The sequence below is a fragment of the Leptosomus discolor genome, chromosome 23 (genome assembly GCF_034619465.1).
Source record: "Leptosomus discolor isolate bLepDis1 chromosome 23, bLepDis1.hap2, whole genome shotgun sequence".
In the NCBI taxonomy this organism is placed as follows: Eukaryota; Metazoa; Chordata; class Aves; order Leptosomiformes; family Leptosomidae; genus Leptosomus; species Leptosomus discolor.
The window spans coordinates 8,234,814-8,368,267 of record NC_141413.1 but is presented as its reverse complement, the minus strand read 5'-3'; the positions used below and the strand labels follow the sequence as shown (position 1 = coordinate 8,368,267).

Below are 133,454 nucleotides of genomic sequence, written 5' to 3'. Positions count from 1 at the left end.
TGAGCCAGCCTCTGCCGCTTGTTCTCCTCTTCCTCACTGGGAAAAGCCCTTCAGCTCTTCCTCGCTGCCCCAGTAGGGACCACAGGGCTCTGCTGACCCACGCGGGGACCCCAGGCCGACACCGACGTCTGCTGATGGGGGGCAAGCAGGGAGCCGGCATGGATGGCAGTGCTTCGCCTTCGTTTTGCCTGTGTTGGAGAACCACGGTGGTGGTTGGGGCCGCGGCAATGACCACCCCTGGAAAGGGGCTGCTCGCCCGGCCCCGGCGGCGGTGGGACGCAGCCAGCCCCTGTCCTGCCCAGACCCCGTCATCGCCCCGGCCCCAACAGATGGAGCTTGGCTGCCGCACGCCACACCGGACCCTGGCCCAGGGCCCACTCCCACTGCCCCGTCCCTGGGGGATGAAACCTCATCCGTGCTCCAGCCTTGGGGTGCTGGGGGTCCCCAGCGGGGCTCTGAGCCCTTCCTCCAGGCACTTTGTGCCCAGGGCAGTGGTCTCCTGCCAGGCTGGGCTATGGACAGGGGCGCTTCGAGGGCTCTGCCCCCCAGGGACCCCAGGGACCCCGGGCAGGCTGCGGTGCCAGGCAGGCAGCCCTCGCCCCGTGCCAGCTGCCGAATCGATTACCGGGTGCTGGGGCAGGAAAACAACATATCCGGCCGTGCCGAATGACATCAGCAGTGACCCCCAGCCCAGCGAGGCGGCCCGCCGCCGAACAACAAGGTCCACTGCCATTTCCTCCTCCTCCTCCTCCCAGAGAATGGACCATTACGGGGTCAAGGAGCCGGGGGAAGGTCAGGGTTCAAGGGCACATCCTGGCTGGCGGGGAGCAGCGGGCCACGAGCCCCCGCTTCATCGAGGGATCTGCCCTCGGTGCCTGGGGGACCCCCGGGTCAGGGTGTGGGCAAGGACTGGCTGCAGCAGTAATTGTGGGGGGAAACCCCCCAGGGTGTCCAAAATGCCCTTCCTGGAGATGCCCCTTTGGGGGATCGGACCCTTTCTGTCTTGCAGAGATGGAGACCTGCAGGCACATCCCCACTGGGGGGCTTGGGGGGCTCAGGAGACCCCAAAACGCTGCAGCAGAGCTGGGCAGTGTGAGAGAGCCAGTCCCTATCCCAGACCGGGGACGCGGATGCTCAGCTCTCGCTGCCCTTTGCTGAACTCCGCAGAGCTCCAGCCCACCGAGGAGAACACGCTGCTCTCCCGGGCTGGCAGCGATGTCCTTCCTGGACCCTGCTGATACCATCTGCCCCGCTGGAGAGACCTCCCCAGAAACCAGCTGGCACCGAGCGACCCGCTCCGGGATGCACAGCCCAGAGCCCTAACAATAGCCTTTCCTCCTCATCTGTTTCTGTCTCCCATTTCCCCCACAGGCTGGAGATTAAAAAAAAAAAAAAAAAAAAGGCAAGAAGAAAGAAAGGGGGAAACCACCTGGACCCAGGGCCAGGGAACAACCAGCCCCGGGCAATAAATCAGTGATGTCTCGGGGTGGGGGGGCAGGACCCTGTGCCGCCTGTCGCTGGGACGTCCGGCATTTCTCTGCGGTTCTGTGTGTGGGGTTGGCGCCAAAAACCACCGAGAAAAGAGATGATGGGGGACGCGGGGACCCCAGCCCCGCCCTGCCACGGTGCTGCTGTCCCAGCGCCTGTCGGAGCTCGGTGCTCCCGGCCACACATGGGGGACCAGGGATGCTGGTCATGAGACACCCCCAGACAGCTTCCCCTGCTGCCCTGGTGCTGCCAGCAGGCAGGCAGGAGGCATCGGGCCCTGGTGTTCGCCTGCTCCCAGCACCCACTGGTCAGTGTATGCTCATCTCTAGGGCATTTTATCTGCCCTTTCCCTGGGCAGGTGACAGGGCTGGAAAGCCCTTCATCATCCTCATGCGGTACAAGGTTATCGCCTTGTTGCCCTCCGAATCGGGAGCAGAAGAGCTCCTCAAAGGTGTCCGTCTCTTCACCAACTCTCCAGCAATCGCAGCGTCTTTTGCTACCGACCTGATCCAAATGAAGCGTTTGTGAAACACTCGCTCCCCTGGCAGCCTCCCGGCGAGGGAAACCTGCCCTAGGAGTCACGAACTGCTGAAGTCTGCGTTGCACACACGACGGCCGGGGGCTGCTCTGCAGAGCAGCCCCCTCCTCCGCTGCCCTGCAGCCCCTGGCGTGAGAGCGGCCCCCGGGGACGGGCAGCGCGGGGCAGTTCCTGCCCAGCCCCGGCGAGCACCGGCCGCACTTCCACCAATACTGCCCGGGCTGCTGATGACAGGAGGGTTGGCTGCGGACAGGAAGAAAATAAACCAAAGGGAGGATAAACTGCACGGTGGGCAGCGGGGATGGGCGGCTTTCATCTCGCCCCGTCCATCATCACCTCCCCATCTGCGCGGCTCCCGCACGGGAGGGCTCGTCGCCAGCCCAACGCCGTGACCCCTCTCTCCCGTGGCTGGGACACGCAGCTCCAGCCCCATGCGGGCCGGGGTGATGGTGGGTCCCTGGGTGCCACCGCCCGCTGCAATGACCCCCCAGCGAGGATGTCCCTGTGCTGCGGCATTTCCACCCCATCCGTGTTTACATTCCCCTCCGATTGCCAGCGGAGATAAGGACAAACCCATATCCACTCTGCCCGCCCAAGGGCTGTTTGTGCAGATAAAAGTTGCCCCCGGTAAACAAGCCCATCCTGGCAGGAAAACCCTTGCCAGGGCTCCCCAGGGTTTGGTGGGACTGTGGCCCCCAGTGTCCCTGTCCGCTGAGCACAGACCAGGGCTGGCACTTGCTGGGGGTGCTCAGCCCCCCAGAACGCACCCCTAGGATGTGCTGTTTGCTTCATGCTCTTGCAAAGGAAATTTGGCCGAGGCAGGGACGTCCCTGCGGGCTGGCATGGAGCGGGCACAAGCCTCCCACCAGTGTCTCGCACAAGCCGCGGTTCCGCTCGCACCCCGGACCGAGGGGCTGCAGGGGCTCTCCTGTGCTGGGGGCTGGGGGTCTCTGGCTGCTTGCAAGGGAAAACCTGGCAGAAATTGCTGCAGGGGGGAAAAACGGAACAAGGAGAGCAAATGGCACCGAGTCAGACTCCCGGGAGCTAGGATGTGTCTCTGGATCGGGAGGGAAGCCTTTACCCATCGGCCGCAGGCTCACATCCCCCTGCCACGGGCCACCGGCCTCCTGCCTGTTCCCTAGACGGGTCTGGAAGCTGGCCTGGAGATGGAAAGTTTTCCTGAGCAACCCGCCTGCCCTTCGGGACGGATCCCGGGCTCTTCCCCAGGCCAGAAGCAGGCGAGAGGCAGCGCGGTTGGTCAGGCTGCAGAGAGGACGCTGTGCACCCACCCCGGCCGTGGGGGTCCCAGCACCCAGAGCCCCCTCGCTGCCCTTGCACACGCTTCAAGTCGCTTCTGGGAAAGGAAAAAAATATTCATCGGATCTTTCCTGACCTCGGAGGGGCTCTGTCCCTCCACCAGCCCCGCAGCTCCTGCTGGCAGGCTCCCCGCTCTTACACCACCCTGCCCTGCCCGGGCAAGGCACCGCTGCCCTTCGCAACCGCAGAAAAGCCTGGGCAGGGAAAGGGTTTCATTCCCTGCCCCCGCTGAGAGTCTGTGTGAACAGGGATGCTCGGGCAGGTCTGCTGCGGGAGGCGAGGCTGAGCTGCCAGTGGGGTTTGGAAAGTGGCTTGGCTTCTGCCTCCTCCTCCTCCTCCTCCTCCTCCCAGCTCCCACCGCATCCCCCGGCCGCAGGAGCTCCTCATTCATGTTCTCCTCTCTCCCCATCTAAGGCACGTGGGAGTCACTGAACAACAAGCTGCTCACAGCTCTTACTGCATAAACCTGACAGCGGAGCTCCGAGCGGGGTGTGAACCATGTGCAGATGGAAACACCCGCCTGCCCGGCGTGCCAAGAGGAGCAGCTGGGCTGAAGGTGCTGGGGGTGCTGGAGCTGAGCTGGGAGCGAGCCCAGGGCAGCCATGAGGGTGCCCGGAGCTGAGAAATCTTGCTCAGCTCCCAGTCCGGGGGAGGGAGTTTCACCTGCCAGGACAGAGGCACCCGGAGCCCCTCGCAGCCCGGGGGTCTCCATCCATCTCCATCTCATCCCCCCCAGGGCAGCAGCTTCTCCCAGGGCCTGGACATGAGCTCCGGGATGCCATCCGCAGGGAGGAACCTTTTCCCCATTTGCTTCCCTCAAGAAGGTTTCTGAGAAACACCAAGAAGGCAGGAGGAATGGACGGGTTAAAAATAGCCGCCACAGCATGGGAGCCACCACGGTGGCCACTGCCAGAACTGGAGGGGAAGCGCCTGACCTCCTCCTCCTCCTCCTCTTCCTCCTCCTCCTCCTTGTTGTTGTTGTTGTTGTTTTTCCACCCTGCAAACACCGCGGGCGGGAAGCAAAGGCAGCGCAGGGGCTGCGCGAGCAGGGGCGAGCCCTCGCACAGCGCGATGGGCGCAGGATCAGGCTCAGGAGGGGACCGGGGTGCTGGGCAGCGGGGATGCTGCGGGCGGTGGGGTACAGCGGGGAGCTTCAGCAGACAGTGCCCGGGGCAGGGAAGGAGTGGGATGCTGCGGGAGGCAGCCACGGGCAGCACCGGGGGTCTGACACCAAGGGGGCATGTGGCGATTTGGCCGGTGTCCTGTGGCCGTGGCTGGGCTGGCAGCGGCTCTGCTCAGGGCTGGTGATGCTCCCTCCGCGCAGGAACCCCCAGCCCTGCCTGCCTTCACCCAAAGCAGCCTTCTCTCCCCAAAACGGGGCCAGACCCTCACCCTCCTGCCCTGCAGCCGGGGCAGAGACAGGGAAAAGCACCGTCGGGATGCTCCTCTGCTCCTCGGGAACTGCTGCCTGAAAGCACAGCTGCTCTCAGAGGTTGTTTTTGTGGCTGACGTTGTTTTCCCACCAGTTTCCACACTTTTTGTGAAATCCATACCAATGTTATTGCAAACTTCTCCCTCCTTCCCCCCCTGCCCTGTTTTTCTTTAGCAATAGCTGCAGGAAAACCAGAAACAATGGAGAAGGAGTTGTGAAAATGTCTGCACAACCTTTGCAGATCCTGGTGGCAGCACAAGGATTCACTTCTACCTGTGGCTGGAGGGAGAGGGGAAATGTTGGGAACGAAACCCTGCTGTGAGCTGTGCTAAAAATGTCAGAAATGGGGAATAACTTCCCGCAGGCATCGCTCTTGCTGCTGCCGCAGGCTCTTCCCGCAGCAACATGGGAAAGAAAACAGCTTTATTATGATTTAAAAAAAAAAAAATAATCTGAAAACGTAATTGCACAGGGATTTGGGGGGCAGGAAAAGGACCTGAGATTGCTTTAGTGTAGCCTTTGACACTGGCTGGGTTTCAGGATCTCAATGCCCCTTTCCCTAATTCTCACCACGCTGCCGTAGCCTTGGGAAGAGCTGCGGCCCCAGGATGGCGAGTGGCCGTGCCCGGCCTTGGGACTGCCTGCTCTGGGCAGGGCAGGATCGGCCCCAGCAGCGAGATCCGTGCCTCCATCTCCTCTCTGGTGGGAAGCAATGCTGCTCACCACCGCGGCGGGCAGCAACCTGCATCCACCTTGCCAGGTTTCCCACCCCTCTGTCCCCGTTTGTCCCCTCAAAGCCACCCCAGGATGCCCCAGGCGAGGAGAAGGGATCCCACCAGCCCTGCCCAGCCCCATCCTTTGCCCTGGAGGGCACCACGGCTCCCTCCGTTGAAGCCGTGTGTCCGCAGGGCGAAACACTGTGGGAACGGGCTAATAAACAGCGAAATGAGTGACCTCAGCCCTGCCTGCGCAGGCAGCCGGCAGCGGGCTGTGACCCCCGCGGTACCCAGGGCACGCTCCCCCTCTTTCATCAGTATCGACGCGTTCGCTCCCGGGAGCCTCGCTCGGAAAACAGGATGTGAGCGTCAGAGGTGGCCGCTCGCCCTCTCGGGTACGTGGGAGCTCGGAGCCTGCCGGGGCGCTGCCGGCCCTGCCGAGCCGGGGTGGCAGAGCTGGGGTGGCACCGGGATGGCTGCAGCCAGGTCAAAGCAGCTCCTGGACGCGCGGTGGGTTATAGGCTGCCCCAGAAGCAAAGCAGGAGCCCTGCTCAGACCCCTGGGAAAGTGGGACGGATGCTGCCCTGCACAGGGAACCATCTTTGCCTTTGCAGCTACAGGGGGGTTTCGAGCATGTCTTGACTAACCCATACTCTAAAACCAGCCATTTGCACGAGGGTCAGTGGAACAGCACATTTTTATCATCTTTTATTGTTCTGACACAGAGAAATTTTCCCTTCCTGCTGCTGCCTGTGCCTGAGCCCCGGCTGACACGATGCTACGGCTCCCAGAGCTGCGCTTGCATTTACCAGGGGAGGAGAGTTTATATAGAGCCGAGAGTTTATGCGCAGCTTCCTCCAGCCTTCCTGGGACAGGCAGTACCCAGCGGGTTAAAGCTTCATCACAGCGTGTTTATGTGCTGACACGGAAACATGATGACAGATAATCCCAAACAACTTCAAAGCAAGATTTGTGAATCTGATATGGAAACTATTCCCGAAGTCTCAGCGCGGAGAGCCCCAGACTAATTACTGCTGCGGCCAGTAAAGGCAGAGCAGGACCCACTGCCAAACGCCCAGCGCCTGGCCTGGCCCCCAGCCCACCCCGCCGAACCGCGGGCTCCCTCCCCGCGCCGCACCGGGCGGCCGAGGGGATTTGGGGTAAAATGATGCTCCTTGAGCACCTCTCGCTTAGGCAGAGGGTGGAGCATCACACGGTCCTCACAGACCTCCTGCGCTGTCCCCAGGTGTCCCCCCCGGCCCTGGGTGGGTGGGCAAGGTCTTTCCTGCAGCCAGGACAGCCCCATCTCGCCCCTCGCCCATGCCGGCCCCCCTGCAAGAGGGGTTAGTGCTGAACTGGGGTGCAGCCCCTCCGCCTGGAAAGCATTTAGGGATTAGGAATAAAAGAGGCTGGGGAGGTGGTGGGAGCCTGGTGGCAGCCAGCACGAGGGCAGGCAGCCTTGCAGGGGCTGGTGGCTTCTTCTGGCGCTATCTCAAACCTCTTGAGGGCTTTAGTGGTCACTCAGGCTGCTCTGGCTGGGCTGGGGCGTGCGAGCCAGGAGGAAGGGTGCTGCCACATTCCTAGAGCGTGTGTGGTTTCTTGGAAAAACCTTTTTTGGAAACCTGGTGGGGAAACGAGTGCTGATGAGGCTGTAGGGGTGTGATACCTGTCCCAGAGCTGCTGGTGCTCGCGGCTCTCCCAGGCTGGGGCGGTGAACCTCTCCTGCTGCCCTTGCCCTTTGCTCGGGGCTACGGACTTGTGCCAGCACGGCTCTGGCTCCGAATTCCGTGGATGGACAATGCTTTGCAACACAAGCCTGGCTCAACAGGGGCTCTGGCACGGTCTCTTACTGGTGCAAAGCTGAACTGCATCTCTCTGGGTGCAGCAGTGCCTCTCCCCTGCTCTGCTCCCTGCGCCCGTGCTCCAGGGAAGGGCTGGGGACGGACAGGCAAAAACCCTCCGCCGCTCTCTTGGCAGTTCCAGTGCCACCACTTGCTGCTGCGCTGGGTTTGCTCGGTTTGCTTTCCAACCCTCTGCTGCGCTGGGGAAGCTGAGGAAGGGTGAGCCGAAGGGGAGAGCAGTGAGACCCCAGGGAGAGGGGGATGCCCGTGTCCCTGCCGTTGGCGAGCCTGCAGCGGCGATGGCAGCGAGCAGCGGGGCCGCTGTGACTCCTGCCCTGCGCTGGTCTCCGCCGCCTGTTCCGTAACGGCGAGTACGCGAGCAGCGTGCTGGGGGGAGAGCAAGAGTTCCCAGCTATAAAAAGCTTTTGTTTCATCCCAGCATGGCATCGGCCCGGCTCAGCCTTGGCACAGTCTGAACGTGCTGACGATGCCGGGAGGCAAAGCCGGCGCTTGCCCGTTGCTGCCCGGTCTCTCCTCCCGTCGAGCCGCAGCCCCTCCTCGGTGCCTGCCTGCCCTCTTGGGGCCCAGCCCGCTCTGGTGAGCTCATGGTTGCAATTACGAGTTGCACACGAGGGACAGAGGATTAAAACTGTGCTTAATACCTGAGGTGGCAGGTCACGGGAGCTTGGGCAGGGATCGGAGAGCTGGTGCCCTCCTCCCTGCCGGCTGCCCCTGCACAGGCCAGCGCACCCCTTGCCCAGGCTGGGCTCGTCTCCTGGGCAGGCAGAAACGATCCGTCCTCCCTCCAGCAGCGTTGTCCCGGGGCTTACCTGCACCGGCATGCTGGGTACCTTGGGTCTGGCCAAGGTCTGGGTCTCCAGTTTGCAGGTGAGAGGGTCAGCGCCGCAGCTCCGGCTCACTTTGCAGCCCCGAGGCAGGCTGCACCCTGACAGCGTGACCGATGCCAGCACGTCACCCCCCGGGGTGCATTGTCCTGCCCCTAAGCAGGACTTTGCATCAGCCAAGCTCCTGCAGCCGTCACAAGCTCCCCTCTATCTGCTGAAGGGCAGGCGCTGATTTATCTGCTTTGCATGTCTCGGATCATGCCTCACCCACACGCTCGATGAGGGGGATTAATAGAACTAGAACCGTGTGCCTGAACCTGAAACTCTTAATTAGCGTGCATGCAGCCTGGCTGGGGCGGATAAGGCTGTGGGGCAGGGATTAAACAGTGCAAGGACTTTACATCCACTTACGCAGCAGCACCAGCATCCAAAAACTTGTTTAAGATCGGGGAGGGTGATTTACACCTTCCATGGGAGCAGGATGCCAGCACTGGCCGAAGCAGGTTGCCCTGGCCCTGCACAGGGGGGTTGCTGGTGCACCAGCCGGAGAAAGGTGGGCTTGTGTCCAGTTGGAGAAAGGGGGGCTTGTGTCCAGTTGGAGAAAGGTGGGCTTGTGTCCAGTTGGAGAAAGGGGGGCTTGTGTCCAGCTGTCTCTGAACAACTCAGCGCTGTTTCCCCGGGATTCTAGAGTCTGCGTGGGGGAGCCAACGCTGCCGGCTGATGTACAGCCCCTCGCCCCCAGCATCGCTTTGGGAGGGACCCAGGACCTTGCAGGCATCTTGCTCTGGCGCTGGGCCCCGTCTGCAGGGAAAACGCCCCACGACGACGCGGCATCCCCCGGGGAGCTGCTAAACCCCCCGCAAAGGGCTCCGCAGCTGGTGCTCGAGCCGTCTCACCCCGCTCCCCCGCGGCCACGCAGACCCTGTGCCCGCTCAGATCCAGCTCAGGCATCTGCTTCCTCTCTCCAAACCGTCTGTGGGCACCAGGAGCTCCGTGTGCCACCCAGCAAGGAGAGCTGCGCTGCTCGTTCCCTGCCTTCCCTCTCTGCCCAAGTAGGGATCTTCCCTAATCCATCCTGACCCTCCCTCCATGTACAAAGAAGTATTTTTAAATACCCATTGTTTATTCTGCAGCGACAGCCAAAGGAGCTGCTCTGATCCATGGCATAAACATATTTTCCCAGAGTTTTCTAAACAGCCACTTGACCCACTGGCCAGCGCTTCCCCGCGGGGTCGGCTTTGCCTCCTCCTGCCCAGGGCAGCAGGGTGGCCAGTGGCTGTGCAGGTAGAGAGCTGGGCCAGCGGTTCTGGCCCATGGCAGGGATGGGCAAGGGGAGGGGATGCCTTCCTTGGTGACTGAGGGTGCGGCCGGGATCTCCAGCAGCGCGGGGGCTCGGGTCGAGGCTCTGGAGCTGCGGGGATGAGGGTCAGGGTTGTGCGAGACGCAGCATCGCTGCGCTTCAGCTTTTCCAGCTGCAAAACTGGGACAAAGATACCGAGCCACGTTACTTCCCCTGCCTCGATGAAATGCCTGGGACTCTCCCTTCCTCTCCCCAGTCCAGTCGGCTCCTGGGGAGGGAGGAGGGCGCCGAGCTCTCCTGTCTGGGAGTGGGAGGAAAAGTCTCGTTTGAGTGCCAGAGAGAAGAGATCAGACACAGCGTTTGGGCTGCCTGCTTCGGCACCTTGGGAAAGCCTGGCTGTTTGTCCTGCCGCGGGCGGCGTGTCTGTCGGTCACTTCGAATGCGGTGGGAGAGCCCCTCCAGGGCACGGTGGTGTGGCGGTGGTCTGAAAGCTCCGTGAAGGACTGTCTGCAGGAGCACACACTGTAAGACCCCCGGGCTGTGTCCTGCAGCCCCTGCGGTGCCCAGGAGCCTGCCCCGCTGCCTGGCCCCTGCCGGCCCCACGGATGTCCCCCCTGGATGTCCATGGCCATTCCCACAGATGCTCTTGCTTTACTTTTCAGGCACAAATTCCAGCTGCGGCCCTGCGTGCCGATGCAGCCACGTTGAAAAGACGACTTTCCCGCACACACCTTGCTTGTGCCATGGGCTGGTCCAGTGGAGGGACAAATTGCCCTGTAAATAGCAAATCCAGGGCTTTGTCCAAGCCAGCAGTTAAAGCCAGAGCTGGGAGCTAAGAGGGGTTGCATCAGGCCCTCGTCTGACTGCTTTGAAAAACCAAAACACTCTTGTGAAGATCAAGCTTGTAAAAACGGGGCTCTGTTTTGCTAGCTCATGAATGGGAAGAAATGCCAACTGGATAATTTTTTACACATATTTTTTTCCTCTTTGTCAACATTCCTCCATTTGGCTGAAACTTCAAAATGCCATATTTGGAGAGCGCCTGTCTTAGAAGTTGCAGTATTTGTATAAATAGCTGATAGCAAAAAAATTACCCGCTCTGGAGTCTGCCCAGAGGCCCTCAGGAGGAGCGGAGCTGGGGGCAGCGATGGGCTGTGGCTGCTGGGGCTCTGGAGTAGCCCAGTGCCTTCCAGTCTGAGGTAGCTCCCCAGTGCCATGTGTGAGCGGAGAAGGAAGTGTGGGTGGGGGTCTGCAGCACCCACCCAAATGCAGGAGGGGAGCAGCAAAGGTCTGCCCGTTCTTCTCCATCAGCTGGGAAGGCAGTTCGGGCAATAAAAGTGGGAGTGAAATAGTGACTGTGAGGTGCCCTGGGTGTCGTCTTTTGGAGGGGGGCTGTCATCTTGCCATCCCTCTGCTGATGTCGGGGGGACAGGGATGTCATTGTCCCCATAAGGGACAGGTGTCTTGCCCAGGGAGAGCCGGAGCAGGGTGAGGGGTGTACGGAGAGGGACACGTGGTGAGGGTCAAGTAGCAGAATCCTGGGGTGTGTGGGGAGGGGTTTAGAGCAGGGGGCGCAGGGCAGGATGCTGACACGGAGAAGGACCAGAGGGTGCGGTGAGGGGTGCACAAGGGCAATAGAGGGGTGCAGGGCGAGGGGCGCACGGAGAAGGACCAGGGCGCACCGTGAGGGGCTGGTGCGTGCGTGGCACGGTGCAGGGTGCGTGGAGAACAAGGACAGATGGTGCGGGACTGGGGTGCACCGAGAGGGGCTGGAGCGAACGGTGAGGGGCTGGAGCGCACGGAGAGGGGCTGGAGCGCACAGTGCGGGGCTGGAGCGCATGGAGAGGGGCTGGAGCGCACGGAGAGGGGCTGGAGCGCATGGAGAGGGGCTGGAGCGCACGGAGAGGGGCTGGAGCGCACGGAGAGGGGCTGGAGCGCACGGAGAGGGGCTGGAGCGCACGGAGAGGGGCTGGAGCGCACGGAGAGGGGCTGGAGCGCACGGAGAGGGGCTGGAGCGCACGGAGAGGGGCTGGAGCGCACGGAGAGGGGCTGGAGCGCATGGAGAGGGGCTGGAGCGAACGGAGTGGGGCTGGAGCGCACGGAGTGGGGCTGGAGCGCACGGAGAGGGGCTGGAGCCCACGGCGAGGGGCGCACGGTGCGGGGCTGGAGCCGACGGAGAGGGGCGCACGGAGAGGGGTCGGGATGCACCGCGGGGACGCCGGGGGGAGCAGGGCGGGCCGGGGGGTGCCCGGCCCGGGGGGAGGCGGTGCCGCAGCCCGCTCTTCTTTCATTGATCTCCGGAGCGGGGCAGCCCGGGGCCGCCCCCCGCCTTTAAAGGCTCCTCCTCCCAGCGGCGGCCCGGGGAGCGCCGCGGAGGGGAGCGCGGCCCCGCTGCAGCCCCGCCGGTCCGCCCCGAGGGCTGCTGCGGGCTCCGGCGGGGAGCGGGCTGCGGGCTGCGCACGTCGGGGGTGCGGGAGCGGCGGCCCCCAGCCCGGCGGAGATGAGTCCCCTGCCCGGGGGCAACGGCAGCGCCTGGGGGGCGGCAGCGCTGGGCAGCAACTGCAGCGGGGCCGCCAGCCTGAGCCGGCAGTGGGTGGTGGGGGCCGCCCTGAGCCTCACCGTGCTGGTCATCGTGGCCGGCAACCTGCTGGTGATCGTGGCCATCGCCAAGACGCCGCGGCTGCAGACCATGACCAACGTCTTCATCACCTCGCTGGCTTGCGCCGACCTCATCATGGGGTTGCTGGTGGTGCCGCCGGGGGCCACCATCCTGCTGAGCGGCCACTGGCCCTACGGCACGGTGGTGTGCGAGCTGTGGACCTCGCTGGACGTGCTGTGCGTCACGGCCAGCATCGAGACGCTGTGTGCCATCGCTGTGGATCGCTACCTCGCCATCACGTCGCCGCTGCAGTACGAGGCGCTGGTGACCAAGGGCAGGGCGCGGGCCGTGGTGTGCCTGGTGTGGGCCATCTCCGCCTTCATCTCCTTCCTGCCCATCATGAACCACTGGTGGCGGGACGGGGCGGACGAGCAGGCGGTGCGCTGCTACGACGACCCGCGCTGCTGCGACTTTGTCACCAACATGACCTACGCCATCATCTCCTCCACCATCTCCTTCTACGTGCCCCTGCTCGTCATGATCTTCGTCTACGTCCGCGTCTTCGCCGTGGCCACGCGGCACGTCCAGCTCATTGGCAAGGACAAGGCGAGGTTCCTGCAGGAGGCCCCCAGCCCCCGCTCCAGGAGCAGCCGGCGGAGGCGGCCCTCCCGTCTGCTGGCCATCAAGGAGCACAAGGCGCTCAAGACCCTGGGCATCATCATGGGCACCTTCACGCTCTGCTGGCTGCCCTTCTTCGTGGCCAACATCATCAAGGTCTTCTGCCGGCCGCTGGTGCCGGACCAGCTCTTCCTCTTCCTCAACTGGCTGGGCTACGTCAACTCAGCCTTCAACCCCATCATCTACTGCCGCAGCCCCGACTTCAGGAGCGCCTTCCGCAAGCTGCTGTGCTGCCCGCGCCGCGCCGACCGCCGGCTCCACGCCGTCTCGCAGGACCTGCGGCGCTGCCCCTGTGCCTTCAGCCCCCGGGGGGGCCCTTCGGAGGACAGCAAGGCGGCGGGGCCCGGGCACCCCGGGGAGGACGGCGAGGCTCGGGGCGGTGGCGGCAGCACCAGCCGCTGCAGCAGCCGGGCGGAGGAGACCAGCCTGTCCCAGGGCAGCGGCCACCGGCAGCGGCCCCTGGGCGAGCCCCGGCTGCAGGGCACCCAGACCACGCTCTGCTCACAGCTTCATGAGTAGGTACCCACAGGCGCTTGCTTGGGGGGCGGTCTGGGGGACCAGCCTTTTGGGGTGTGATGGCGGGGCTGTGGTCTGGCAGCACAGCATGGAGCTGGAGGGCTGGCAGACCCCAGGGTGCATGGGAGAGGCGCTGGAGTGTGGGACTGGGAACCTCTGCCCTCTGCCTTTAGGGTCCCCTAAAAACCCGGCCCCTCCACTGGGCTGCAAATCTGGGATCCTAGCCCAGTCCCACCTTGTCCTTCTCAGAGAGCACCCCAGCCCGTCAGCACGGGGTCTTGCTGTTCCTGGGTAAGGAAAATGCCGGTGATGAGTAGGGAAGCAAACCAGCTCAACAGGAACGTGTCTCAAAGCCTGGGATTCCCCCTCTTCTCCCTCCAGTCCCACTTTCTGCTGTTGAAGGAAAATGCAGGGAGCCTCGCTGCAGTGAGGTAGCCGGGGCTGCTGTCGCCAGCTGGGGCTCTGCGGGTCGCTTTGCCCTCCGACAGAGTGTAAATCTGGGAAGGGAATTTATTTCGTCGCCCTCCGTCCCTCACTGCCGTCAGCCCTGCGGACGGGAGATGGGCTTCCCGGAGCCGGCAGCCCCGCGCTGGGGCAGAGGGCTGGCAGGGACGCCTGTGCTGTGGCTCTGCCCTGCCAGCCTGCTGCCTGCACCCTTACAGGGATTTACACCCCCTTCTGCAAGTTACAGGGTGTGGTTTTTATTAGTATGACAAAATTTGAATTATTCTCGTTACTGTGGGTTTTAACCGGCTTTCTCTGGTCCGAAACCCCACCTGCTGCCCAAAGGCAGGAGCGGTTCCTGCCAGCGCAGAGCTGCTGTCGGCAGAGGTGTGCGGAAAGAGGTGCCAGAAAGCGTTTCCTGAGGTTGCATGTGCTGAGGCAGGATCCGTCCATGCTGGGAGCACGGGACGGTAAATCGTGGGAAAGGTCTGGGCTCTTCATGCACTGTGCTCTCCTGTTTAAGGTTCACCAGCCGAGAGACGCCTGCGGGTCCTTCCGTCTGACCGGGAGCAGCTGAGAGCCGGGAAGAGAGTGAGTGTGCTTCCCCTCGGCCGGTGCTGCCACGGGCTCGGGGCGATCGTCCCTCGCAGCGTCTCCTCTTGCCCACTTTGGCCTCTGCCTTCCCTGGGGGAGTGCAGCCTTTGGCCAGCCCGCGGGCAGCTGCCCGCTTTCGGGCACGTGAGCCTGGCGTCAGCCCGGCCGGCCGCCAACGCCTCCCCGGGGGGCTTTAACCCCCATCGGGGCGGCTGCCTCTGCCACGTTGGCTGACGAGCTGCTGGAGCTCCAGACCTTACACATGGTGCTTTTTGCCCGGCTCCACTCCTGGATCCTGCTCCGTGCCCGCTGCTCCTCTTGCTCCCAGGGTGGTGGTTTGGGGTCCCCATCGCCAACGGGTGATGCTGCGTCACCTCCCACCCTCTTCTTGCAGGGCCGGGCGTTGCGAAGGGGACGGAGGAGCGGCGCTGGGGGTGACGGCACTGGAAGGACCCTCGGGTGCACGCACCGACCCGGAGAGGAGAGGGGCTCTTGCTGGGAGCACTGACGGCCACAGCAGGGCCCGAGGAGCTGCTCCTCTGTGCTGTTGGTGCTGGAGAGCAGGAGCCAGCTGGGAAAAAGCTCCCACACCGCTCGCCAAGGGGCACCAAAGCGTCGGGGATGTGCCTGTGCTCTGCGGGGGACGAGCTCCCACCCGGGGTGTTTCCCGGCATTGCTGGCAGCAGGACATGGTGGCTGGCGGCTCTGCTCTCTTGAAGGACGAAGGACCCTGTTGTCCCAGGCTTGGCCGGGTTTCGGACAGCCTGTCAGGAAGGGGAGAAGAGCCTCCTGCAGGCAGGAGCCCTTTCCAGGATCTCCACTCCATCCCTGCCCCAGCCGCTGCATTCCCAGGGCTGGGTGTGCTCCTGGCAGCCGCAGCGATGCCTTTAGCGAAGATCAAGCGCAGGGAAGCAAGGGCAGCTCCGAGCGTGGGGACTGGGCAAAAAAAAGTGAATATGCTCTTGTCAAATCTCCTCCTGTTTCTCCCTCACCATTCGGGGCAGATGTCCCTGTTTCCGTGCCTTTTGGGTACGGGAGGGAGGGCGGATGAAGCTGGAGGAGCAGCAGCGGGGTCAGGCAGGCAGAACATTGTACGAGGGCAGTTTTCATCCCGAGGCCCCTGCACGCCGGTCTGGGGCAGTGGGGTGAGGGCAGGGAGGTTAAGCTCTTGCTTGAAACCTCTTTGTGCTGCCAGCACGGTGGAAGTGGCGGCAGGGCCAGCTGACCCCCGGGATGCCGCCCCGGCACCGGGTACAGATGGGCGCTCGCGTTCGCGGCTGTGCCCACGCCATGCTGCCGCTTTGGGGATAATGTTGGATGTAAATATGTCACGGTGACTGTAAAGTTTTTGTCCTGTTTTGTGTCCCCCCACCCTCCACGTGAAATAAACCTTGGAAACTCCGCGATGCCTTTGAACCCGCGTGGCACAGAGGGATGCTGCTGCCCCGTGCCCTTCCTGAGGGGCTGCCAGAGGCTCGGGGGTGCGTCTGCATCCCGGGGTCCTGGGGCTGTGGCTGGCAGGGTCTGGCTGAGCGGGCAGGCAGGGAAAAGCCGAGCTCTGGGCATGCCACGGTGCCAGCCCGCAGCCCTGCCGCATCTCCCCACGCCCCAAAGGGGCAGGCAGAGCCTGGTGCTGCCGGGGGTCCCTGGCAGGCAGGGCCGTCCCTCCCCAGGGCCCGGCACAGCCCCAGGGGGCAGCTTTGTGCCCCCCAGGGGGTTGCCAGCCTGGGGCTGCAGCAGAAAGTAGGCACTGACACCCCACCATGATTTGGGAGGTTTTTATCAGTGCGAACATTCGCCTGGGAGAGGCAGAGAGCCCCGTGCTGGGATGATGCCCAGAGCATTGGGGCACCCCACGCACCCACAGCCCCCCCGAGCTGCCCCAGCCGCTGTGAGCCCGTACAGAGGTGCCCAGTGCCACCTCTTGGTGCCGGAGCAGTCCCAGCTCCCACACGGAGCCCGCGGGGTCTGGCTGCAGCCCCAGGCACCAGGGTGCTGGGGGGTCTCCCCTGCTGGGATCCTCCCTCGGCACATTTTGCTTTTAATACCTGGCAAGGATAGAATTGCTGAACAAAGAGAAAAGTGAAGCTTTTGCCAACTGTTTCCATTTTAGAGCTTCAGAAATGAGTACCGGGGGGGGGTGGGGGGGGGTGGGGTGTGTGCTTTTGTGGGGCTGGTGTCTGATTCCTGCGGCTGACCGTGAGCACAAGTAGGTCCTGCATGTCCCCAAGCCCCCCCATGGCCGCCTCCTCCTCCCCAGGGTACCCTCAGTGACCTGCTGAGGGGACACATTCCAACACCAGCCCAGGAATTGCTCGTTAGTCCCCCTGAGAGCCGCGCTATTAATGAGTAACCTCCCAAACCACGGGCAAGCCCCGGACAGGGGGTGAGGGGGGGCTGTCCCATGGAATGGGGGGCCCTGGGTCTCTGCACATCCCACTCGCAGGGCTGGTGTCCTCATCTCCAGTCAAGGTGCTGGGACACCTTGTCCAGACCGGGCTTTTGCCGGGAAAGGTGGGACCAGATGATCCCGGTGTTCTGTGATGAAGTTGGCCCAAGTGGAGCTGCTTCTGCCTTGATTGTTTGCTGCGGGTCCTCCTGGGGGGTGTGCGGTGATGAGGGGGGGGGGGGGGGGGGGGGGGCGCATTGGTGCCACCTGCCCTCCCAAAGCACCTGCACTGCGTTCCCAAACCCCACCTCCCTCGGGGTCCCCCTTTTCTTTATCAGCAGCCGGCGCTGGGTGCAGGTGCTTGCTGCTCTCTGGGTGCTGCTCTCCCTAGCTGGGTGCGGGGCAGGGTGGAGGGGTGGGATGCACGGGTGGGCGCACGTCCTGCCATCCCCTGGGGCTGCTGCTGTGCGTGGGGTGGGGGCAGGTTCCCTCTGACACCCCAGTCCCTGTGCTGGGTTGTGCTGCTGGGTTAAACACCGATGCTGACCAAGTCCCTGGTGCTGGTGTGGCGTTTGGAGGCCTCCAAGTGCTCTCTCTGTACTAAATGCTTCTCGGGGGCTTTAGCTGCTCTGGTCAGCTGAAACTGGTCTGTGCTGGGAGGGGGCACTGCCCCAAGCTGCTTCTGCCTCCGGCGCTCCCCTGCTGCAGGGAGGCTGCTTGTCCTCTTAGAGCTGATTCTGTCTGCAAAGGCTTTCCCTTTCCTGGGGGGATGCATAAGCACCTAGGTGGTTTCATCCTGCAGGTAGCAATGCTCCCCTTGCCAAAGGGATGCTGGTCCAGCCACTCTCCTAGTGCGAGCTGCTCGTGTGCTGCTGTCCTGGCTCTGGGCTTTTGGAACCAGAGAGTTTGCTCTCAGTGCTCCAAAGTCCCATTTCTTCTGTGGATTTCTGCTCCAGACCAGCCAAACGCTGTTTTCTCTGGTGTTTCTCTTGCAGGAGCTGTTTTTTTTTGCTGCTGGTGTTGGATCTGCTGTGGAGGATGAGCAGCTCCTCTTCCTTCCTCAGGTTGCTGTCGGAGGAGAGACACGTTGCTGCCCTGTGGGGTACGGACCTGCGCGCCCCGGGCGGCTTTGGTGGGACCCGCAGGCAGGAGGGGTTGGGTGGATGGTGGCCGTGCCCCGAGAGCACCCGGGGTGGGTGTGCACGGGGGGTGTTTCCCCCTTTCCCGTGCTCTGCGCACCCGGGAAAGCCTCCCCTTTGCTTTCGGCTCGCGCGGGGCAGGAGCTCGCCGTGCACAGACGATGCTGCGTCCCCGCAGGCTGCGAGCTGAGCGCGGACGCCCGGAGCTGCGTGGTGAAGGAGAACGACGACTTCTTGGAGCACCTGGTCCTGCTGAGAACGGTGAGATCCGAAGCTCGCTGAAGAGCCTGTGCCCCAGCAGCGGGGCTGGCTGACGGCCGGGCTCCCTGCCCCGGGGTCTCTGCTTGGCTCTGCAGATCTGCCTGGGGGCTGGCGCCAGGGATGAGCCGCACGTCGTGGCCGTTGATTCCAAAAACACCTACAGAGACCACAAGCCGGTGCCCATCGCGGCGCTGCGGAGCTCGGTGCTCCCCATGGTAAGGGCAGACAAAGGCGCAGCGTGCGGCCCCTGGCCGTGGGGCGATCATTTCACCCTGGGCAGGGGGTCTCTGAGCTCTGACTCTTTGCAGATCAGCCTCAAAGGTCTGGAGCTGGTCCCTCCCGTCACCTTTGTGCTCAAGTGTGGAACTGGACCAGTGTATCTCAGCGGGCAGCATGTCACCTGTGAGTGCCACCCAGCTGCAGGGCTGGGGCGAGTGCGTGGGCTGGGGGCTGCCCGGGGGATGCTCCTGGGTCCCACGGTGGCCCTGGCGGCAGCCTGTGCCCTCAACAGGACTGCTTCACCCTGGGGGTGGAGAGATTGCGGGTCTGCGGGGGGATTAGTGCTTGTTGGCATTCAGGGGCTCAACACGGTGGTCTGCGCCGGCTCTGCTCTGCCTTTGCTGCCGCGGGGTGGGATGGTGGCCGTGTCTGCCACCGGGGGGGTTTCACCTCCCCTCGGAGGTTCGGGGCCACCTCCTGCTGCTACAGCCCTGCATCCCCCTCTCCCCAGTGGAAGATGATGCCAAGTCCGAAGCCCATGAGGAAGAGCTCTCGGAGGAAGACCTAGGTGATGAGGATGATCCTAGAACACCATAGAATTGCTGCAGCTCGGAGAAGACTTCGTGGCTCTGGGAGTGGAGCTGACATGACGGGGATTGTGGGGACACCCTGTGCCAGGAGCTGCAAGTGCCTCGTGCCAGTTGGGACAGATCCTTGCAGGGGCACACAAACTGTCTGGGTTTTGGATATCCCCCCTTGTCTCTGCTCCCTGCCCCCTCCATTCCTACTGTGTTTCCAGAAATGCCCTTTTTGCCTTTTTTGTATTGCAATAACAATGGAAGTGCAAACACCCCGGAGTTAATCCGGCCCGTGCTCTGGTACTCCCGTGCCAGCCTGCTGCCTCCCGCTGCTCCCTGCCTCCTCTCGGGAAAGCCTCCTCCACGTGTGCAATCGCCACGGTGCTGCGGGTTGTGCTGCGAACCCGGGGGGCTGGGGGTCCCAGCAAGCAGCCCCTGGGGAGCTGCTGCCAGGAGAGGAGGCTCAGGGGCTCTCCCAGCCCCAGCATGTCTGGCAGGAGGAAGGTTGCACCCTGCTCTGGCTCGGGACTTGGGTGTCCACGTGAGCTCAGCCATCCCTTCTGGGGGAGCACATGGTGCCCTGAGGCTGAGGTGCCCCCTCCCCGCGCAGCCCTGGCACCGATGATCCTGCACGTTCCCTTCTAATCGTCCTTTTTGTTCCGGCAGGAATCGCTCTGCCCATCGCCTGTTTGGATCAACGGGACAAAGTTTTCACAGCAGCCCAGGAAACGCAGCCAGAAGCTGCCCAGAACAAGCAGCCGCTGAAATAATATAATTAAAACTCCTTATTGAGAAAATTGCCCAAATCCATCACACGCATGACATTACCTGGCAGCGAGGTTGACTTTAAAGGGGAGCCCTGAATCGGCAGCTGGTGTGGGCTGGGAAGGGAGCACGGGGGTGTCTCTTTTTTTTTATTATTATTATTTTCCCCACATTATAGAAAAAGCCGCAGAGATGAGCTGATCGACGCACGGAGGGAAGATTGCTGTCGTCACACGGTAATGGCTTGGGAGAGGCCGGAGATGGCCGGGGTGAAACCAGCCGCCAGCCCTGATGGGCTGCAGCCTGGCAGCACGTCAGCTGCCAGCGTGGGCTGTGCCTGGCCCCGGGCCCGGGGCCGTGAGGGGACAGGATCGCAGGGCCATCGCCCGCAGCCTTCGCCTGGGAAGGGTTTTCTCGGGCATCACCTCCCGCAAGGCAAGTGTGCGCCCCGAGCCCCTTCCCCTGTGTGGGTTTGAGCTGTGCCCCGGGATGGGGAGCAGAAAGCTGCCGCTGCCCAGAGCTCTGGGGGTGAAAGAGGGGGGAGAGCAAACCTATAACGAGCAATTAACTCATCTAGTTTTTCCTTGCCTCGCTCCCAGCGCACGAGACGCTGTGTGTGCTACTTCTGGAGAGAGGCACAGAGCCACGACCACTGCATTTCTCACTGAAATGGGTGATTCCGGCTTATTTTCCACACTGGGACCAGCTCTGAGACCCGTCACCGCTCAGAGCTGGTCGGTGTGATGGTGCATCGCCCGAGGGGGGAGGGCTGGTGCTCGGGTTGAAGGTGCCTCGTGGGGGACAGAGCGCCCTGGGTGAGCCTGGGGTGACGCAGCCCCCCCGGCTGCCCGTCCTGGAGGCGCTCTGCAGGTGCTGGGCGCAGGCTGGGGTGCCAGCCGTGGAGGAGCAGGAACAAAGGCAGGTGAATCCGTCGCTCCCGATTCCTCAGGCGGGAACGAAACGCGCTGTTAATGCCGGCCGCTCGGCGTGATCCGGCAGCTGCACTAAGACCTCTCGCTGGGCGCAGATTAAGCCCCAGAAAGAAATGCAGGAAGAGCAGAAATGCAAAGCGGGATCAGGTCGGTGCCAGCGGATTCGCACAGTGGCCTCTTCAACCCCCCGTCGTGCCAGGGGAGCGCCCGGCAGCGAAGGGCACAAGCAGCCACTGTGGTGCCGGCAGTGGGAAGGGTGGGCGCTTTGGGGGAGATGCTCTGTCCCCCTTCCCGCAGCGCTGTGCTCACCGTGTCGTGACAGCATCTCCAGGAAGGGCTTTGGCATAACCATGGCAACTGCCAGGTAATTAATACCCGAGTCTCAGTGCCATGGAGACAAAATGGGCACAGAGCGTGCCGGGTGTGGGACTGCACGCCTGCCCAACGGGGCACGGAGGGTCTCGGCGCAGGATGTGACCCCCGGTCACACCGTGTGTGGTTGGTGCTGTGCCCACTCAGCCAGCACTGAAAGAGGCTCCATCCCCCCTGTGGCAGGGGTGTCCCCTTGTCACCCCGCTGCAAGGGTGGCACACGGCAGCCAGCATCCCCCCGGCAGGACAGGGCTCTGCACGCAGCGGAGAGGCAGCCCCGAGCTCCGCGTAGCCCGTAGGATGGGTGCCAGCCGGGGGGAGCGCGGCAGCAGGCCGGTCAGTTCCGAGTGCCTGGTGGCTTAAAGCCTTTCTTTTGGGAGCAACTGAGAAGAGTTTTGGCAAAGAACGGGGATGCGAGGATGACGTTCTAAAGCAGAAGATGCTCCTGTTCGGCTAAAAGCTGCTTTGGAGAGTTCTTTCAGGCTAACTTGTGCCTGGGAGCTTGTGGGCTTTGCCCAGGGTGACGGGCACGACGGTCCCAGGCTCAGCCATGAGTCAGTCGCAGCCCCCAGCGCTCGCAGCCCCCGGCCTGGGAGCTGGTTGGGGGTGGCTTTGCTGGGTGCTGTGCGGCTCCAGCTGTGTGCGTGTCCTCCAGATGTTCAGTCACACCCCAAAGACCAGGGGAGCTGTCAGAGACCCCCCAGGGATCCCGGGCTCACCCCAGGGCTTCCAAAATCTGCCGGGTGGTTTTGGTCCAACTAGATCAGGTACGTGAGGGTTTAAGTGTGAAATAACGTCTGGTACAGAGAGAAATAATCAGGGTGGCAAGTGCTGTGCTGGGAAACAGTGGGAAATAACGCGTGGAAATAGCCCAGGAAATGAAAGGTGGATGGTGGGATGATTCATGGGCAGGAGGAAGGCAGGAGGTGTGGGAGCAATCCGGGAGAGAGGGCTGCACTGGGCAGGGGGTCCCAGGGGTCTGGCAGCGAGCACCGAGTGCCAGGGAGGGGAATGGTGCTGCCTGCGCTCCCCCGAGGCTGGCTGCTGGTGAGGGGCTCCCGGCAGGACCTGGTCACCTGTGGGGGGCAGGCAGGGACCCGTCTTCCAGGTCTGATCTAATTTTTCCCCCTGGATTTTCTCCTTGCTTCTCATCCCACTCCCTTCGCAGCTGATTACAGGAAAAGCTGGCATTGCTTTCGGCAGGACTGTGCCGGGATCTGGGAAAACATCTCTGCTGCGCCCCTGACTTGCAGCGGCGATGAAAGCCGGGCTGGCTGCTGCCAGGCTTGCCTTTGAGGAGAGCCTGGTTAATCTCATTAGGGGGATGGATGAGTGGGGTGCAGGCGTACGAGGCTTGGAGGCAGCGCAAAAGCACCAGAGCCTCTTTATTCATTTATGCATTAACGTCTTTTGTTATTTCCAGAAACATTAGGAGATATTTTCTGGCTTAGCTGCCGCTTCCCTCTTCCTTCTGCCAGCAGCCGCCCCTCCGCGCCGGCCGGGCTGGGGCAGAGGCAGGATTGCTGCAAATGCTTCGTTTAAAGGGGTGTTGATGAGACCAGGTTCAGGTAAGTGCTCCCCCTGAGCCCACGGTCAGCCCCGCTGCTTTCCTCCTTCCCCTCTCCCCCCTCCCCAGGTCATAACTGCTGTTCAGCCCAGGGCTGCCTCCCCCTCCCGACGCAGGGCTGCTCGCTGGCATTGCCCCTTTTCTGAGCCTGACTTCCCATTTCCCTCCCCAGGAGCCCGCAGGACGAAGCCACCACCCCGAGGAGCCTCCCTGGGTGTGGGGCAGGGTTCTGTGCAGCTGCAGGGGGGGACAAAGCTGTGACGAGGAGCAGGATGTGCCCCCTCGACACCTGAAACCCACAACCGTTGGATTTTGGGGTGCTGAGGCTGGTCGAGACGAGGGTTTTCTCACCTGCCTGCGGGCAGAGGGGCTCAGCCGCAGCCATGGAGGGGGACGGGGCCAACGCCACCGGCTACGAGCTCGCCCTGCAGAACCGCTCCAATGCCAGCGCCCAGTTCACTGGGGTGCAGCTCATCCAGTCCTTCAAACCCCTCATCATCCCCTGCTACGCCCTGGTCGTCCTCGTCGGCATCTTTGGCAACTACCTGCTCCTCTACGTCATCTGCAAGACCAAGAAGATGCACAACGTCACCAACTTCTTCATCGGGAACCTGGCTTTCTCCGACATGCTGATGTGCGCCACGTGCGTGCCCTTCACCCTGGCCTATGCCTTCAACCCCCAGGGCTGGGTTTTCGGGAAGTTTTTGTGTTACTTTGTCTTCCTGATGCAGCCCATGACTGTCTACGTCTCCGTCTTCACGCTCACAGCCATCGCAGTCGACAGGTAAGCACCGGCGGGGCAGACGGCTGGGGGGTCCGGGTCTGTCCCCCCCTGGTCTCCTCAAGCTGCTGCTCGCTTGGCTCAGGGTGGTACGTGCTGAACACTCAAAACCTGAAAAGGAAAAATCCAGGGGATCTTTGCAGTCTCTCTGCAGCCTTTTCTTTAGCACCAGGACTTGGCCTCGGGTGGAGGAAGTGTAGTGGGGGTGTCCGGCCGGCTGCTGGTTTGCACTGGGACATGGTGGTGTGTAGTTTCATACCATCTCTGCGGAAATCCAGCCCGCCCGCGGCCAGGTCTGTGCTCCCGGCAGGCGCAGCTCTCGCACAAGGGCTTGTTGGAGTCGGTTCTTCATCCTTCGCTGGGCGAATTTGCACCCAAATCACGCTGCGCTCTGGCTCCTGGGTGGGGAGCACTCGTGCCTCCCCGAGGGTGCCCGGGCAGGGTCTGACAGGGGTGGCTTATAAAAACTGTGTTTCCATACAGACCTCCTCTCATAAGATGCTCCAAACCCCGTGGGGACGGGTGTGATGCCGGCAGCACCTATGGCCGCACCAAGAGTGGCTTTCATGCTGATTTGTCTCTGGGGAAGGGGGAAATTTTCCCCTGGGGAAGGGGGAAAACCCCCCAAAGAAAAAAAAAGGAGGATTTGAGCGGAATAGCTGAGAAAGCCTGGACTGCTGGCACAACAGCGCTGCCCTCACCAGGGGCTTGAAATGTCCCCAGGATTGCTGGTGGTTTTCTTCTGCTCTTCAGCAAAGCCCTTTTTTGGGGGGTGTGAAAACGATTTGCTTGTTTCTCCTGCTATAAAGAGGCAGCCACCAAGTTATACTGTCCTCAGCACGTTCACAAAGTGTCATCAGGATTTATCGCAAACGGGCAATTTCAGCCCAAATCCTCCAGCTCCAATGGGAGGGGCAGCAGGTGGCTGCACTGGGGCTCTGCTGGTCTTGGACTTCAGGGTGAGCCCATGAGCAAAGCACCCAAAGAGCTGTCGGCGCTTTCCTCTGCACGGGCGATGGGGCTGCGCGCTGCCCCGCTGAACGCTGCGATACCGAGCCGCAGGCAGCGCGGGCCGGGGGGGACAGAGCACTGGGGGGTGAGAGCGCCATGTAAAATGAAGTTATGGTCCCTGAAGAGACCTCGCTGGGAGCTCGTTTAGGGCCGGCCCTTGGTCATAAGGTGAGGCAGCGCAGGAGAGGAGCGGAAGGTGCCCGGGGGAGGAGGAAGTAAGCAGAATTGTCGCCTTTTATTGTCACCCACTGCTGCCCGTGGTCCTCAGGCAGGTCCCAGCGGGCTGCGGGAGGATGCTCCGTGCCTGGCCCTGCCAGGTGCCCCACTGCCCAAACCAGCAGAGGTGACCTGGTGCTTCCCCAGGCCCCATGTCAGAGCACGGGGATGCTGTCACACCCCCCTGTCCCCAGCCAGCCCTTTCCCAGCAGCTGCCGGGGGGGATGCTCCGGGGCTCGGGCTCCCACGTTTCTCTCCCCGCAGGTACTACGCCACCGTGCACCCCCTGAAGAAGCGCATCTCGGTCACCAGCTGCGTCTCCGTGGTGGGGGGGATCTGGCTGCTCTCCTGCGGGCTGGTGGCCCCCGCCATCGCCCACACGTACCACGTGGAGTTTCGGCAGGAGGGCTTCGCCATCTGCGAGGAGTTCTGGATGGAGAAGGAGACGCAGCGCCTGGCCTACGCCTACGGCACCCTGATCGTCACCTACATCCTGCCCCTCTCCGCCGTCTCCCTCTCCTACATCTGCATCTCGCTGAAGCTGAGGAACCGGGTGGTGCCCGGCCACCCCACGCAGAGCCAAGCCGAGTTCGACCGCCTGAGGAAGAGGAAGATCTTCCGCCTCATCGTGCTGGTGGTGGCGGCCTTTGGGGTCTGCTGGCTCCCCATCCACGTCTTCAACATCATCCGGGACATCGACATCAACCTCATCAACAAGGACTACTTCCTCCTCATCCAGCTGCTCTGCCACTGGTTCGCCATGAGCTCCGCCTGCTGCAACCCCTTCCTCTACGCCTGGCTGCACGACCGCTTCCGCGGGGAGCTCCGGAAGATGTTCACCTGCCAGAGGAAGGTCATCCCCGCCAAGAGCTGTGGGGCTGCCGGTGGCGTGCTCTGAGGCCGGGGCCCCGCTCCCCGGACCCTCCGCGGCCGTGCGCTTCACCCCGTGCATGGCAGAGCTTCCCTCGCTGCCGAGGGGTCGGGCATGCCCGTCCTGCCCGTGGGACCGGAGGCGAACGGGGTCCTCCTGCCTGCCCGGGGGCTGGCAGCTCTCGCTGCAGCATCCTTCCCTCCGCCTGCCCTGCCTTGGGGTGCTCTGCTCTGCTCCCGCCGTACCCTGAGCTCCTCCCTCCTCCAGGACAGCATTTTCTGCAGCTTTTCCCCGTAAAGTCACCCCCGCAGCCCCTGGCTGGGCACCCACGGCCCCACCAGCCCCAGCAAAACCCACCCCCCTCCCGTAAGGGTCCCAAAGGTGAACCTGTGCCTCCCCGGGGGGCACGGGCCGTGCTCAGGCAGGGCTGCCCTCTCCCCTCCTGGCTGGCCCTGTGGCTACCAGGCTTTGGAGGAGGTGAAGGGGGGACCAGAGCATCACTGGGTGCAGGGTGGATGCTCCTGGGGAGCAGGGGGTGGGACGGGATGGGGGAGCAGAGGAGAGGGCCCAGCCCCACGGGAGGGTCGGCAGGGCTGCGTGCTTCACTTGGGGACCTCGCGGTGTCATTTCTCCAAATTAATGAAGGAAATGGGTCCGTGGGAGTGCGGGGAAGGGGTGAAAAGCATTCGGCCGGAGCGATGGCTGTAAGCAGCTGCCCGTTTCATTAAATGAATCACGCAGCTCGTTAATTTGATGCTGGAGTTTTTGGAAAGGGCCTTTCTCCCCCAGGACTGCTCCCGGAGGAGCGCCGGTGCTTCTGCAGCCTGGGAGCAGCCGAGGGGAGGGAGCTGGTGCAGGGAGCGCCTGGGCACGCGCCCACCCGTGCGCACGGGCACCTGTACCCCCCGAACCCCCCCCCCACTGCCCTGGGCGTGCACAGCGACACCCACCCCTGTGCCTGTGCACGCACACCTGTCCCTGCACACTCACAGAGCTGTATGTACACACACACCCATCTGCACACACCTGTACATATATGTGTGCCCTGTACATGCCACACACCTGTACATGCCCCACACATGTGCACACACACCTGTACATGCCATACACACATGTGCACACACCTGTACCTACCCCCCAGACATGTACACACCTGTACATGCCCCACACATGCACACACACCTGTACATGCCCTCACATGTGTGCACACACACCTGTACATGCCCCCCACCCATACACACCTGTACACACCCATACACACCCGTACACACCCATACACACCCGTACACACCCATACACACCTGTACACACCTGTACATGCCCCCCCCACCTGTACTCACCTGTACGACGCAGGCACGCCGGCCCCGCCCCTCCCGCCCAGACCCCGCCCCTCCCGCCCAGGCCCCGCCCCTCCCGCACCGCCCCCGCCCCGGCCCCACCCCGTGCTCTCGCGAGAGGGGCGGGGCGATCGGGCGGGGCGGCAGCGCACCGGGACGCGCCGCTCCCGCTCCCCCACCCCTCCCGTTCCCGTTCCCGTTCCCGCTCCCGCTCCCGCTCCCGCTCCCGCTCCCCTCCCGCCGCCATGTCCGCCCCGGGCCCGGCCCCGGCCTGGGCGCCCACCCACGTGCAGGTGACGGTGCTGCGGGCGCGGGGGCTGCGGGCCAAGGCGGCGGCGGGCGGCGGCGGCAGCGACGCCTACACCGTGATGGCGCTGGGCCGCGACAAGTTCTCCACCTCGGTGGCGGAGCGGTGCCAGGGCGAGCCGCTCTGGCGGGAGGAGGCCACCTTCGAGCTGCCGCCGCCGCCGCGGCCCGCCGCCCTCCGCCTCACCGTGCTGCACCGCGCCCTCGTCGGCCTCGACAAGTTCCTGGGACGCGCCGAGGTGGACCTGGCGGCGCTGCGGGCCGCCGGCGGCCGCCGGCACACCAGGTGGGCCCGGGGCGGCGGGGGGGCCTCCGGGGATGCGGGGCGGGGGGGGGGAGGCTGTGCCCGACGGGGGAGGGGGGTGGGGGGGTCTGTGTGTCCTACAGGGGCCCGGGAGGGGGATGGGGAGGGTCTGTGTGCCCCCCCCAGGGGCCGGGGAGAGGGATGGGGAGGGTCTGTGTGCCTCCCCCAGGGGCCGGGGAGAGGGATGGGGAGGGTCTGTGTGCCCCCCCAGGGGCCGGGGAGAGGGATGAGGAGGGTCTGTGTGTCCCCAGGGGCCGGGGAGAGGGATGGGGGGGGGGGGGGTCTGTGTGTCCCCAGGGGCCCGGGAGAGGGATGGGGGAGGGTCTGTGTGCCCCACAGGGGCTGGGGAGAGGGATGGGGGGGGGGGCTCTGGACTCCACGGGAGCGGGGGTTCTTGTGGGGGCCCCCAGTTCCCCGTGATATGTCCCTGTTCTCCATGGAAACTTCTGTGCCCCACAGAGGTTTGGAGATCTGTGGGAGACCCCTGTGCCCCATAGGGGTAGGGGGAGTCTGGTGAGGGACCTCTGTGCCCCATGGGGCCCCCTCAAGCCTCTTGAGGACCTATGGGGTGACCCCTCAGGGCAGGGTCCCTCCTGGTGTGGGTCAGCCCCTCCCAAAGCTCAGGGGTGCCTGACCCCTGGAAGAGACCTGCGGCTGCCGGGCCGGCCAGGGGGGATGTGGCCGGTGCTTTTTCGGCCAGGCCTGCCTTGTGCTTGGGTTTGACTATTAAATATTTACATGGGAGCGTTAACAGTGTGAGCTGGGGACAGCCAGATTGTCCCAAGGAACTTACTGTGTTTGAAATGCTTCTCCTTCTGGCAGAGACCGAGCGCAGGGCACAGCCAGCTGTTTATGGGGTTTTCTTAATAAGTATTTAGCGGAGCCCACGCGTGTGTGAGAGCAGATAATTCAGTGTTATATGGGCTGGCTTCGCTGTTGTCAGCAGGACACGGAGCTGGGAGGCTTTAATGCCGAGTGCCAGCTGTGTGTCATGCTTGTTCCTTTGAACATAAACACCGGGACTGTGCGCCAGAATCCCGGGGGCGGTTACTGGGAGGGTTTTACTGGGAGTCAGCAGCCCTGTGATGTGGCTTGAGGTGGCCGGTGAGTCACCTTCCTCTCGCTCACCTGAGCAGATCCAGGTATGAGCACGGGCTTGGCCAAAGCTGGGATCTGCGTCGTGTTTCTTGACAAAGGCCTCGCCGCTTGTGAAGCCTTAATTAGGACGTGGTTGTCGTTAAGGCCGTGTCGAGCGCTAAGGTGTTTACGCTGCGGAGCGTGATGTGCTGTCAGTCAGCAGAGTTCAGGGAGGCAGCCCTGCGAGGCGAGCACCTCGGGTCCTCTCGGGCTGGTTTCTGGGTGTCTGGGCCAAAGGAGAATTGAGGGGAAAAAAAAACCAAAACCAAACCAAACCAAAAACCAAACACAACTTTGATGCTCCTGGAAAAACTTGTGATATTTCCAGTTGTTAGTTGTTAGTGTTGTCCCCCAGCCCTCAATTTTCTCTTTGAAGCCTGTTACTTTTGTTGTTGCTTAGCTGCCGTGGCGATGTGCAGCCACAAAGGGCTGGTTTTATTTGGAAATTAAATGTGTGTTGATTGACAGGTGCACACTGACATAACAAATGAAACTTAATAAGATTTTACATTCTGTAGTTTGGGGGGGGGGTGTCAGTACGTTATTTACTTTTGGCCCCTCTGAGGTGGGCGCAGGGCGTGCTTCTCGGTGTGTTTCGGTGCTGAGCTGCCTTTTGCTGAACACGTAGTTTGTATTTTGGAGGCCGTTGGAACAGGGCCCGCTCTTTCCCCGGGCAGAGAGCACGCGGGGTGGATTGTTGTGGCACCCTGCGAACGCGGGATGCTCCTAGAAATCACGGGGTTTAGAACAACGGTGCCCAGTGCTGGCTTGCACTAAAGGCAAAGGTTTTGTGCTTCCCTGGCTGCCGCCGCTGCGGGACTGCAGCTTCGGGGACTCGCAGAACCAAAACCCCTTCCCTGGTGCTGGTGTCTTGCAGCTTCAGGTCTGACCACCTGACTGGAGCGGGGGGCTGGAGCGCTCCCTTCCCTCTGTAGCAGGTTGCTGGATTCGTCTCCTTGGGCGCTCGTTAGGTTTGGATTTTCTCTGGGGCGAATTGCCTTTTCCCGTCGTTTTTCACCGCTTGCAGCGCACCTGCGGAGGAAGGAAGTGCAGGTCTGATGGAGAGGCAGGTTTGCACGCTGGGTTCGCTTCCCTTGCTCTCCCCCACCAGCTGGTGAGGAGGAAGAAGCCGGCGTTTTCCAGGCGGCCTTTCCTGCCGGTTCTGTGGAGCCGGGAAGGCTGCGGCTCCAGCGAGAGGCTAAGCAGTGTCGGGGTGCAGCGCTGGTAATTGTCCTCGCTGCCCTGCTGTGGCTCGGGGTTTTTTTTTGGTGGTCGTCTAGCCCGTGTGCTAGTGGCCTGCAGGTGGTGGGTTTGTGTTCGGGACACCCCGAGCCCTGAATCTGCAGCGCCCGTGTTCGGGAGCCGCGTTTGGGACAAGGGGTAAGGTCCGGTCTGTACGGAATGTCCTTCCTGGTGCGCTCCAGTCACGAGCTGGGAGAGGTGAGTGGAAATCCCCAGACAGTCTGTAGGGCTTGGTCCTGTTGATTAGGGGTTCCTTAGCTTAAGAGGCATTAAGATAGCAACTGGAAAGAGGCTGGAATGAAAGGTATGAGGGTGTGGGACCTGCCTGCGAGCTCTGGTACCAGTGTCAGCTCTCTGAGGCTGTTCCCTTTGCACTCCTGGCCTCTGCAAATTGAATTTCTGGAAGCCAGATAAAAGGACAGAAGAGAGTAGCTGAGCTGAAATACAGGAATTTCATGTTGCGTTTCCTTTATTTTTCTTCCTTTTTTTAACCCTTCCTGGTCTGGGTTTTACAACTAATTTTACAATAACTTTCTATTTACAATAAGAGATGTTTTCCTTAGCACCTAAGGCCATGTGATTATGACGTAGTCGTGAGATTAAAGGCTTTTCTTTTTTTATCTGTTACACTGTAGGCTTGTTTGGTTTTTAAAACACAAACGCCCTCTGTTCTAAATTACCCGTGCCTCTCACAAACGGGTTTGTAAAAGAAATCTTGTTCCCGCAGGTGGTACAAGCTTCGCTCCAAACCAGGGAAAAAGGAAAAGGAGAGAGGGGAGATCGAAGTGGACATCCAGTTTATGAGGAGCAACATGACAGCCAGTATGTTTGATCTGTCCATGAAGGACAAGTCTCGCTCTCCCTTTGGCAAGCTCAAAGACAAGCTCAAGGGGAAGAGGAGCAGCGGCCTTTCCGACACGGCGTCGGCGATCGTTCCCAGCACGACCCACTCCCCCGCCGACAGCGAAGATGAGTCAGTTGAGAAGGAGAAGAAGAAATCAAAGTTCAAAACCCTGTTTTCCAAACCTGGCCTGCAGAAGACCTCCCTCTCGCAGTCCATGTCAGTCCTACCGACGCTGCAGCCGCAGCCTGTCACCCAGAGGGTTCGGCTTCGGCCCAGCGACTTCCAGTCACAATGGGACGACGAGGAGTCCGAGACCTCGCCAGCCTCGCAGAGTGAGTGTTGGCGCTCGCCGCGCTGACGGATCCCAAAGCCTTTCTCCAGGGGTTTTCTTTTTAGAGCGCTGGTTACGTTCTTCTTGCTGAACAAATCCGTAGAAAGTCGCCTCCGTCCGCGGCGGTGGGTGCGCTCGCAGGACGTCAGGCGCTCCCCGCTGAGCTCGCTGGGGGACGGCACAGACCCTGTGGGGCTGCACGAGCAGGGGCTGCGCGTGTTGGCAGCGCAGCTTCGCCGGGAGCGACCTGCGGTGGGTCTGGGTCGTGGAGCGGCGCGTGCGGTCCGCTCTGCGGGGGGCTGGCGGCGGTAGGGGAGCCGGGAGGTTTGGGAGCGGCTGGTGTAGTCACGCTTGCGGTGTTTCTGTTGCTGCCATCCGCTAATGGCTCTGAAGCAGCAGCAGTGAGTGTGAGAGGAAAGGGTGCTCTTGCATCTTGAATTTCTCCCCCTTTTTTTTTTTTCCCAGAAGCCTTTGGAAATGCCCTGGAAGAGAGCTCCTCTCCTTCTCCTGTATTTAAATCTCGTAAAACAGCAACTTTGGACAGCAGGCAGCTAAACCAAGTAGCCACTAATCACACCAAGAAAGAAGGGCTCTCTTTATTCAGCGGCCTTAAAGCCAAAAGCGATCCCGTTTCCAAGTCTAGTCTGTGTATCAACGGCAGTCACGTTTATATGGAAGAGAGCACGATGAAGGACAACAGCCCAGCCTCTTCCCCCTCTCCTCACAACTTCAGGAGGAAGCAGCTCTTTGCTTCAGAAGAGAACCTGTCTTCCAGATCCACTAGAGGACCTGAAGAGATGGGAGGATCATCTCCTAGTTATGCTTTGTCTGGGTCTGCATCCTTGGAGACCTTTAAATCGATGACTTTGCCGTCGTACAAATTGCTTAGCAGCGAGGAGTACCTGGAAACCGACGTTCCTCCGAGTGTTGAGGTTGTTAAAGAGACCAAAAAAACAGACCACAAAAAGTCGACCTTGCTCTCTCTGGTCACTGGGAAGAAGGAAGCGGTGAAGACCAGTGGTGCTGAGCATATTCCCGACAGGACCCTGCAGGATGAGGAAAACAAAGTTCCAGAAGAGAAGAATGAACAAGAGGCCAAACGTCTCGAACTTCCAGCAGATTTAAGCCGAGCGAATCGCTCAGAAGACAATCACCGCCCGGAGGACGTGTTGGCAAACAAGCAGCCGCTCAACCCTTTCGAAGAAGAACAGAAACCTGAGAAAGCTGCTGCGTCGGCGAAGACCAAAGCCGTCAAGCCCAGGTCAGTCCTGCTTGCCTCGGAGGCTGAGGTGCATAGCCGTGTGCAGCGGTGGGGGCAGGCTGGGGCTCGGCTGCTCCCTGCCCCAGAGCAGCGCTGCTCAGCGGGGGAGCCTGCCTGCTGCAGGAGCGAGCTGCTCTGCAGGGTCCGTGGGGGGTTTCGGCTGGCCACTGGGTGCTTTGGTAACAGATAGTAGCTCCGAGTTCTTTCTTGGTATGAGAAAGAGGTCGATACAGGGATGTTCCTTGTAAGCGATGCCCAAGTAGTGCCTCTCCGAGTGCAGGCATCTTTGCAGGTGCTGTAGTGGTGATTTTTCTCACTGGATCTCTTGCAAAAACTAACTTCTATCAAAGCTGTGCAACTCGAACATACCCAGGGTCTGAAACACCAGTTCTAACATCTCTACTTTTCTCTTCTGTATTTGGCTGTGGTCTTCAGGAGCGTTAATCTTGGAGCCCTTCTGCTTTTGGCGTTGTTCACAGCAACACGAGGGACGTTTGTGTGGATTTGTACACAAGGCTTTTTCGGAAATTCTGCTCCTTTATCCTTCATATATATATAAAACCCGTGTGTTTATATATATATGGGTGTGTCCTACTAATAAGGCTACGTGTTGTGTCTGTCTCTAACTCCTCATTTTCAGTGCTTCTCGTGTTTAAACATCTTGCCTATGGAGTGTCTTGCATACTAATAAAATTGCTTGGGGTGCAAAGGATGAGAGAGTGCTTAAAGGCAGCTACCGCAGTAACCTCTGCAAACTCGGCAGCAGCAGCGTTCTGACCTCACTTGAGCACCTTGTGAAGGCGCCTTTAAGCACGTAAAGTCTGTCAGAGAGGCTCTGAGGTCTCTTGCGAGTATAATTCATCTCCATTGTTAGGAGTTGATGGAGTCTGGTGCTAAAGCTTGTCTGTTCCTGCCTCGTGTTGCATCCGCAAGTGACATGCGAGTTTTTTGTCCCTTTTTGCAGACCGGGCGTGTCTTCAGAGGAGGAAACCAAAGCCACGCTTCCCACTTTTGCACCTGATGCCCTGCCTGCTTTTCTTTCTGTACACCGTATCAGTAGCGACAATAATCCTTTTATTTCTAAAACGGGACAGAAGGTCCAAGTGCCAGACTCTGAAAGCATCGCTAGTTCTCCTGCATCTCTTAGGTCTTCTCCTTCTCCTTTAGCTGCAGAGCTGCTGAGTGGCAAGAACCCCTTTACTCCCGAGTGGAGCAGGGCATCCACAGCCCTGGATCCCGAAGGCACTGCCCGTTTCCCTTCGTCCCACCATCCTGCAGCCTCTGTTCCCAAAGCGCCTCTTCCTGGGCAGGTCTCTGGTAGTGCTAACAACCCTTTTGCTTCTGGATGGGGGCAGAGCTCGTGGGGCCAGGGTCCTGAAAGCTCTGATATGTGGGCTTCCCGGGGTGTCTCTCGCCCACCCGCGCCTTCTCTCCCCTCTGATTGTCATTTTAATGACAATAATCCCTTTGTATCCAAGCTTGGGTGGGAAGCAGACGCGCCGGGCTTCAAGGCTGTTGCTAGTTCTTCACCTTTCTGCCTTCCTTCTGATGAAGACTGCTCCTCAGCAGAACACCCTGCTGAGCTGAAACACTCTGGTTGCGGTGCTTCAGGGAGCTCATCAGATGCGGCTTTCACTAGTAACGTCAAAGCCGTATCAAACCCTTCCGGCACCCTTTCTGACGCCCCTGGTCTGGCTCCAAAGAAGCAGTGCAGTTCTCCCCAGCTTCAGGTTGAGAACTCTTTGAAAAGAAGCAAGCCAGGCAACAGGAAATCCGTGTCCTTTCTCCTTGACGGATCGGAGGGTGCTACGTCAGGCGATGGAGGTTTGGGTGGGCAGGAACCTGGAAAGCAGCGCTCTGACTTCACTGAAACGTTACGTACGGGTTCAGAGGCCACAGGAGAGCGAGCAGGGCTTGCTCGTGAACTGGAAGCAGGGTGTTACCCATCGTCAGGACTCCCTAGTGACAGCGTAGGTCCCACCCGGAGCAGCCAGGCCGCTGTCGAGGGTGGTGTGGAAGGAGGCGCTGTAAATACTGAACCCTGCACGAGGGACAGCAAACCCTTGGCATCTCTCTCCAAGTGTAGTAGGAGCCTCTTGGCAGGGATCGGTGCTGAACGGCCACCTTCCCCTGAGAGTGAGCTGAAAGAGAAGCGGGAGGTCTTTGGTGAAGAGAGGTGGGAAGAACGTGCACCCGCGTTAGAACCCCAGGCAGCGCCACTTGATCAAAATGACTCGTTGTCTCGGGTAGGACCTGCCAAACCAACCGTGGGAGGTTGCACGCTGTCCCCTCGGGAAGGGGGTGTAGGGAGGGCTGGCAGGGAGGTGTTAGTCACTCCAAAGCCAGCACCGCGGCTGTCTTTAGCGCCGAAGAAGTGCCAGCCGGTTTCTGAGGCTGAGGAGTTCAGTGGTGATGTGCCTTCTTCAGGCGACGGTGTACAATCAGCGCCTGGGCTCCCGTTACCTGACGGTACAGCCTCAGGTGCTCCTGGGTGCCTCCCCCAAAGTGGCTCCTTGGAGACTATCGCTCCACCAGTGACGCTCAGAGATGGCGGCAATAATAGGCGTTTAGAAAACGAAGGTCGTGACGATTTACTTGAATGTCTGAAGTCTGCCCTTCCCGTTACTGGAGACCGTGGTTTGAAACTGGCCAGTCTCCCAGTTATTCCAGAGGGAGGCTCCGATGACGAGCTGCTGGGTGACTGTCAGGAGAATCGTGGTGTCGCTGCAGGGGATAAAAACGTTTCAGAGGCTGGAAAGCAGTCCCTAGGTGTAGTGCCTTTGGATGAGGAGCTGCGGGAGCGCGCCGGTAGCTCTGCTGCAGCCCGAGTAACCCCGGCCGCCCCGGGAGGAGGAGGAGGAGGAGGAAGTGCTCCTGGTGCTTGCATGCCAAGCAAGCCACCCGTGCTGCCTGCCAGAGTGGATGTTCACAGTGTCAATAACCAGGGAGCTGACTCAGGCTTAGGTATGATGTCTCCTTCCAGGGAGCACAATAGTCATTTTGAGAAACAAGAACTGAAAGTACGTGCAGGTGCTGAGGAGCGTGCGGAGTGTGACTTCTTTGAGCCTTCTGTTTCCTCTTCCTCCCTGTCAAGTCCTTCCCAGCCCTACTCTTCTTCTCATTCTCTCCTCTCTGACGCCCCAAGTCGTAGAGCAGAGTCTCCGAAAAAGCCAACAGCCGAGGGCTTCGCAGATAAAGCAGGAAATTCTGGCAAGAAGAAGCTTCTTCAGGCATGGGTTTCACCCTCTGAAACATATCCTAACCAAACTCAGCAGAGTGGTGAAACCGTGTCTCCTAAGCACAGGTGAGAGAACATGGGGAATGCACAGAAAGTGTCTCAGTGCTGACGTGAGCCTTGCTTGTTCTTCCCCTGAGCCCAGCTCTGCCTCTCCAGCTGCAGGAATTTACCGCCCCTTGCAGCGACGTGGTGTCCTCCAGCCTTCGCTTCCCCTGGCCTGGGGCTTTGTCAGGGCCTGGGTCCCGTCCTGTCAGCGCAGGATCAGTGCTGGCACCAGATAAATGTGTGCAGCTGCTGAGGAGACCCAGAGCACTCAAGGGGACCTGCCGTTCGTCACAGGGCTGCCTCTTAGCAAAGCGGTTAAGGAACCTTGGTCACAGGTTAAGCAATAGGGTCGTTTTATCAGGCTGGGGAAAGGGACTGCAATTCATCCATTTTCCAGAAATGGGAGAATGGTCGCAGGAAGCCTGATGAGCTGGGCTGCTTCCTTTCCTGGCCAAACTGGGCTCCTGGCCTCACAGTGAATCGCAGCAAGCGGTGCAGCCAAAGCCTCTCTCTCCCCCAAGAATGCATGGCTGCTTTCCGGGGCTGTCCGCAGCTCCTCCTGCCTGCGGGGCTACTGCTGTCCGAGGAAGAGTGCCGCTGACTGTCAGCCCTCAGTACGTTATCTGCAGAGCTCCCTCCAGGGTCTAGGGCGCTTGTGGGCCGGCATTTGCTGAGATACCAGTAAAATTTTCTTCCTGTATTAAAATTGGCAATATAAATCCTGCTCAAGCAAATGAAGATAGCACTTTTTGGCAGCTTATGGCCTAAGTTCAGACTGGAAAAGGTGTAAGATGTGCTTGTCCCAGGACAGTAGGAGCGTTTGGTATGTTGCTAGAACCACAGATGTGTTCTCATTAGGAAAATCAGGCTTAAATGCTAGTGCGTGAGAGATCAGGGTAACTGCTGCTGTGTATTGCCTTCTCATGTAGCCCGACCTGCCTTTTCTTTTGTGACATTCAGGGTGTATTTCCCTTGTTACTGCCTCTTTATCTCCAATGCCTTAAGTCAATAAAGGTAGTAGAAAGAGAACTGGAGTGTACTTATAAAAAGCCTATAGCTTAGACAGAAATGCCTTGTCTTCCCGAAGCTGAGTGTCATATCTCTCTGGAGAGAGAGAAGGGCAGGAATTTTCCCCAGTTTCTTGCTGTATTTGCTTTTAGTCTGAAGATCTGTGTAGTGCTGGTGTGACACGTGCTGGCTAAATAACACGAGCCTGTTTCGATGTTACAGACTCCATCCTGTGAAGCCGATGAATGCCACAGCAAACAAGTCTCAAAGTAAAAACCTGAATGTCATCAGCACTATGAGTGAAAAGCTGCTCGAGATGAACGTGAAGGTATGGAGGAAAGTGGCGCTTTGAACCGAAGCTTGAGCAGGAAACGGAACCGTTTGTGCATTCGAGAGAGTCTGCCTGGGCTTGTGTCTCCTAGATCCTGAGCAGAAAAAGCAGTGGTTGTTAGACCGGGGGGGTGTGAGCTTTCCTTTTGTCGGTCCCCAGAGGCGGGGACAGTCTTTAAACATGCCCTATCCTTGCAAACTGATCTGTAATAGAATTGGCGCCTCTCATTTGCGGAGGGGATCCTCAGTGGAGAGGAGCGCGGGGTGCTGCCTGACCCCCGAGGGGAGCGGGGGGTGTGGGGTGGCTGGGACGGGTGACTCGCGGGCGGCGCTGCCCCTGGAAGATGGTCCTGCTGGGGACGTGTGGGAGCTGCGTAGCTTGGGTCTGCCCAGAGCACTGGACAAGTCAGTCGCTGTTTGTTGGCGGACATGATTAGTCCTCAAAGCTCTTTCTCACCCTGAGGCAAGTACGTTGCTCTTAAAGCCGAGAAGGTGGGAAAAGTGACCTCAGGGTGGCTGCTGCCTCGCAGTGTTGCACTAATACCCCGTGCAGGTTGAGGGGCCGGCGCCTGCCGTTAAAGCGCTCCCAAAAGCGGAGCTGTGCAGCTGGCGTGGTCAGAGTTAAAGGAGGTTTTTTACATAATCTTGGCCTCAAAAAGAGACTTCCAGGCTTGAGGCCCAGCTTAAACGTCATGTTGATCAGAATGGCCAGAAGCATCTCCGGGTCAGCAGGGAAAAAGCCCTGGGTGCTGTTACTGCCTCTGGGGGTTTTTTGGGGAAAATGAGAAGCTGGTGCCGCAGTACCTGTAGTGCCTCCTTCTGGTGGAAGTGGGAAAGGAGAAAGTACAAGTTAGATGATTCAAACTGACATGTTGCTATTTTGAACGAGTTGAAAACTTGTCGTTAGCGTGCTGGTGTGGGTTCAGCGTCTGAGAAGGTGGCTGGAGGAGCTGGCAGAGGCTGCCACGTACCTGTCAAGCTTGCTCAAGGGTTAAAAGCAGAGTTTTGGGAGGAGCTGTGTTGTGATGTGTTTTCACAGTGATAACTACACTAAGAGGGAAATGCCGAAGGCCTAGGTGGGTGTTTCTTGCTGTTTAGCCTGAATTTGGCTTTCCTAGTCTTTGGTGTGTTTTAGACGATAGCTGTGCCAGTGCTCGTCTGTAAACGACGGCGGTCGATGGTGCATGGCTGTAACTTCCCTGCCTCCTCACTAAGCTGGATGAGCTGCTGCCTGGCGTCAGCATGACGTTCTTTCAGCGTAAATTGGGGAAGAGCTGAACTGCAGAACTGATTTTACGCTAAAACTGATGGCCTGGTTACCATCCCTGGCGTCTGTCTCGCCCTGAGCCTGCCCTCTCTTCTGGAGAAGGTGCCCAAGCTCTATAACTGGTGTCTCTGTGCCACGAGTAGCACGCGCTCCCTCTGAGGCAGCTGCTCTTTTTCCCTCCAAATACATTCAAAAAGCTGTTCCGCATTTCGGAAGCGCATGGGTGGGCAGCGTTCCGTGGGGATTGTTCCAGGAGGGGTCTGCGAGGGGCCCAACGGGTCTGGGCAGCCTGCTGCTCTTGGTCCGAAGGACTGCTGCTCCGCAATGTCGCTTGGATGGAGCTTGGCTTTAAAAAGATGGCAGCACAGCAATACTTTTGGGGAGCGGCTGTGGCTCTGCAAACGCCGTGTGTAAAGGTGTCGGTCGGTGCTTTAACCCCCCCGGGGCAGCTCCCAGGTAGCGTTCTGTTGCTGTTTGAAATGCCCCCATGCTGTAATGACCCTGCCTTTCTTCTCTCTCTCAGAAATATGACCCTTCAGATCCTGCTTATGCTTATGCTCAGCTAACACACGATGAGCTGATCCAGCTGGTCTTGAAGCAGAAGGATACGATTACCAAGAAAGATCTCCAGGTGCGTGAGCTTGAAGACTACATCGATAACCTGCTTGTCAGAGTCATGGAAGAAACCCCAAACATTCTCCGTGTTTCGACGTCTGGAAACAAAAAAGCTGGAAAGATGTAAAAGCTCTCGGGACGCCGGTGGAACAAAGGACTGAATTCCCGCCAGTGGAGTTTGATTAATAAGGAGACGATGTGAAGTAGGTGGTACCGGTTGTGCTGCCCGCAGAAAACGACCTCTTTCCTGTTTCTGCCTTGAGCAACTCTCAGTTTGATTAGTAGCTACACCAGGTCTCGTATATGGAGTCCAGAAGTGGAGTCAATTTATCATATTTATTTTTTTTTTGTTTCTTTCCATTATTTGGGAAGACTTGTTCAGGCATCTATTCCAAAGGCTGATGGCGATAGGAAGGATGAAGGGTTTTTGAGGTGTTTTGCTCCCCAGCAAGGCACTGATGATCCTTTATGACGGGGGTTTTTTTTAATGATTTTGTTTCGTAGCAGCTTTGATAGATCCATTACTCTTCTTTCCATATCTTACGTTGTAGTGCAATATAAAATCTTGTACAGTAGAGCTTGAGGGCTTGATTGTTTAAAAACCAAATGTTAATAACTACACTGAGGAAGTCCAAAGAAGTGTGCTTCAGAGCAGGGCTGTGTGGGCTGGATTTTAAAAGTAATTAGCGCCCTAGAAGTTGAATGCAAGTTAAATCTTAGATTGGAAAGGAAGAAGCAAAGCTTAGTTAATCTCATAAAGTACATAGTGTTTCAAAGCAGTTCTCCAAGGGGAAGGTTTACAGGGGTTTTTTGGGATAGGAAACACTGACGTGTCACGGTACGTTCGTCTACCATAGGAATGATAGGGATGAATTTCGGCCGACGGTGCCTTTTAGATCAGCAGCTGTTCTCTCGCAGACTTCCTGATTCGAAGGTCGCTGAGGCGAGGGAGGCACAGGCACGCCTGGGCTCTGCTCCGTAGCCTTAGGGACGGGTGGATCTCGCAGCGCCCGGGCGCGGGCCGTGTCTCTGGCTGCGCGGGAGTTCTGTGGCGGCGTTTCTTTCGGCCCGTGGCAGCCTATGAAATGTAAATACCTTGGAGTTTGGCGCCAGGGCTCCCCTTGGAGCGACCTTCGAAGGAGATCAGCCTTACGCCGCTTTCTGTTGTGCGTTCCTTGTACGGCCGAGGGGAACCAAGCCTCCCTCCCCTGGGGCTGGGCGCAGGCACAGCGCTGGTGCTCGAGGCCGGTTTGGTTTTCTCTGGGAGCTGCTGCTCAGGGTAGAACTGAAATCCCGTGTAGCTGAGTGGGTGCTGGTTTTGGTGGACAGCCGGTACCTCTGTCCGCTGCCTTAGCGCGCGGCTGCCCTGCAGCTCGCCGGCCGGGTGCGGCCTCCCCGCCCCGTCGGACAGCAAACAGCCCAGTGCCCTCGAGCAGCCGCCACGACAGGCTTCCTCGGCTGGAAAACTAAACCTGGCTTTTATTTTTTTTTTTTGGCGAGCTCTTCTCAAAGGTCAAAAAAGTCAGATGCCTCTTTGCACCTCTGGGGTTCATCAGGGCTGCAAGAGTCCCTAAAGGGCTTGGAAGAAAGTCGAAATACCGAAAGAGTGGGGTAGCAGAGGACCAAAGCAAACGCTCCTGCCTTCGGAAGTTGAAAGGGTCTATTGGGTCACTCCTGGATTAGCTCGAAAGGGCTGAGTTTCTAACTCGCTTTTTCTGCAGCAAAGCACTTTATTGAGGGACTAGACCAGCTGGATCGACTATCAACCTGTGAGTGGTCTGCTTACTATTGTCATAAAACACTGAAAACTACTGGGGAGTCTCAAATACTGTATTTTTGTAGTGAAGAGTAGTTTAATATATTTGCCTAGAGATGTATCCATTTATTGGAAAATTTTAAAAAATGCTGTTAATTACATTTTTATTGCTGTAAACTGACCAACTACCAAAGTCTGGAGCTTTTCTGACAGAGCTGTCCTTCACGGGAAGCTTGAGTTGAAACAAGCCTTAAGCATTAAGAGTCTTCTAAGACTTTGGGTACTTTTTTCTAATTTTATTTATATTTGAGCAGATGTCTTCACTGAAGGGGTTGTTTCTTTACCCTCTTCTGTGAATGAAGGATCTGAAACACAGAAGGTCTTAGTGGCATCTTCAGCTCTTGTCTGGTGGTTTTAGTCTTGAGTGGTACTGCGTGGCCTTACTGAAAACTGCTGCTGCTTCTCGTGCCTTGAAATAGTGAGGAAGATGAAGGATTAATTCGTTTCCTCCTTGTGCCTCAGTGGACCTCTGGAAAGAAACGGTTGCCTATACCTCGCTAATACCTTGTCTTCTAGACTTTATTGCACAGCTTCTGATGGTCTCGGTCAGAGAGTCATAAAAAACGGTTGTGCCTTTGAACAGTGACTTAATGGTTCACAAACGGTATTACTGGTAGTCAGAACTGGGCACGTGGAAAGCAAGACTGGACTCTCCTTTTTGCCGGCCTCCTTTGAAGCCAACATGGGTACTACTGAGCCGCTGGCTGCTGGAGGCACCACGGTGCTGCGTGCGATGCTTTTGCAGTGTGGGTTTTACGAAGTTTGTATCACGTGCATCGCGCTGCGTACACGGAAGCGAAGTGGGAATGTGTGCTCCTAGCGGCCTCCTTGGAGGTGAAGCCTTAAAACCTGGGACACCCTCTCCTGGCAGCCGTTTTGGCCAGTTACAGCCGTGTCCGTTGAGGTGGACCCAGGGTTGCGTCTGGCTCTTGCCCCTGGGGTTGTCCTCCCCCCTGGTTGCAGGTGTCGAGCCTCCCGGCGGAGCCGCCCGGGCGCTGCTGCGGGGCCGGGGTCCTGCACCAGCCACGCCTCGACTTCCACGGCCGCGACAGCGCCGCACAAACCTCGTACCTCAGTCTTTTACTGGCAATCCTCGTTACAGCCCTGCTTTGGTGTGAGGGGGCTGGCGTTTTATGTCCAGCAAGGTGCTTCCCCTTGACTTTAAGGGCCTTAAGAATCAAATGTTTTGTTTTATTATTGAAGGATCTGAATGTATTTTTCTCTGTTCTTGCTGTCTGCTTTTAGCCTGGGTACTTGTTTGTTTTTAAATGCCTTTTGGTTTCATGGAACACTAAAATAAAAATACCTTAAATCCAGCGTTCTGATAGCTTTGTCTTTTTTTTTCTGAATGAGCAGTGTCAAGAGGGCCTCATCCTCTCCTGGTGACTAGGCCGCCGCCTCCTCCTCCAGGCATTTTGGGGCCAGTCCTGGCCCTCCGAGCAGGAATTTCACAGCAAACACCTCCCAGGGTGGGGAGACCTGATGGACGCGCTCATCCGCACCACGAGAACCGAGAGTTTCTGTAAAGCAAAAAAAAAAAAACCACCACCCAAACATGGGAAAGGTTCTTGGCCAGGAGCCGGTTAAATCCTCCCTCACCCTCCGGCCCCTGACGGTGATGGCTCCTCCGTGGGCAAGGGCTGCAGGAGCCCCCAGTGCTGTCACGGCCCGGTGAGGACGGGGTTTGGGGGGGGGGGGGGGGTGTCTGCCCAGAGCCCCCCCCAGCCGCACACCGGGGCGGGACGCGGCTCCCGCCGGCGGCTCTAACGCGGACGACGAGCTGTGCCCGATGCGTCTCCCCAGGGGAAGGCTTTTACGATCCCGCCGTTCCCCGCTGAGCGGCGGGAGCGCCCCGTCCCCTCGGTCCCTGTCCCCTCCGCCCGGGCGGAACTGGCGGAACCCGGAACGCGACGCGCGGGGGGCGGCGCCTCAGCCCGGGCGGGACAAGGCGGGGGGACCGCGGGCTGCGCCGCGATTGGTGGGCGGCGGTGCGCCCGCCACAGCGCTCCCCCGGGGCGGGGGCGGCGGCGGCTGATGGCGGCGCGGGGCAGCTGCCCGGGCTGCGGCTCGGCGGCGCTGGTGGAGGACGCGCACTACGCGCAGCAGCAGCTGGTCTGCGCCGCCTGCGGCTGCGTCCTGGCCGAGGGGCTCCTCACCACCACCTACACCGAGGAGGAGCATCTGCGAGGTGCGGGCCCGGGCCCGGCCCCGGGGCGGGGGGCGGGGGGGGTTGTCACCGGCACGTCCCGGGGCCACCGGCGTTCGTCCCGCTGCGAACCGCGCGGTGAAAAGCTGCGTTGGACCGTCCTGAGTCGGTCTGAGCAGGGGAGGTGCTCCCCGAGCGGCCGGTTCCTCGGTGTCGGAAAGGCCCCGGTGCGGAGGGCAGGGCCGGGGGCTGCCAGGGCCGGGGGCTGTCAGGGCCGGACCAGCCGCTTTTCCCCCTTCCCTCAGCAAAAGCCCCGCGTGGTTTTAGCACTTACAGGGTCAGACCAACACCACCCCACCCCCCACCCCCCCCCCCCGCCGGGTTTTGGGCGTGGAGCCGCCGGCGCGCCGCTCCTCGGCGTTTGAATCTCTTTAACGGGAGGAGCGGAGCCGTCCCGGGGCCCTTCGCTGGGTCTGTTGGTCGGGAGGGATCCTGCGCCCCCGCAGCGCTGCTCCAGTTCAGCGCCTGCAAAGACCCCTCGGTTCTGAGAACCGAAATCCCGTGCCGTGGGCACCTGGTTGCCCAAAATCCCGATGACGCCGTCCCCCCAGAGTCGCTGCGAGACTCCCTGGCCTAACGCTGGCTGTTTATTTTTCCAGAGGTGGCCTATTCCCAGAGCACCGGCCAGAAAGAGCAGCTGAGCCGCTGCCTGCAGCGAGGTAAGAGCGCGGCGTTCGGCGTCCTTCGCGCCCCGGTTCCCGCTGGCTGCCCTGCTCTGGTCTGTGTGACGTGTCTCTGACGCTCCCCGAGGCGGTAAAAGCCTTCGGAGCGGGCGGTAAGGCACGAAGGCGGCCCGTAGTTCTGTGTCTGCCTTCAGCAGACTCCCCTGCATGGAGGGACCCGGGAGATATTTTCACGGTACCTGCGGGAACGGGGCTGCTCCCGCGCCTTTGCCTGGGGCTGGGCAACGCTGCTGCCTCGTATCGAGGGGGGCCGCGTCGCAGGAGCTGCCTGAGCTGATCTTGAAGGGCGGCGTCTCCTCGCAGGGATCAGGCGGGTCCGGGATCTCTGCAAAGTCCTCCAGCTCCCGACGGTGTTTGAGGAGACGGCGGTGTCGTACTTCCAGAGAGCTCTGCAGCACCCCTCCTTCCACCGGGTCAGCCTGGAGAAGAAGGAGCTCCTGGGGGGCTGCTGCGTCTTCGTGACTTGTCGACAGCACAACTGGCCCCTGACGATGGGGACGGTCTGCTCCCTCCTCTACGCGAAGCAGGAGCTGTTTGCCAGCGTCTTCCTGAGCCTTCAGAAGGAGCTCGGGCTCTCCGTGCCGGCCCTGAGCCTGGCGGATCTGGTGAAGACGCACCTGAACAGGTAACGGGGCCCCTCCGGCCCTTCCAGAGTCTGACACCGCGCTAAGGGGGCGCAGATCTGCCGGGAGCCCTTTACGCTGCGCGGCGGTCCTGGTGCGACAGCATCCGAAATCCGTGATCTGGTTTTTTCCTTTGAATGACAAAATTCATCGGTTCTTGCTCCGGCCAGCGGCCGTAGCGCAGCGGAGCAGCCCGGAGGTGGGCGTCAGCGGGGCTGGTGTTTGTGGGGAACGGCCCACGCGCGTCCTGGGGGTTTTACAGACTGCGAGGGCCTTTTGCCTCCCTTGTCGCGGTTTGGGCTGTGGTTTCTGTCTTCCTGCCCCTTTCTCCTCCGTTTGGAGAGGGCAGCGGGGCACTTGGCTCGTCTCACCAGCAGAAGCCCGCCGCAGGAGCAGGCTGTGTTTGTCCTAAAGGACCTTGCTGCAGCCGGCTCCCCCGTCGAGCTGGGTTGCTGCGGCGCTGCGCGGCGAGGCTTCCCCGTGCCCTGGCGCTAACGAAGGGCGTTTCGCTCTCGCAGTTTCCGGCTGTTCCAGCCCGCGGCCGACGTCCCTGCCCCGTTTGTGGAGGACAAGGAGAAGATGGTCGCCCGAACGACGCAGCTGGTGGAGCTGGCCAGCGAGACGTGGCTGGTCACCGGCCGGCACCCTGTGCCCATCGTCACGGCCGCGGCGTTCCTGTCGTGGCAGTCGCTGCGGCCCGCCGCCCGCCTCGCCTGCGCCTTGGCGCGGTTCTGCAAGCTGGCGGGCGTCGACCTGCCGCCGCCGGCGCACCTGAGGCTGAAGGAGCTCCTCGACATCCTCCTGAGAATGGCCTCCCAGCTCGCTTGGCTGAGGGTCCTTGACGTGGACAAGAAGACCGTGGTCAAACACATCGGGGACTTGCTGCAGCACCGAATTTTCCTGATGAAAAACGCCTTCTGCCTGGAGGAGGAGGAGGAGGAGGAGCAGCAGCGTGCTGCGGCCCCGGGCGAGGGCTACCCCAGCTCTCCCGCGGCGGCAGGAGGGGCGGCGCGGGAGGACGGCTGTCCCTCGGAGGGGAAGCGCCATCGCGAGGGCGGCCCCAGGCCCCTGCTGCCGCCCTGCCTGACCCACCCGAGGAAGAGACTGCGGGCGGCAGCCCCAAGCGCTGCGGACTCTGCCGTCACCGGCGACGAGCCCATCTCCGACAGCGAGATCGAGCAGTACCTGCGGGGCCCGGAGGAGATCCGGGCCTTCAGGAAGGCCAAGGCCTGGCCGTGAAGGTGCTCGTCTCCAGCACCGTCCTGGGGCAAGCAGGGACTGCGGGACCACAAGCTTGGAGCCCGGTGGTGGCCGAGCCACCCCGCGCTGCAGGGACAGTCGCCCGAGGGAGCAGGGTTGTGGGGAAGGAGCGGGCTGTGTCCTTTTCCGTGTTCTGGACCAAAATGGGGCTTCTTGTGGAGTAGCCGCTCTGGGTTACGTTCGGTTTCCGTCAGCAATAAACAGCAGCGCGGGTGCCAGCGCCGGTCTCTGGGTTCTCCCTCTTGGCAGCCTCTGGCAAAAGGCGTTTTGGTGCGTCCCAGTCCGGCGGGGCGGCGTCACGAGCGGGTCTGGCGAGCCCCTGGGCTTACGGTGAGGTGGTGCCCAGGGGAGGGTCTCCAGCGCCTTGGCTGGCGCTGGTTTTCCCTGGCCCGGCTCCGGCTTTTCCAGGGTGGCCTCACCTTCTTGTGCTTCACCTCCTCGGAGGTTTGTGAGCGGGTCGAGGAGACGCTTTATGGTGCTGAGAAAAAAAGGGCCCCGTCTCGGTTAAATGAGGGCAGTGAAGCTGCTGGGAACTGCGGCGGAGGCGCAGCCGTGGACGGGGTGAGGGTAACGCCGCGGGCTGCTCGCCCACCGAACCGGGGCCCTCCCCGTGCCTGGCGGCGGGCTGGATCTGAACACCGAGTCTGCGAGAAATGACAGCGGATCTCGGCAGATTGGCAAATCTTTAATATATTAAACAAAACATATCTGCTAGAAACATTCTATTTATATAAAAATGCAAAAAGACCCCTTTAAAGACATTTCTTTGGCATACTTTGCCCTCCCTCCCCCACGTATATTGCAAGAAGCTCTCTGTTGATATGTCATTTGCTTGTAATGTAAACAGACAAACAAAAAAAAGTGTAATTAATAATACAAAGCTTTTCATATAATACTGTCACAGTGCAGCAAGCGTATATAACAACTCAGCATCAGCAAGACCGTGTGGGCTGCGGTATCGACAACAGGGCTTTAAACTCTGCTAAATCTGACGTGGTTCCAGCCGTGGGTTGGGCAGAGAAGGGGAGGCGGGCGGGGGGGCGGCAGAATTGAGCCCCGCGGTGCCCCAGCCCTGCGGGGTGAGGGTTCCCCCGGGGTTCCCGGAGGTGAGACAAATCCACCACTAAGTGCTTGGTCCTCCCGGCCGGGTCCTCGCGTGGGAGGGAGCGAAATAACTGAACTCGCTCACACGCAGGAGAAAACTGAGGCGGGGGGAGGCCGAAGGGGGCGGAGGAGGCACCGGGGTCCCATCCCGCGTCCTCGGCACCACCCTTACGGCTGGGGTGGGCTCAACGCCGGCTGAGGGGTGCACTACAGCCCTGCTCCACGTGGGCAGGGGCGGGCAGCAGGCAGAGCTGTACGGTACCAGCACAGGATGGGGTGCCCCTTGCCCGGCTGCGGGGTGACCCACCTCCTCTTGTTTTAGGAAGGACCTGGCAGGGGACGGCTCCCAGCGCCTGCTGCCGCCTGCGGTGTGGCTTTTTCACCGGCGTGCTAGAAAAAAGGAGGGACTTGGGTTTTAAATGGGGAAAAAAATAAGTGCTTATCCAAGTTCCAGCCCTTTGAATGCATCGTGTGAACTATCCGAGGAAGGGCCCTCGCTAATTGGCGCCATTCTCCCACTTTCCCAGGGACGGCTCCTGCTCCCCGGCGCTTCCCTCTCGCCCTATGTGAGTGCAAGGCTGGCAGCCGGGGGGTTCCTCTGCCTTCCTAAGAGCAAACCCAAGTATCTTCTGAGCGTGCGCCCCTGGGTGAAGGACGAGGACCTGCTTGGGGGGGTCTCCGCCCACATCTCGGCTCTTTGGTGCTCTGGTGGAGAGGGTCAGGCTCGGCTCCGGCAGTGGCACGGCTCCGCCAGCCCACCCCATTGCATAGCTTATGCCTCCGAGGGCTTGGGAGCCTTTTCTGGCCGTGATTTTAGTGTCTGGCATTCGAAGAGTGCAGACAATCGCCTCGCCTTGGAGCTGAGGCTGCTCTTGCCTTGTGCTTGCTTTGCAATATGGCTTTTCCTTCGGCAGCCGCGTAACCCACAGGGCTCAACGCCGGCGTCGAACGCACGCGGACAAAAACCGCTTCAGGCGGAGGAGCTGCTCTCTGGCCTGCTCAGCAGCAGCTCGCTCAGGCTGGAGGCGCGCAAGCGGCGGCGCGGCGGTGCCTGTGCGTACAGGGCACTCGGGGTGGTCCCCAAGCGGGTGGATTGCAGTCGCGGCACGAGCGGGCTATTGCCGAAGCGCCCGGGGCAGGCCCGCTCCCGGAGAACACTGGTCGGTAACGAGGCACTCGCATCACTTACTGATCTGTCTATACATATATACATTCAATAATATAGCTTTGAAAAATAGACATTTGTTTCCTCTGTATATTATAAAATAGCATTTAGGATCAGTCTGAAGTGACGTGCAGGAGTGATTGAAGCGCGGCTGCAATTCAGGCTGCTGAAGAGCAGGGATTGCCTCTCGCCTCCAGACCCCGGCACCACCACGGGAAGCTTGGAGCCTCTGCAGGGGACGGGTCGGGCTCGGCATCGCCCTCCGCCCGGGGTGAGCCCCGCGCCGCCCGTCCCCACTAGTGCACGTGGCGATTCCCGCAGCGGCGCCTCCTCGCAGACGCCCCGAGCGGCTCCGGCCGCGGCTCCCGGAGGAAAATGCTGCGGCCGTCCAGTCCTTCCCCACCTTTACACGGTGGTTTCGCTCTTCCAGAGGCCGGTCTTCATCCCGGCCATGCTGTCGGCGCTGGCCAGGTTGATGTCGTACTTGCTGCCCTTGAGGCCGCCGTTGTGGCTGGCCACGTTGAGCGGGTAGGACCGGCGCTTCGCCTCCTTCTCGGCGGCGCTGGCCTGCCGCAGGTTGTCCCTACTGGCGCTCCTCCGGCGAGCCTCGGCGAAGTCGGGCGCCCGCCGGCCGCCGTCGCTGCCTTCCGAGTGGCTGGGCGCCGTCTCCCCGTCCTGGGGTGCCCGCGGCCCCGCGCGGCCGCCGCTGACGGGGCTGTTCCTGCCGCTGGGGTAGCTCTCGGAGTGGCTGTTGTGGAGGCTCCCGCTCTCGCTGGAGGGATGCTCCGAGGAGGGGCCCCGCAGCATTTTCAGGCGGTGGTGCTTCCCGTCCCGGCACTGCTTAGTTCTGCCCCGGTGGTTCCTGCGGCCGTGGAGGTTGCTGGTGTGCCTGCCGGCGCCGGCGGTCTTGCCCTCGGTGGGGTCCGGCTCCAGGCAGGCGGCCGGGCGGGCATCCGCCTGGCTCTGGGCTACCTGCAGGTTGGTGAGCTTGCAGCGGCCCCCGGCCGAGCCGGTGCTGCTGGGTGAGGAGGAGGAGGAGGCGCCGGAGTGAGCTGCCTCCGGGTCGCAGCCGATGAAGACCTGCGAGCCGTCCTCCGGTGCCAGCCCGGGGTGGACGTACGCCTGCATGGGCAGCGCGTTCCTGTAGGAGGGGCAGCAGGAGAACCAGGAGTTGAGGACGTCCCGGCGCCGCACGCAGTGGTGGATGAAGATGAAGAGTCCCAGCACCACGGCGGTGATGCCGTAGAGGCAGCTGAAGACGACGTTCAGGTACCAGCGCTGGGAGACGGCCATGGCGCCGAACGTCCACAGGGCGATGTACAAGGCGTGGGTGGTCACCAGCGCCCAGAATTGCACCCGCAGAGAGTAGACGCCGTCCGCCTCGGGGCAGGGCGGCCCCGCGTTCAGCGTGACCGAGATGGACCCGGAGTCCGTCAGGAGGTCACCGGCACCCCCCAGCCGCGGCGGCGGCTCCAGCGGCTCGGGAACGTCTTTCCGGCGTGACGGTCGGCACTGGAGGCTGAGCCCGGTGCAGAGAAAGTAAATCCAGGTGACGAGCAGAATGAAAGCCACGGGGACGTAGAAAGCCCCCAGGCTGGGCCGCCACACCAGCCAGCAGCTGTACGGGAGGAAAGGGGCTTTGGTGAGCAGAGCCGGGTGCCAGCGCGGCCGGCAGCCACAGGGATGCTCGGCACCCCTGCCCCCACGGCACGGGCTCTGCGGAGGCGTGCTGCTGCCCGGCTGTTGCTTTCCCCGTACAGAGATGGCTCTTGGGAAAGTTCTCACCAGCCTTTCCCGAGCCGGCCCGGATTCCTGGCACTGCCGGTTCCCCTTGCCCAGGCGGAGGGAGGCCACCCGCTTTGGGGAGGAAGGAGGGTCGAGCAGGGACACTTACTAGGGGTTGTTGTCGTGGTAGTTGTGGATGTTGACGGCTGCCGTGATCCCGCAGATGATGAGGGGGATCCCGCCGGCGATCAGGTAGAACCTGCACGGGGATGGGGGGGGACACAACGGTGTCACCGCATGCCCCGCGTGGGTGGGATGGGCTTGTATGGCAGAGCGAGTCCTGCCCCAGCCCCTGGCCGTGGGGCAGGGGAAGCTCCCCCAGCTCCCGGGGCGAGAGGAAGGGGCGTTCGTACCGCAGCATGGGTCTGGGGGCCGGCTGGGACACGTCCCCCTCCGGCTGCCGCGGCACCTTCCAGGTCGCCTCCTTGTAGAGCACTCTGGCTTTCACCGCCATCCAGAGCAGGGTGGAGAGGGAGGAGTAGTGCAAGATGATGCCGACCTGCAGGAGAGAGGCGATGGTCGGGAAGCGGGGGTGCTGCGGGCGCGGCTGCGTCCCCACCGGTCACCGTCCCGCGGGTGCCGGCAGGGTGAAGCCTCGCTGTGCTGGGCGCTGCGAACTGCAGAGCAGCCCCGGGCAGCGGCAGCGTGCGGTGGCCGTCCCCATTCCCCCGGTACCTACCGCTTGGCAGACGATCAGGTAGCCGGTGAGGGTGATGCCTCCGGCGAAGACGGCGGCCGTCATGGCGGTGTGGAAGCAGAGGTTAAGCAGCATGTGCCAGCCCTTCCGCGGGATGAGGATGGTGCTGGAAGAGGCACAACGGGCACCCGTGAGCTCCTGCCTGGCCCCGAGCAGGACGGTTATTTGCAGCACGAGAGAGAGAGAGACGCAGCTCCTGCCAGCACCAACCCCGCCACCGCGGCTCTGGAGCGATGCTCCGGCACAGCCTGGCCCTGCCCAGGGATAAAGAAGCCACGCACACAAGTGCAGGCACGTGGGTGAAGGACTTCTCATAGCTGCTGGCAGTGTGTCCACCACGGGGCTGTCAGCAGGGAGCCACCAGTGCTGGGGCGCAGAGAATGGGCCGGCTGGGGGTAAGGGGTGTCCCCCGAGCGTGGGCTGACAGGGCTGCCCGGCTTTGCCGGTGTTTGCTTCGCTCCTAACAGCAGGAACGGCTTGGCCTTACAGGGGTCGAAATCAGCACTGGTCCCGTGTCAGGTACGATAATTATCACTGGGATCTTCCAACTGGGTAGCAGTTCGATGTGGACTGGTAGCGCTGCCTGGCTTTAACCGTTAATACTGGTTTCACTCGTCATAAAACAAATGGTTTAGCCTTACACATAGCTCATTAAGTACTGTTAAGTATTTGATATCATAATTCCTGTTGGGTTCTCCCAAATAGCTGATAGGCAGATGCGGACTGAGCGCGTTGCTGGACTTTTTGTTAGTGTTTGTGCCACCTACAGCGAGGGGAATGGTTTGGCCATAGGTGCATCTCGTTAAGTACTCATTAAGTGTTCGATATAACTATTTCTGTGTTCTTTTTGCTATAAAGAAGGCAGCTTGCAGGTAAGTGGCCTGCTGAAGTGGTCTCACTCTGGCTCTTGCAACGACTGTTGTCCTGAGTGCACCCTGGTGGGGGGCGCAGGGTGGGCTCGGTGTTAGCAGCGGGGCAGCGAGGGGCTCCTGCTGCACCCGGGGCTCCGAGCAGGACCCGCTGCTGAACGTCGTTCGCTGCTGCCTTGCAGGGGTGGTGGAGGAGCGGTGCAGAGCCCTTGGCCCCGCGGGGAGCCCAGCACCAGCCTGGGACGAGGCTCTGGCAGCATGGCTGGCCCTGCGCGTGCCCTTTGCTACGTGCCCCGTTCACCCCGGCCGCTCGTGGGGCGCTGCTTTTGTCTAGAAAAGGCCCTCCCGTTCCTGTCCAGCCCACCGCCCCGCTGCCCACCGCCCCATTGTCCCCTCGCCTGGGGGCTCGTTGGCCCTACGTATGGGGGGGGTCACCCCATCCCTGAGCCCCATCTGCTCACCACTTCTGACCCAACGAGCTCTCAGGGGATCTTCACAGCCACCCTTGAAGTCCCACTCACCTCCTCCGTGCCTCACGTTGCAGGACAAGACACAACCAACCAGCCCAAGGCTCCCATTGCCATAAAGGCAGGACAAACCCAGCCATCGCCCCAAGACGGGCTCCTGTGGCAGCATCACGTGCTGGGCAACGCGTTCCTGGTGGGCTCTCCCCTGCAAGCCCACCTCCTGAAGAGCCATGTCCTAGAGGGCCATCCCTGAAAGCCCATCTCCTGAAGAGCCACCCCCTGGTCGGCCATCCCTGCACACCTTCCTCCCGGCCACTGGCAGCACCAGGGGAGCTCCTCCGGCCGCCCACAGCCACCCACCCAAGCACAGCCCCTCCAGCCATCACCACGGCCAAGGCCAGCGCCCAGACGCTCACTCACCCGTGGTTGACGATGTAGGTGATGATGGTGGTGAAGAGGCAGAGCAGCAGCACGGCCGTGCAGGTGTACATGGCCGGGTGCAGCACCTCCACGGCGCCTCGTGCCTCGCTGGGGAAACCACTCAGCTCCTGCACAGCGCAGCGCAGCCCGTCAGACCTCGTGCCACCCGTCCCCATCCCCCTGTCCCACCCCACCGGCTCCCCTGCAGCCCCCAGGCTCCGCACCCCTCCCAGCCCCGTGGCTCACCCCCACCTACCATGAGCACGGCCACGTTGCTGAGGTGCCGGCAGTGCAGGGAGGTGACGTTGGGCTCCCGGGCGGCCAGCTGGCAGCCCTCAGCGCTCCAGCCCCCCATGCCCCCTAGCACCTCGAAGTTCCAGTACGCGGCCACCGGGTCCACGCCCTCCCCAGGGTGCCGCAGCGACACGGCCACCGGCTCCGACAGGTTTCCCACTCCGCAGCCGTCTGCAGCAACAGAGAAACCTGGTCAGCAGGACAAGAGCCACCCCTCTGCCTGCACCCCCAAAGGCTGCTGGACACGGGGGACGCCCCCGCCGCATCCCGTAGGCAGGCTGCCGCCTCCCCATGAGGACCCCCAGGGATGGCTTGGCTCTGCAGGAGCCCCAGGGCACAACCCAAGGAGCCCCACTGAGCTCCAGCCCCCAAGAAAAGCCCCACGCAGGGCACCCCAAGCCCCCCACCAACAGGCAGCCCTTACAGGTCCCGGCGTAGATGACCGGCGTGGCTACGCTGCGGCGCTTGCCGTCGTCGGCCAAGCGGGAGGAGTTGCCCGTGCTGCAGAAGAGCTTGCCGTTGCGGAAGACCAGCAGCTGGAGCTTGCAGTCGGCCAGCGGGGCGGCCGGGACAGGGCTGGCGAAGAGGCTGGGCGGCAGCTGGATGGAGGCCAGGGCGATGCTGTTCTGCGGGTGCACGGTCACCAGTGAGCGGGGGTCGACACCCCCCCCCCCGGCACCCCCCTCCCTCGTCCCCCGGCTTACCCGTACCTTGATGTGGAAGCTGGTCAGGGAGACGTTGGGGCGCCCCGTGGTGCAGCGCAGCCTCAGCTGCTGGTCGGGCAGGGGCTCGGCCCCCCGCTCGGCCATGGGGGGACGCCCGGCTGGACCCCCTTCCCGCCGCTGGAAAGCCACGCAGCTCAGCCCCACGTAGCTCTCGGGCTTCACCACGTACGCCTCGAAGGCGATGTTGCGTGAGTTCTGCCAAGCACAGCGCCGCGGGGCGGCCGTCAGCCCTGGCACGGGCAGAGATCCTCCCCTCCCAGCATGGCCAGAGACCCCTCGGCACAGGCAGAGACCCCACACCAGCAGCCCAACCCCCTCTTCAGCCACCCCACCTCGAGGCAGCCCCCTCCTTGCCCCCCACTCACCACCGCCATGTGCTGGGAGTTGCTGCTGAGCGTGTGGGCGGCGATCTTCTCGAGGGAGCGGACGATGCTGGTGCAAGCCTTCTCCTCCTTCTGCGACATCCACAGGATGTGGTCGTCCACCAGCATGATGTTGCTGGCCATCTCCACGATCACGTCCGTCAGCTGTGAGGACAGCAAGCGGCTCCGCAAAGAGCTACTGCCATCCCCAGCGGCAAACACCCCAGTTCATGCTATTCCACCCCAAAAATAACAGGCGGGGCTGGGGCAAGCGGGGGACAGGAGCAGCGCTCACTACCTGCTTGATCTGGTCCACGTAGCCGATGAACTTCTCAATCATCTGGGCCACGTAGAGGACATCAACCATGTCCGAGAAGTTGGCTGCCTCGGCCGTGTAGACGCGGAGCTGGTGAGCCAGGGTCAGGGCGTTGGAGGCGTTGATGGGCATCTGCAGAGCGGCACAGCCACAGCGGGGTGACAGTCACCGGCTGCGCCAGCCCCCCCCCCCCCCCCCCGGCACAGCCGAGTCCCCCCCCGCCCCAGTCCCCAGCTCACCAGCACGAAGGTGTAGAGGACGCGGGTGATGTCGTTGGTGTAGAGGCAGTGGGAGTAGTCGCCCTCCTCCCAGCGCCCGGTGCGGTCGCACCGCCGCCACGCCTGCTTCTCGCCCGCCGAGCCCCCGCCGGCCGGCCCCGCGGCGAAGGGGTACTGCAGGCAGGGCTGGTAGGCGGTGATGCCTGCCAGGGTGCGGGGCCACCTGCGGGCGCAGGCACACGGTGGCCACGGGGCACCCGCCGCCAGCAGCCCCCTCCCGCTACAGATGGGCACCCGCCCCACGCCAGCCTGCTCCCCCCGCGCAGACCCTGCCCAGCGCCACGCCACAGCCCGTGGGCACCGCAGCCCCCAAATCCCTCCCCAAAAGCCCGAGTCTCCCCTTGACTCTGGGGGGGCTGAGGGTGATGCTCCCCAGAAATCTGCCACCCCCTCCCCAATCTCGTATCCCGCTCGGCTCAGAGGGAAGCAGTGGGTGTGGGGGTGGGGGATGCACCGCTAATTTAAGCCACATTGACTGTACCGGTAATTTATATTCCGTATCGGCCCCGCCGGGGTTACGGCGGGTGCCCGGAGCCTTTCGTCTCATGCCAGAGAAATTCCAACACCTCTGCTGCCGGAGCCGGGCTGCGCCGCCGGCACGGGAAGCCCTTCAAAGGCTCTCGCACTCCCTGCGGCCACTAATCGCTACCAGACGCCCGGTCACCTGCGGCGAGCCCCCCGCCCCGGCACACACCGCTGACGCTCTAAGCGGCACACGCCGCGCGCACCCCCATCCCACCGCGGCAGCCACCCCACGGCCAGGCCACCGCTGGCCCCTACCTGAAGTCCCCGCGGTTGTTGGTGACCCGCTCGGCAGGGCAGTAGGACGCCGAGGTCTCCAGCACCACGATCTCCACCTTCTTGCTGACGTTGCCCTGGGAGGTGGAGACGGCACACTCCCACTCGCCGTTGGCGGAGACGTGGATGTTGGAGAGGATGAGCTCGCTGCGGGCAGAGGGGACGGGCTGGCGCGGCGGGTCTGCGCCACAGCGAACCCACAGCAGCGGTCCCCCAAGCTTGGGGGCGTGGGGATGCACACCGGGAAGCACAGGAGGTGCCCGCCCTTCGCATCCCACGCATGGCACTCGGTACCCACAAACCAGCAAGCCCTGCAGCCACCAGTGTCCATCGCTGTCCCCCTCCCCATCCCCATCTCCAGCTCCATCCTTGTCCCCATCTGCAGCCCATCTCTATCCCTGTCCCCATCTCCATCCCCGTCCCCATCCCCATCTCATCTCCATCCTTGTCCCCATCTCATCTCCATCCTTGTCCCCATCTCATCTCTACCCCTGTCCCAATCCCATCTCTATCCTTGTCCCCATCTCCATCCCTGTCCCATCTCCATCTCTGTCCCCATCCTATCTCTGTCACTGCCCACATCTCCATCCCCATCCCCATCCCAGCTCCACCCCCAGCTCCATCACCATTCCCACCCCTGACCTGGTGATGAAGGTGCAGTCATGGATGAGGCTCTCCTCCACGATGACGCCCGTCCGCTCGTCCTCCTCCACCAGCTCGCGGTTGTGGTACCACCGGATCTGGGTGCTGTTGTCCAAGTAGGTGGCGGTGCACTGGAAGGGCAGGCGGTCGCCCTGGAAAACCACCTGGCGCAGCGACGGGATGAGGTGGTGGGTGTGCAGCTCCGGGGCGCCCGCTGCGGGGGACACAGCCGGCCGGGTGAGCCCGCGCCCCCGCCCGCCTCTGCCGCCCCCGCCCCGGCCCCGGCTCACCGCAGCGGAGCTGGCTCTCCCGCGCGCTGCGCAGCGGGAAGGCGTGGAGGTGCCGGGGGTAGACGCACACCGTCCGCTCCGAGATCTGCGCCGAGCGGTTGCGAGCCCAGGGCAGCACCCAGCGCAGGTTGCAGTCGCACGTCAGGTACTCGGTGGCGAAGTCCCTGCAAGGGCTGGCGTCACGGGGTGCCCGGTGGGGCTGGGGCACGCCACCGGCCGCAAGACCCTCCTGCGGAGCCCCCCTGGATGCCACAATCCCGGGGCACAAACTCACACGACTTTCAGGGACGGGAGTTCGTCGAAGACGCCAGGAGGGAGGCTGGAGAAAATATTCCCGGACATGTTCCTGCGGGACAGGAGAGAAAGGTGGCATCGAGGGGACCGGGGATCTCTCCCAGGCCCCTCGCTGTGCCTGCACACCCCACCACGGCACCTGACGAGGGTGGGCACGGGGTAGCCGCAGCCTAACAAGCCCCCGCGCTGGCCGCAGGCAAAGGATAGGGGCCGGCCTTGGGTTGTGGCACCGGGAGACCCCCGGGGTGCAGAACTGCTAGAGACACCCCATGGCATGGGACAGCCCCGGGGGCTTCTCTCAAGAGCCAGGGGACAGGGCTGGCCAGGGCGTCCCCAGGGAGCTACTCACAGCCTGAGGAGGTTGGGGAGCCCCTGGAAGACGCTGGCGCTCAGGCAGCCGATGCGGTTGTTGGAGAGGTCCCTGCAAGGCAAGCGGAGGGGCCGTCAGGGCTGGGGACGCCCCGTTGTCCCCGGGGTCAGCCCCGGGTGCTCCCGGGGGGCTGCGCCGGCACTTACAGACGCTTTAGCTCGGGGAGGCCGAGGAAGGCGCCTGGCTGGACGGTGCTGATCAGGTTGTTCTTCAGGTCCCTGCGGGGAGACAGACGCTGACCTCAGGGCGTGCAGCGGGGAGCCCCATCCGCAGGGGGCACGATGCAGGGCACCGAGGACGTGCGCACACCCCGATCTCCCCCCCAGCCCCCATCTCCCACGCGCAGGTTCCTCGGCAGCCCCAGGCGCTGCAAAACCCCCTGCGAGAGCCTCATTAGCAGCTTTCCGTCCCATTTCCCTCTCGTTATCTCTCCGAAGGGCGCGGGGAAGGCGTCAGGCTCCCCGCCGCTCGTGGGGGAGATGCCAGCCCCTCCGCACGCCCCGAGCACCGTGGAGCATCGCACGCCCGCGCACGCTGGCGCTGGCCGCCGCCGTCCCCCCGTGCATTGTTTCCGCAGCAGCCGTATCCCGGCAGGTTATCTCCCGCCCGCAGGATAAGAGCAGGGCGCAAGGGCCAGCGCAGCCCCAGAGGGGCCCTCGGGAAGCTCGTTGGGGTTATCAGCCGGATTGGAGGCACGTATCTCATCAGAGGTTCGCCAGGCACACGCCAGCATGGGGCGGCTGCCGGCACGGCGGGGAGCTGGGGAGCACCAGTGGCATCAGCCGCGCCGTCCAGTCCCTGGGATCGGTGAGGCGGCTTCTGCCGAGCACCGGCGCTGGCCGGGAGAGGAAATGGGATCCATATGGCAACGCCGTGTTTATTTATAGCAGTTCCCCACGGTGCTCAGCGCTGGGTCACCCGCAGCTCTGCGTGCGGCCCTGGGGACATCCCATGAGCCACAGCCCCTGTTTCAAGGCCACAAGCCGGTGCCCAGGATGGGGGAGCGGTACAAACCCCTCCAGCAGACCCCGGGGTGCAGGCAGGCGCTGGGGGTCCCACCGGTGAGAGGCGAGGGGCCAGGCAGGGGGAGGAAAGCCGCGCGATGCTGCCTGCACACCCAGAATGCACAGACACGCTTTGCTTCCAGACTAAAGCTCTCCCAGCTGGGGTCCCCCACGGACCCCAGAGAGGCAGGGCTCGGTGCAGGGCTGCCCGTGGCGAACCCCAGGAAGGGAAACGCGGTGTGACGCCGTCCCGGCTGGCATCGTCCTGGCCCTGCTCGGCCAACACAGCTCTGCCTGCGCCTGCCTCCCCCGACAGGCCAAAGCACGTCCTGCCGGCTCCGATGGCCGGGTGTGCAGGCGGGTGTGCAGGCGGGTGTGCAGGCAGGTGTGCAGGCAGGTGTGCAGGCGGGTGTGCAGGCGGGTGTGCAGACAGGTGTGCAGGCAGGTGTGCAGGCAGTGGTGCAGGCAGGTGTGCAGGCAGTGGTGCAGGCAGGTGTGCAGGCAGATGTGCAGGCAGGGGTGCAGGCAGGGGTGCAGGCAGGGGTGCAGGCGGGTGTGCAGGCAGCGGTGCAGGCAGGGGTGCAGGCAGGGGTGCAGGCAGCGGTGCAGGCAGCGGTGCAGGCAGCGGTGCAGGCAGTGGTGCAGGCGGGTGTGCAGGCAGGGGTGCAGGCAGCGGTGCAAGCAGGGGTGCAGGCAGCGGTGCAGGCAGTGGTGCAGGCGGGTGTGCAGGCAGGGGTGCAGGCAGGGGTGCAAGCAGGGGTGCAGGCAGCGGTGCAGGCAGGGGTGCACGGGGGGCCAGGTGAGCACCGGTGCTGAAGGAACAGCTCTGCCCACCTGCACCACCACCACCACCCCCCGCCCTGCAAACGCCAACACCCACCCACACCCCCCCCAAGGAGACCACCCACGCCAGCCCCGCTCCCCTCCAAGGGCCAGCCGGAGGTCCCCAGGGACCCCCCACTCCCCACATGCCACCAGCATGGCTCGCAGCAGTCCGGGACGCAGCAGCCAAACCGTGTCCTCTGCCAAAACTCAGCGTCCCTGGCTCTGGTGGGTGTGCAGCCAGGGGCTGGGGGCTGCAGGGGACCACTGGCCAGCAATGGGACCCACCGGGGTCCGTGCTGGGCCCCAGGGACCCACGGCCAGCCCGGCGGGCAGCTTTCCTCGCTCAGTCACCTCCTCCCCGCTGGCCGGGGGCCCGCGGCTGCTGCTGCTGATTTACGATAAGGCTCTTCCCTCCCCACTGCGGTCGTTCGCCTTCGCGTTTCCGCCGGTCCCGAGCCCCCTCCTCCCCCTGCCCCGGCCGCAGGCCCAGCGCCACGTGTGCACGGCGACCCCCCGGCGCCACGTGTACACGAGGATCCCCGCTGCCACCAGGCACGCGTGGGGACCCTGCGAAGCCACGGCCTCCCGCCCCGCCGCAGCGACCCTCGATGACCGCAGCAACCCCTGACGCAGCGGGCCTGATCCAGCCCGGTGCAGCCGCAAGGAGCCCAGCACCCTGGAGCTGAGCCCGCAGCCCCACGAGCAGCTCCCTGGGCACAGCAGCACCCGCCGCAGCCTGGTGCAGACGGGCCGATGGACGGACTCCATCCCCGTCACCGCTGTCACCCGGCCGAGCCCCCTCGCAGCCCGACGCCCCACGGGGGGAAGCGCTGGCCCCAGCGGAGGGCAGGACGTTCCCAAGCGGGGCTGCGCTAATGAGCACGGCCGTCCCGGCTGCATACCGGCCCCGCTCAGACTCATTAATCTCATTACGCCGCTACAAATCACCGGAGATGCCAAGCTGCAAGCCCAGAGGGGCAGTGGTCCGTGGGGGCAAGCTGCACAGCGCTGAGACCCCGGGAACGGGTTTCCCCCCCATCATGTTGGGACACCGAAGCACCCACAGCGGGCAGCCAGGGTGGGCAGTGGCCCTGCGAGCCCCAGGACAAGAAGCGAGGGGTCCCGGAACCCCCACCGCATCCCCGCCGCGCCAGCACGGTCCCTCCACGGGGCACGTCTGCGCCGCGGCCCCAAACCGACCCGATGAAAACAATTACGGCTCCTGTCGAGAGCAATCAGGCGCAGTGCGGTGCGATGCTGGCCGGCCCGGGATGGGAGAGAGCTGCCCACGGCCCCCCCGGGCACGCTGGTGCTCCCCCTCCAACCCGTGTGGGGTTTCGGCACAGCAGAAGTGGGCGGGAGGTGACGGGGGCAGCGGCTCTCCCAGAGAACAGAGACTTTTAGGGGGATCCCAGACACCCCGGGGGCTGCAAAGCCACAGTCCCCCTGGGGTGCTGACCCCCCAGCTCTGCTGCAGCCCTTCCCAGCGCCCACGGCGGCCCCGGCTATGCCCTGCCCTCGCGCGTTAATCCCTCCTGTTAACGAGAGCTCGGTGCCAGGAGCAGGAGGAGGTGACCCCACGCCTGGAACCGCGCTGGGGAGGACTCGGCCCCAAGGGACTGCAGGGACGCAGGGTCCTCAAGGCGCTTCCCGCTCACCCCTAAAACAGCCCCACGGGGATTTCCACGGCATTAAAACTCCAAACTGGCCATGCTCCGTCACGCCTGCTCCCCATCCCGGCGCCGTGCACCCCACCCGCAGTGCCGTGCGCCGAGTGCTGCCCTGGGGCTGGCACCCACCGCAGGCTGGGCGCCCCACAGCAAGGCCACCAGCGGGCACCGTGCTCCCCGCAGCCCCCGTGCCCACCAGAGCAGCTGGGCTCCACCGCGGGCCGGGGCAGGTGCGCGCCCTGTAACTTGAACAAGATCCACGTTAATAAACGTTTCCTTGTTCGGGCTAATGAACCGCAGGCGGTGCGGGTCCTGCTGCCCCTGGGGAGCCCCCGCGAGCCCCCCGGCCCACAGGGCCAGCGTCCCGGGGCTGTGCCAAACCCTCGGCAAGGATATAACCCTCCCCAGACCCACCACCGCTGGCTGAGCGTGCCGGTGGCTGCAGAGCCCTAGCGGGTCCCCGAGCCCCGGGAGCGCTGCCTGCCCCTGCCTGCACTCCCCGCTGCCCCCACCACCCACCACCCTGCCCATCTGCACCCAGAGCGATGCTCTTGCGGGGCAGCAACCCATCGCCCATCCGAAGGGGACCCCACAACCGCAGCCCTGGCCCCCGGCACCGCGTGCCGCAGAGGACGCCCGGGGCTGCGCTGCACAGTGCCCGCAGACGCCAGCGGCTGGGCCACCGTCACGCCGGGTGAGTGTCCCGCGGCGGGAGCCCGGCCGGCCCCACTCGGCGCAGGAATGTGCGAGACCCTCGCGGGGCCGCGGCGGGGAACAAAACGCCCTCAGTGTGCCGGTCCCCGCTCCTGCATACCTACAGATCAAACCCATATGGGGGCCATAAATCTCCCCTTATTACAGCTCCCTCCATAGAGATGCCTTTCATGGAGAGATAAGAAAGTTGACTTTGTTCGGGGGGACAATGTCGCTTTTCATACCGGCCCCCACAGCGCGTGGCCCCCCCCCGGTGCCTCCCGCCCCGCCGTGGCTCCCAGGGTCCCTGGGATGCCCGTGGGTGCCGGCGGCAAACCCTGCGCCCTAGCGCCAGCCCCGCCGCAGCACCCAGGAGCGACGTCGGGAGCGGGACCCGCGCGGTGCTGCCGGCACCCGCCCCGCTCACACCCCATGGACGCCCTGCCTGCACCCTGCTGCCCGCTGCTGCCCACCCCTCCAGCCCCGACCACCCCCGGCCGCCCGCCGGGCACTCACAGCTTCTCCAGAGCCCGCAGCCCGAAGAAGGAGCCGTTCTCCAGCACCGTGATCTTGTTGTTACTCAGCAGCCTGTGGGGAGAGCAGAGGGAGAGGGGCAGCCCCGTTACTCGACCTGCTGCGAGAAGCAGCAGCCCCCGGCTGTGCCACCCGGGTGGTGGCGATGGTGAAGTCTCAGGGATGGGTTTGCAGGGGACACGGGATGCAACAACCGTGTTGGGATGCCACGTTGTGGCCCACACGCATGGCAGCACCGGGCTGGAGGTGCTCGGCGCCATGCCGGCTCTTGGGGCATCACTCCTGTACCTGGGCCTGGGTGCACGGAGCCGTATGTGTGGGCGACAGGATCCCCACCCCACCACCCGCACTGAGAGGGCACCCCGAGGGCTGGCAGCCAGGAGGGGACCCCACGGCTCCCCCAGCTCCTGCACCCCACCAGACTGACCCCGCTCTGGTCACGGCATCACTGGCCATCCCAGGAGCCTCCCAGCACCGAGGTTCTGTCCCAAAGCAAAGAGCTTTGCTGGTGCAAAGGGGCCCTTGCAGGGTGACGGGAGAGGGAGGGAGGGCACAAGCACCCGGCTGTTCAGCCAGCAGCTCATTAAAGCGCGTCGGTGGCAATTAGCAGAGCCAGACCCCGGCCTGGGAAGGGCAGCCGGCTCTTGGGGACCAGAGGTGCTTCCCTGGAGCTCCCGGCCGGCTGCGTGGGCACTGGCGACGCTCCCGATGGCAAACGTGATCCTAAAGCCGAGCGGGGGCAGCCGCCAGCCGGGGCCGGGAGGGCACCCCTGGAGCCCCGGCCAGGGGAGAGACGCGGGGAAAAAAGGGCTCATTGAGGGCCGAAGCCGGGGCTGTTTACACACGGGCGGGCTCTGCGGCCGGGCTGAATGGCGGCTGTGTGCTGCAGCGCTCCGTCCCCGCCGAACACCCAGCCTGCCGCAGCCGTCACCAGCCACGCGCGGCTCTCCCTGGCCGGGCTCCTGCCCAGGGACCGGGCAGAGGACCAGGACCCGGCTCGGGGGGCTGCCTTGCAGCGGGGGGCGGCTGTCAAACCCCCAAAGGGCGACGGGGAGGGAAGGGTTGGGGGGCAGCCGCCAGCCCGTGCCGCATCCTGTGCTAATGAGGAGCCATCCCCGGGCACCGCCGTGTCCGTGGGGCCCCGCGACCCGGTCAGCGGTGGGGAGCGGAAGCGGCCGGCAGCCCCGCCGGCCTGCAAATTGCTTCCACACGCCAGCGGCCGGAGCCGCCGTGGCCAGGACCACGTCTTGGCCTTTCCTCCCTGCGGGGACCCTGCTTTCGCAGGGCTTGGCTCACCCCAGCAGCAAGCACCAGGGCCGGCCGGCGGCACGCGCAGCCCCGGGATCCTGCCTGGAGCAGGGGGCATGCAGGGATGCTCCCAGAGCAGCATCGCTCCGGGAGTATCCCCAGCTCCTGGGCACAGCAGCCCCATGGTGCCCTTCGATTCCCCGTCCCGTCGGCGGCAGGGGCTGTTGCTCAAGGCCGTGCCGGCCCCAACGGCTCCAGAAGGTTTTAATTCCAGCGGCAGTGGATTTCACAACCTGGCAAAGCCCCCGCAGGCTGTGCGCGCATGGGGGCACCTCGGGGGCTCCCTGCTAAAGCTCGGGCAAGCAGGAACCCCCTGGCTCGGGCGCCGAGCTGGGATGAACGACAGACCCTCCTGCACCAGCCCTTGGGGCTGCACGAGCTGCAAACACAGAAACCAGACAGTGCACGAGATTCCGGTCTCAGACCTCCCATGTTTGCTCCCATGCCCTGGCCTGGGGCGCAGGGGGGGTCCCCAGCATGGCCATGGACACGTGGAGCCTTTGGGCAGGGGGTGAGTCGAGCACCCTGGGCAAGCCAGACCCGGCCATGCCGGAGTCTCCCAGGGCACGGGCTTCGCAGGGTGTTCCAACCAGGGATGCGACGCCAACGCACCGGAGAGCTGCGCCCAGCCGGGAACGTAGCCCCCGGTTCCACTTTGTTCGTGGACCCCTGGGACCATCCGCGCCTCTGCCACAAAAACACAACTCCCCGCCTTAAAAGGCAACGCTCCCGCGGCCCCGATGGATCGGCCTCCCCTGTGATCTGCAGCCAGGCAGCCGGGCCAGCAACCCGCCCGCCGACGGCCGGGAAAGCAGCCGTGGGACGTCCTCCCCGTGGGGCACATTGGCCAAGGGCGAAGCCACCCCCGGAGCTGCTGGGCCCTCGGGACCGGCTGTCGGGGAGTGCAGGAATAGCCAGGACCCCCGGCACAGCGCGGGGGGCACCCTGAGCCACGGGCACTGCCCACCCGTGCAGTGCCCCGCTGCTCGGTGCCTGCTCTGCCCTTCCTTAAGGAAAAGAGGTCCTCGACCAAAACGAGCGTTTGGCACACAAAAATTGCACTGACGGTAACAACGTGACTGAAAGTTTTCTTCCTGATAAAACTTTTCCTGGGTAGTGATCCCAGCTCTGCTTTTCCCCGTCCTGTAGAAGCCAGCCAGGTCACGCTCCCCCGATACAACTCACATCCTCAAACACGGTTTTATTTTGTTTTCTCTAGTTTTATGGATATTATGTTCCAAAACGTTTTCTGTTTTCTTTCCAGGAAGTTCTCATCAGCCTCCACAGGACTTTCCGTTCCTGTGCGTCTGCAGGCGGCAGAGCCATGTGTGGGTCCCCGGCACCATCCCCTTACAGGAGACTAACTGAGAAACCCCAAAACGCGACGGAATAAGTGTGCCCGCGAGGTCACCCCAGCCCAGCACACAGGCGAGCAGCCCCCGAGCCACACTGGGGCAGCGGGACCCTGCACTGGGACCCAGCCCTTGGCACACAGGACTGGGGCCGGACCCGAACCCTGCAGCCGGTTTCAAACCCCAAGAGCTGCCCCCACCCTCGCACCTGGCTGGGAGGAGGGATCAGCGGGGGGAAAGGCAATGGGGGGCTGGAAGCAAACCACGCTGCCCCCCAACCCCCCCCGGCTCGCCGTGGCCAAGGTGGCCGTTGCCGCCGGTGGGCTGGGGAACGTGCCGGGCAGGGGTCGCGGCAGCTCCCTGGATGCTCACCGAGGTCCGTGCGGGGCCGGGGGTGCAGAGGGGATGCGGTGCCCCCACGTCCCAGCCGTCCGCAGGCTTGGCAGGCCATGAAAGCACAGCTGTGCTCCTCCAGAGCCGCCGCTCGGCCGTGCCTTGGCTCCGGCCCAGGCTGGGACTCCTCACCTCGGCAGCGCCGGCAAACGCCCCGGCAAGAGGTACCCCCGACCCGGGCTCGGAGCGGCGCACCCGGCGGGAAGAGCTGGGGCCCCCACGCACGCCCCCAGCCCTCGACACCCGCCCGCCCTCACGGCGCTCCAGCATCCTCCCATCCGAAACGGCGCCTTCAGCCCGCCCGGCCACCCCGAGACCCTCCAGCATCGCGGTGCGCGGGCGGGTGGGCTCCCGTCACCCACCAGCGATGGCCCCGCCACCGGGACAATAATCGGCTAATTGAGCAATGGCTGGAAAAGTCTCTCCGGACAATGCGGGGATTAAAGACTGGAGCGTCGAGTCAAATGGAAACGATGGGGGGATGCATGACGGCGGCGGCCGGGCGGCGGGAGGGAGCCCCCCGAGGAGCATCCTCCCATCCCCGGGGGATGCAGCCTTGGAAGGGGTTCAGCATCCTCGCCTCAACCATCCCGTGCCGGGGCTCTCAGGACTTGGACCCCTCGAGGCTGCAGGCGGGGAGATAGAGAGATCCCTTTTTCTTCTTTTTTTTCATCTCAAAAAGAGGAGCCAAAAGCGAAAAAAACAAGATTGTTTTTTCAAGCGTGCTGGAATCCACTTGGATAAATAACGGCTCCAGAAACTGGGCTGCTGAAACAATAAACTTCCTCTGGACCCAACCAAAAAAGGACGCGGGGAGACGGTGGCTCCCCGGCCCGGGCAGGCAGGGGAAAGGCACAGGCAGCGGCGCGGAGGTTAATAAGGGGGGGCTGCGGTGGGGGCGGGGAGGCCGGCGAGGCTTTGCTCTCCAAGTGCATTAATTCAAAGCATATGCTCGCAGCAGATACGGCGCAGGCTGCGCCCCGAGCAGAGCTCGCTGGTTTGCAGAGGGATTTTAGGAAGAGAAAAGAGGGGCCCCGGGGCTGGCGAGAGGTGCTGAGGGCTCCGGCACCGGGAAGGGCTCTGGAGGCAGCAGCATCCCCGGGGGGGACTCCGCAGCTCCCAGCCCAATGGGGCTGGAGACCCCCCGACGTGGCCCTGGCCCCGCTTTGTTCGGGCGCTCGGGGGCTCTTCCCCTCCCCGCGACGTGCCCGGGGCGTTGCCACCAGCCTCACGTCACGCCGAGCTATTTCGGACGGTGAAAATTATTGTTCCAACCCTCGGCTTTTGTTAGTACAGGAAAAATAAGCCCCGGAGAGAGGGTGAAACCTCCAGAGCCGACGCGGGGCAGCAGGGCCAGGGTGCTCTGACGCACCGGGCAGCACCGGGACCCACAGCAAACCCAAACTTGCCGGAGCTGCAGCCCAATAAATAACAAATAAAAAAGCTGAAAAAGGTTTGGGAAAAAAAAACGTCTGCAGGGCCCAGGATAAACCGGCCTCGGAGAGGGGAGTTCAAGTAGAACTGGAAATTGGTCGTAAGTCAAAGCCCTCTATTCCCTGCAGACAATCTGTAATTTCAGTGCAATCAAGCTGTGCACATAAATGAGGCCTGTGCCGGGATTCCACATCTGGAAGAGGTTTGGGCTCCCGCCCGTGTGACAGCGGGGCTGGCCACGGCCGGCGCGGCTATCTGGGTCTCGTTAGGGCTACAGTGCTTTTTCCATTAGGCGATTAGCACAGGGGTCAGCTGGAGGGGGAGGGAATTAAAGCCTTGTTAAGACACGTCCGCAGACCCCCGGCACCTCGCAGCCATGCCAGAGGGATGTCCCCAAGAGGTGCCAAATCCCTCGGCCCCAAACCACGGGGAGAACGCAGTCCCAGGAGGGCGGACCACGACAGAGGGGCCAGGCAAAGGGCTATGCCCTGGGCTGCATCGGTGCAAGCTCTGCTGAGACAGCCGCAGCCCGGCAAGCTCTGCAGGCCCACGAGTCACAAAGGGGTGACAAACCCCAATCCATTAAGGCTGGCATCCCTCCTTCTGCCCTTTGATGAGCTGTGGGCAAGAACTACCCTCTAGGTATAAAGCGGGGCAGGTATCAGAGAGCACACGCCTCGGAACGCCTGCCCGGGGACATCGCACCCCTGCGAGCGTCCTCCCGCTCGCTGGACCCCGCACGCGTCCCCGTGCTCGCTCCCTGTGCCTGCTCCATGGTGAAGCCAGCGCTTCTGCCCGCACCGGTCCCAGCAGGCCCCTCCGTGCCCACCAGCCACAGGTCCCCCCACGGCACGAGTTGCTCAGGTAGGACCCAAAGCGCCCCGTCTCCCCGTCCTGCCGCCATCCCGCAGCTCGAGGGGCTCCAGCGCCGTGGCCCTGGGTGTTGCGCCCACCACCAGGACAGAGCAGGGCCACCGGCTCCCAGCACCCCTGGCCGCGCCGGGTCCGTTCCCCACCACCGCAGCTTCCCCACGTGGAGCTGATTTGTGCAGCTCCACATCTGGGGGCACCGCCTCGGCTCGGGTTTGCTCTCTCCCAAAGCGAGGGGCCGAGGGAAGAGAGGAGGAGCCGCAGCTCCGCCAAGCAGGCGGCTCCCCATGAGAAACCACCACGTCCCCGGGACACCAGGACCCTGCGGCCGAGGCCAGCGCTGGCTGCAGGGCAGGTCCCCGGGGCCACGGGCACCCCTCATCCCTCATCCCCTGCTCTGCCCATCCGCAGGCTGCGGTGCTGGCGAGGGTTTCTCAGGCACGGGGGGTAAATAAGCGGCAGCTGCCACGGAGGCAGCCTTGGATTCCTCAGCGCAGGCCTAATAATTAAAGATAAATAAAGAAGTAAAGCGAGAGTTTGGGAAAAAGCCAAACGAGAGCCTCCGTGAGGGACGCGCAGGGTGGCAGACCTCCTCCTGCCGCCCGACCTCCTCCTGCCGCCCGCGTGTCCCCAGCCATCGCGGCCAGAGCTGTGGCCGGGACAGCAGCCTCCTGCACCGGCAGCTGCTGGGAAGAGCCTCCCGCCATGGGGAGCATGAACAACACGCCTGCTTCCAGGCCGGACCGGACGAAGACCGGGGCAGGGCTCCGCTTTTGAGCGTTCCTCTGCACAAAACACACCCCGCGTTTCCTGCAACTGGGGCAACAGCGATGCTGAGCGTCCCCGGGGGCACAGACGGGACCTGAGCGTCCCTGGGGCGCGCGGAAGAGCCCCGCTCAGACCCGGCTCACCCACAGGGCTCGAAATTTGGCTGTCCCCACCGAGGCGGCCCCCGAGGCATGTGCAGCCCTTGCCACGTGCCTGGGCCCTGCTGCCTCCTCTGCTCCCTGCCCGCACCCCGGCGGCTCCAGGAGACGTTCCCAAAGCCAGAGCCTCTGGTTTTGATTGTTCCATCTGGAAAGGGTTTAGAATAAATCATGTTTACTGCGCGAGAGCAGAGCCCAGGGTCACCGCATATTTGTAGGTTTCTGCCTACGCCTGTAGGTTTCATGTCACGTTTTAGTGGGATCGTGTAATGCCCTAATGCCTCTGCACGGTCATCCCGGCGCCTCCGAGGGAGCGGGCTGCGGCATCGATGGCTCCAAACCCCCCTGTCCCACCAGGCACAACCCGCCTCGGCCGCTCCGCCGGCGCGGGGCTGCAGTGGGGCTCGGCTCGTGCTCAATGTCGCAGTTACACTCGCTCACGCTGGAGAAAGCACCAGAGCTGGCAACTCATCGGCTGCTTTTCCCAAACACAAACTGACCGAGGACTCCAACATCCCCGCGGGTATTTGCAAGGGGCTGAAGCACAAGAAAGGGCCGCAGGAGGGAAGAAACGAAGCGCAAAGCCCGCCCGAGGGAGAGTGCGAGTGGAGAGCCCAGCCTCCACCTGCCCTGCGGCCTCCCAGCGTCCCCCCACCACGTGAAGCCCAGGACACACGTGGGTGCTGCCGCTCCGAGATGATTTGCGCTGTATTACAACTGTCGCACTTCAGACCCCGCTCGCGGCGGCCGCGCAGCACAGGCACATCTCACGGCCGTGGGACGGTGGCGTTGGCTGGGTCCCCTTCGCGGCCACCCTGTTTTCACACAGCGGACATCGTCACCCCAAAACGAAGCCTTCGCAGCGAGTGGCACGGCACGTGGGGAACCAAGAGATGTTTGGAGGTGGCAGCGACTCGGACGCACGAGTGGCAACGCAACCAAGCAGGTTCATGCGCATGAGAGCAGACGGGACCAGGAGTGCCGCAGCCCCCAGCCCCACACAGCCCCAACCAACCCTCCGCAGCGTCCAACAAAACCCACCCGAGGAGCAGAAGGTGGAGAGCCGAGGCTGCGGGTGCGCTTGCGTGGGCAGGCACGGCCACCCTCGTGGGACAACACACCAGGCGACAGAGACGTTCCCTCCAGCAACGGCACTGCCGGCCCTGCCCTCCAAACCAGATTTTAATTCAAACGTCTCCTCCGGAGTTATAAATAAACCCTGTGAGCCGCTGCTGCAGCGAGCAGGCGCGCCGGCTGCCAGCGCCGGCCGAAACCCCAACCCTCCCCAGCGCCGAGGAAGCTTTTCGGAAGCGAGCGGCAGCTTTAGCCCCTTTGCCCAAAACCCGAAACCCACTGACTGCCCCTGATCTCCTTCCAGCAAACATTTCCAGCGAGAGGAGCCACTTTCAAACAAAAACATCCTCCCCCGGCGCTCAGACAGCAAAGGCTGCGGGGGGAAGGAGCCCGTTTCCTGGATCTCCAGCTCACGTCCACGCCGGACACCCACGCTGCCGCCACGCCGCGGGGAGAGCGGGTCCCCCCGCGATCCTGCAGCCGCAAGACCCCGCGCCAAGGCAATTCAGCCAAAGTTACCGCAGAAGCCAGCGGCGCTTTATGTCGGTGCGGATTCACTCATGAAGTGGGGGAAAAAATAAGCCAAAAAGGTGACTGGTCGCGTTGCCGCCCCCCTGACACCGCGGGGCTTTGCCCCCCCTCGACTCCCCCCTCCCCGCCAGCACCTGCCCACCCGGAGGAGCGGCCGAGCGGTCCCCGCCAGCGCGGGGCGATGCGGGGGTCCCCCCCCCCGCTGCTCCATCCTCCGGGGGGCGGCACGGAGCGGGCTCAGCGCGACCCCCACGGGAGGCTCCCAGCCCCATTCCCCCCCCCCGCCAGAAGCCGCGGCCGCCGGAGCATCCCGGGGCGGAGGCGGGGGGCGACGCCCGGGGCCGGGGGACGCGACGCGCGGGTCGCGGTACTCACAGCGTGGCGGTGCCGTCGGGCAGCAGGCGCGGCTCGGGGGGCGCCGGGAGCCCCCCGCCGCTGCAGACCACCCGCCGCCGGGGCGCGGCGGGGCCGCCGGGGGCTTTGGGCCGCTCGGCCCCGCACTTGCAGCCCAGGCTCTGTGCGGGGCAGCTCCGCGCCGCCCCGCCGCCGCTCAGCGCCGCCGCCAGCAGCAGCAGCAGCAGCAGCAGCGACACCAGCGCCGCCGCCCGCCGCATGGCCCCGGCCCCCGGGCGACGGGCTCCGGGCTCCGGTTCCGCGCCCGCAGCAGCCGCCGCCGCCGCCCCGCTCCCCGGGGCGGCTCCGGCGGCGCCGCCTCCCCCCCGCTCGCCGCGCTCCGCCGCCGGCCCTGGCACCTCCCCCGGCCCGCCCCGCCCCGCCCCGGCCCCGCCGAGGGCATCGGTTCGCCTCCCCTGCCTGGGGGAGGGATGGGGTCCCCCGGGGGCCGGAGCTCGGAGCGGTCCCGGGCGGCTGGAGCCTGCGTGGGAGAGGGAGTCCCGCCCGGTGCAGCGCTGGAGCCCCCTGGAGAGGGGCCGGAGCTCCGTGGGGTCCCATGGGACCGAGAGCCACAGCCCCCCTGGACCAGAGCATCCTGCCAGAGGACGAGAAGCTCCAGCCGCGCCTGGTCCTGAGCTGGAGCCCTGAGCATCAGCGGGAAGGGCTGGAGCCCTGCGTGGTCCATAGGGATGCTGTGGCATCCCAGCTGCGAGGAGCACAGGGCGCCGTGCCCAGAGCGGTGGCGCGCACACAGCCCCACCAGCCCTCCTGCACATGGGGGCTCTGCGGCCTCCCTGGGACCCTGCACGATGGAGGAGCCCCCTGCACCAACTCACACTGTTCACTTCATGGTAGCGCTGCTCCGTCCCCTCTTGGCCTCCGCTCCGCAGTTAACACTCTTCCCTTCTTGCCTTCCCTGTTTGCTTCAATGGTTTTCACGCTAAGTTCAATATTTTCCTTCCTGCTCTCCCCTCCCACATCCCCGCTGCCCCCCAGCCCTCTCTCCACCCGGGGTTCGGCTTCTCCGAGGCCAGGGCTCACTGCAGCTTCAAATCAAAAGGGATCAAAAGCAGGCAATGAAGTCTCCAGGACCCCACGCCAGGGAGCGGAGGAAGAGGGTCATGGAAGGACGACAAGAGATGGCTCTGTGAATGTGGTTTCTCTCCAGGACCAATAGTTCCTGGAGGGAAAAAGAAATTTACTCCTTTCTCCAAATAAATACAATTTGCTGTGGCGGTGGGCGTCGGAAAGAGGAGATTCTCATCAGCACACACTCGCAAGCTGTTTCCACATGCGCTTTTGTTCGGGAGCGTAAGAGCCCAGCTCCCGCACAGTTCCTTAGCCGCTTAACCAGCGGTTGCCTCGTTTCTCCAGCTCTTCCCTGCCTACGCTCAGCCCTGCCCCGGCACTCGCTGCCTCCAGCCAGGCAGGGACAAGGACCGCAGCCCCAAGGGCTCTTCCATGGCCAGTTGCAACGCCCGGCCCCAGCGGGGTCAGCCCTAGGACCCCAGAGCCCTGGAGACCGGAATCATCTTGATAGTAAAAAACCCCAACAATCAGCACTGGACCCATATCCTCTCTTTTTTTTCTTTTTCTTTTTCCTTTTTTCCACCCAGCAAAATTTCCACTGCAGAAATTACTCTCCAGTGCTCAGCGCCGCAGGATGCTGGTCCCAGATCCTGGAGCTGAAGCTGGAAGAGCAACAGGAAACCGCTTGTGTCCAGTATCCGCTCAGAGATCCTGCGAGCATCTGCACAGTATGAAACCCCTCCCGAAAACCAAAAGGGTGAGCTGCGCCTCCCGCTCTCAGCATTGCGGAAAGCGAGAGTGGTTTTCCCCGCTTCTTCTGGAGAAGATGAGCCTGCAGGCTGGAGCCCACTGCTGTCCCCGGGTAACTCCACCGAGGGAGAGAAGAGATCGCTTGTCTGGCGTCTGATTTCGACCACAGGCACTCCCAGCACTCCCAACCCCGCACCAAACAGGGACAGGATACCAAAACTCCACAGCGCACAGGGCTCAGCCACCTTCTTTCCCTGGCTCAAGCCCCACATTAAGAAATCCTTGTCTCCAAGAACTCCAGCGCTTGCAAGGACCCGAGGAGCCACCGTGCAGCACCGCTGGCCTCTGCGCCCGTCAGCGCAAGAGCTGGGAGCGAGACACGAGGCTTCAGCGCCTCAGCCCCGAGGGAATGGCCCAACGCCGCGGTGCCAAGCGGCTGGAGGGACCTCGAGTGGAGCCAGGGCTCACACCTCGCCGCGGGCGGCCCTGCTGCTCCAGAGCGCTCTTGCCCCTGGTTATTCTGCGTTACCTCAACGGCCCCTTTCGTTTCTCCTCCGCAGGGAGAGCCAGGGAGCTGCTCGCGCTCCTGTTCCTACCGAGTGCAGCTCTGACCCTGATCCTGATCCAAACCGCAGCTGCTGCCCCCCTCCTTCCTCTTCCTCAGGGCAGCAGCTCCACAGCCGGGCTAGAAGAGACCCTGGGAAACCCCAGCACTAAGCCAACGGCTCCCCGTGCATGGACAGGAACAGGACTTGGCACCGATCTGAGACCCTGGAGGATGTTGGTCAGTGTTGGCAGCATCCAAGGGCAACCAGAGCTCTGGAGTTGTCTCCACGACACATTGAAGCAATCAAGCCACTGTATGAGGTCTTCAGAATTTCAATCTCCTATAAAATTACCTCCAAGAACAGTCAAAACCTTGTCCAAACTAGTAACAAATGTGAAGTACTTGGGCCCAGCCCCGCTACGAGGAGAGGAGCTCAAGCAACACTTCCCACACGCTTCGAGCCCAACGGAGTTCAAGTTCTTTCAACTACTTCCAAGCCCCTCTCTGTGCTCTCCCAGCCCCGACCCCTCCTGATGCCTCCTGCCCAGGAGACAACAAGGCAACCTGTTTGAAACTCCATCGCCACGGACGTGCCGGTGCCAGACGCCAAATCCCCGTGCCCCTCGCTCCCATTCAAAGGTAAAAACGCTCCCTAACCACCGCAGGCACAGGGAAAGACAACAAGCACAGGACTCTCCAAATTCCTTTCACTGGGATCCAATAAAAACCTTGGCAGTTGCCGGCCTTCCTGCCGGAAACTCGATATCCCAGAAATAAACACACTTCCCACTTTGAAGGGCTGCAGCGGGCTCTGCCTCGGGCGAGCTGCTCCGGGCTCTCACCTGCCTGCAGGGAACTGCCCCGAATCTCTTGGTTTTCTCACACAAGCCGAGCGCCCTGCACCCACCCGCACACGGCGGGATGCCGGGCACCAGGACCAGGCCTGGCTACGGCACCGAGGGCCACGATCCGGGCAGCGGACACTTCTGTGTCCCTCCAAGCCCTCCCCGCTCGCAGAGCTGGGCTCGGCCCCCGCCGCCGCCCGGCACATCTGCCGGGTGCATCACCCGCCCGGCTCGCGCGGGGGTTTGGCGGGGAGGCCAAGCTCTGCTCCGGGCACCACCGAGGATATTATCTGATAAACGATAAATGAAGCCTGGCTTTGGGGAGGAAAGGGAGCGAACGATGCCTGGACTCTCACCTAACGGTGACCAGAGCCCGCGGAGCTCGGCGACTTCAGAGAGCGCCTCTAGTAGGAAAGGCTGCTGCTTCAGCACTGGCACTTCCCCGAGGATGAGGAGGACCTCGGATGGCCAGCCCATCTCCCCAGGGGCCAGGAAAGGAGAAGCAGCAGCACGTCACCCCATCCAGCACCACTGGCAGTTTTATTCCTTTTAGAGGCGGCCAAGTCTGCCCCCAGGTGCTCCCCGAGCCCCCGGGAAGAGTTTTTCTCCATAGCGCACGTGAAGTCCTGCTCCGCGCGCTGGCACGGCTCTGTGGGGTCAGCCTGGCCAGCCCCCCTCCAAGGGACAGCGTGGAAAGGAGTGTCACCTCGGGGGACTGCTGGGCAACCCGGGGCCGTGTCTTTGCTCCGGGAGGTGACGGCGCCTGCGCCAGAGCAAGGGCTGTAAGTCACGAGGGAGGAGGAGTCCCCCCAGCCGCAAAACAAGCCTTCGGCTGCTGGACGCTTCCTCCAAGGCAAATATTGACAGTGACACGGCCCCGAGGAGCGGGGAGCGAGAGCTCTGCTGCTCCAACAAACCGGCCAAGGGCTTTTAATGGATGTAAATAAAGGCTGTGTTGCAGGGGGCCGAGGTGCCTGAGCGGGGAGGGGTTCATTAAGAGGCCAGGGAGCCTTTCATCTCCGGCTCGTTGGCTCCACTCCAGTGACCAACAGTCACCATCTGCCGGGTGACCCTTGTGGAAGGAGTGGGTGGTCTGCGCCCCGCTTCCCCCCCCCGGGCAGGTGTCTGGCGTCACCAACACCGCGGCTCCGCACCCTCCCAGCTCGGGGCAGGCACCTCGAGGAGGAACAGGAGGTGCCGGCGGGCGCTGCCCGCTGCACCGGCTTCAGGGAGGCTCGGCCGCGGGAGGAGCATGGCAAAGCTCCTGGGCCCAGCTCAGTCAGAAGAAAAAAAGCCTGTTGGGAGCGGGATGAGAGAAACAGCTGCAGAGGAAGGGAGCAGAAGCCCACGCCGCTCTCCTCTCCAGCCCAACACCGGCTGCCGCGGCTGCTGTGGAGGCACAGCACCCAGGCTGCTCCCCGCAGGCCACCTGCGGGGCCTGGACACAGCCCGGCCGGAGGGGAGAGGTGTCCCGCAGCCGAGAGCACCGCGCGGCTCCAGAGCCACCGAGACACACGCAGCTCCGCCGCGGTCTCACGGAGGCGGCCACCCCCGAAGCTGACGGAGCCCTGAACACTTTAGCAGGCAGGAGCAGGCAGAGCAGAAAACCAGAAGACCACACGCTTTTGGCGAGCCAGTCTGCTCCTAAAATACCGCTGTGCCGAGCCAGCGCTCCAGGGCACGGGCGCCAGGACAAGCCTTGCCCTGCCCCGCAGCCAGCCGTGCACACTTGCCTCCCAGTTTACACCATTTACTACTCCATGAAGCTTGGCTAGCGCCCAGTTTCAACTCAGGGAATAAGCATGAAATGACTGAGAGAGGAAAAGCAAGAGGGGACACGAGCCACAACGCAGGACAAGCCTCAACCCCCGCTGTTCTGCACCCCAACAGCAAGAACCGCGGCAGCGCGACTGGCTGGGGAGCCGCGGGCTGGGGGGAAAGGGCTGTCAGCGAGGGGCGAGCAGAGCAGGGGGTCCCCGGCGCCCCCTCAGGCTCAGAACCGCCTGCTGCGGGGCTGGGCTAGCGCTGCAAGCTCAGGTACAGAGCAGGTTTGGTCCCCGTTTGCTGTGGAGGGCTCCAGCCGGCGTTCCACAAGCAGCAACCACCCTGCGGGGGCACCGGCAGCCTTTGCACGTTGGGGTCGGATTCGGAGGGAACGGGCGTCCTGGCTTCGTTCTGCAAAGCGAGCGGGAGGCGTTCAGCGCCGTGAGGTGCCCAGACGCGAGGGTCTGGGGTCCGTGCGTGGTGCTGGAATGCTGGGGGGAGAGAGGGGGAGGAGGAAGGGGTTCGCTTCAACCATCAGGCGGGAAATAGAGTTAATTTTTGAGACTCGTGAGGGATCCGTACCTGTCCGCAAGCAGCCGAGGAGCTGCGGTCCCTCCTCCGGCGGAGCAGGAGCGCTGCCCCGGCCCTGGGGAGCAGTGCCACCCAGAGGGCTTCTCCAGAAATAGCTGAGGCCATCTGACATCTCGCCCAACCTGGCAGCTGGTTTTCTCCCCTTCTGATCACCGAAAGCGTCGCTTTCCTCGCCAGCTCCATCCCAGTTGTCTTTCAACCCACCCTCCTCCCTCCCGAGACAAGCAAGTCTCACCCAACAGCAGCCCCAGGTTAGGGAACAGCTTCAACGACAACTCAGGGCATTTATTCACCACGCTGGAACATAAAAATAACATCTTTAATAGCTTTATCATTGGCACAGATGGTATTAAAATTCACCACTTTTTATTAATGGACTATGAAACACGGTGCAGTGCCGAGGCTCCGGCTGCATGTTGCTTCTACACCACGTAGCTAGGACAGGTTGGTGTTGGCGTTGACTCTTTTCATTTACATTCAGCATTTACAGTCAGAGAGCAAACCCAACAGCTAGATTCAACCACGCGCACACGGAGAAAAGCCTGGGAAGGATGCTGCTGCTGGCAGCCGATGGGGTCTCCTCTCAGCAGCACACAGAAGCCCCAAAATTAGTTGTAACACGGGTTAGAGGAGAGACTTGCCATAGCTACTGCTGGCCAAACAGCACGTGACGTAACGCAGGAGCTTCTGCTCACACTGAAGGAAACGCTGCAGGGAGAGAGTCCCGCTCCCCTCGCGCAGAGGCGAAGGCTAAACCAGCGCTCCAGGTGCCAGGGCACAGCCCAGCAGCTCTGTCAGCGGGGACAGGGAGTTTTTTGAGGGACCTAGAACACGGCGGAAAAATACTACTTCACTTTCTGAAGTACTTTTCCCAAAGGGCCTCCAGCAAACCTCACTGCTGCCCCCCCAGACCAGCCGCTCCTATCGTCCTCGTCCAGGTGTAGCCGGGATGGTGGAGGCACCACACGCTCCAGTGACTTGCCTTGGGAAGCAAGAGCAAGCTGAGGGGAGAGCAGGGGCCGGGCAGAAAAGCCCCATCCTGACCAAAAAGCAGCGTCAAGAACCACTACGCAGGATGAAAGTCACTCCCAACACCCCTTCGCAAGAGGGGAAGGCTCAACGCGCCCCAGCATCCGTGGGGACACGGCCCCGAGGGGAAAAGCCGGCAGTGCCGGCCTGGAAAGGACAAATACAAACTCGAGCGGGACAGATACTCCCACGCTGGCGCCCTGCATCCAAACCATCGGCCACTAACTCCTGCTGGCAACCACACCCCCCCCAGCACCCTGGCGCGCCTGGTCTCCGTCCTCTGCTGGAACGGGGGGCGTCTCGCCAGCGCCACAGCCCTGTCACAGCCCTGTCACAGCCGCCCTCAGCAGCGACCACGTGCAAAACTCACTTGGGGAAACATTTATAGGTCTCTGGCAGGATTAGAACTCGATTAATGAAGAATTTAGTCCTCAGTGAAAACACAATCGCCGACAGCGCTGCAGAGACATCTTGCTCATTAGCAACTCCAGCCTGACAAGTATGCAGTCTGTTCAACCCAAAAGTCACTGTTCTTAGCGACCCCGAAGGTGCCAAGACACCACAGTCACTTTCAACCACAAATTTTCGTTATCATTTGTTGGTTATCAAAGTTTCCAGTTTCTATGGGTGCTCTAGAATCACAATGAATTATGAGGCATTTCTGGCCTCTGTTCTGTTTCGAGGAATTCCCTCTCACCATCGCGATCGGGTGCCAACACGGAGGGAGGTAAGAATGCATAGCGAGGTCTCCCATCATCTGTCCTCTGTCGAGGCCATTTTTTCCCCATCTAATGACCCTGCACTGTCACGGTCTCCGTTTCACCTTTAGTTTCAGCAGGGGCCTTGCCACCAACTGCTTTGTTGGAATAATCTCGCTCTCCAAATATAGTGCTTCCAATCCTGACGTTCGTAGATCCAACCTCGATCTATGAAGAGACAGAAAGGAGCTCAGGGCAGGGCTGCCACCCCCACCTGCCAGCACAGTCCACAGAGGGACGGTTCCCCACGCGCTCGCCGTCCGCAGCTACAGCTGGGGTCTGTTTGGAACCCCTGAGCTCTCCCCCAGGACCAGGAGAGCTGTTTCTTATGGAACAGCACCACCTCCATCCAAGGGGAGGCCCAAGAGGCCTGTTTGGTGACGCCTGGGCTGGCCTTTGGGGTGCCTACTGCTGGTGCTGGTACGTTTGTCTCCCAAGAGAAGGGGTGGCAGAAGGAAAGGGGACTTACCGCATGCTGGAAGTCTGTGGACATGCCCATGCTCAGCTCCACCTTCTCAAGGGGGAGGTTGAGCTTTTCACACACTTCCTGCCGCAGAGACAGCAGCATCTAGAAGGGAGGAGGAAAGAAGAGAGGATCACACACTTGACAGCCACGCCAGCGCCGTTCCAGGCTTTCACAGATCACGATTTCTGCCTTTCTTTGAAGCCTCCTCCACACACAACACCAAACTCCCACACTTCCCACCTCAGCTTCCTCTGCAGCACCGTAACAGCGCCTGGAGACTCCCCATCACGGGCTGCGTTACTGACACCACACGTCCCTGCAGGACTACACATCTTCTGAGGATACCCAGTTATCCCAGCAGCGTGGCAGGCAGGGAGGGCAGCCCCAGCTCCTCTGCCCGACGCAGCCCCGCGCACGCAGAGTGCAAAGGGAGGCCGACTGACACCTCCTCTGGAAGCAGGACCAGAGGATCCGGGGCAGTAACTGCTGCACGAGGTGCCCCTGCCAACACCCGGGCTACAGCTCCAGAGAACGGAATCCAGACGAGCCCCCGGCCCCTGCAGAACCGAGCCCAACGGCTGCATTAACGCCGATGCTTCGGAGCTCTGTGCTACCCTGAACCAGGGGTTTCCATCGACAATCTACAGCTGGACTGCGACTGGTTTGGCTGGGACAGACAGCAGACTGTCACGGGAGACCAGCCAGCAGTTTTCTTCTAGAAAGCCTTACCTGGAAGTCAGGATTTGGCCCCTTACTAAGGTCGTGCCCGATGCTGCCGATCGTCATCAGCCCCACGAATTCCAGGCTTGGACACTTGCTGATGACGTGCTCCACGGCAGCCGCGGTGTCTCCGGGAGGAAGGCCATGCTTACCTGGCAAAACGCGGGGAGACTTGTGCCAAGCTCTGCCAGAGACCTCCCCCACCCCGCAGCCAGGCAGACGGTAACGGATGAGCAAGTTCCATTTTAGCTTAGAGAAACGCCTGAAGAGCACAAACTAACCCATCCCCTCCGGGCTGTTTCTGCCACGTCAACAGGACACGCCTGCCTATCGCCAGAAAAAGCCACTTACTGTCTTCTCTGCTCGTGTTAACTTGCACCATGACCTTCAGCTTCTGAGACGACCCTTTTTTCTGCCATGAGCTGTTGACTCTGTCGGCCAGTTTCACGGAGTCCACTGTTTCCAACATGAACAGGTTGGGGACAGCTGGGGACAAAACACAGGCTGAGGACAATTCTGCTGGCACAGAAGTTTTTGTACCTACAACTCAGCTCGCTGACAGAGTCAGGCACTGGGGAGTCAATGTACGTGGGGCTGTCGCTATCTGAACACTGGAAGACTATCGCCCACGGGGACACCGCACATAAAATTAAAGAGGGTTTACCGATCAACTTGTTGACATTACTTTTCTGCAGATGGCCAATAAAATGCCACTTAATCTCCGGACAGGAGGACAGAATCTGAAAGCAGAGAGGAACAGTTCAGTTTGAATGACAATTCTCTCTTCCCTCCCACAGCACTTAAGCCTTAGTCTGCCCACAAACGAAATACCAGACACCCAACCTCCTTCTTTTGTTTACCCTGAAAGCACAGCTCAGGCAGTGCTTGTGGTGTGAACTGAGAGTGCTCCACAGTCTGGAGAGGAGCAGGGCTGTGGGTGCAGAGCGTCACGCGGTGACTGGGGAAGGCAAAGCTCTCTTATAACTGAACAGTCATGAAGTGATATTTTCCCCAAACTGAGCACTACCGTTGGTTTTTTTTTTTCAAATGAGAACTGCACACCTCCTACAGCACAAAGCACAAAAGGTAAAGCACTGTTCAGACAAGTATTTATGACTAAGGTGCATGTATTCACAGAATCCTCTGGAGCCAGCAAGGCACGGAGGAGGAACGGGGCAGAGGCAAAGAGCTAAGAATAAGCCCACCGTTCATCTGAAAGGACAAGGATCAAACAGCCTCCATTGCAAAGCCCCAATAAAAACCAGGGCTTTTGCTGTACAGCTCTCAGGACTCAGCTATACAAGGAGAGAGAGTACGTAGGAAACTGTGTACTTACTCTGGAGTCTGATGCCTTTTCTAGCAACTCTTGAACCTAGGAGAATTCAAGACAATCTCTCGTTAACACCACGCGAGACGTGCCTGCAGCGCACGAACGGCCTCTCTGGAATGGATGTTCCCGGGACCAACGTGCACCTCATGAACACACGGCCAGGGGCCTGATGCCATAACCGAGCCCCGCTCCCCAAAAGCAGGGCCACGAGCACCGGGCTGCCCGGTGCCGGCCTTCGCTCTGGGGTCCACTCGCAGACCCGTGGGGCCCCGCCAACTCACGTAGTTCTCCCCGAAGCTGCGCTGCCCGTGGCTGTAGGCGTCGATCACCATCTCCGCCGGCTTCGTCTTGCTGACAGCCACCAGCCGCGGCTGCACGGCCGGGAGCCCCTGCAGAAGCAGCAGCAGCAGCAGGTGAGGGGGACGCGCAGGGGAGCTTACAACCCGCTCCACGCTCGCCCCAGTGTCCCGCAGCGCCCAGCCAGGCCCCCCCAGCCCCCGTTCAGGTCTCCCCACAGCCTGGGGCTGCCATGGGAGGGGGGGGGTCAGGGCGGCCTCCTGGGTGACGGGGGGGGCCCGCAGGGCTCTACTAGTGGGCAGGCCTGTCTCTAAGGACGATGGCGGGGTCCTGTCTCCTTTGCTGGGGGGGCACAGCCACCCGCCCCCATGGCGGGCCCGTCCCCGTGGTGATGTGGGGTCGTCTCTATGGCGGCGGACGACCTGCCGCCATGGCGAGCGGGCCTACCCCGGCGGGGTAAGGGCTTTCCCCCGCGACCCCGGCTCCCTCCGCGCCCCGGCGGGCGGCCCCGCCGCGCAGCCCCGCCGCCGCCCCTCACCTGCGGCCTCCGCGCTGCCGCCTGCTGCACCTGCTCGGTGACGGCCCGCAGCGCCGGGCCCAGCCCGTCCCCGGCGGCCATGCCCGCTCTCCACATCCCCGCCCGACCCCGCCGCCTTCCGCCACGCACGCGCGCCGCTCCTCCCGCCCCGCGGCCAATGGGATCGCTGCGCTGAGCGCCGCCGGCCAATGGCAGCGGCGGGGCGGGGCCCGGGGGCGGCGGCGCCATGTTAGGAAGGTCGGCGGGCGCCATGGCGGGCGGCGCGGAGGCCCCGCCGCGGGGGTCAGGCCCAGCCGCGGCGGACACCGCTCCCCCGAGCCGCCTGGGGCCGGCCCCGGCCTCCACGGGCTCCTGAGGGGAAAGGCAGGGCCGCAGGGCCTGGCTGGGGCTGCCTGCAGTGCACACGCTCCCCTCCTCTCCCTCCCCTCATGCCCATGTCATAGGTTTGGGCCAAAATGGGTGACGAAGCCGGGCACCCACCCGTGCCCCCACCCGTGCCGCGGGTAACAGGACCGGCTCGCTGCCCGCCCTCCCACCCGGCGCTGCCCAAACCCACCTACCTGCCCGTGCGACGGCTGGGATGGAGGCGCAGGCCCGGCGGCGCTCCGAGGGGCAGCGAGGGGAGCTGGGGGTCCCGGCTGCAGGGAAGGAGAGCGGCGTCAGCACCCACCGGCACCCCAACCTCCCCTCTGCGGGAGGAGGTTTGCACCAGCTGCAGCTTTTGAGAGGTCTGGGCAGGAGCCTTCACTGGGCTACGAGGAAGCATCTGCAAGAAGCCCTTGGCCCTCATGATTGGGAAGAAAATCCGTCAGCCGGCAGCCTTGTTTCTTCAGTGGGCAAGCACTGCCCTTCACAGCGATACTGCAGAACTCATTCTCACCTGCCTACTCCAAGAACAAACACCCCCAAAACAAAACAGTCTGCAACCCACCCCCCAAAAATGACATTCTTCCCACCTGCACGAAGAGCCGTCTCCCTAGGGTGCGAACTTCAATGATTTCGGAAAAAACAACGGCGTAAAAAGAGGGCAGGTGACACCACTTGTTCAGCACACCCTGTCTGAGCTGCGAAGGCCGGGGCGGGCGGCGGGGCGTGCCTGGAGCACAGCCACAAAGTGCCGCAGCCACCCGTGGCAGCCCCGCCGCCGGAGACGCCACGGGGCGCGGGAGGCCCCAGCGCCGCGGACAATGCCAGCCTTTATCGCGGCGAGTCAGATGGAAAGAACGGGAACTGCCAGCTGGAACCCATTAACGAAAATATTTGCCTTAACGTGCAGAACTCGCTCTCCCTCCCCATACTCTGAGCAACGCAGTATTTACACAGCTGTTTAAAAATACCCAGAAGGTTCCTGCCCTTTGTCTGGTAAAACATGACAATGATTTTCTGCAAACTTTACCAAATCCTAGGTATCTGTCGCTGAAGTCTTGTTACCATATTTTTCACCAATCCAGTCAGCAAAGCGAGGCCAAAAGATGCTTGTGGCGTTCCTCGGCTGGCTGCTGAGCCGACATGGGACACCTCTGCCCCTCTTCTTCTTCCAGAGCTCTGCTTTCCTCTCTCCTGTCCCTGGGAAGGGAGAGCGGGCACCGTGCAGCAGCAGAGGCGCGTGGCTGCCAGCACAGCACTGATCTGCAGCGCCCACAGCTCCGTGCTCTCCCAGCAGCTGCACCCTTGGCATCACCCCTGGTACACCTTCCCCTGCAAAGACATCTACAGATTGTGTTAAAGGTTCTCTGTGACAAAAAAAACCCACCACCAATCCATAAAAAAACCCCCAACTGATATTAAAATTGAAGGCCATTTTATTGTCATAGCAAATACCAAAATAAAAAGGCTTTTAATTCAATACATAAGAAGATCAAAGATTGTACTGGTAAAGCATTGCCATGCTCCCGCCAGCAATTCTCAGGTATCAGCAGTGCCACAAACCTGTATTTTCTTTGTTATACAGAGTGGTTTTAAAATTCAGATCTCCATTTCAAGATTTCAGATTACGGAAATCGGACAAAACATCAGCTAGAGAGACAGACGGAATAAACATTGACATGTAGTGACAGATCTACTCTGGAAAAATTAAGGGAATTATGTACGATGAAGAAACCTGAATGAAAACGCAGCAATGGATTCTGGCTTGTGAAGACTAGTATGGTTTCAACTTTGTTTTTTGCTTTTTTTACCCTTGTTACAATTTAATGAAATTACAAGAATACTTCAGCAGTAATGTTTTCAATTAAAAAAAAAAAAATCACTAAGACCTATTTATTCCAAACTATTGTTTTACTGCAAAGTCATACAAAAGCACACTTTATAATACCACTTTGGCTTATTTGGGTCTTTTCATTAGTGAAAAATACTCATGTAAAAAGTAGGGTTTAGTTACTAATGGAAATCTCCAACACGGATGTTGGACAATCCCAAATGAGATCATCCTCAAAGGTTCAGGTACTGTTACCTCATTGCTAGGTTCCTGCCATTCCCCGTTGGTCACCCTCCTGCAGACCCCTATTTCTGACAGCCAGGACACTACAGCCCACCGACTGAGGCCACGGATCGACCGCTGCCTTGTCTAACGTAGCCCATCGGTCTGGAGACGGAACGTCCCTTAGCTCCTATTCCCCAATGCATACAAAGACCCCACAGAGGAGAGGGGACTTTTCTCCGGCAGAAACTGATGCTTATCTTGTATTCTGCATTTCCAAGTATCAATGGTCTCTCTCCTAACAGGGAAAAAGAAAACTGAAGCAAAATTACTGAAAACAGCAGCTGAAATTCATCGCATTTCTGTCTTAGTGTGATCGCCTTCCTGACAGGACTAATGCACGTTTCAAACACGGGAGAGCGAAACCGAGCGCAGCAGGTAGCAAGCGGCTGGGGCACAAGATTGTGAATGCAACAGGCTGGTCTCTGACAACTAAGTTAGCACTTACACTTGCCTCATCCCATACTGGTATGTTGGCCGCAAATTACAACAGCAAGTAATAAACAGGCTCTCCTGCCAAGTGGCAGATGGATTAGGGAGAGAAAAAAAAAAATGTTCTCTCTAGGCCTGAGCTTTTGTCTTTAACACTCCCTCAAGTTTTGCACGTGTGTAATGCAAAACCCTATTACCTCTTTGCATCTGGTACGTGAAGAATTAATCAGTTTTCTGAAGCGAGAGGTACGTTATATAGCACTGTTCTGAGCAAAAAAAAAAAAAAAAGGAAAATTTGTCTTTGGAGAGTTCAGAGACAAGAGGTTCTTTCCTTTGCCCTGTGACTTTTCAGTATGATGTTTTGTGCCCTTTGCTACTGGTAAACCTTCCTTTCACAAGGCCTGTTTAGAAAAAAAAAACCCAAACCCAACAGGAACTCGGTTGCATTCATTTCAGTTTACCCGGATGTCCCCGCTCTCACTGTCCTCAGTAAGACACTGTAAACACTGAAATCCAGTTGGTCTCGCAGAGGCAGCAACGCGCTGGAACGACCGCGGGACCAGCCATTCAAGCAGCTGCTCGCCAGCAAGGCTTTCGGCAAAGTCAGGGTCCCTGAGACAAAAACTCTCTTCTCCCTCGTTTTTCTAACTACGACGACGGTGACGAGGACCATGCTTGCAGTCTGGTTTCACTGGAAACCAAGCCCGGTTACCCACTGGCAGGACACGGCCTCCAGCAGCACACCTGCACCCCTCACCTAGCAGCTAAACTGCTGGGAAAAGCCTCAAAATACAGACTCCCCCTTGCCCTCCCCACATAGGAAAAGTGGAAAACAAACCAGTGTTAAGATGCAGAAAACGAACGGTTCGGGCCACTACCGGCGTGACACGTGGTCCGAGGCTCAGACCCCCCCGCCCTCCCCCCCCGAGAACCAGGTAACTGGCAGGATTTCAGCCGAACTCCTGAAACTCACGGTGCACGTGCTCTCAGCTGCCCTACCAAGGCGAAACACATCGGCTCAGACCTCAGCAAAAGGTGGTTTTGTGCAGTTGCTGCGCTCGGGCCGGGAGCGGAGGCAGAGGCTGTTGGATCGTCCCAGCGCCCCACGCAACGGGCAGGTACCTGCCCTCTGCACAAGGTGCCTTCCAGCAGACACACGTAGTGTAGAAAAGTCTAGCACCTTTTTTTAAAAGGGGGTGAAATAAAGTACTCGAAATTTCCAACAAGAAAAAACAACCAAAACAACAAGCTGTAGCAGCAATTCCCCTCCCTCCAAAACTTGAAAATTTCGTTACTTCCAACTGCTACAAACCACCTCAAGCCAAAAGCAAGTACTCCTCTAAGCTGGCTGCAGGACAGTCTAGCTGGCCTCTCCAGAACACTGCGGTCTGTCTGTCCAAGCGCAGGGAGAGGTGCATCTAGAGGACATACCCGGAGCCGGCTGCTTAGGAGTTACCAGAAAAAACACCCCACAAATACCAAAGTCTTTGTGTCCAATTGCCATACAAAAGATTGAAAGGATTAAGTCCGATTTGTCTCTTTCAGTACAGGAAAGGGGGAAAACAGAAAGGAACTTCCCAGTTCATGTTTCTTTTGATATAAAACGAATAGAAATCTTTCTTTTCAGTTGACGTTATGGAGTAGTTTCGAGTCCTCACCGGTTCCTGCCCCATCCTCTTCTTGGACTCCTTCCGCCAGTCCCTCTGCAAATTTGCTCTGGCTTCCCGCATAGTCCATGAACATGTTGGGAATATCTTTGCCAAAGTAGATCTTGCTGTTTGCTGCGATAGCCCTGTATTTCATCAGCTGCAAGTACTCGGGAGTTAACTTCAGCTGCACAAAAAGAAAACGGATCACCAACAGCTTGGACTCAGTCAAAAGTAAATTTCTGTCACGAGCACCAGGCATCTACTTTTTCACAACGCTAGCAGGCATGCTCATCCTCTCCTCAGCTGAAAAGACGGAGTGCCCAGAAGAAGGCTCTCCTTCAGCATGTCTAAGTGAAGCTCTAAATCCCGGTGACTAAATGAGAAAGTGATGGAAGCAGCTGGGGAAACATTCAAGCCAAATGTACCAGAGATGGAGAAGCTCGAAAGCACATAACTCACTGAAAGCCCTTGCAATGCAAGCTACTGGAAAGAAAAATACAAGTGGCTTTTTTCCAGAGAGTAGATTGACGAGTCCGTTTCGGAGAGCAGAGCTCATTCATTCAGGATAACGACATTATAACAGAGAGGGCTGAGTAACTGGGACAAACCCAGCGCACAAACATCCCAGACCTCTGTCCATTCTCGCTGACCCCTACAAAACGGAAAGTCTTCCTGCTGGGATGTCCTGGGAAGTTGCTGTCGGCAGGAACAAGCCCGGCCGTTCCAGCCACAGCACTGCTCTGTTTCCAGGGCTTTTTTCCTTTTGCAGTACCGAGGCTTTGCCGGGCTCATCAGTTTGCTGCTTAAGATCAGCCCCGTTTGTTCTTCACCTGAACGCTGGTTTACTCAAAGCCTGCCTGTCACTCTAGAGATCGCCCTCTTGGCCTGCTGGTCAGCCTGCAGACCGGAATGAATCCACATTTCTGATTACAGCAGCATGAAAGGGCAACACCGAAACTGATATTCTATCTACAGAGAGCACCGTGGCCCCATTAGCATCTAGCGGAGCCGTCTCCAGAGATGCCCAGACATTCCATGTATGCTGACATTAAATTCATCTCTCCAGCGAAGAAAATGAGTTTGCAAATAAGAAAGCGATTGTTTCAGTCTCAGTGAAAACTCTTCTGAAAGGAGATGGCTTTGGTTTGCTTTTTGACTTACACAGCAAGACACAACAAGCACACAGTAAACACAAACTGCGCTTTTGCTGAGTATTTCTACACAGCCTAAGGCAAGGAGCCCTGCTTCAAGGCGCAGCGTAAGGAAACACCCATACCTTGTTAGCCTCGGCTACCTTCATAGCAGTGTAGCATTCAGCATCAGCTCTTGCCTTCTCTCTGGCAAGAAATGCAGCATCTGGAAGAGAACGCATGCTGTCATCCTCAGGTTTTATTTCCAGCCATGTTAGCACCACTTGCAGCTGGAAACTTTAAAGTGGCCAGCACCACATCTAAACTGCACGGGATACAAGGAGAAGAGGGAACAGAATGGGAAACTCAGAAATGGGATCTCAGTTTACATCTAAAACGCTGCAGGATGATAGCATTAAGTAAGTAAATTGCATCTGCAACTGAAGACCTCAAAGCATTTTATAAACAGACGGTTTTTATTACCAGCCCTGTCACGCGGGCTGAGAACGCTCTTTCTTCTCCAGCCAGCCACTGACTCTCGTGCTGAAAACGCAGCAACGGTTCCACTGCAAAGCGGCGTTTACCCACGACACCGCGCAGGGCTCCAAGGCCAGCGGCAGACTGCTCCACAGATGAGCCTGTGACTGCGAAAGCAATCCCCCAGATGGGGCTTGTCTGCGATGCTGAGGTTAAGGTTCTGGCACGTAGAGGCAGGCGGTTTCAACCTTCCCAGGCTCTGCCCCTCGGACAGATGCTGTTTCTCTGCAGTATCAACAACTGCATAAAGGATCTGATCCTGCAGGACACCAAAGTTCCCCAACTCCTTGCAGAGCCATTTAAGGAAACAAACCCTTCCCCTTTCTCTACTGCACTCCTCTTTTTTCCCTTCTGACTTTTCATCTATCCACTGATCACGATGTGATAACAGACCATCACCTCAAGGCTACAATGAGTTTAATCTGGCTGGTTTGATGCGATCTCTTGACGTGCCTTCTACGACAGGGAGCCACATCACTGTAATACATGCCAGTCTGGATCTGAGAGCTGCTCAGAGGGATAAACCATTTGTTTCCCTGTACTAGCAGGGAGTCCTGTGAGCTGCTACGCTTAAAAATCATGTAAACAATTGGGTTTTGCCCACGACTTCCTCTCTTTTGGCTAAAAACAGTGGTCCTGGTCAGAGACGCTAGGAAGAGCGAGGGAGACAGGAGTCCTCTGCCAGCACAGCCCTGAACTGAAGGCCCGACACCCGGTGACGCACACTTGTAAGAAATAAAACCCGTTGTATTTCTGCAAAGAACTTCTTAATGAGAAGCTGCTGATCTGTAAAACTCTTAATTGGCTCCTCAGTGGCCTTCTGCAAAGCTCGACAGGGCCTATAATGAACGTAATTGAAAATAAGGCCTTGCCACTCCGAGCTGGAAACGCAGACCCCTTTTCATGTCCTGGAATTTCCTTGACAAAGCTTTGTATCAGATGGCTGGGGGGACATCATCTTAACTCAACAGTACAACCTCCTAGAAAGATCATCTTGAGAGAGAGAGTTTCAGGAAGCACAGTCTGTGAAGAAACATTCCTATTCCTGCCTCTGGGCAATCCTAGTTCCTAAAAGGAGTTCGCTGCAAAACTCAAGGAGGATGAAAAAGCAAAAAAGCAAACCAAACAGAGGTACTACAGATTTATTGGTTAAACCAAAACACTATGTTTGCAAAAGAAGGAGCTCCCCCCTCCCCTTCTCTCAACCTTCAGGAGCTGGAAGCCACCTAGCAGACCCCTGCTGCTGCAGACTGTGTAATAGCCAGACTTTGTTTTCTAAATATTTCACACTACACAAAAAAACTAAAGCTAAAATTGCCTACCTCTTCCTCCCTCCAAGAAAGAGACAGGTTCTAGAAGAATCCTAAGCAAGAAGAGGATAGAAGGCTTCCACACCCCTACCCCACTGCAGAAAACCAAGAGACGTGGCTGCCCCCCAAGACTCACAGTAGTACTTTAGGATGCTTCCACTCCTCTGTGAGAGTCTGCAGCCTTTAGCCAAAGCCTGGCACGCCTTCTGTTAGGAAGACGCCAGCCTGCCACTCCCTCCCTCCCTACTTGTGACAACTACACTTCTTGCGCTTACATGAAGAACCACCCAAGAATCTGGGGTCAAGCTTCACTAACTTTGTCACTGCCCAAGTATCCTGAATGCCTCCTGCTACCCTAACGGATCTGCCCCTGCAAACTCCGCTGCAAAACAGGCTGTGAAAAGGATGGGGGAACCCAAGTGTTGGGATTTATTCAGAACGGCAATGCACTACGTAAGGTACTACGTACAGGGGCTAAACCAGAAGTCTTCAGACCAGTAACTTCGCCGCTGTGAACGTCAGCTTGGATTGCAGACCACAATCCATACACACACTTCAAGAGCTACTGAACTCCATGGCGAACTGCTCAGGATAAAAATCACCACAGAACATGTACTTATTGGAAAGCCCACTGCTCACCTTCAATCTCTGAAATTCGCTTCTCCGTTTCCTTTTCCATCACTTTCTGTCCATAAGTTATTTCAGCAACTTGTGCTATTTTTTCTGCCTCTGAAATGACACAGAACACATCCACATTGCCGTCACACGGTCTTCCTAACGCCAGAAGACCCACAAAAGTCCTCACCATCCACTTCTGGCGGAAACAAATTGCGGGAAGAATTTTCAGCCCTCAAAAGGCGTCAGCCTACACTGGTGGGCAAAGCTGGAACCCACCTGAAAAACTCTGGAGTTTCTCTGGAAGCGTTTCAGATCAGGAGGAAACAGACCCAGCAGAGATCACCCAACAGTGAACCAGGTGCACCCCGCCCCGGCGTCCGGGCTCTCTTTGCTGCCCACCCCACCACAGCCCCCTACAGGCACTGCCCCCAAGCACAGACATACACACCGATGAGGGCTTTCTTCCTTTCTGTCTCCGCTTCCTTCTCCACCACCTTCTGCTTCTGTGCTGCAATCAGCAGCTTTGTCTTCTCGCTCTCCCTAGTGAGCCAGAAGCAGCCAGTTACAAAACGTGAGCTTTCTGAAGCGCGTGGCCTACACACCTCCAGGACGAGCCGCTGGCCCAGGCTTCCTTCCAGCACGTGTTTAGGGCAGGCAGCAGTCAGGGAAGTGAGGGCAGGTACCTGCACACACAGAGCTTTTTTCCTAAACCAAAGCTTTTCTTCCTCCCCTCCACAGCAGGAAGATTTTTCAGTGCAATCACTGTGAAACACTCCCTGCAGGCTGCTGTAACGCCTTCTGCAAGAGGCAGGTCACAGACCATGCACATCTGCAAGTTTTTTGGGTTACTATTAGTGAGGAAATTATTTAAGCAAAGAAATGAAAATCCAGTAAAAGCCTTGCCCTCACAGATGGTTGCTGTTCTTCACTTGGAAGCACAGAGCTTTGAAATGACCCTTCACTCGATCAAACAGCTCTGTGCGTTTTACCTGCTGAAGCCTTTTCTACCTTACTGTTTTGCAAATACACCAAGAAGTTTTAAAAGTCTGTATATAAATAAAATATTCTGCTCCTGCTCCTAACCAGGGAAGTGAGGTCAGAGTCAAGAACAAGCCTCTCTCAGCACATGTGCTGCTGTGTTTATGGCAACAGATAACGGGTGGATTTGGGAGTCTGCCTATCATGACCATACTGCACACGACTTATCGCAGCACCAAGAGGTCACATGAAACGCTGGGGAAGCAAAATGGACGGGAGGGACCTCACTCTGGCCTCCCCAGGCTCTGCTGGCAGAGCGCTCGCAGCACGTAAGCGCTTCTGAACGACCGGGCGCGAGGGAAGGCAGCTGGCCCAGCGCACTGAGAAGGGATCAGCGTGTCAAGTGCTATTACAGAAAGTTATTTCAGAGCTTTGCGAGTCTTCAGGCTGTTGAATCAACAGTTTCCCCATCCCAGTCAAACAACAGGATTAGTGGGGGAACCTGTCCACCTGCCACTCACTCACACGCTCTGGGAGGCCTCGGGAAGATCGGGCCAGTGTCAAGGGGCAGGAGCCCCCGGGCAAGTGATTTCTGTGCTCGAGCGCTCAAAACGGAGCAACGCCTCCTGACTCAGCGGTGACCCGCCAGCCCCGTGCAGCGACAGCCCCGTGCTCCTCGGGCGCAGCCTCGCCAGACCCTCTCTGAACGGCAGCACGAGGCCGAGCGCGGGCCTGGCAGAGGGCACTCCGAGCGCCGCGTGCTGTGAAAACACGTTAGTCTGGATGACCGGCTCTTTTTGGTAACACAAAGGGGCAAGTCTCAGGCACTTACATGAGCTCATAATTCCTCCGGATTGTTTCAGGGATGTTTGGCTTTGTAACTCGAACTGCCTGGAAAGAGAGACCGAAGAAAACCTAGGCAAGCAGCCAACAATCAAAAGCCAACTGGCCCCTGAGGCTGTAGAGGATGGGGGAGCTGATGCTTCGGGCATGCTCTGCCACACAAAGCTTTCACACGCTGCAGAAATTGTGAGCAGGTCCAGGCTCCACAGAGCAGCTGCAGGACTGAATGACCTCCTGACACGACAGGAGATCATAACCCGGGTGAACCAGAACCCAGAATAACACCAAAAGAAACCCAACACACCAAAGCTAAGGGGGGATGGAAAGGATACTGTTCTCATTCCTCAAGTTAAACCAAGTCTGTATTCTAAAGCATTTTTCTAAAAAAGGTTCACAGCTTCCCATTTCCTTTTAGCTCTTACTCCTCCTTACGATCTGCACCTTAGACATCTCCAAGGGGAATCCTGATTACCTGTATAATTAATCCAGGGGCCATCGTCGTTAGGTCTTGCTGCAAGGCCAGTTTAAGGTTTTCATCAATCTGATCTGATTGGGGAAAACAAAAAAAAGGTAACTAAAACCCCCACAAGGCAGCGTGCTGTCAACGCGTACAGAATTGGCTGGAATGGCTCGGACTTCTCATTCCTGGAAAGTAAGTACGAATCTAAGTTTGATGCACAAGTGCTGGGCTGAGAAAAACCATCCCCGACCCCGAGGCAGGTTCCCACCTCTGTCCACATGTCAAGCAGCACTGACCAGCACCAAACACTCAGGACAGGCTATAGGAACACGGCAGGCGTGAAACAAAACTCTTGCCAGTTTCCCATCACCCGCAGTTTGGAATCTTTCCAAGCCAGAAGTTGCATCTTTACAACAAAGAATCTGTGCTCTAACCCACTCCCCCACCGATCTCTTCCCAAGTAGATCCTGAAGTAACGTGGTCCAGCTAAATCGTGACTGATTGGGAGCTGCATCTGTGCCAGCAGGAGACAAAGAAAATGGAAAGGCAGCAACATGAAACGGCTGCATGAGTTATTTTAATAGGCTGCAAAAAAATCGTCGGTAACGTCTGTTTGGCTCAAGGGGTAACAGTTAACTCCAGCACAGCCAAGACATTTCAAAAGGAAACACAAACTAAACCCCTGCTTCAATGAAAAGCTCTAAGGATAGCGGTGTTTCCAGTTGGGGCCTGCTGAGAAGTGCACAGGGAAAATAAAAACGTAATGACCTTGAAAGCGATCACATCGCACTCCTTGATGATTTGCTTTGGTCCCGGTTTAGCTATCTGGAACTCACTCCCCTAACGAAGTTCAGCCAGGAGTTTAGGAAACAGCTGTTATCAGTTTCCTGCACCTGCTCGCAGATGTGGGGGCAAAGAACGACATAAATCTGCTCGAAATGGGCTGTGCCCCATTTCAGAGCTCCTGAGCCAGAAAACGTCCAGCTCAAACAGTCACAGGGGAGTTTATACAAGTTCCTTCTGTGCAAATCAGCGGCTTTGAGCCCATTTCAAGCAGTTGTCGTCGGCAGCTGCCGACATCTGGAGACTCCATCGGCAAAGAACCAGTACACCCGCCAGCAGTCCCATAAAGGAACTGGAGGGGAACCGAGCCCCAGCTCTGCATCTTGTGCAGAGGCACGTCAGAAAGCCAAGCCAAGCTTCTTGGAAAGCCCAGCCTGAACACAGAACAGGGGTCTGCAAACACCCCGTCTTCTTTCAGGCACAAATTCTGTCCGTTTGGGGTCCAAAACAATTCACAGCAACACCCTGCCCGCAGTCAGCCCTGCTGTACTGCCCAAACGCTGGAAGGGATTTCTCCTCACTCCAAAGCCGTAAATAAAACACTCAGCACTGGCAGCAGCTGGTCTATTTCTACCAAGAAACCTCTTTCCTTCAGACTCTCTTGCGACATGTTCTCCCAGCGCCCGCTGCCCGATCCCCCCATGGCCTGGAGCGGGCAGAGCAGGGCGGCGGGCGCTGGCCCAGCAGCCCCGCTCCCCAGCGCTCGCTCGCAGGCCCCAGGCGCCGCAGCCCCGCGCGGGACACGAAGGTAACCAAACCCACGGGCCGGGGAGCGCTCGCTCACGCTTTCTGTAAGGGAGCAGGGGACTGGCTTGTCCGTCTGGGCAAGCAAATGCCGCGGCTGATCCAACAAGTCGCACTTGCTGAACTCACAAACGCCACCCCAGCGTTCCCGCTCCCTTCCCTAACGCCCTGCGCTGCTACCGCCAGGTTTGGGTTTGGATTTTTTTTTTTGTTACCACACACTGAAGCACTCCACACCAAGAGATAACAAGGAGTAAGTAGCTGTAGCTGGCCAACAGTCCCGATTCAAACAGAGCAGGCATGGGACTAATAGGTGAAGCACCTGCCAGTTGGGGGTGGCGAGTTCTGCACCAACAGACCACGCAAACACCGATCAGAAACATCCCTCACGGAGCCACCAACCCAACAGCGACATGTCAGAGGGGCGGCTCACCGAACAGCTCAATGTAGACCTCCTGCAGCGTGTGGACACTGCAGAACTGGTTCAGCTCATGGTGAATCTTGTTGAAGATGAGAGCTTTGTCATAGTCAGCGGTGTAGTTCTTCACTATGTCGTACACTGCAGAAGAGGAGGAGAAACGGGTGTGAGCAGCTGGGATGGAGGGGTGTCTCGGGCTGGGCTGAGCACTCGCAGCGAACGCCTTACGGCGCAGCCGCAGCAGCACGAGTCGCAGCACCAACCCCAAATGAGGAGTCCACCCACAAGAGAAGCCTGTGCCACAAACACACACTTTGTTCAGGGGAGTTTTATCCATTGCTGATACTTCCCAGCCCCCTAACCAATACTCTGTCACACGCTTTGTAAACAGAAGGACGTCTAACGAACAGCAGCCCCCTCTGCAAACCCGCCTGAGCTGCAGTACAGAGGTCTCGAAGCAGGCCACTGATGAGCCAGGCACTTGTAACCAAGAGGATGTTAAAAATCAAAGATGGACGGTGTTCAGGTACTAGTGAAACAACCAGCAGCACCGAACAAGCACGTGCACAAATAACAAACACACCACACGTCAGCGAGAGCTGGTTTAAGTTTCTGCCCAGGAAGTACAGGGCTTCACCAGGTACACGGGGCAATACCCGTGGTACATCCCAGCTCCGAAGCACAGCCCCGCACCACCTCTTCACCTCCTCTCGCACTAGCAGGAGCACCAACAGCTCTGGGTGGCAGGATGTGCGGGGTCACAGCGGAAGAGCTCACCTGCGCTCTGGATGAGGAAATTCACCACCTCAATTCTGTCAAAATAAATCATCACTCCTCCACTGCAAAAGGAAAAAAAAGAAAGAAAAAAAAAAAAAAAAGGAGAAAAAAAGGAGTTTGCTGGAGGCCAAGCGCCGTGCCTGTGCAGCCGGGCAGCTCCGAGCGGAGGACACTCCCCTCTAGCGGGCTGAGCGCGGCGTCCGCACCCAACAAACCCCCGGCGCCCCGCTCCTGGTTTCAGTTACGCGTGTCTCCACAAACTGGAGCATAAAACACGGGGCTGGGCTCGGCAAATTGGGTGCAGACCCTGAAGAGGGCCACACATAAACCCTCCCAACAGCGCTCATCAGCCTGGGCGACGCCTTACGCCGATTTCAGCTGGGGCGGTGGTGGGAAATCCAGCCCCTGAAATCAAATCTGCACCTTTTAAAGCAGCAGGGGGGCAGGGAAAGGATCCAAAGGCTTCTAGCAAAAATGGAGGATTGTGGGGGGTAACAGCTGACCATCTCACCTGGTACCACAAGGGACATTCTTCACCTCATCTGTCTGCAGCGTGGTCTGAAGAGAGATTTAAGGAAAGAGGCTTAAGGGACAGGATTTCCCCTGCACAAATCCTGCCTGCTAATAAGCACATGAAACAGCCGCAGGTCTTTACCCACATTTCCCCCTTGCACCCCTCGGGGAAACCGCTCAGAGCGGAGCCGAGCCTGCCTCCCGCGGCCCCTCGTTCAAAGCTCAGCGGGCCAGTCCCGAGAGCCGCCTCTCCCCCGGTACCGGGCATAGGCACACGCCGCCACGACCGCCCCCCCCGCCCCCCCTCCCGCCAGCCCGTCACCACGACTCAGCCCCGGCGTTTATCACAACGGCCTCTCCAACCGCCACTCCGCCCCTCCGCCGAGCCCGAGGCGGCGGGAGAACCCCCCGGAGCCCGACCCACCCCCACGGCAGAGCCCCGTTCCCGGCGGGCGGGCGGGCAGCGGCCCAGCAGCACCTGCACTGACTTGTAGGACGTGATGAAAGGCAGCATGAGGTGGAAGCCGGGCCCGCTGGTGGAGGTCAGCAACGCCCCGCCGCTGCGGAAGGAAGGAAGGGAGGAAACAGAGGGCCGTGAGGGGCGGCCTGCTCGGGGCCCGGCCGGCCGGGCGGGCGAGGGGGGGGGCCGCGGGACCCGCCTCACCGGTAATAGACGCCGATGTGCCCCTCCTCGATCTTGTGGATGGCCGAGAGGAAGGCGGCGGCGAGGAAGCTGAGGGAGAGCGCCGCGATGGCGCCCAGCTGGGCCATGCTCGGCGGCGGCAGCGGCTCTCCCGGGCGGCGCGGCGCGCTCAGCCGCCCCGGCCCGGCGCCGCCCTGACGTCATCACTGCGCGACCGCCCCTTCCGCCGCGCCGGCGTCCCGCCAGGGGGCGGTGGAGGCGCGGGAGCCGCGGGGCCGCCGGTTCGAGACCCGCCCGCGCCCCTCGCCCCGCAGGGCCGGGAGGGGCTGCGCACCCCCGGGACCCCGCTCCAAGGAGGCGGGGGAGAGCGGGAAGGCGGCGTGGCGGGGTGCTCCGCCCGGCCCCGCGGGGCCTTGTGCCCTGGGAGGCGCCCACGGAAGGTTCTCCCCTGCGCTGACCTCTGGCTCGCGCGTGGGAGCCATCACAGGCCTCCCAGGGCCCGTGGGCCCGGGCACGGCCCCGCTCCCCCAGCCTCCCGCTCCCCCAGCCTCCCGCTCCCCCAGCCTCCCGCTCCCCCAGCCTCCCGCTCCCCCAGCCTCCCGCTCCCCGCCACAACGGAGCCCCTCCATTCCCCGTCTGGGCCTTGTTTGGGCAGACGGAGGGGCAACAACGGGAGAAGTGACAGGCCGTGCGAAAACATATTAAATCTTCCACCTCTGTAATTGTTGAAGGGGACTTGAAAAACATGGGAGAGACGTATAAAACGTCAATAAAGGAGAATAATTTGATCTTTACACTTGATAGATCTCCAAGGGTTATATATAACAAACCTGTCAGGAGGATTCAGCGCCGTTTAGAAATAAGGAATGAAATATCCGTGATATTTGTCAATCCGAATTTTACAGCTCTTAAATAAGCGCAAAAGGGCGCCAGAGATGAAATACACCCTGTATTAGGTTTTTTTAAAAATGCTTGCCCAGATTTAAGGCCTTGATAAAATGTATTAAATCTTTAAAGGTTTTAATGAATGTAGTATGTGTTTCATAAATCAAGAACCTCTGCTCAGCCCCCTCTCAGTTTAATAAGGGTAAACTAGGAAATTGCTCTGAGCTGAAGCAAAATACATTCATATAATATTGAAAAGTAATAGATTTTTAAATGTGGGGTGTTCTGGCTCGCAGGCGAGGCTTTGCTTCATAACATCGGCGCTATATCATTACCCTGAATGGGAAACCAGCTGCGGCCACGTGTTTAACAGCATCAAGATGTGAACTAGCACAAAGGTAAATATTATTTGTAATAATCCTGAAAAAAAAAAAAAAAAAAAGCCAAAAAAAAATCATTACTTCTGGACCCGGGGCCAGGAACATTCGGTGGTGTCTGTGCCGCGGCCCTCTGGTTTTTAACAGCGCGGGCTTTTTTTATACGAACAAATGGTTTATTACACCCACTTCTCTCCAGCACTTGAAAACTTTTTCATCCCTGCCCCGTTCCTCCCCGCCCCGCTGCAGCGGAGCCCGCATAAAAATATCTCACGGGTTTTACTGCGACGTTAATTGAGACAAGTTGGAAGGTCTCTGAGCGCCCTCGTTAGCGCCGCGGTCCCAGCCTGCCCGCTCCCTCTCCCCACAGACCCGGGGCTGGCAGGGGGGCAGCCCCCCCGGGACGTGCCCGGGCTTGGACACTGCTGGGGAGCGGGGAGGGTCCCCCCGCCCGGGGCACCGAACCCCCCGGGGCTGCTCCGCCAGGACCAGCGTCAAGCGCTGTGTAAAAGTCTGTCCAACCTCATTAGCTGTCACAAGTAACAATGCCGGGCTGGCAATAAAGGCAATTTCGAGCCTGTCGGCCATTAATCACCGCCTGACAGTTGTGAATAGGGGTGGAAAAACTCTGTCCCCGCAGTTCCTGCTTCGGCATTTAAGGTTACCTCCGTGCGCAGCCGAGCGGTGGGGTGGAAAGCTCTTGCTCACCGGTCACGCCCCATCCTTATTCCCGTCTCCATCCCCATCCCCACCCCATCCCTGTCCCCATCCCATCCCCATTGCCATTACCATCCCGTCCCCATCCCCATCCCATCCCCACCCACCGGTGCTCCCAGCACCCTCCAGCACAGCCCCACTCTCCTCCCCAGGCTTGGCCGCTCCGGCACTCCCGGAGGAGGCTGCTCTAAAAGGAGACCCCGATGCGGTGCGTCGCCAGCTCTGATCCCAATAACTCTTTAACAGGATTGTCAAGTGCCTCGAGGGTGAATCGCGCTCCGTCAGCACTTGGCGCTGCTGGAACTCACCGCGGCTCCGCCAGGGCTTTTACCTGGGAGCCGGGACCCGGGGTGCAAGAGGCCCCTCACCCGGGTGCTGGCTGGCACAGTGACCTGTTCTTGGCATGGGGAGCCCTGCAGTCATCTGGCAGAACCTCAAAATTGCCAGTGACTGTTGCAGCTCCCACCGGAGCGCAGCAGCAGCAGGGGACCGAATTTCCACAGGGTTGAATGTGCATATAAAGTCAATTTTTTGTTTGCCTGGGAGAAGAGAGAAAGCTGCTCCCTAGCCAAAACCTAAAGGAGCAGCTGAGCTGGCGAGGCAAAATCCTGGCAAGAACCGGGGCTGCCACTGCTGGGGTGGGGCTGGGGGGCTGCAGGGTGCCCGGCTGGGCCCTTGGCCACTCTGACATGGCTTTGAAAGGGAAAAGAGGTGGGGAGAGGGACTGTGTGGGGGGAAATACTTAACAAATTAAGTCTATCGAACGTTATTTGCAGATTACGGTGCAGAATTGTGTTAAAGTATGTCCGGGCTCGTTACATGTCAGTGCTAACAATACAGCACTTGGCAATCAAGGCAGTTCTGCGGCGTTGGCCATTAATCATCCTCTGACAGTCCTGAGCTGGGAAGGAGGGAACCGTTCACATGTGCTCACTGCACCTCTCTACCCGCGCCGCAATCGGGGCAGGAGAAGTTTCCTTTGACTCCCTGCCCACCCGAGCCCCGCCGGCGGGCGATAAGCCGAGGGTCCTGATTTCACATCCCAGGCATTTCGAGGGGCACTTGGGGCAGGCAGAGAACAGGACTGGCATTTCTGCCGTCGCCAAGACGCGCCTCATGGTGCAAACAAGCTCCCAGGGGAACAACCCCTCCGGGAAGAGGCTCTGGGGAAACAGTTAAAACGTGGCATTTCGGCAGCATTTTCCTCTCCATCCTCCGTCTTCTTGCTCCATGGGCTCTTGCTTACCCCTAACCTCAGGGCTGGGGGGGGGGGTTGTCCTCGGGCACAGCAGAGGGGAGCTCACCCCAAGGCTTCGCTCCGCGCTCCATGTCGTCCCGCAGACGCCAGCCCCGTGGCTGGGTGCCAGCGTGCCAGGTGCCAGGTCATCCTCCCAGTAAAGAAAGGAGCAATGTTTCCAGCCCTCGACGCTGTTTTCTAAAGGGGAATGATTAATGGTGCTTGGAAACCACAATTCATCCCAGGAAAGAAAGTAGATTTACCCGAAACATGCGTGAGAGTTAGCACTCAGATCAGCTCCTAGGGCAGAGGAGGGGAAGCTAATGGCAAACAGAGCCCGTCTGTGCGCAGGGGGAGAAAATGCCCTGCGAAAAACACGGGCTGGAGAAGCTGAGATGGAGCTGGGGGTGGGAGGAGGAGAGTGGCTGCCAGAGCCGGTGTCCCGCCGCGCTGGAAACCTCCTTCCCCTTCTTCGTCTGCTCTGCAGCCGAGATGGTCACAGCGGAGGAGAAGGGAACCCTCCTCCCGTGCGCCTCCCAACATGGCATGGGGAAGGATGAATGCTGCTGGTGAGACCCCAACTGGTCATTCCTAAATGTCCCGGGGGTACCCAGGACCAGGGAGAAGCGTGAGGGGTTTTGCACCAAAACCCAGAGAGTTCCTGCCCACAAATGCCAAATGCTTTAGAAAAAGCCCGTTTTTGGGCTGGGGGGGGAACAGTCTCACCCTGTTTCTGCTGCTGGGAACCACTGGGATGGTGCTGGAGTGCGCCATGGCAGCACCGAGTGCCGAGCCATCGTGGTGATGCTCTGGTTGTCCTCGCAACAGCCATTGAGGTGCTTCATCCTTGGGGTTCAGGAAACCTCAGAGAGGGGCAAAACCCGGTTTTCCTCCGCGAGGGCAGGAGGGAAGTGGCCGCAGCAGCCCCAGCCTGGAGCACGGTCCCACTCGGAGGCAGGAGCCACAGCATCAGCCCCCACCGGCGGGTCTGGCTGAGCTGTATGCAGGAACAAGGCAGGGGCTGGCGGGTTAGGAAATGCATGGAAAAGCCTTTCAGGCACAAATCCGGACCTGGATCCAAGCTGGTGTGCTCTCCTCTGCCCCAGGGGCCGTGCAAAGGAGTGGAGAGCAGTGAGGGAGGGGAAAGGGCTCCCTCGAAAGGAAGCAGGGACTGGTGGCACGGATTTATCACCTGACTGGGGAGATAAAAACAAGATCTCTGCCTTGATCTCTGCTCTGGACCAAGGCAGCAACTGGCCCCGTGCAGGTCCCATCCCTTGAGTGGCGCGGAGGAGCTTGGAAAGGGCTCCAGGAGGGTGATTTATTTGTGGGATTCCGGGAAGGGCTGGGGAAGCCTCGGCGAGGTGCTGAAGCCCAGGTCAGGAGTCAGCCCTGTCTCAGTGATATATTTAGAGTGGAATAATGTAAGCGACAGGAGGGAAAAAAAAAAATAAAAATCCATGGAGGAGGTGCAGATCCATCCCCTTGGCCGGGGAGTTACTGGATGATCTGAGCCAGGGAACAGATAGTTGGATTTCCCTAGTTTCTCCCTTCAAATAAATCACAACTCCAGAGCCCTTTAAACTCTGCAATATGATCTGTTCCAATAAGGAAGGGAATGAAAGGCTGCGTCTCTCTGGAAGCCTCCAGAGCCATAAATCTACTATGTACAAACACATACCAGATTTCCAAGTGCATTTATTTTATTGTATTGTTTTAACAGAAAAATCAAACTGCAATAAACTCAGTCCCTCATTAGCTGTCTCTGTGTCCAGGCCAAACTGCTGCTCACGAATAAAATCAGGACAAAGGAATGTGGCTGTTGGTCAAAAGCCCAGCTGGGCGCTGACCCCTTGAAAGGAGCTTCCCCGTGAGCCCCACGGAGGAGGTGGGGTGGGGGGAGCCGAGGGGCCGGCTCCTGCGCTGCCCATCGCTGCGGGTTCGCTGGGGTTCGTCACCCCAAATCCAGCAGCCCTGCCCGGGACCCCGCAGCCCTGCCTGGCCTGCACCACAGCAGCTGCAGTTTAGTTTAGGGGTTTCTTGCATTAGTTTGTTGTGGTCCCCGGCGTTGTGCACCTCGAGCGAGACGCTCAAGAGCAGGGGGAGCACAGGGCAGTTTGGGGGACACACACGCACGTGCTCCCTCCCCGCTGGGCTCCGTGAGACTGCCCAGCTGCCCGCGTGAAGCCGCTTGCAGAAGTATGTCTGAACTCATTAAGCGCGGGGTCAAACAACGCTCAAACTGGCAATGGGGGCAGTTTTGGAGTTGTTGGTCATTAATCATCTGCTGACAGTCCTGAAGGGTCTGGCTGCTCTGCCGAAAGCGGCTGTGCAAGGGGACAGGAGAGCCTGGGGACGGGGACGTGCCTGGCACTGGTGGCGGTGTGGACGGCGCAGTCCCCAGTGACCCGCACGGAGCATCCGTCCGGTTTTCCCGAGTCCCCCGAAGCCACCCCGGGGGACGCACGCGGAGGGTTCAGGCACGGCGCGGTGCTGTCATGTCCCAAGCGCAGGAGATGCGACGACTTGGTCTGATTCGGGAAAAAAAAAGGCAAGCTCCAAGCTGCCCGGGAAGGCAAAAGGAGCCTGTCTGCAGGATTTATGGCGCTGGCGCGGCCGAGCCGGAGAGCCCAGAGCAGCGCCCGCGCCGCGCGGGTCCCGCCTCAGCCCACGGAGAAATTCCTTACTTATTGAATCACATTTGTCATCCCTAAATACATATGCAGGCCCGTGTTTCTGAATCCATAAACATCTTTAACTAACTCCGCTCAGCGAGGCCTCTTTCAGCAGTAATTTATATTTAACTTTTTCCATATGCAGGGCCTGTCGCGTTGGTGTCATTTCCGGGAAAACCAGGGGGGCTCGGGGGGAGCTGGGGGGTGCGGGGGGAGCTGGGGGGAGTGCAGCGTGTCTTGGCCCGCTGGAGCAGCCCAGCTGCTGGCACGGCGCAAGAAATCCACCCGGCAGAGCCAGTGCTCATTAATCATTTGAACTACTAAACTGCCAGCTCCTTTCAAGATCTTTCAAGAAGTGTTTTCACCCAAAATAGAGTTGAAAATGCGCCGGGCCCTACTTTCAGAGTCTCATCCATCTGGCCATTATGGGGAGTGTCAGGCGGCTCTGACAGACAAGGCTGCTCTGTTCGAGGGGCCCTGGCTCCCGCAACCTGTCATATCGCGGGGCTGATCGCATCTGACAGCTCCATTTGTACCTACCCAAGAGATAAAAGGGCCGTTCACGGCGGCGGAGAGAAGGGCACGGGGGAGAGGGATGAGCAGGGGCACCCCGGGGCGACGGCGGGATGCAGGATGCCGGCAGCATCCCTGGTACCCTGCTCTACCCCGTGCTCGCACCGTGGAGAACACTGGCCCCTCTCCCAAAAGCCCATCGCTGCGCCGTGCTGGGGTGCGAGCAGACGGGCGTCAGCGCGCAGTGTGGGGTGCAGCCTGGTGCAACCAAAGGCCGGGAGCCAGAGGGGCTCCTGTGCCCATTGCCCACCCTCTGGCTGCGCCCCGGCTCGGTGCTGAGCGCTCCCCGTGCCCTGGCCTGCGTGGAGCATCCCCTGCCGAACCCCCCCGGAGCCACCAGTCCCGCGCTGGCTCTGCCCTGGCCTCCATTCTCCCCCCAGAGTCAATCTGTGAGCGTGCCGGGTGCTGTACACAACCCCCCGTGCTCAAGCAGACCCCAAAAATGGCACGACAGACCCCAGTGCTGTGAGAGCTTCCTCCGTGGGAGGGCTGCGTGCTCTGCCTCGCGCCAGGATGCCCAGCAAGCGACGTGACCGCTGGGGCTGGGATGCTTGGAAACTGGCTGCCAACAGCCCGGTGCTCCCCTCATGGTGCTCTCTGGGGTGAAACCCCCCGCCGAGCCCGCTCCCAGGGTTTCTCCTGGCTTTTCAGCCCCGGAGCAGCCGGGCAGGTTCATCAGCCAGCGGCGGACTGGAGCTGGCGCAGAGGCTGCCGGTGCAGGGGTCCGCCGGTGCGTGCCGCAGGATTCCCTGGCCGGTGCCGTGCCGCTGCACACAGGTTCGGGAATTATCAGCGTGGCGATGGGGGCAGAGCCCATCTCTGCAGCTGGAGGAGCGGGCGAGGTGTGCACCCAGCGAGCCCTTCCCAAGTGGTTGTTCCTAACACAAAATTCAGCCGGAGCCCGAGAGATGTGCAGAAACCCCAGATGGAACGAAAAGCTTTTCGGGTACATTTCCCAGCAGCCAGGGTGGCAAATTCCCCTTCCCAGCGCTGCCACACAAGGGGTTGATATCTGGGGCAGGTTAAGCAACCATTTCCTTGCAAACCTCAGGTTGCTCCGTGCCCGTGACAAGTCGGCGGCTCCCCGCAAGCCCAGCTAGCGTTTTGCTTCGCGTCAGAGACATTTTCCACAGAACACGGCCCTTCCCACCTCGGAGGGAGGACCTGGCCACCGTCCTGCTCCAGTCCCACAGACGTCACCAAGCCTGTGCAGGGAACTGGAACCAAACCCCGTGAAGGTAACCATTGCTCCAGCAGAAACAATTAGTCACTTCTGCAGGAGCTCTGCCCAGCGGAGCAGGGCTTCCCCGCCAAGGAGGTGATGGGCAGCTCCATCCTTGGGCAGGTGCTGGCCCCGAGCCGGGACAGTGAAAGGGTTGATTGCTCCCCACCCCCTGCCTGGTGAGGGTGGAAAGCAGGAGAAGAGTGTGGCATCGCCCGGGTCTGGGTGGTAGCGAGCATACGAGCCAGGAGAGAAAAATGCAGCAAATCTTCTGGGTGCTTCAGTCTCCCCTCTCCTCCCTCCCCAGCAGGAGAGGAGCGCAGAGGAGGCGGCGACAGCTCAGCAGGGAAGATCCAGCGCATCTTTAAACACTTCAGTGTCCCACTCTCCTCTGTCCTCCACTCTCAGAGCCCCTCGTGCAGGAGCTGCTCACGGAGAGGCGGCACCGGTACCCCCAGGCTCCCACCAGTCCCTTCGTCTTTGGAGCAGCAGCATCTCCCTCTCCCATTGAGGCACTGGTGGCCAACGGGGATGCACGAGCTGTGGCAGTGGGCACTGGCACCGGTGGGGCCCCACTTGCTGCCGGGGAGCTGCCCTCTTGCAGGAGTCGGGGACAAACAAGAGGCCATTTCAGTTCTCTGCTCCGGTGGGGTGTCTGCAGGCGGTTACAAAGCCCCCCGGATGCCCGGGATGCCGCGTGTCCTTCGGCTGCCTCCCGGTGTTGCTGAGCTCTGGCTCCCAGTGCCAGGAGGGACGATCCCCGACATTTGGGACCACGAGGTGTTGGCAGAGGTCATGTTGCGCCCTGCACAGCATCGAGCGCGCCGCCCAGCTCTGCTCAACCCTTCAGGCTCAGCTCCGCCGGCGCGGCAGCGGTGTCCCACCACCTTTTCACCACCTCTTCTTGCAAAGGCACCTCCCGTGTGGGTCCGTCCTGGCAGAGGTCACGTCCCTCTGTCCCGTCTCATGCGCCACGCTGGAAGGTGGGATGCAGTCACAGTGAAGCTGCTCCAGGAGGTTTCCATAAACACCGTGTTAGAAAACATTACGGTCTGTGGAAATCTGTTTGTTATTGTGAATTGAGCTACAGGAATATACTCCGTAAACTGAGCTGTCAGCCGAGCGTCTCCCCCAGCGCTCTCCAGCGAGCGTTTAGCTGAAGCATTTGTGTATACAGCGTTACGGCTCTTCCGTTATTCATCACGATAATAAACAGAGAGATAACTATTAACCATGCATCACCGTAATGAACAGTATCGCTTTCACGCGTGCCGGTGTAAATCTGCGCGAGCGGGGCTGTGCTCTGCAGGGAACGGCCGCAGCCCAGCGCCGCTTCGGGCTCAGCCCAAGGACCAGGGTGTTCTGCCGCTGCCAGCGGCCCCGCGCCGGTTTGCCACGCTGAGCTGGCGTGGGTCGGCCAGCGCCGGTACCCGGGATCAGGCATTGCAGAAGAAGGGGAGAGCCACGGCCGTGGGTCAAGCTGGGCACTTCCCATGGGGTTAACTGGTGACCAACCGGACTGTGCTGGTACAGCGGGGAAGATGTCGGTGCATCGCCGGCGCGCGCTGCCGCTGGTGCCGCTGGGAGGACTCGCACCACGCGCAGATTTATGGCCAGGGGAGCGACAGCAGCGGCTCTGCAGCTGTCCCTCGAAGCCACATGAATGCCCTCTCCCACCCGCAGCGCTCCTGGCCACGGCAGCACCCCGGGCGCTTGCCCACGCTCTTCTGGCTTGGGGGGGCTCCCTGAGCACCTCGAGGTCTTTGCTCTTCTCCACTCGCCTCCTCCACGGCCTCTCGTCGCCCGTGCTGTCCTGCTGCTCAGGCTGGCCGGAGGCAAACCACAGGCCAGGGCAGCGCCGGGCTCTGGCACGGGGCCACGCTCACGGCTGCAAGCCAGGGGTGCAGCTTTGCACCCCGCTACGCCCAGGCCGCCCCATCCGCTCCGTGTCACTGCCGCTGGGTGCTCCCTTCCCGGCTCCGGCACGCAGCCCCGGGCAGCGGGAGCTCTGCCGCGGGCGGCGTCAGCTGCCGGGCCCATCTCCAGGCGCGCGTTCATCCCTCCGGGTCTGCTCTCGGCACACGCAGCCCGAAGCATCCCCCAAAGCAAACCCCCGACCTCCGGGCTGAGCGGCTGGGCTGGGCGCGGGGATGCTGGCGAGGGGACGGGAGATGGCCACAGCACTCCGGCTGGGAGGACAAACAGAGCCCGTATTCTCCGGGGCTTCCACCAGGGCTCATGCGGAAAGAAAAGCTGCTTTATGCAGCCGAGAAACTTCTCATCCACCCACCATCGCTTCTGCTCCGGCCCTTGCCTCTGCATCCTGACCTGACCTCCTCTTGGCGGGCGCGCCCCAGCCCTCGAAGACTTTGTGCTCCGCTCCGGTCTCTGAAACGCCTTGTACGGCTGTGGGCAGACACCTCTGCATCACCTAAAAGACATGGGGGATTTGTGTGCAGGAGAGGAAGGAAAACAACAACAAAAAATACGGCCTTGCTCTCGCATTCACATATTTATTAGGTGGACAGACCATTTGTGGTCAGATGGGCTTCGGGCTTTACAAACGGGGATATTTATAAGGCACGCAGCACGGCGGAGCTGTTCTGCCTGTGCGTCCAAGTCGTTCCTTCCCCGGCACAAGGTATAATGTTGCCTTTGTTCGGCTGCCTCCGACACGGCAAAGCGTGCCGTGCCGCTCGGCCGGGCCCCTCCGCCGCGCACCGCGCAGCCCTGCACGCTCGCCGTTCCAACAGCGCACGGTCCCGGCGCGCCCCGGCTCTTTCCACACACACCGCGGCCCCGGCAACTGCCGCAATAAATCAATAGGAAAATAGAGGCTGCCAGTTAGACTAAACAAGTGCATTTGCAAGGATTGCTAACCCTCATTAATCACTCTGACAGTCCTAAAAACACATTTCCCCTTTAATGACTGTATTTGGATAATCAGAGCTTTTTCCTCGTGGCGCGGGGTGACTGACGGCGGGGCCCGATTGCGGCGAGCGCCGGCACCAGGGTCACCGGTGAGTCAAGCGCTGGAGGTCCCCGGCAGCTCGGGGTGAGCCGGAGAAGTTGCTGTTGTGCAACAGGGAGGGGAGCCGCCGGTACAGCCTCACACCCGCCAGTACAGCCTCACACCCGCTGTCCTGGTGTCCAACACCCACCTGCGTCAGCCCAGCCCCAGCCCTCCCACCCCAAACCACCCCCCACCAGCGCGGGTTGAAAGGGCTTTTTTTTTTTTTCTTGTCGCTCCGCGTTCCCTTCAGGTGACTTTTGCCTCCTGGAGAGGTTTGAAACCTCGCACATTTTTCTGTATAAATGATGCAACACATTAATGCACAGCACATTATGAAAATGGTAATTCAAACCCATACAACTCTAAATTAAGCCATACATTATCCGACCCACTCAGCCATATATTTTGTAGAAAGACAGGATTGAATCAAATCAAACCGAAACTGTGGAGTGCAGGTTGTTAGACAGAATGATTAATAAAGTGCATCCCAGTGCTCTTATTATAAAATGAATTCTGCAATAACCTGGGCATACATTACATAGGGAGTTATTTAATATATTGGCAACACAATCATTCCCTAGCAGATAAAGCCCCCGAGCGTCGACTGCTATCAGATGATACTTTGCAGTATTTACACAGTCTGGCCCCGGTGCTGCAGTCTTTAGGGAGGGGAAAAAAATATTCCTTGGGGAACCTTCTGCACGGCAGGACGTATCCGAGCAGCATCCAGCTCCCAGCGTCGGCAGAGGGAAGGCGCGTGGGCTCAGTTTTGGCGCTGGGAGCATCCCGGCGCGACGAAGGGTTTGGGGGGGAGAGGGGAGACGGACCTTTGCCGTAACGGGAGGATGCACCCGGCAGCTTGCCCCGCTCTGGGAGAAGGGCTCCAGCAGGACGGCGGGCTGTGCAAGCCCCTCGCCCCCTGCCCGGGGGCTACCTGCTGGCTGCCGCGCGGCACAGCCCTGGAAGCCCCAAGACCCGGTGTCGGCAGCACCGGGCTATCGCGCCTCGCACGCATCCAGGGACGTCGCCCTCTCGCCCCGTGGCACGAGGCTCTCCAGCGGCCTGGCCACGGCCGGGGAGAAGCGCGGCGGAACAAAACGCTGCGGCGGAGATCCACGACAGGGGCAGCATTTCGGAGCTGCAGCCGAGGAGCCGTGATTTATGCCAGGAACCAGCGGCACCCGAGCGAGGCCGACACCGAGCCGCATCACCAGTGGGAGTGGGGGACACATCCAGGGAGCAGCGATGCTCCCGAGGGGCAGGGGGGCCCGGCACGCCTTCGAATGCCACCGCACAGCTCCGCGGCAGAGGGGGTGGCAGCGCAGGGGCTGGCTCACCGGTGCTCTGCCCGCCGCCCCGCGACGCCCTGCTCCACGGCGAACATCGCCTGCAACGCCCAGAGCCAAAGGGTTCAGCATCCAGCTGGGACACGGGGGGACGGGAGACACCAGCGCGGTCGCAGCAGCCCGAGCCTGGCACCCCTTTCCTGCTGCTGCCCACCAGGCAGAGCAAACAGCCGCAGCAAAGCCCCCTCTGCTCCGAACCCAGCCCTGCAGACCCCAGGCCCTCCTCCTGCAAACATCCCTCCCCGAAGGAGCGGGGCCACAACAGGCAGACCCGGACCTGAGCCACATCCACAGCGGGTCAAAGGATAGCCACAGACCCACAAAACCCACCTCCCGCAGCCTCAGGGATGGTGCCGAGGGGAGACGGGCCCCCAGCACCACCAGCCTCTCCCATTTCCAGCAGGAGACCCCAGCCAGGGCCCTCCCCACCGGCTGCAAGCCCACGGCCACGCTCGCAGGAACGGGCAGAAAAATAAAAATCCCATCGGCAAAACAAGCCCCTGTTTCAAGCGCGTTATTTTTCAGCTCAGAGGACACAAAGGAATTTAAACACAGGGCATAAGGCAATATAGAGAAGGCAATTAACTGGGATTAATTGCATGACTCACCCAAAATGCAACAGGAGTAAAGCACTCGGCAGCAGGGGGAAAGAAAAAAAAAAAAAGGTGATGTGGGGCAATAGGAGCATGGGGGATTTCAAGGGGGGAGCGGGGGCTCGGGCGGGGGTCCCGCTGCAAAGGTCGGGCTGCTGCTGGAATAGAAGCCCCTTCCTTGGGGCATGGGGTGGGCAGCAGCAGGGACCCCCTCACCCTTTGCTGGCTGGTGCCGGCGGAGGCAGACACGGCAGGGCAGCTCGCAACCCCTGCCAGGATGGGAGCGATACCCGTTTCTGAGCCGTTTACCAGCCCCCCCGGCCCAGACAGCAAAAAGATTAAATGGGGAGGGGACACACACACACACACACACGGCTCCGCGCCAGCTCGCAGCCACCCACACGCACCCTACGCGGGAGCGGGTCCGGGACCCCCCGTTTCTGTTACAATTCCATCCCTAAAACTTCTGCGGCGGCTGAGGGGGTGCCCCCCGCCCCGAGGGGGCGCACACACGGGCCTGGGGCTCTTGGCACCGATTTCAGCTCAAACGCCTTCTCGAACCTTCCCTCCGCCGCCACGCGCGAGAAAACCCGCCGCTCCCCTCCCCGGGAAGGACACACGCGAGGAAGAAGGAACCGGGGAGACCCCGGACGCCCCTTTTCTCCTACACCCACCCCCCCACACCCCGCCCCGCAGCAGCCGCCACCGGGCCCGGGGGTGGGGGGCAGCCGGGGATGCGCTCAGCACCGCGCTGGGACCCCGCCAGCCCCGGGAAAAGGAGAGGGGGGGGGAGGGATTCGGGACCGGCCACCACCGCTAGATGGTGCTGGGAGCCCGCGGGCCCGGCACGGAGCCCCCCGAGCCGCCGGCCCCGGCGCGGAGCCCCCGGGCTGAGCGCGGGGACTGGGGGGGGGAGTGGGGGTGCGGGAGGGGGGTGCGGGGAGGGACGAGAGAAGACACCACAGGGTGAATATAACCAAGAGTCATTTATTAACAAAATAAGACTTACCAAGCCGGAGCTCATCCACCCGCCACGCTCGCCGCCCTCCCGCTGCTCCGGCCGAGGGGCGCCGCGGCTCAGCACCGGTGCCGCCCGCCGGAGCCGCCGCTCTTCGGCCCCCCCCGGGGTGGGGTGGGGGGTTGGTGGTGGTGGGGGGCGCACACGGTCCTGCTTCCCACGGCGGGTGGGGGGCGGCGGTCGCGGAGACAGAGCCGCGGTGCAGGGGGGAGGGGGGGCGGCTCGGCCTGTCCGTCCGCCGCCCCCGGCCCCGACCACAGCGCAAAAAAAAAAAAAAAAAAAAAAGAAAAATTTAAAAAAAAAATAAAAAAAATACATCTGTTAACTTTACAAATGAAGAGGAACAGAATCCCAGAATGATAAACGCGGAGGGGGAAGAGGAAAATGCCTTTTTTTTTTTTTTTTCTCCTTGTGTCTCAGAAGTCATGCAAGAATTTCTCGGGGGGAAATTAAGAAGAGGGGGAGGAAAAAAATTTTTTCAAAAGAAACAGAAGGGAAAAATAAAAGCCCCACACCTGCAAAGTAAAGATTTTTTTTCTTTTTTTCTTTTTTTTTTTTTTTTGGACACAGACTTTTTGCATACCATTGATTCATTGGTGTATTAATGCACTTATATTCCCAGCTTTAAGCTAACATACAGTAAATAAATACACAGTCCAAGGAGGGAGCGGGGGGCTGGGGCGAGGAGGAGGCTGGAGCAGGGGAAGGGGCCGCCGTAGTTACTGATATCCCAGTGCAGAAGCTGAAGTTAGTCTTTGGCCGTAGAGCGCGTATGGAGAGTAGTAAGGTCCGGCGGCCGGCAAGGAGGGCACCGGCAGGGCTCCGGCTGTGGGCAAATGGCTCTTGCCGTAGGGATGGTACCTGTTTAGTCCCAAAGTGTGTGGGCTCCTCAAGGAGAGGGAGGCGGGTAACGTGTTGGGGCTCCCGGGGGCGGCGGGCGGGAGGTGGAGGTGGCAGGAGGCTGCGGAGCCCAGCCCGGAGGTAGGGTAACCCGCCAAGAGTTTTTCCGCCCCCGGCAGAGCCGTGTGGGTCCGTAGGTGGGTGAGCAGCTCCTCCGAGGTGGCAAACCTCTTGTCGCAGGGTCCGCTGGCAGACACCCAGTTGCATATGTGGGGCAGGGGGTCGTTCTGCAGCATGAAGCCGTAGGTGTAGAGGGGGTGGCCGGGCAGGCTGGGGGTGCCGCTGGAGGAGAGCGTGGTGTGCACCGAGTGCAGGGGGTGCGTGGGGTACACCAAGGGGTATCCGCTCTTGAGGCTGCCGGGGTCGTGCACGCAGCTGGAGCAGTTGCTGGAGCCCAGGTGCGAGGCGCTGTGGTAGCTCAGGCAATAGGGGTCCCGACATAATCCCTGCATGAAGGAGGGCGGCGAGGCCCCGGTGAGCGGGCTGGAGCTGGGCGGCTTGCCCGGCAGCCCCAGCGCCCCCGGCAGCTGGCTGCCCATCAGGCCCGGCTTGGTGGGGTCCAGCCCGGGCACGAACTGGGACGGGTAGCCGGCGTAGGCGCCGACGATGGAGCCGTGGTAGCCGATGCTGGAGGGCGGCAGAGGGAAAACGGAGTGGCCCGGCTTGTAGGGCGAGACGGGGGCCACATGGCCGGCGGGCGGCAGGGCGGGGGGCTCCGACTTGCGGCCCGAGGGGGGCTCGCCGTGCGCCCCGGGCTCCGCCACCCCGCGCCCCAGCCCCCCGCCCGCCCCCTCGGGGCTGGGCTTGCCCGCCTCGGGCTCCTTCTTCTCCTCGGCCCCCTTGGGGTCGGCGTGCTGCGGCGAGGCGCCGCGGGAGCCGCCGGGCGAGGCGGCGGCGGCGGCGTGCGGGGGGAACGGCGGGCAAGCGGCGCTGGGCACCCGAAAGCCGGCCTTGTCCGCGCCGCCCTCCTTGCGCGGCTCCCCGCCGCCCTTCGAGTAGGGCTTGAAGCTGGACTTGTCCTCGGGCGGCGCGTCCCCGCTGCCCGGCGGCTTCAGGGCGGCGGGGCGGGCGGTGGGCTCCTTCTCGGCGGGGGGCAGCCCGGCGGAGGCCACGGCGTTCAGCTTGGAGGAGGGCGGCGGGTCGGGCTTGCCGATCTGCGAGCAGGTCTGGGCCAGCAGCGCCAGCGGGCTCTTCTTGGCGTCCAGCTGCGGGCGGAGCGGAGCCGGTCAGGGTGGGGGGGGACCCCGACGGCGCCCCCGGCCTCACCCCCCCCCCTCAATCCCCCCCCCCCAAAAAAAAAAAAACGGGTGCAGCGGGGACGGGCCCGGCGGCGAGCCAGGGCGCGGGGGATGAAGGAGTGGGGGGGATGCGCGCAGCCGGGGAGAAGGACCGGGGTGCGGTGGGGTGCGGGGGGAGCCGGGCTGCAGCGGGGGAGGGACGGAAGGAGCGGCTCGGAGGGAGCCGGGAGCGTCGGGCGGGGAAGAAGAGCCCGGCCGGGAGGGGCCAGGAACGCCGGGCAGGGGGGTGCGGGGGGGATATCCCCGGGCGGACGCCGGTGGAGCGGGCGGGGGCGGCGGGTACTGACCTCGATGGGGCTGACGGGCGTGGAGGAGAGCGGCTGGAGGTACTCGGGGTGCAGGAGGTGGCCGCCGTGGGCGCTGAGCATCTTCAGGACGCGGATGGGCAGCCGGCTGGCCTGGCGCAGCGGGTCGGCGGGGGGCGGCCGGGGCGACGGGGCGCCCGCGGCTCCGCGGCTCGGAGGGGTCCTCGGCCGGGGCCCGCCGGGGGCACCGCTCATTTGGGGCCGGGGGTGAGGGGAGGGGGGGGGGGGGGCGGGCGCCGGGCTCCGCGGGGCCGGGCCGGGCCGGGCGGGCGGCGGAGCGGCGGCGGCGGCGGCCCCGGCGAGACGAAACCCTTCCCCGGCCCCACCGACACGTCAAATAGCCCCGATGGCGGCCGCGCTCCGAGGGGGCCGGCGCCGCGCACCAATCCGCGCCCGGCCGGGCCCCCGGGGCGGGGAGAGCCGCCGGTGGGGGGGGCGAGCCGCCGCCGCCGCCCCGCGCCGCGCCGCCGCGTGGGGGAGAGCCGCGCTCGGCTCCGCTCGGCTCGGCTCCGCTCGGCTCCGCTCGGCTCGGCTGGCAGAGCATGGCACGGCTTGGCGCGGCAAGCCTGGCATGGCGCGGCGCTGCTGGCACGGCTCGGCGTGGCACGGCTCGGCGTGGCACGGCGCGGCTCAGCTGGCATGGCTCGGCTGGCAGAGCATGGGATGGCTGGCACAGCTTGGGACAATATGACACGGCATAGCACAGCTCGGCTGGCATGGCATGGCATGGCACGGCACTGCTGGCACAGCTTGGCGTGGCATGGCATGGCATGGCATGGCATGGCATGGCATGGCTCGGCTGGCATGGCATGGCTCGGCTGGCATGGCATGGCCCGGCTCGGCTGGCAGAGCATGGGATGGCTGGCACAGCTTGGGACAATATGACACGGCATAGCACAGCTCGGCTGGCATGGCATGGCATGGCACGGCACTGCTGGCACAGCTTGGCGTGGCATGGCATGGCTTGGCTGGTATGGCATGGCCCAGTTCGGCTGTCACAGCCTAGCGCAGCTCGGCTGGCATAGCACTGCTGGCACAGCTTAGTATGGCACAGCATGGCTCGGCTGGTTTGGCTCCTCATGGCCTGGCTCAGCTGGCACACCATGGCATGGCACTGCTGGCACGGCTTAGCGCAGATCAGCCTGGCACAGCTCAGCATGGCACGGCTCAGCACCCTGCTGCAATGGCTCCTGCACCCAGACTGCATCCCCTGCACCCAAACCTGCACCCAGCGCCTGTGCCCTGCGCCCGGTCCAGCCCCTGCACCCTGCACCCCACGTGCGTGCCCCGCACCCCAGCCCACCCCCGTGCCACACGAGGCGAGGGCTGCCAGCCCCCTGCCCGGGGGCGCACACCCGCCTGGGGCAGAGTGAGGCCCCACGCCCCCGCAGAGGCAGCTTGATGGGTTTTTTCTGGCCCCAGAACCCGTGTGCAAACTGGGGCAGCACTGGGGCTGCTGGTTGTAACGCCGAAAACGGCGGGCCAACAGAGGCTGCGTGCGTACGGCTTTATTTTGCGTGTATTACAGTCACCAGCATGTAAATTACTTTGAACAGCAGCAGCGTCCGGTTATCGCGGCGTTTTCTGTTCCTGGGGCAGTGACCAGTCGGTCACCGGTCGTTTCCCACCATCTCAGCCACCAGGGGTGGGTCCAGTGCACCTGCAACACCACGAATTGCCACAACAAGTGGCAATTCCCTTATGGACCCCTGTACCCCTTTCCTTCAGGGCTTTTCTGCTGTCTTTGGTTTGCAGTCTTAAAAATTTGCCAGCGCAGACTGCTGTACAACTCATTAAGCTTCCTGACAATTAACTTCCTATTTCTAGTTACCTTTTCCAGACATCTTTGAATTGAATTCACAAACCCCTGGGGCTCCGGGGGGGCGTGGGGTGGGTGGGTGTGAAAACCACCGTTCCCACCGTGACCAGCCAGGCCCTTTCCATGAGGAGCCGAGGCACAGGGACAGATCTTGGAGCTTTGCCCCGTCTCACCCAGCCTGGTGCGATGTCCTGCCTGCGGCAGCTGTGGGGGGAAGCTGCTCCCCTGGGCTTCAGCTGGAAGCTGTTGGGAGAATGGGGGGGCTCAGGGAGAGATGTGCAAAGGGATGGGCATGCGCGGTCGTGGGAGAGAGTCCTGGGGGCCACGGTGGGGTGAGTCCTGGGAACCCTTGGCCTGGAGAAAAGCGATGTGGTGTCTGTCTGTAGGACGGGAAGGCGAGGAGCTGGACGGACGCTCCCCCCGCAGTGCAAGGCAGCCCCGTGTCGCGCTGCACACGCTGAACCCGCCTGCCGGGTCGGGTGCAGAAAGGTGAAGGAATGAGTGTTTAGTGCCCTGGGGTGAGGACATCCAAATCTAATGATCTGATAAATCAGATTCTGATAAACGTGATGCTAAACTCAAGGCTTATCTGGAACAAATTCTGTATTGAGAGCCCGATGGCCCCATTCCTCTGACCAGCGTGGTGTGCCACTGGCATGTTCATGACTCTGGGTAAAAACTCACGTTTTCCTTCATGTTCCTCTGGCTGGAGGCACTATCAGGTTGCACGGCGATTGCTTGTGGTGGAACTGGGGCTGGTGGGGAGGAACCAGCTTTCCTGGGGCTGGGTGCCCACTCCGGGCAGCGCCACGGCACGGACCTATCTCTGCCCTCCCTGGGTTTGGGTTCCAGGTCCCTCCTGCCTGCCCAGAGAGGGAGAGGGGAAAGAGGGAGAGAGGCAGACACCTCTAACTGATCATATTAACTCCTGACAGATGCTTTATGTTCCAACAATGTTGGTATTATTAAGTTCACGTGGCCACCCCTCACCAAGCCCGTCTGCTCGGGGGTCTGGGAAACAAGGCCGGGCTGGATTTCCCCGGCATTGCCCCGGTGCAGCCTGACGTTGAGTCCTGCTTCTCCAACCGCTATCAATCACGCCGGTGGTGGGACCTGTCAATTTTCCCTCTTTGTGAGGCTTTTTTCTTCCTTTTTTTTTTTTTTTTTTTTCCCCCCCCGAAGCTGACTGCAAGATTGATTCAGCCCGGACAGCGGGGATGTAAACGGAGAGGCGCTGCCTTTCAAAGGAGCCATTCAAGTAAGGAGGAAAGAGAAAAAAATCTTTCCTCAAAGTCTCTTGAGTTTTACGCCAACAACAACATGGCCTTAACAAAATCACATCAAATAAGGCGGGACAAGTGTGTGAGAGCAGCGGCGACGCGGCAGCGGGCGCTGAAGCGGCGTGAGGGCACGAGGCAGCACCACCTCCCGGGCTGCGCTCATCGCTTCCCCCAGAGCTCGGGTCGTGTCGAAGGCCTGGTGCTGCCGCGCCAGAGGACAGACCTGGGTTCAGCTTGTGTTCGCTGGATCAACGCTGCATCGAAGGGTCGCCATGGGTAGTGGTGAATCCTGCTCAGTGCTGGTGCCCTTCCCACCCCCGGCTGTAGTCTTTGTTCTGAAATCCGTGTGGGTCCTGTGCTCGTTCAGGAGAATGGTAACCAGAGGGAGGGAGGGAAAACGAACCTTCCCAATGTCCTGTTCAGCCCCGCTCCACGCCAAGTCACTCCGCTGAGAGGTGGCCTGCCACAAAGGGTGCTCAACCAAAACCGGCGAGACCACTTGCCAAATAGAAATGACACAGGCACCAAATGAAAAGCAAAATATTTTGAATAAAAGTAAAGCCAAAGAAGACAAAAAGCCTCCGTGAGCGCTTTCAGACATGACTAATGATATTTTTGCTCCCTAATCAGGGCTTGCCCCACCTGGGCTGCCGTTAGAGAGGTTTTGTTTTTCCAAGGACGTAGCCCCAGCGCAGAGCCTTAACAGCGCCGGTGGACTCCGGTGTTTGTGCGTCCTGTGAAGCTTGGCCGTGGAAGAGGGAGTTGTGTTTAGGATCCTTCGGCAGCCTGGGACGACTCCCGGGCAGGCCTTTGGGGTGACGGGCGCTGCAGGGTGCCCCTCGCTCCTCGGGCCCCTTTCTGGCCTCGTCCCACCGGGTCCGCGCGGCGCAGGAAGGTGCTTTCCAGAGGAAGGCACACGCGATGCACCAGGTATTTTTGAGGAGTGGGAGGAAAGCCAGCTAGGAAATGCGCGCTGTGCAGGGGCTGCTGGGAAGCCCCTTGGTCCCGGCCCTGCCTGCAGCGCTGCCTGCGCAGGACGCGGGCCCTTCCTGATGGACAGGGCAGCAGTCCTCACTTCCAGGGACTTGCTTTCCGAGGCGGTCGTTATACGAACCGCGGCATTAAATACAGAAATACTGGCTGCATCGAAAGGAAGTGTTTTTCCCAGGGAGTCAAGTATATTTCTTTACCCGCCTGCTTTGGTGGCCAGTAACAGCGCAGAAACGTACCGATGGACAGCACATTGCTCAGCCCTCGGCGCTTTTATTCTCTATTTTTGATCTGCCCTTTAGCAGGAAAATCCTCTCCAGTTTTGCAACATGTTCTTGTGTGGCTGGTACGCAGGAGGTTGCTCTCAGCATTGGGAGTTTTCCGTACTGTGGCACGGACAGACGCCGGCTCTGGGCACAGACAGACACCGGCTCCGGGCACGGGCACCCCGGGTCCCAGCAGGCTGGGGGTGCCGAGTGGGCAGGGAGCGATGTCCAGCCTCCACGGGTGGAGAAGGAGCGAAGCACCCAAGTGCTGCAGCCTGCCTGGAAAATGGCGGTGGGATAAGATAAGACGTGAATTTAAATCACTGTAACTCTTCCAGCCTCTCTCGCCGCTGTGCTCTTACCCGGGAATAAATCCCCGTTTCATTGCTGCTGGACGCGGCTCAAGGGAAACTGGGAAAACGCCCCTCGTCCGGCAGAAGTGGGTCTGTCCGGGCGCTGCCGGGGTGTGCGGGGAGCAGCTTCACCGGCCCCGCTGCGGACATCGGCACCAGCTCCCACCTCAGCGGGGCAGCAAGGGGACGGTGGCCAAGAGCCACAGGGCAGAGGGGCAGCCTTTGCTCCGGGGGGTCCCGGGCCAGGTCCCACGAAGGTCCCAGCTTGGGGGGGGGGGCGGTCAGGGCATGGCTCCGGCCATCGCTGCAGGGTGGGCGTGCGAGATGCTTCATTAAAGCCGAGCTTCTCGCTGCTCATCGGTGCTTGCGCTGGGCCTGCTGTTTCAGAGGTGACTCCCCTTGGCCGCCCTGGGCCCGCAGCGGCCCCTCCAGCTGCCTCCGTGGAGGCCAAAGCATCGAGTCAGCCCTTCCCCTGCCCCGCTCCCACCTCCCAGTCCCACCTCTCCCCAGCGCCGCGCGAGCCGAGGCCTCGCTCTCCGCTGCAGAGCAAGTGCATAAAAATGATCTTATTTATTACAGGAGACATGTTTTAAAACAACTGACAAAATTGCAAGATGTAAAACGACAAGCAAGTGCTTTTTCTTTTTTAAACCCATATAGACTTCTGGCAATGATAAAAATAGTGTTTTCTTTTTTAAAGTTGGAATTAATCTTTCTTTCCAAAGCAATCATGTTGCAGGAAAAGCAGGAAGACACTTGGATATTAACTGGTACTCACTGGGCGATGGTTACTTATTGAACAGCCGGGTAGCTCGCTTTCCTCCGCAGAGCGATTAACATTAAAGAGCGGCACAAACATTAAAGCAAAAAAAGGTGAGGGTTTTTTTTTTTCCCCTCCCCTATTCCCTTGATGTGTGACTAACAGCTGTTTTTCTGTGTGACAAATCAGTGGGGTCTTCCTGTTGTTGGTGTAATGAAGCTGTTTCCTGGTGTGAAATTCTACGGGATAAATTGCAGGAGGGGGAGGAGAACATCCCACACTTATCACAGTGCTTCGGAGGGGAGGACAGCGCTGCGCTCCTTGGCAGGGACGGGCAGCGGATCGAAACAGGCGGCAGGGCTGACGTCGGGTCACAGCGACTTTACTTAAAGCTTTTTTGTTTGTTTTTGGCCCGTTTATCTCAAAGTTTTCTGCCGCTGCGAGCAGAGCGAGGGTCTTTTTGGGGGTGGGTGGTCAGGAAGGACAGTTTGGGGTGAGGAGCCAGTCTTAACCTCACAATAGTGCTGCAGAGAGCTGTGCAAAGTGCTCCAGCTGGCGTGCCTCAGTTTCCCCAGCTCTAAAATGGGGGGGGGGGGGGGGTGTGACGGTGCCCCCTGATGTCCATCATGGTTGGAGCGGTGGGAAGGGGCTGCCTGCAGCACCGGCCCCCCCCAAGCACCACGGGGACGCGGGTGTTCCCCGTGGCTGGCACCGGCTCAAGCGCTTTTGGGGGATCTGCCTCGGTGGGTCCATTTAGTCCTCAGACACCTAAAAAAAAAAACCAAACCACTTTTACCTCTGTTTTTCTTTCTTTCTTTGCCAGTGTTAGTTAATTAAACTATGCAAATTAAAAGAACTTAATTTCTATAATATCGGGACCAGAGCCTCAAACCATTTGGTGTAGCTCATCTGGCACGTACGTTACATAAAATGTTTGGAGCGGCTCTAATAAAAATCAAAAAGGCTGTAAATCAAGTTTAATTTATTCATTTTCTGTATGGTATGAAAGCATGCCAAAATCAGATTATTTATGAGCCCTTCATAACAATAGGCGTTTTTATTGGTTGCAAATGACAAAAGGGGTTCTCAGAGGGATTTTTTTCTTCTTTTAAATTTTTTGAATGCCTTTTCAGAAACATTTATTTTTGTGGACTCTATGATCTCAAAGAAAAATATTTAATCATTGATACAGTAAAAATAATTTATATTTAGATACTGAAAAACACATCAGACTTTAAAACATAAATATACAGAGCTAATCCAGCCCAAAGGCTCCAGCAAACGCTACACCATGGGTTTGAGCAAAGAGCTGTGATTTATACCTGCTTCCTTAAATTTCCCATTAGGAGTATAATCTCCCATAAGTCTTTCACAAAATGTCTGAGCCACTCGGGGTTTTTTCCTTCGCTTTTCCGGACTCGTTTGGTGGGGCAACGGGCACACACGTGCTCTGGCGTGCCCACGCACTCGCCTTGCGGTGACTTTCTTTGCCCATCCACGGCTAATTCACCAAATCTCTGTGTTGGTGGGTCGCTGACCCTCTGCACGGAGCCCTACCAGGTAAGGCAGGTCACCCACCTGGACACACAGAAGCTCACGGATAAACCAACCGTGGATTGGCTTCTGCCTCCCACTTTTCGGCTCACTTAAACCATCTTTTGTCCATTTTCTGGCCTGGCTGGACCCAGAGGTGGGTTTGGTGATGGCGTGTGCCGCACTCCCAGCGTGGCGGTGGAGGGTAAATACTCACTAACTGCCAGGACCGTCCTGGGATGCTCTTGTCGGCACCGTGGTGGTCCTGTCCGAAGCGTGCTGTGATGGGGGCGAGGGCGCTGGGCTGCCCCGGTGACTCTGGGGACGGGCGTGAGGTGCGATGCCGACGCTCCTCGCTGCATCCCGACCCCCAGACCTGTCTGTGCCGGCACGGAGCGTGGCAGTGCGCCGGCCAGGAGCCTGTGGCAACCCAGAGGCCAACGTCCCATCTCTTCCAAATGCTGCTGTTTAGGAAGGGCATTAGCCAGAGCATCCCCAAAGCCCCAGCCCCCCCACGTTTCAGGGGCAGAGAGCCAGGCAGGAGGGGAGCGCCCGCCAGCCCCACGCAGAGGAAGGGCAGCCCCAGGGATGAGATGGGCCGCGACCACCTCCATGATGGGGACAGCGCCGGGGACAGCGCTACGGGGAAGTGCGTGCCCTCCTGCCCCCAGCACCCTGGGCATCGTGGCCAACAGCCACCTGGCAGCAGGAGGAAGCAGGGGGACCCCAAAAACCTTTCGGAGCTGGACAAAAGCCTGGCAGGATTGTGCAGGAGGGTTGGCTTTGCCAGCGGGCTCTGGGTGAGCGCAATGGGGAGGGGGCATAGAGGCACCCCCTCCTGCAAGAGCGGAGGCTTTCTGGCCGATCCTGAGAAAAAAAAAAAAAAAGAAAAAAAAAAGACCAGAAAAAGAGGGAACCCCCTCCCCGGGAGAATTAGCATCCAGGATCTGTCAGTCACTGGGAGCTTTTGGTAAAAGGGGCCCCTTGTCAACCTCTGCCTTTGATGTGACTGGGACGGAGGTGCTCAATTAAAAGCCTATCAGTCTGTAAGTAAATCAACGCCTATCAGGCTTGTCACATCAAACAAACGATTATTGCACGAACCCGCCCACCCCATTAATCTGGCTGTTCCTTCTTGACAGCTCAGGGTCAGGGCACTGTAAATCCTGCACTGGATTGCAGCCACCTGGAGCAGGATTAAAGCAGCCCTGCAGCATGTGCTGCTGCACCCAATTACTCCCCGGCGGCGGGCGGCTGCGGCGAGGGGTACCCGTGGCCCCGGCAGCCGTGGGGTGCCTGGCACGGGGCTGGGGTCCCCACCGGTGCTGAGCTTTGCAAGGTCACGGCTGCTGACGCGGGCGGTTTGGTGGTGCCGCGCGGCCGTGGCGAACACTGGTTTGTGTTGGCACCAGCGATGCTCGGCTGTGCGGTACGGAGAGCTCAGCACCCGGTTTGTGGGTGCTCGGCGCTCAGTGCTGGACCGCCCTTGCCAGCTGCGGGGGTAACAGGGGAGCAGCTCCGAAGGTGGCTCTTGGCGGCTCTGGGACGTTGTTGGCAACAGGCACGGTCACAGCGCGGCCCCGAGTTCACGCGTTGAGGGTGGGTGGCTGCGGTGTCCTTAGTGGGCTGGTTCAAACCCTGCCGTGCGCTGGGCACGTCACGTTTAAGCCTGCAACCATCGGCAGGGATCGGCCTTGGGCAGCCTCTCGGTACCTCACATGGCGAGAGGAACCAACAGGTTGAGCTTTTGGGTGCTCTTTGGGTCTGGATTAGCAGCAGCGATCCCCGGGGACACCAGGGTTTCCCTATCAGGTCTCTCAAGGTGAGGACAACTGGGCAGCAACTGGGGCTCCTGCCCTCATCTGCCTGGACATGCCGGGTCTCTGGCACCGGGGCTTCGGAGCAAACGGCTGGGCTGGCGGAGAGGAGGGTGCTGGAGCCCAGCGGCGGGCGGAAGGCGGCCGGGGCCATCGGCTCCCGAGAACAAGCAGCGCTATTCAAGGGAAGGCAGAAGCCAAACTTTCTTGAAAATCCTCTGTGCTGCGGTGGGAGCAGCCTCGGGGCAGCCGGAGCTTGTGATTCCTGCGCACAGAGGCGGAGGCTGTTTTAATAAAGGAAAAGCTGAATCTTGGATCACATGAGAGCGGTGCCTCAGAGTAAAGACAGGGAGCAGGGCGAGCCCCAGGGAGGCGGCAGGTTGGGTTTCAGCACCCCTGTCCTGCCAAGGGCTCTGTGGTCCCCACGTGCTGGCTTCGCCCCGGTGGCAGAGCCCCCACGGGGTCCGTCCGCCTCTGGGGCTGTGGGCGGCACAGGGGCGCCACCGCGACCCTCCGGACCGAGTACACGTACCCGCCCCGAGCACGTCTGTACCGCTCTCGTCTGCAAAACACACCCTGCGCCCCCCACGTCTGAGCCTGGCCCCCGAGCTGGCAGGGCTTTCAGCCTCACGCCTCGGTGGAGGGGTCTGCTCCGCGCACGGCGTCCCGGACCAGGAGAGCATCCCCCGGGCGGCTGGTGACTAGAGGTCACATCCCGCAGCCGGCAGCAGGACGCTGGGCTGGGAGGGACCTTGCTCCCCTTTCTGCCTGGGCCTATTATTAGCACCTTCCCTCTCCCGCGGAGCCTGGCGCCTCGTAATGCAGCTTTGGCTCGCTCGCACGGCGCAGAGCTGTCAGCCGGGGCTGCTCTGCCGGTGCCGAGGACGGACGCCAGCTCCGAGGGCTCAGGGAGCCCCGCGGTGAGCGTGGCCGGCCGAGCACCATGCCGCAGGCCGGGGCAGCCTCCCCGCACGCTGCTGCCCGCTTTCCCACCGGCTCTTGGGCAGCCGCTCGCCCCGCAGCGATGGGCTGGGGTTTGCGGGACGCTCCTGGGCGGGCAGCATTGTGCCACCAGGGCAGCATCCCAAGGGCTGACTGCCCTGCCTCGGTTTCCCCATTTGCAGCAGGGGTGAGACGGCTCCTCAGGGGTGCTGCAGACCCACCGCGCCGGGGGTGGGGTGTGTCTGTGTGTGGGTGCGACACCGGCGCTCACGAAAGCAGCACATTGAGCACTGGGAGAGGAGCAGGTTCTGCTTGGCCCAGCAGAGCGCGCGGAGCAAGTGAGGCTGCCGCGTCCGTCGCTGCCTCGATGCATCCACCCGAGCAGGGGAAGGCTGGAAAGACGAGGCCGGAGCGAGCAGAGGTGACACCAAATAGGAGACAGGCTCTCGCCGCGCCACCTTTGATACGGCGACACCAAATCTTTTGCTGATAAGCGGTATCACCTCCCCGCGGATGGCCATCACCCCGCACCCCTGCCCGGCGCACCCGCCCGGCGCCCCCGGCTCTCCTACGCACGTCAAGCGACACCCGCTCGTCCTGGCAGATAAGCACCACCGGGCCTGTGTCCCCGCCGGGCCTGTGTCCCCGCCGGGCCTGTGTCCCCGCCGTGCCCAGCTCGCTCTGCCCAGCCCCAGCCCTGCGGCGGGCGATGCTGGTGCAGGTGGGGGAAAGAAAATCCCCAATGTCACCCGTTGCTCCCACCTAGATGTGTTTGGTAGGGGGAGAAGTGCCAGGGGTGCACAACTTGGGGGGATATGGCCCTGCAGAGTTTATCTCCCACGCATGATCAATGCCGAGTTTAAGTAAGGTTTATTGGTATCTGTAATTTAACATGACATATTTCTAACACGAATTACTCTGAGATCATCGTGTGCATAAAATATGACAGGAATCTTTTAAGTGCAAGCATAGTTCTCAGTTAATTTAATAACTGGGATGGAAAATGGAATAGCATTAAATTTAATATTTTACATAATGCTCCTACACTTCCTTCACTTGCTGCTGGCATCATTTGTTTTCCCTCCTTCCTCATTCAAAGCCTGCTCAGCCCAAATTGTCCTGGAGCCTGGCCAGGCAGGGGGGTGCTGCCCCCTCAAAGGGCTGCGACAAGGCCTCCAGGGCAGCCAGAGCTGCCCCCCCATCTCCCCCATCCCATGCCAGGGCAGCGGGATGCTCTGAGTGCCCCCTCGCCTCTGCTCTCTGCAGATGTGGCTGTCGGTGCTCGCTGTGCTGTTCGGACCCTCTTCCAAACTCTTCCCACTCCCCTTCCCTCCGTCCCCCTGCTCCGTGCAGGCAGCCCCCAGGAGCAAAGCCCCCGCCGGCAGCAGCCGCTGCCCAGCGCAGGGGTGACACCAGGCCTTGCTGACGGGGCAGCAGTTGCATGTGAGGGACCTGCCCAACTGCCCACTGCTGCGACAGGGCTGAACGGTGCCGGACGGAGGCGGGGGGTCCCACCCTGGGGTGGGATGCTGCTGAGCAAACAGCCTCCCGTGTTGCAGGGACCGAGGCTGGAGGCAGACAAGGGGTTAATTCAAAGCGCGCGGGCTCATTGACCCTTCTGCTCGAACCCCGAGGAGAGGATGGGCGAGCAAAGCCCACTTGGCCCGGTGAGCCTGTCCCCGCGCGTCTCTCGCCCTCCGCTCTCGCCCAGTGCTGCTCTCGGCAGCCCCTGCTCTCGCCCGCGGCAGCCTCACCAGTTCCCGCTGCCCCTCGCCCAGCCCCTGGCCCTCGCCCCAGCGCAGCCGATGGCAGAAAATCGGCGCTGACCCACTTTTACAAGAAAATCGCCTGACGGCCCGTGCCCGGGCTCCCTGTCCTGCCCACGCTGGGACCTGAAGCATCCGTGGTGGGACCAACCCCCACCCCGAGTGGGACAAGGGCCAGGGGGGGCGCAAAGCCCTCGCAGGGGCGGTGGCCGATGCTCCACGCCAGGTTTTGTGCTCACTGCGGGCTCGGGAGCGCGGTGGATGCCCGCGTGCTGCAGAAGGGATCGATGCGGCGCTCAGCCTTGTCCCTTCCCATTGAGCCTCGGCGCGTGATTTAAGGGGCTCCGGTACCGTGCGCGCCGCCGCCACGAACAAGGTGTTAACACCGAGCTGCCGGGGTTACGGCTGCAAAGGAGCTGGCAGGGCCCAGGCAGGATTGGTCCCTCCAGCCCTTGTCTGCTCTGGTTCAAAGGGTTCCCGTGGCTGCGATGAAAGGAGGGTTGTTGGAGGGATTACAGCGGGGAGGGGAGGCTGATGCTGCTGGGAACGGAGCGGGCTCTTTATCGGAGAGTAGCAGAGCCTGACAGCGCTGTAACTCTCTCTTCTTAAGGAGATGAGCTTGCAATAAACCAAGGAGCACATTAGAGGTAACGAGACAAAATGGCAGGGTTTTGAAAGCCCAGCAGAAGCAATAATCCAGCCTGGAACAGAGCGAGCACTCAGCTTACCTCTGCCTTTTGGAAACACTGCCGTGTTTTTGCAGCGCTGCCAGAACAGTTCTTTACTGTAACTTGGAAAGTCTCAGACGCGGGTTTCAACACCTCGCTCTCACACCACATAATGCAAAAGTTAATTCTACTTTCAGGCTGATGTCAACATTCCCCTTTATTGCCACGGCGAAATGTGAAGACTACATTAATTTGCATTTGCTGTGTGCAAGTAACGCGTTCCAGATAATCACGGTAACTCCTCAAAGGTATAGACGAGAATTTCCTGGATAATGTGCTGGATGGAAAAAGCTGATGGGATCCAGGAGAAGGAAATGGCATTGTGTGTTTTCATAACTCCACCTGGAAGCAGCACAGCCCAGCAGTACAGGCTGCAGCGCTGCAGACCCCGGCTGGGCTGGCTTGCCTCGCCGCGGGGAGGGCGAATTCGGGGGGCTGGGGTGGGCACTGGCACTCGCTTGCTGGGAGAGCATCTCCTGGGGCTCAGCAGGAGCGGGGTGTAAGGAACCACCACGGGAAGGGATATTCTCCTCCCGTACAACTTTTAACACCAGGCAGCCACTTGTCCATGAAACAACCAACCCATCTCTAATTAGCGGCCAAACAATTACTGCTTTAAGCAACGTGCCGAAAACTGGCGCTCCAGCCTGAGACAGCAGCGACCCTTTGTCTCTGGATCTGAGAAACAGATTGAGCCCCGGGTGCCCGCGCAGAAAGTCGCCTCGTGCCCCTCAGCAAATAAACCAGCCTGAGCTCAGAGGATCTTCCTGCACGTGAGTGCTTCGGCGGGATGTATCGGCCAGGAGAATGGATTTTCCATCTTCCCCGATACGTCGCGCGCCCCAGATGATGGCAATGACCGCACGTCGCAGCGAAGGGCTCCAAGGGCCTTTGCAAACCGATGGCCGGACTCCGGGAAGCTCATCCTGAAGGCGCCGGGAGGAGAGACGCCGGGCGAGGCCGGGCTGGCCGGGGCAGGGGCTCAGGGCTGGGGCTGCGGGAGGGGACGGGGGACCCTGACGGATGGGATCCATCCTGCACCCCATCCCCACGGCTGCGCTGGCCACCCGCCTGGCGTAAAACTGCGCGCAGGGATCCCACGATGGCATGTGGGAGTGATGAATTCATTTCCATTTATGATCTGTTATGATGATACCCCTGAAGGATAAAAGTCTATACATAATAATCTCTCTCTTCAGCTTTGTTAACAACTTCAATTAACAGAGAGCTGTGTAATGCTTCATCAGCCGTTTGGATTACAGATGAAATTAAGCCATCATATTTATGAACTACGCAGTGAGTTCGAGGAGGACTCCACATATTTCACATTTAATAACTTGCCCTCTCATTTTATTTATAATGTTAATAATGATTTGGTGGCTGCTTTGGGGGGAAAACATAAATGACAAAGCGAGGAAGCCAGGCGGGGAAGGGAAGCGGAGCTGTGCTTTCTGGGAGCAGCGCGCTGTCGAGGCCCAGCCACGCACCTCCCCGCTCCGCTCCCTTCTCCTTTATTTTGGACTAAATTGTCCCATGAACACGGACACTTCTGCCTTGTAATTGCTTTCCACTCGGCACTTTGACAGCCTGGGCCGAGGGTTAATGATTAAATCCCGCGGCGTGGACCCGTCGCACCCCCAGCCAGAGCGTCGGCAGCCGGCACACCGCATCCCGGGGGGCAGCAGGTCTTGGGTGCATTTCATAGGTCCTGACCCCCAAAGCAGGATGGACGCCCCGTGCTCCAGCTGGAGGGCTGGTGCCTTGCTGTGGGAAGAAAGCAGTAGTATTGTTCCCCAGAGCAGGGACGGGCAGCGGGAGCCAGGTGGAGCGAGGGCTTCGCCCGCACACCCTGTTTCTTCCCACCCTTGCTGGCTGGGGCTCGCGTGTTGGGTTTGGGGTGCTGCTCCCTGCCAGGGCCTCCGCGTCGGGTGCCATTGTCACCACCCTTTCCGATGAAGCTGCAGGCTGGCAATGCGTTGCCGTGCTCCCAGTCTCTGCCCGGAGCACTGGCACGCTGAGAGGCTGAGCAAGGTTAATTAATTTGAGCAAAGACTGAAGCCTAAAAGATGGGGAGCAGCACATTGAAAGATGATGGCTGGCAAAAATCATTAGAAGCATCTTTCAACAATCTATATACCGTTATCGATCCTGTTATAGATCATGTTCCTTTCCCCTTTTTTGCAGGATCTTCTGGATCGATATAGCAAGTGCATTGAGACTGTAGCAACACATTTAAAACCTTATAAAAGGTTATTTAGTTGCTAACAGTGCAGCAGTTTCTGCAAAGCCTGCCAAAAGGTTACAGCTTTTTGGGCATCATAAATTACAGACGACAGGGAAAAAAAGTAAGTGCGGTTTTCTTTATTGTCTCAATGATGGATGGGCTCCTGAACAAGACACAAAATACATCATATCACCTTTAATGGGACCACATTTCTGTAGCCATAACTCACAATTTTAAAATAGAAAATGGTGAAATATGGCGTTGTATATTCCACTCCTGACATATTTATGAGTCCTTCCCTTCTTATAAATACAGTGATTGCTATTTCAAAGCAGCATGTCAGGTATGAGCAGAGCACAAACAGCTGGTGCGATTGAAAAATTATAGCCAGAGTTGGACGTTTTCAAAAACTCTCTCTAGCAGCACTAAATTTACAATGTTTGCACTAACTGTTATTAAAACCAAATCCATATCTTGGCAACAGGAATCCAGCGCTCAGACCAGCTGGAGTGACGGTGCCGCTGACAGCCGGGGTGAGCCCAGGGGCTGCTCCCGGGGAAGCGTTAAAACCCACCTCGAGGGCCCGCGGCTCCGGCCGGAGGGTCCCGCAGGGGAAGCGCCGGAGCCAGCGCGGTGCCCGCGGTAGCTGCGTGGGCCGGACCTGCCGCGGGTGCTGGCGGGTGGAGCTGAGCTGCTGCCGGCCGCTGCTGGCAGAGCTCTGCCCACCCGGGCACCCCGGAGCACGGGCCCCCCGGAGCAGCGTGGCCCTTCCCCTCCGCGTGCCGGCAGCTGCCCACCCTCGCGCCTCCCGCGGGCAGCAGCCGTCCCGGCCGGGTGGACGTGGCGGGTGTCGGCGGCATTTGGAGACCGGGCTGGCTCCGAGCGTCGCGCTCCGGCTCTGGCCTCTCTCGAATTCATGCTGCAGCCCGTAACGGCAGTTTAATGTTACACTAATACACGCTTCGGGTCTGGTGCCATTTCTGTGTCATTATTTCCATTCATTCGGCAAGAGGGTTTCACTAGTAAATACCTCGCGGAAGGAATAATCCTGCCAAGAGTCCTCCTGAGCATCACTCACCCCTGGGAGCAGGGGGAATTCTCTGGCCTCATTTAGGCACACAAAAGGCCTCTAATTAGCTTTTTGTTTAGTCCGATTATGAATGTGAGTTTTGACCTTTCGAAGTGATTAGCTTTTGAAGCTAACTGATTTGCATAACATCAGTTTCTAAACTACATATGCAATCTAGGACCAGACTTTTTTTGCTGTTGTTCACTCCTTTTCCATTTTTTTTTAACGGCAGCTGCAGCAAACTGCCGGGCTCTGTATTTCGGTGCCTGGCTGAGTTCCTGCTCCTGCCCGTCTGCTCGGTGGGCTGCGGCGGGGCGGATCTCCAGCACCTCAGGGATTTGGGCGCCCCCAGTTTCAGGGTGCTGGGCTTTCCCCGGCCCTTTCCCAAAGCTCTGGCTCTGCTGTCAATGGACAATCGCATCACCCTGGAAGAGGTCCGCCTGCCGTCCTGCTGCTGCCGCCAACACGGGGCCCACCCCAGCTCCTTGGGAGCCCCCAGTTGCCCAGCGAAGCCCGAGGTCCTTCCGACGGGGAAGCCAATCCCTCACTCCAGCCATCCCTGGGCCGCAGGAGCGGCACCAGCCCCAGCTGCTGGCACAGATGTGGCCAAGGTCACTGGCGGAGGCGCGGGGAACAATGGGCTTTAACATGTTCTTTGTGGCAGCTAAATTCAAAACTCTTTATCACCGATTTACATTCCTTTATCTGAGCAAAGCCCTCCAGAGGTGCATTTTATTACCCTGGATTATTAAACAAAAACTTTCTGATAATGAGGCGCTGGGATCTCCGCTGTTGCTTTCGGAGCGGGAGCCTGGGCACCGGAGACCTGCTCCTGCCGCTGCCGGTTTATCAGCCCCTGGCCGCCGCGCTGCTATCGGGACGGGGCTGCCTCTATCTCTGCCGGCGATTAGCCCGTCCCGCTGAGAGAGTTCGTGTCTCCCTGGCCCATGAATAATAGAAGATAAATCGTTGCTTTGGGTAAGTCCTCTTGGACAGTGTCTCCTGGTGCAGCAGCTTGGGGCTTAGGGGGCTGCGTGGCAAGGCAGGGGGGAATCCAAGTTTTTGGAGAGAACCGCCCTCCTCGCCTTTCCTCCTCTCGGAGAGAAGGGCGTTGAGGGCTCAGCGCGGGACTAAGACCAACGAAACCCTGACTCAACGCCTGGCTTTGGGAGAAAGCCCCGTGTGGTTGGAGGCAAAGCCATGTCCCCCCCGCTCTGCCCATCCAGAAGCAGTTGCCCCAGTCAGACCTCGGTGCTACAAGCACCCCCCCCAACCCCCCCCCACACCCTGCCTGCCCAGGCTGCAGCACCCCAAGCACCCCCGATCCCTCCATCCGCCTCCCTGTGAGACACAGACGCGCCGCCCTCGTCCCCGTCCCCCGAGTCCCCTTCCTCCCCGTACCCCTCCCTCCCCAAACCAGCATCTATAATATTTTCTTTCCTGCACACACGCAAGGACCTCTGAGTTGACTGCTCTGTTTTATAACATTGCTGTTTCCTGGCCTGGCTTTATTACATCTGTTCTTTGGGGTATGGTGTTATAAATTGGGTATGTGATGACGTGTAATCACTAACTGCAAAGCCAATACATTTTCACTGCAACAGCAGCAAGACAAATAAAGGCGACCGGGAGAGGCTGGCGAGGCTCTGACAAAGGGAGATATATACACCAGCACAGCCACAGATAATTTAAAAATCTGATTGGGGGTGGAAAGCAATGTTACCCTAACGGAGCTGGCCTCGTGTTCTGGGAGAATGACCCCAGGTTTTGGGAAGGGTTTTGTTTTGTGCTAAGAAGCCAAACAGCCTCTCCAGCTCCTTTTTGGGATGCTTGGGGCCCGGCACGGCCCAGGGTGCTCCCTGTGCTCCCTGCCCCAGCAGCGCAGGGATCAGCGGGATTTCCTGGGCGAGAGCCAAAGCCAAACCGAGGCCGTTTCATGGTGGTATCAGCCCGGCCGCTGCGGGCTGAGGGATTTCTGGAGGGCAGAGTCCTGCCCGCCCGCTGCGACACGAGCATTCTGGCATCCTCACCGGGCTCTGCTACGGAAGGACCCACCACATCCCTGCCCCTTCCTCCCGGCAGAGCAGGACCCTCCCGGCCCTTTGCCCTGTGTCCAGCTCAGCTGCCCCAGGCACTTTGTCCTGGGAGGTTTCTCCAGAGCCTGGGGCTGGAGGGTGCCTTAAACCAACCCAGACTCAACCTGGGCTTTGATCTGCAATTCAGAGGTGCTTCGTGTCTACCCAGAAATAGTTTCCACGGCTCGGGAGCCCGCCTGTGCTCGGGAGCCATTAAAACGCCTCTTCGCCCTGTACCTGCGCCGGCCGCGGCTGCGGCTTGAGTCAGCGTGGGGCGAGAGGCAAACCCAGCCCGAGCTTTGGCGCAGGGTCAGCTGAAACCGGCCCCAGGACTGTTGTCCTTAGCAGCAATAATCACTTGTGCAACTGTGCAAATGTGGCCGGTGAAGATGGGATGGCTGATAAATGGGAGGGAGTCAACCAGCTGCAACTTAAGATGTGCCTGTATGCTGCTGCACCGGTTTATCATGATAAATGTCATCGGAAAATCAATTCTCTGTGTACTTTTGGGAATTACAACTATCATTTTGGTGTGATTTATTTGCTGTATAACATGGACAAGGGCTCTTTGTTCATCATTTTGAAAGTTCATTTAAAATTGCTTTGAGTTCTTGGGTTTCTGCCGTGACATGGCCGATAGGTATCTGCTCTCCTGTGAAATATGGACCGAGGCAGAGGGAGGCTGGGCTGGGAGCTCTGCCTCCACCTTGTCCTGCTCCTGCAGCCAGGGGTGTCCCAGGAAGCCCTGCAAAACAGAAAGCAGTGTTGGTGGGGGCATCTCCTCCGGGGAAGCAGCAAAGGGACGGCTGGCGACCCTCTGGCGCCTGCTTCTTCGCAGGAGGAGCAGCGATGGGTTGGGACATTCTTAGCCGGCATGGTATGCTGGGGCTGACCTTCCCTTTTTCTTTTCCATGCCACCCACCAAACCTGTTTGTCCTGCCGTGCTGCTTGCTGGGGAGGCCGAGAAACGGCCCATGTGCTGAGCACGGGGCAGCCCATCTCCATCTCGTGTCGGTCTTTGCACCAGTGCTCACACCGGTGCTGGTAAGAGTTGGCACACAGCCTTCCCCGGGCGTCCTTCCCACCCCAAACCTCCCCCTCCTCGCTGCCGCAGCCGGAGGGAAGGGGGCCAGAGGTCCCAGGGGACGCGGGGATGGGGTCTCGTCCTGCACCAGGCTGGCCGGGGGGTCTGGGGGCAGCAGGACAGCGGCTGCCAGCGCTGGGGAAAGAGCAACTAAAAACCAGCCGAGCTCAGCTTGTTTATCCATGAGTGTGGAGGCTGAGCAGGGAAATGATCACTCTTTATAAACACACGGGGGGTAAACACCAGGCAGGGGGACGAGCTGTTTAAGTTAAAGGACAATGTTGGCACCAGGACAAAGGGGATAAATTAGCCATGAAAAAGATTTAGGCTGGAAACAAGAAGAAAGCTTCAAATCATCAGGGGAGCGAGGTTCTGGAAGAGCCTCCTGAGCAGGCGGATGGAGGGATGGAGCTGCCAGCGCTTCCAGGACAGAGCCCAGCTCCTTGCTGGACAGTGCTGCTCCCTGAGCGAGGAGACCCACGCCGAGGCTGTGCCAGGGCCGGGGCTGTCAGAGAGGGGTCTCCCACAAAGAAAAGGGGCACAGCTCTTCCAGCAGCGCTCAGCCTTAGTCGGACACTTTAGTTTTCCGCTGGGCACGTTGCTCAAAGCTGCCCCTTGGGTCTCGCTTCCTGCGCCTTCGCCAGCAGCAATAAAGGCTCTTTGGTCTGTGCACAGAAACCCCTTCCCCCTTCCCCAGCCGGTGTGGGGAAGAGTTGGGACCTGAAAGAGAGGGTGACCCCCACCCCTGGAGCTGCTGCTCTCCACCTCTCTGACTACCTGACCGAAGGGCTCTCGCCAGCCCCGGGTGCTTCCCCTCCATCCCCCTCCGAGGCTCTGCGGTGAGGGGCTCTCGCTGCCTCCAAACGTCGGTGTGCTTTAGTATTCACCCTGGCTTCAGCCCATGGTATTTCAGTAAAGTTCAGGAAAACCATTGCCATATAAATCTCCCAACCACTGGGCAGTTCAAACCTGTTGGGCATTACTCATTTGGCTTTAAAGCCAGGAGCTCAGCCCTGGAATTACGCCCTTCAAGAAGAAGAGCTCCCTGGGATGTCTGGGAGGGATTGGTGAGGAAGGGATCCCTATTCCTGCCCAAAAAATCATCCCCAAAAAGCCTGGGAAAATTGCAACTCAGCTTTGGAGGCTGCATAAGGCCTGATCCGGCCACGTCCCCCATCTCACACCGGGGCACCCGGGTCCGGGCTGCGTTCCCGGTGCCTAAGAACGGCACTGGGGCTGCACACGTGTAGGTTTTATAGTTGTTTATACCAGGTGTGTGCTTCAGCGGTGGGGGCTTTAATTACAAGGAGGAAGAAATGTGCTCGGTGGTTTTGCATTACAGATTGGAGAGTAAACCTCAAATAAATCACGCGGGAAGCAGTTGACAGTGAGCAGAGGCTGCCGCGGGGGGAAAGCCAGGCCACGGCAGCTTTCCCACAGCCGGGACCCCGATCGGCAGGGGTGATGGGCCCCCCCACCCCTAGTGCTGCAGGAGGTGCTGGATACACCCGAGGTGGAGGTTTCTCCTGCTGTCAGGTTTGCTCCCAGTGGAGCATCGAGAGGAGCAGTGCCATGCAGCGCCGTGTACTTCTTGCACGCTGGACCACGCCAGCGCTAGGGCTGCCCAGCCTCTGCTCGAGGAGCGGGGTGCCCGGGCTGCCCTGTGCACGTCTGGACTCCTCCAGCGCCCTGTCCCCGTCCCCTGCCCCCAGCCAGGCTCCCGCCGCGGCTCCCTTCTGGTTTTCATTACCCTCCTCGAGCCGAACGCGAAGAGCCTAATTTGGAATAACGGCTGAGTGAGTGCGAAGGGGAAAAATCCTGCACTCGCTCTTTTCCTGAGCTAATCCCCTGACAAATTCTGCGCAGCCCTGGCTGTGGTCTTGTTCCAGAGATGCCCCTGATTGAAATGGAAATACTCCCCGATCCTCTCCCTTAAAGGAGAAGCTTCATTCTGTTTATAAAGCCTTCCAGAAGGGGTTTTACGATTTTATTTTAATGGCTGGCCTTCCCTAGGAATGTGGCAGCTGGCTCAATAGCTGCAGGAAACATCACTGCCCATAAACCCCCTTCAGTCAGAGCGCACTGGCTGACATTGTCATGAAACGAAAATATTCCTGATGCTTATCAGGGGCCCACATCAAAGGCGCTCAGGCCATAAATCTCCCCCGGACTGTGCCACAGAGCCCAAATAAAAGCAGCTCCCTGGGCTAATGGATGTCCAGAGAGAGTCCCGTGGCCCCGGCCCCCCGTGGGAAGGGCAGGGGGGTTTGGGCTGGGGCCAGCACCGCCCCCCCCACCCCAGCAGAGACCAGTATGGGGCGGCCGGCGAAGGCTTTTGCTCTGCTCAGCGCAGGGACAGCCCCGAGCTCGGTCCTTGGAGCAGGTCTGCAGCCAACGCTGGAAACGCTTCCCGGGCACGCTGCGTCCTCCTGCCCCGCGGCCTCCCCTCTCGTGCCGAGACACGGGCAGCTCGTCCTGGGGCGCAGCTTTGTTGGTGCTTTGCTTGGCATGTACGGGGAGACAGAGCCCGCTTGGCCAGGCTGCCTCTGGGCCCCCGACATTCAGAGACGGCAAAGAGACGTCCCAGCTCGTCCCAGCACTCCCTGCCCCAGCCACAGGGATTGCAAACATGGTCATTATTTCATCCCCAACCGAGGCAAAAGTAAACTTAAAAAACAAACAACAAAAAAAGAGAGACGTGCATGTGTGTGGGTGGAGAAAGCACTGCAGAAAGCTTGAGCAGTGGGGAGAGGTGAAATGCTGCTTCCCAGGCAGCCTGGTGCTGGAGCAGCAGCCCCGGGAAGGTGAGCTGGGAGCCAGAGCACGCCCAGCCGCACGGCTCGGGGTGACCCTGTTGTCCCCAGGCCTGGGCAGGCTGACAGCACATTATGCAGCTTGCCTATCTTTTGTTGCAAGTTGGAGCCAGGAGTATTCCTGCAGATCATTTAGATTCAGGTAAATCAGCGTTTTCCAGTCCCGGGAGGATATTTCCCACCAGTTGGGCTGCAGGGTCACCTCCAGGAGCTTTCAGCAGGGTATCGCTCGCTCCGTAAAGACCTTGAGTGATGGATACTTCGTCTCACAGGTAAGTTGTTCCAAAAGTTAATTATCTCCCTGGTTGCTCACTTGGGAATTTAATCATGCTTTGCTGAACTGACGCCCTCACGAACAATTACAGAAGTGCCCAAAGGGGAAGCTTCTATCTCGCCCCCGTCAGCCTCGTTACGGCCTGATGACAGCAGGATCTACATCCTTCGACGCGACCAGGTGCCCCGGCCGGAGCGGTCCTGCCCTCGGCTGCAGCTCTCTCCGGGCAGGACCGTCCCTGCTGCCTCAGGGCTGCCCCGGCCACTGCAGCCTCTCCCATGTGGGAGGCAAGTTCTTTGTATGTGGCATCTTCTCCCTCCCCGCGAAGCAGCGCAATGAAGTCGAAGTCTTGACGAGCAAGGTTTAAAATGCAGAAACTCTCGGAGAGCCAGACACTAATGTGACATCTCTCTCCAGCACTTGCCATTCCCTCCCTTCCACGGCTTTGATGTTAACTTCTTACAAGCTCCGAGACGGCTGTAGGATTTGATCAGTAAATCATGCATGTTAATAGGGAGAAGCAATAGAAATGCAAGAGGTTCCTTTCTCCCCAGAAATACAAGGGGGTAAGCGCCGGCTGCGTGCCCTGGGCGCTAGAGCTCTTACTCTCTTGGGATGCCTCGTCCAGCTCTTTCGGGAGGATGTGAACCTTCCGCCAGATGCAGCAGTGCTGCACTGATATGAGCGGGTTATTCCCTGGCCAGGAGTCCTCGACAGGAGCTGAAACCAGTTTGGCCACAATTTTAGCACGTGGTTCCTGTCTCTCTTCTCACCCTCCTTCCAAAGTAGGTTATTTCCCCTTGGCTATCAAGGGAGTGCTGGTGATGATGCTCAGGCAGGTTTGATATTTAGTCACGGCACCTGTGTTGGATGAGTCTTAATTATTTATAGCTTTCTTATCCTGTTTTCTCAAGTCAGTTGGGAAGAGGTGACAGGTGAAGACTTCCTGTAGCAGATGCTTATGAGGCGGGTGAGGTGCCTGCCGCTCAGATGAGAAGAAAAGAAAAAGTGTCTTCAGCAGGAGAAAAATGACAAAGCTACATAGGAGCTGCCTCATTTAATAGTCAAGAAGAAGGAAAAAAAAAAAAAACAAACCCAAACCTCCTTAGGTCTCCAGAAAAGAAACACATTCCTCCTAAACAGAGGGATGCTCTGGGGAGCAGACGCCTCCCCTTTGCATGCGGAGCCCTTCATTTAGGGGACGTGCCGGGGGTATTTCAGCCAGGGCAGAGCTGGAGCCGCCGTGCTGTGAGCCTGTTCCCTGCCCGGGCTCGCCCTGCTTCGCTCGGCCGGCCTTGGCGATGCCAAAACACACCGAAG

General features: G+C 60.5%; 9 protein-coding genes across 9 annotated transcripts; 5 read left to right on the top strand and 4 right to left on the bottom strand.

Annotated features, from left to right (window-relative positions):
• The first annotated feature begins 11,977 nt into the window (after positions 1-11,977).
• ADRB3 (adrenoceptor beta 3) lies at positions 11,978-14,277 on the top strand. The gene is made up of 2 exons (XM_086477163.1): positions 11,978-13,269; positions 14,238-14,277. Exons 1-2 carry the CDS (start codon positions 11,978-11,980, stop codon positions 14,275-14,277), a joined length of 1,332 nt encoding a protein of 443 aa, XP_086333289.1.
• Positions 14,278-17,735: 3,458 nt separating this feature from the next.
• On the top strand, positions 17,736-18,913 carry LOC104348163 (nucleoplasmin). The gene is made up of 5 exons (XM_086477147.1): positions 17,736-17,799; positions 18,015-18,097; positions 18,193-18,312; positions 18,406-18,499; positions 18,828-18,913. The coding sequence occupies exons 1-5, from the start codon at positions 17,736-17,738 to the stop codon at positions 18,911-18,913; spliced, it is 447 nt and encodes a 148-aa protein (XP_086333273.1).
• Positions 18,914-22,912: 3,999 nt separating this feature from the next.
• LOC104348165 (prolactin-releasing peptide receptor-like) lies at positions 22,913-25,435 on the top strand. Its single transcript, XM_009953382.2, has 2 exons — positions 22,913-23,313; positions 24,802-25,435. Exons 1-2 carry the CDS (start codon positions 22,913-22,915, stop codon positions 25,433-25,435), a joined length of 1,035 nt encoding a protein of 344 aa, XP_009951684.2.
• A 518-nt stretch (positions 25,436-25,953) lies between these two features.
• RAB11FIP1 (RAB11 family interacting protein 1) lies at positions 25,954-38,800 on the top strand. Its single transcript, XM_086477146.1, has 7 exons — positions 25,954-25,991; positions 26,864-27,337; positions 30,462-30,910; positions 31,375-32,170; positions 33,135-35,474; positions 36,684-36,789; positions 38,582-38,800. Exons 1-7 carry the CDS (start codon positions 25,954-25,956, stop codon positions 38,798-38,800), a joined length of 4,422 nt encoding a protein of 1,473 aa, XP_086333272.1.
• Positions 38,801-42,523: 3,723 nt separating this feature from the next.
• On the top strand, positions 42,524-45,467 carry BRF2 (BRF2 general transcription factor IIIB subunit). Its single transcript, XM_086477169.1, has 4 exons — positions 42,524-42,677; positions 43,295-43,354; positions 43,682-44,003; positions 44,520-45,467. Exons 1-4 carry the CDS (start codon positions 42,524-42,526, stop codon positions 45,238-45,240), a joined length of 1,257 nt encoding a protein of 418 aa, XP_086333295.1. The 3' UTR covers positions 45,241-45,467.
• A 2,468-nt stretch (positions 45,468-47,935) lies between these two features.
• On the bottom strand, positions 47,936-69,365 carry ADGRA2 (adhesion G protein-coupled receptor A2). Its single transcript, XM_086477109.1, has 19 exons — positions 69,127-69,365; positions 60,846-60,917; positions 56,284-56,355; positions 56,117-56,188; positions 55,748-55,819; positions 55,474-55,637; positions 55,184-55,397; positions 54,524-54,688; positions 53,705-53,906; positions 53,448-53,597; positions 53,153-53,314; positions 52,773-52,982; positions 52,487-52,688; positions 52,025-52,233; positions 51,769-51,896; positions 49,995-50,118; positions 49,669-49,814; positions 49,425-49,514; positions 47,936-49,148 (listed from the first exon to the last, which is right to left on the bottom strand). The coding sequence occupies exons 1-19, from the start codon at positions 69,363-69,365 to the stop codon at positions 47,936-47,938; spliced, it is 3,906 nt and encodes a 1,301-aa protein (XP_086333235.1).
• A 5,569-nt stretch (positions 69,366-74,934) lies between these two features.
• Positions 74,935-79,904, bottom strand: PLPBP (pyridoxal phosphate binding protein). Its single transcript, XM_086477101.1, has 8 exons — positions 79,809-79,904; positions 79,255-79,362; positions 78,980-79,015; positions 78,308-78,383; positions 77,995-78,129; positions 77,653-77,795; positions 76,927-77,025; positions 74,935-76,625 (listed from the first exon to the last, which is right to left on the bottom strand). Exons 1-8 carry the CDS (start codon positions 79,902-79,904, stop codon positions 76,488-76,490), a joined length of 831 nt encoding a protein of 276 aa, XP_086333227.1. The 3' UTR covers positions 74,935-76,487.
• A 4,291-nt stretch (positions 79,905-84,195) lies between these two features.
• ERLIN2 (ER lipid raft associated 2) lies at positions 84,196-94,310 on the bottom strand. The gene is made up of 11 exons (XM_086477107.1): positions 94,204-94,310; positions 94,018-94,099; positions 93,538-93,584; positions 93,027-93,088; positions 92,265-92,390; positions 90,257-90,330; positions 89,774-89,832; positions 88,412-88,503; positions 87,985-88,074; positions 85,645-85,724; positions 84,196-84,552 (listed from the first exon to the last, which is right to left on the bottom strand). Exons 1-11 carry the CDS (start codon positions 94,308-94,310, stop codon positions 84,343-84,345), a joined length of 1,029 nt encoding a protein of 342 aa, XP_086333233.1. The 3' UTR covers positions 84,196-84,342.
• Positions 94,311-108,557: 14,247 nt separating this feature from the next.
• On the bottom strand, positions 108,558-110,536 carry ZNF703 (zinc finger protein 703). Its single transcript, XM_086477197.1, has 2 exons — positions 110,324-110,536; positions 108,558-109,943 (listed from the first exon to the last, which is right to left on the bottom strand). The coding sequence occupies exons 1-2, from the start codon at positions 110,534-110,536 to the stop codon at positions 108,558-108,560; spliced, it is 1,599 nt and encodes a 532-aa protein (XP_086333323.1).
• Between the last annotated feature and the right edge of the window lie 22,918 nt (positions 110,537-133,454).

Coding starts and splice junctions, on each gene's coding strand:
- ADRB3 (XM_086477163.1), top strand. CDS start 11,978: ATGAGTCCCCTGCCCGGGGGCAACGGCAGCGCCTGGGGGGCGGCAGCG. Junction 13,270..14,237: donor CTCTGCTCACAGCTTCATGA/GTAGGTACCCAC, acceptor CTCCTGTTTAAG/GTTCACCAGCCGAGAGACGC.
- ADGRA2 (XM_086477109.1), bottom strand. CDS start 69,365: ATGCGGCGGGCGGCGGCGCTGGTGTCGCTGCTGCTGCTGCTGCTGCTG. Junction 53,315..53,447: donor ACGTGGACCAGATCAAGCAG/GTAGTGAGCGCT, acceptor CTGTCCTCACAG/CTGACGGACGTGATCGTGGA. Junction 51,897..52,024: donor GCAACGTGGCCGTGCTCATG/GTAGGTGGGGGT, acceptor TGCGCTGTGCAG/GAGCTGAGTGGTTTCCCCAG.
- ERLIN2 (XM_086477107.1), bottom strand. CDS start 94,310: ATGGCCCAGCTGGGCGCCATCGCGGCGCTCTCCCTCAGCTTCCTCGCC. Junction 88,504..89,773: donor CGGAGGAATTATGAGCTCAT/GTAAGTGCCTGA, acceptor CTGGCTCACTAG/GGAGAGCGAGAAGACAAAGC. Junction 85,725..87,984: donor GCGAATTTCAGAGATTGAAG/GTGAGCAGTGGG, acceptor GTTCTCTTCCAG/ATGCTGCATTTCTTGCCAGA.
- PLPBP (XM_086477101.1), bottom strand. CDS start 79,904: ATGTGGAGAGCGGGCATGGCCGCCGGGGACGGGCTGGGCCCGGCGCTG. Junction 79,363..79,808: donor CGGCAGCGCGGAGGCCGCAG/GTGAGGGGCGGC, acceptor CTGCTTCTGCAG/GGGCTCCCGGCCGTGCAGCC. Junction 79,016..79,254: donor GCAGCTTCGGGGAGAACTAC/GTGAGTTGGCGG, acceptor GAATTCTCCTAG/GTTCAAGAGTTGCTAGAAAA.
- LOC104348165 (XM_009953382.2), top strand. CDS start 22,913: ATGGAGGGGGACGGGGCCAACGCCACCGGCTACGAGCTCGCCCTGCAG. Junction 23,314..24,801: donor ACAGCCATCGCAGTCGACAG/GTAAGCACCGGC, acceptor CTCTCCCCGCAG/GTACTACGCCACCGTGCACC.
- ZNF703 (XM_086477197.1), bottom strand. CDS start 110,536: ATGAGCGGTGCCCCCGGCGGGCCCCGGCCGAGGACCCCTCCGAGCCGC. Junction 109,944..110,323: donor CGCCCGTCAGCCCCATCGAG/GTCAGTACCCGC, acceptor CTCCGCCCGCAG/CTGGACGCCAAGAAGAGCCC.
- LOC104348163 (XM_086477147.1), top strand. CDS start 17,736: ATGAGCAGCTCCTCTTCCTTCCTCAGGTTGCTGTCGGAGGAGAGACAC. Junction 18,313..18,405: donor GGAGCTCGGTGCTCCCCATG/GTAAGGGCAGAC, acceptor GACTCTTTGCAG/ATCAGCCTCAAAGGTCTGGA. Junction 18,500..18,827: donor CAGCGGGCAGCATGTCACCT/GTGAGTGCCACC, acceptor CCCTCTCCCCAG/TGGAAGATGATGCCAAGTCC.
- BRF2 (XM_086477169.1), top strand. CDS start 42,524: ATGGCGGCGCGGGGCAGCTGCCCGGGCTGCGGCTCGGCGGCGCTGGTG. Junction 42,678..43,294: donor CGAGGAGGAGCATCTGCGAG/GTGCGGGCCCGG, acceptor TTATTTTTCCAG/AGGTGGCCTATTCCCAGAGC. Junction 43,355..43,681: donor GAGCCGCTGCCTGCAGCGAG/GTAAGAGCGCGG, acceptor GTCTCCTCGCAG/GGATCAGGCGGGTCCGGGAT.
- RAB11FIP1 (XM_086477146.1), top strand. CDS start 25,954: ATGGGGGAGCAGAGGAGAGGGCCCAGCCCCACGGGAGG. Junction 25,992..26,863: donor GGGCCCAGCCCCACGGGAGG/GTCGGCAGGGCT, acceptor TGCTCTCGCGAG/AGGGGCGGGGCGATCGGGCG. Junction 36,790..38,581: donor TGCTCGAGATGAACGTGAAG/GTATGGAGGAAA, acceptor TCTCTCTCTCAG/AAATATGACCCTTCAGATCC.